Here is a 119,368-nt window from a genome sequence, read left to right as displayed (position 1 = left end):
AAATACAACCTCCCCATGTTAAATTTCTCACAAAAAATTTCCTTGGAAGCTTTCACAGCTCATTTTCAACAGTCAAAACTAAAAGACACTTTACAAGTCTTACCAACAAACTTAATAAATGGGCACACCCTAAAGACCCTTGTCTCATGGGTATATATAAATGACACGTTATTTACATCTGAATCTGCATTCAAATATTCCATATATGTGATATGGCTAGAATAACACTTCTTTTCATTACTACATTGGCTATATTCTTAACAAACACCAATGCAACGAGCCGGTTAGAGCGTGAGTTCATTCATCCGGTTGTGGAGCCAAGCCAGCCGCCTGATCCATCACTTCCGAGCCCTCATTCAAGTCCGGAAACAAATGGAAATGAAGTAGCACCTTATCCGAGAATCAAAAGGATGCCAGGGCATCATATGTCAAACAAGTCAGAAGCTGGTGCTGATGTTATAATCGGAGGATATGTGATGGCCTGTGTTGTAGTTGTTCTGTTGTACATTCAGGTCACGAAACGAACAACTGATCATGAGCGTTCTTAGTATTGCCCACAAGGAACATCATGTGGTGGCAATGTGTCTCTCCTCTATCCTAGAGGTCGAGGGTTCAAAGTCTACAAGATGTGATTATTTGTATATTTAGACGTAAGTTAGTTTGCCTGTTAAAAAAAAGCACACTTGGTCCAAGTACCAAGGCCTAGGAAGTTAAAAGTCATGAGCTTAGGATAATATGAGAAAATAAATATTGTTGAAAAACTTGATTCATTATATTGATTTAGTCTTCAGATATTGTTAGTAAAACTGTGGGTTAAACTTACAAAATTAATTAACTGTTCCATCATACTTTAAATAGTATCTAGCTTCTCATCGAATGTTTCATTGGTTTGTTCTATCATGAAACTGTTGGATTTTATGGACGTTTCGGGTCAAGTCAACGTGGCCGACCCGAACGTGATCCGGATAGGGTTACACCGGGGGTAACGAGATAAAAGCCTACTTAAAGGTTAATTAGGCCCGACACATAAAATAATTATATGGACTGGACTTGTTTGATTGGGCTCAAGCCCAAGATGGTTAATTATTAAACCCTAAGTAAATTACCTATAAATACATACTATTTATCTATTTATGGAAACCAATTGAAAATATCAAAACCCTAGCTGCCCACTTGAGTTCCGGCGCCGAAATCCGGTCACCCGTTTTTCCGGCGAGCTATTTCGGCCGCCGTGGACATCATCCAGCCAACCCCACATCTCCTATCAGTAATTACATACACCACCGCAGCCTCTCACGAGCTCCAGTGCTGTTTAAACCGCAAATTCGTTTTTCCGGCGAACTGGGTCACCTTCTTCGGCGAGCTTTACTTTCCGGCGAACAAGGTTAAGGATTGTTGCTGGGGTTGCGCTGCTAAGGGAGTCATTTGGTTATTGATTGCCGTCCATTGTTGCTGTCCTCATACCCATTGGAGACCGCCGCCGCCGCCGTTCACAACCGCCGCCGCCGTACGCTGTGCAGCTGCCACTGCTGCCGCTGTTCAGCCGCCGCCGCCGCCATTAGGGTTGCCGGAGCAGCTGGTTGTTCTTGTGTCATCATCTAGCATTCTCGTTTACTCCTCGGTGTGTCTTCCCGGTTCTAGTTAACCGAGGTATATCGAATAACACCCTATGCTTGGTTATTTACTCGTTTATTCGTACTCGTATTGTTGTAATCGGATCCGGGTTCGGGTTTCCGTTTATGGTTCGTATTATTTAGTTTAATATCCGCTGCGTTTTTGAGTTCGGTTTCTTATTAACTTGATTAATAACTATCGAAACGAAATATTATATAAAACGGGTTGAAATAGTTTATCCGTTTTGTCTCGAACCACCGTTGAAACCCAACAGTGGTATCAGAACCGCGGTTACAACGTACGAGTCGATCCCGGTTCGTTTAAAACCGGATCTACATCTTAAACTTTAAATCGTTTAAAGTTTATAGATCTAGAATTATTTTCGGGTGATTTTGGATTGGTCAAAATTTTGTTTATTTTATTTGACCAAGTCAAAACGACCCGAAATTCGTTTATTGTGAATATGTAAATCCAGCCCCGACCTATGTGATTGATTGGTTGTGTTTGGTGTTTGAGCTTGTTTTGGCCATATGGTTGGTTCAAAAGTTGTAAAAGGGTTATTATTTAATTTTCGGTTTTCTTTTGGCCATAAAGATGATTCAAATTTGTAATAGGACATATTAATGTTAGTTTATAAGTTTGTAATTAAGAAGACGCGAAGATAACCGAGGAGGAGCTCGAGGACCATTTTGGAGTTAGTGGGAGTTCGGGCAAGACGACGGGATGCACGGCATAGTCCATCCTTGTGGTTGTTTGTGTTGTGAACCCCTTGACCCGATCGGTCTCCCTAATTGGCTCTAGCGAGATCGATCAACTTTTGGCCATAAAGGATTTACATATTTTTATTTGCTATTTGTGGTTGCTTGGTTTGTTTATAATAGGATTATAATATCACCGACCTAATACCAAATAAATTGGAAAAATAAACATTTTATTAACCAATTTTGTTTTGCAAATTAAAAGCATTTTGATTTCCAAAACTAATAAGTTATTATAACTTAAAATTGGTTAGTCATATCGCTACAAACTTAGTTTTGATAGGTTATTTAAAACTAAGTGTCCTGAGAGATGAAAGGGTTTCATCTATGCGTCGCGGTAATAAATACAATAAATTTGACTTTTACTCTATTTGGTAATTTTAAAATTTATCCCAATTTAAAACCAATAGTTTATGTCAATCCTACTACAAGTCACACTTGAGGCATACTGCGAAATTTCGAGTGTTTGGAGCTACAGCACCGCACTTGTTTTCTAGCCTATCCCATCAAGGTGAAAGCGCTTCGTTGACACATCCGGCCCTTTCACACGTCACGGTACTAGGACAACTATTATTTTACTCTCCTATTACGTGCTAAAGCTGTTTGGAGACTTAAAATGGGCAAAGATGAGGCTAAACGTATCTATACAGACAATCGTTGTCTCTATATGCCTCATAACCGAGAGTTGTGCTCTATTCACAATTGGCAATCGTTGTCAGTCTGCCTAACCACTTATTAATGTTGTATGCTACAGCTGCCTTTAATAACTGGAAGCCAGATTCTCATACTCCTAATTAATTAATGTTATTGGGTCATTAATAATAGGACTACAACATCGAAAATACTAATTAAATTTACTTTTGCTTAATTAATCAGATGTCGTCAAACGAAATTTCACCCTACGCCCTTAAGACTATCCTTGAGAAGGATAAACTGAATGGTACCAACTTCATCGAATGGCACCGCAACTTAAGACTTGTTCTAACCATGGCAAAGCGCCTGTATGTTCTCGATGGACCTGTTCCAACCGAGCCTGAAAACAACACAGCCGCTGCACGAAAAGTTCTTGACAAGCATAAGGATGACTCGGCTGAGGTCTCCTGTATTATGCTAGCCACCATGACTTCTGAGCTTGCTAAAGGCTTGGAAGACTTTGGTGCCAATGAGATGCTTGAGCAACTCAAGGGCATGTTCCAGAAACAAGCCCGTCAAGAACGTTTCGACACCATGAAACAACTCATCAGTTGCAAGATGGCAGAGGGGTCTCCCGTCAGTGCTCATGTTCTAAAGATGACGGGGCACATCGATCAGCTCAAGAAACTTGATTATCCCATGCCCGATGAGATGGCATCGGATTTCATTCTCAACTCTCTCCCCAACTCATACGACCAGTTCGTAATGAATTTCAACATGAATGGTTGGGTGAAGACAGTGCCGGAGCTTCATAACATGCTCAAGACGGCTGAGATGAACATTCCTTCTAGGACCAATCAAGTTCTGATGATTCGATCTGCTGGTGTCAAGAAGCCAAAACCAAAGAATCGGGGTTTTAAGGGAAAAGGCAAGAAGAAAGTTACTGTTGCTGCCCATGTTGCCACCAACACTAACAAGGTGGTTGCAAAGAAAAGGCCGCAGCCCTTTGAGGAGCGCAAGTGCTTCAAATGCAACCAAATGGGGCACTGGATGAGAAACTGCCCCGAGCACCTTGCTGAGATCAGAAAGAAGAGAGCCAATGGTGAAGGCTCTTCTGGAGGTATTTTCATATACGTTATTGAACTTTTCACTGTCTTTAGCAACACATGGGTATTTGATACCGGATGTGGTTACCATATCGTTAATGTCTTGCAGGAGCCTGAGAAGTGGAGGAAACTGAATAAAGGCAGCATGGAACTCATCGTTGGAGATGGGAAGAGAGTACCAGTTCTGGCAACTGGAGTATTTCATTTTACTTGTCCATCTGGCCTAGTTTTTCCTTTAAATAATTGTTTGTATGCTCCTGGCTTGACCAGAAACATCATTTCAGTTTCGTTGTTATTTGAACAAGGATTTAAGTATGTTCTTAATGGCATGGCTATCTCTGCTTACTTAAATGATATCTTTTATTTTGAGGCTAAACCTCGAAATGGTATTTATGAGATTGATATTCAACCTGACAATAACGTATATCATCTTTCAAAACGTATCAAGACTAGTGTCAATGATACTTTTCTATGGCATTGCCGACTTGGCCACATAAGCAAGGCAAGAGTTAAAAGGCTCCAATCTGAAGGTATTCTTGAATACACAGGACCGGACTCTTTTAACACTTGTGAATCTTGCTTAGCTGGAAAACTCTCCAAAGACTCCTTCACTAATAAAAGTGAACGAGCAAGTGATCTGTTAGGACTCATACATACTGATATATGTGGACCTTTCAGAACCATGACTAGAAACCATGAAAGATACTTCGTTTCTTTTATCAACGATTATAGTCGATACGCTTATGTGTATCTTATGAAACACAAGCACGAAACTTTTGAAAAGTTCAAAGAGTTTCAAAGCGAAGTGGAAAAACAACTTGATAAAACCATTAAGATACTTCGATCAGATCGAGGTGGAGAGTATCTCAGCACAGAGTTCATCACTCATCTAAAAGAGCATGGAATTGTTTCACAGCTCACTCCACCTGGCACACCCCAACTTAATGGCGTGAGCGAGAGGAGAAATCGAACTTTGCTAAACATGGTTCGATCGATGATGTGTAGAACTAACTTACCTCACTCCTTTTGGGGTTACACCCTTATGACCGCCGCCCGCATTGTCAATCTAGCTCCAACTAAGAAGATAGACAAAACACCATATGAGATATGGCATAAGGGAAAGAAACCCAAATTGTCCTATCTTAGAGTATGGGGATGTGATGCTTATATCACAAGTGAGTCTGATGACAAACTTGATCCCCGCGGCGAAAAAGTTATTTTCGTCGGATACTACTACATGAGCGGTTATTACTTTTTTCATCCTGATACAAATACGATTTCTGTCAGGAGGAAGGGCTACTTCCTTGAAGAAGAATTTCTTAGTCAAGGAACTAGAAGTAACATCGTCAATCTTGAAGAAATTCAAGAACCACAACCAACTGCTGAGGAAGTTGGAGTCTGATCAACAAGTTGTTGTTGCTGATACATCAGACGTGAACACAAGCGTTCGCAGAAGTAGTAGGACTCCCGTACCAAATGCTAGATACTTATGTCATCTAGATGGTGCCGAAGTCTTATTAGTAGCCGAATCTGGGGACGAGCCTACTAACTACAAGTCTGCTATCTTGGATCCAGAATCCAAGAAATGGCAAGATGCCATGAATGCTGAGATGCAGTCCATGCATGATAACCAAGTTTGGAACTTGGTTGAGCTACCCCCCGATTGTCGGGCGGTAGGGAGCAAATGGATTTTCAAGAAGAAAACCGACATGCATGGAAATGTGCAAACCTACAAAGCACGGCTAGTCGCGAATGGTTTCACTCAAACTCAAGGTGTTGACTATGATGAAACTTTTTCGCCCGTTGCTATGACTAAGTCGATTAGGATATTGCTTGCCATTGCTGCATACTATGATTATGAGATATGGCAAATGGATGTCAAAACCGCTTTCCTTAATGGACATCTTTCTGAAGATGTCTATATGGTTCAGCCTGAAGGTTTTGTCGATCCAAAATATCCTAATAAGGTTTGCAAATTGAACAAGTCCATTTATGGACTTAAGCAGGCATCTCGAAGCTGGAATCTTCACTTTGACGAGAAAATCAAAGAGTTTGGTTTTGTCAAAAACGAAGATGAACCTTGTGTTTACAGAAAGGCTAGTGGGAGCACTATATCATTCCTCATCTTGTATGTGGATGATATACTAATCATTGGAAACGACATTCCTATGCTTAAGCAAGTTAAGCAATGGTTGGAATCTTGTTTTGCAATGAAAGATCTTGGAGAAGCCGCTTATATTCTGGGAATAAAGATCTATAGAGATAGATCTAAGCGGATTCTAAGGCTTAGTCAAAGTACTTACATAGACAAAGTGATGGCACGCTTCTCAATGGAAAACTCCAAGAAAGGAGTTGTTCCAATGACTAAGGGAACCGTGTTGAGCAAATCGCAATCTCCGGCAACGGACATTGAATCTAAACGTATGCAAGCAATTCCATATGCTTCTGCGGTTGGCTCTATCATGTATGCCATGTTGTGTACTAGACCTGACGTGTCGTATGCCTTGAGCATGACCAGCCGTTTTCAACAGAGTCCTGGCATTGCCCATTGGACTGCTGTGAAGAACATTCTAAGGTACTTGAATAGGACTAAAGACATGTTCTTGGTGTTTGGGGGAGTGGAAGAGGAGCTCACTGTAAAGTGTTACACTGATGCTAGCTTCCAGACTGACCGAGATGATTCTCGCTCGCAGTCGGGTTTCGTCTTCACTCTCAAAGGAGGAGCTATTTATTGGAAGAGCTCCAAGCAGAGTGTCGTGGCGGATTCTACCACCGAATCTGAATATATAGCCGGATCTGATGCTGCTAAAGAGGCTGCTTGGATGAAGAAGTTCATCACCGATCTCGATGTGGTTCCGAGTATTCACAAACCAATCGAGATATTCTGTGATAACACGGGTGCTGTTGCTCAAGCCAAAGAGCCAAGGTCTCATCACAGAACCAAGCACATTCTAAGGAAGTTCCATCTTATTCGGGAAATATTGGAACGAGGTGACATCGTGATAAGCAAAGTAGTCACAGATCAAAATCTAGCCGACCCGTTCACTAAGCCAATGACTCAGGACAAACATGATCAGCATAGAGATGCTATCGGGCTTAGACTTTCTAGTGACTTATTTTGATTTAGTATTTGGATATATGAACGTTTAATCAGTTGTACTTCTCTGTTCACTTTTGATTTAATGGTTAAATGCAAATGTTGAATAATACAACTGTGTTCATTTTAATGCGTTTAATCCGTGAATATTGCATTCTAAATTATCCGTAGTCGGTCAGACTCGTGGGAGCGATTCTGAATTAAGACTATTCTGACTTTGGACTCAAGCAATTGACTTTCAAACTCACAGACCTCATTATGAATGACGTTGGATGTAACTCGCATCAAATCATCTCCATGGATCTTGATCATAAGATGTTTTGATAATGGTATTCTCATTTAGTATCCTAAGACCTGAGATACATATTAGAACTCTCGTTTACCGAGGAATATTCTTTGATCATGTCAACCGTTGTTACGTAACTGCCAGCCATAAAGGCATTGATTGGGAATGTTCTGGAGTTCAGTGGGAGTTGTATGTAGTCAAGATGGGATTCTGTACTCTTACATTTAAATGTAACAGTTAGACATATTGGCGCCCTCGTTGATTCAAACTGGTAAAGTGTGAGGCCTCACCCAAACTAACTGTGTGTTTGATTGAACCACTTAGACTCTATATCGAGAATTACAATAATTGAACGCCATATGAGAATGATTTGATCCATGTCTCATAGTTCATTTAATGTCTTATACAGAAAGGATAGATGACAACGATTACTATAAATTCATTATCTTGCAATAAGGTATTCCAAGATACTTTGGTTATGGATTTAAAAATTGTCATATTCGGTTGGGGACAGCTATGTGTAGCTAGAACGCCTCTGGCTGTCATCGTTGTGATACTTGACCCAAATACGTCCAAGTGGGAGACTGTTGGATTTTATGGACGTTTCGGGTCAAGTCAACGTGACCGACCCGAACGTGATCCGGATAGAGTTACACCGGGGGTAACGAGATAAAAGCCTACTTAAAGGTTAATTAGGCCCGACACATAAAATAATTATATGGACTGGACTTGTTTGATTGGGCTCAAGCCCAAGATTGGGATTATACCGGTACCGAAGGTAAAAAATCGGGAAATACCGGTATCGTACCGTACCATACCGGTACCATTCCGATCCCAAAACTTAAAATTTTGGTACCGATTCGGTACCGACGGTACCAAATCGGTACCGATTTCAGTACCGGTACCGGTACCAATCGGTACGGTACTGATTTTGTTCATCCCTAAACTATACAGGTACTACTCAATAAAACAAAAGGCTACTTAAAACTCTAATTTGAACATAGGCCCAAAATATTGGGCCTTATTTTGGGTTTTGATTTAAAGAAGAGCTCATGAGTTGACTAAGTTGTGGTGTTGGGCTGTTGACTGTTGTAGACTTCTTGTTTAAGCAAATGCAAATTTTCTTTGAATATTTCTATCTACACACCATATGATATCATAAGTTTATAACCATTATCATACTTTCAAAATCGCTAACAGGCAGGGTTAGCAAATTGAATGGAAATGACAAGACTCGTAAAACCTTAAGATTCCAGATACAAAAGAAAATCTTTCGGATGAAAATAACAATTGTAACCGAACCTCCTGTCTTAGTGACGATTTTAGCAGTTCTATAAAAGTTATTAAAACCATATTACTTATAAAAAAATGTCATGTGAAAATAAGAATATATTTTCGGAACATAAGAAGAAATAGATCCAAAGATTAAATCAATTATTGTATTATGTTATTAAATATGTAATAATTTTCCTTAAATGCACTAATGTAATATTGTATTATGTTAAAGAATTTGGTTTATAGTTTCTTAGGTGCGAGTAATTACAAAATTAGGTTAACATTCTTATACCTAATATATAATTCCATGCAAATTGCAAACTACTCTTTATTAAATAATATATCAATAATATCTATGTCAAGGCTAGGCTTTCCTGAAAATCATGCAACTGTGATATTTTCTCGTTCTATGGTGTAAAAAAATTATATGTAATTTGATGTTAGATACGGTTATACAAGCTAACTTTTAATTATACATATAGTTTATAACATATATAGATGTAAAAGCTAATTATTCATCCATATCATAATTAAAGATTAATTAAATCTTATTTTAGTCTTCAAGTCTTCAAGTATTTACTGTTTTATCAGTTAAATTAATCCATGTATTTTTATATAGATATATATATATATATATATATATATATCAATTGTTGTTACTTTCATTAAAAACATATTGACTAAATAATAATAATAATAATAATAATAATAATAATAATAATAATTTGTATGGTAGTTTGAACCTCTCTTGAGGTATTGATTTTGGCATCTGGTTTATTGGAAGTTTGCAACATTGTCTCCTATTGTGTTTGTTATTTGTTAATATAAGGATATTACATCGTAAGTTTCTTGAAAGTCAAAATAACATCTATAACTAATATATATTATTCCGTCTTATATCCCGAAATTAAGGTCAGTAGGGGCTCACACATTATAAAATAATTAGTAGTTACAAACAAGTTATTCTTTTTTTAATTTTTAATGCAAAAATAGAACAAGTTTTTCATACCATAAAGTCTTTATTAGTTTTATAAATATTAATTATTACTCCCTCCGTCCCATTATAAGTGTCCTAGTTTGACTTTTCAAGTATTTCTTTTGCAACTTTGACCGTAAATATTTGTGTTAGTGTCATATAATACTTGATGAAAATTATATCAATGTAAAATACATTTAAAACCCAATCAGTTCATATATTTTACATCAAGTATTATATAATACAAACAAAAATATTGCCGGTCAAGTTAAACAAAAAAACTTGAAAAATCAAATTATGACACTTATAATGGGACGGAGGGAGTATTATTTAATGTTTAAGCTTTTAGTTATTTGACGGTTTAAACATTCAATAATAGTTTTTTCTGTTAGGGGCAATTTCATATATATCCTTACAAATATTGAGCATATCATATATACCCATACAAAACTAAAAATATCGTATATGCCCTTACAAAGTTATTAATATATCATATATACCTCATCATCATCATCATCGTACTCAGTATATCCCACAAATAGCAAAGCTATGGTAGGGTCTGAGGAGGGTAAGATGTAGACAGCCTTACCTCTACCCAATAGGGATAGAGAGGCTGCTTCCGGTGAGACCCCCGGCTCGATAGTAGTTTTGCATCAAGCCTTAGACATAAGGCACATAGCACTCGATCATCGGGACACCGGCTGATCGGTGCATGTACCCTTGTCTTTCGGCTATCAACGCCACCACATGATGCCTGATTAAACTTCCGCCACTTTTAACGTTATTTTCACGAGATTAGTAAAATAACGTCAAAATTAGTGCAATTTCAATATTGCCCACCCGAGGGTTCACACATATATACATTATATGCGCGTACCGCAAGCAGCGCACTCATATATACCTAATTCATTAAAAAAACTAAAAAATGACCATATTACTCTCGTCTGATTAGATGCGATAAAAAGGTTTACAACGTAGACCATTCGATGCAATAAACTTTCGAATTGTTTGCAATTTTGAAGAAGTGACTGGAGACGATTTAGTTGTCGTTAAAGGTGAGAAAGATCGATTAAAATTAAAATAATAGCATAGGGTATAAACACATTATGTAATAGAATTGGGTCAAATGGTTTATTCATTAAAACTGAGCATATATGAAAGTTAATTTTTTTTTAAAAATAACGGTAAAATGATCATTTATTAAATTATTATTAATAAATAGGGGCATAAATGATACTTTAATTGTGTTTAAAAGGACATATATGATATTTTAATTACTTTGTAAGGATATATATGATATTTTAAGTTTTACTTGGGTATATATGATATCTATAATATTTATAAGGCCATATATGAAATTAATCATTTATGTTATTATCTATAACTTTTGCTACGTGGTGTCTTTGTCCCTTAACATTTGTTTTCTCATTTAAATCTATATAACTTTTTTTTACATATATTACTAGAGATTAAGTGATTAAAGGTGTTTGAGATTGCTTATTTTCATCAATCTATAAATGGGTGGTAGAAGACATAAAAATACACGTTATCTTCATTTATGATAGGGTCTTTCTTGACGTGCTTTGGTGTGTCATCTACCCCCTTTAATGACACACGTTGTGTGCTATTAAATGCCTATTTTTAGTAGTGTTACAATTAACATTTTTTTTACAGTTTGAAACGAAATTTGAATTAGACAAAGCATGTCGGATAAAGATACACGCTTGCATTATGTTTAAAATCACCAACACCATGATTATTTTGAAATTAAGAAAAAAACAATATAAAAAGTTTCTTAAAAATATAATTATGATATAACGTTCAATAATTTATGATGATGAAGGCTCTAATCCAAAAGTTAAAGTTGGTCCAACCCATCTCTCAACTCCATCATGCCTTCTTCAAACGTAAACCAAACTATGCCACATCTATATCCTTTTCTTTAATTTTATTCATATTTTTTTTATGTAACGATGATGTCATGTTATAGGAATGTGTGTATGTGGCAAGAAGTAACGGATTGTGAAAATTAAACATAAGGAGTTTAGAATTGATGGTAGAGGATTAGTGCTTTTTAAAGGCATGTTCAATACTTTTTTCACCATCTTTAATTCATAGGATCACACGTAGATTATCCAAACATCAATGGATGATTTGTTAAATAAAAGGATTGAAAGCAGTCAAGAGAATGGTGCATGCGGTTATCTTGTTATCTTTGGCTAGGTGGAAAGTTCGAAATGATGTTATTTACAATAGAAGGAAAGAAGATGGTTGCGAGTTGCATTGTTCAGAAGGTTAAGACATTAGGAGTCCCAACTGAAAAAAAAAAACTTTGTTTTTGTGTAGTTCGCCTTGCTTGGTCTCGGCTATTTGTTGTTTTTCTAGCGTCTTTCTATATCATTTGTCGTTTTAATGAAATGCCGCATTTTAAAAAGAAAATAAAAGGTTTTGAAAATCAAAGAACAAAAATGACGAAGCATCATCACTCATGTCTTCTTCACCCGACACCCGGTGTTGTGTAACCAAATTTGTAGTGGATACCGCGATGGTAAATATATGTATAATTTAATCCATCAACAAATATATTTATTTATTAGTAAAATGCTATTTTTGAAATGATTAACACCAATAGATGTAGAGTAGTCGATGAATACTCTATTCGAGAAATGTTTAGTGTATGCTCACTACTATCATATCATATGAAGAAACGGAAAATATCAAAAAGTTCGAATTCACACCCTGAAAACCTAAGGGTTCCTTCGTAAGATTCGTTTACAGAGGGTGAGCCAGGATCTAAGATCAGCCCGAAAGGCTTATAAATATACTTTTTTAATAAACTATAAATTATTAATTAATAAATCTAGATATTCAACGTTAAATAACATAATTCCTAAACCTTTATGATTGATCACTATACATTCACACGCACGCGTGTGTAAATATATTGTATGGGTGAATTTTGTCTTACAAAATCATAAAATGTGGGCCATGACCATGACTCAAAAAGCATTGAGTCAACAAAAGTCAATTTGCTATGGCAACCCCTATTGAAGGAAAACTTTTAACTTTTAGTGATTATATATTTCTAATTTTAAGTCCATGGGATCAATCATTAAGGGGTTTAACATTCTTTAAAATGTATACAAGTCTTGTTGTAGTGGTGGAACCATTTCACAACTTCAAAAGTTGACACCAACTACAAGTCAACACTTTTTCTATAGTATTTGAGTTGGTTTGTTTACATAACTAATCTTGTATCTTATATAAATTAAAAAACAGAAAATATCAGTTAATATCATATATTAGGTATTGTTGGATATATATGTTACCAAAAGCATGTCAATATGTACATACCATATAACTTTAATCCCCATGTGTATAGTTTCTTAAATCTTGAAGTTTGGATATTAGAGCTTGAGAGTATCCTAATTACATACTACATCAAGATAAATTAACATTCTTATCCTTATGGTATATATCATGAAGTGGAGTTGATACTTTGTGTTGGTTGTTTGACGCCTCTCTACTAGAGCTGAAAAAAATCAATATATGATTCGTTACCATTTATAGTAAAACCGACTTACAAAGAAAAATATTACAAATTACAAGATAAATAAAAGACATTAAAACTCTAAAATATACAGTAGTTATTAATGGATTAAATCTAATAATAGTTGTTACTATTTTGATGGGGATGTCAGAAGTTCTATCTTAGGTTCGTCTAAAGGTTTCTTTTGTTTGACATAACGAGTTCAAATTTCACTCATGTGTCAGAAATTCATCCCTTGTGGTAGGTTTCACTGACATTGAACTTACTTGAGAGTTTTCATGAAGTTTAGCCAATATTCATAATTCAAAAAATAATATGGTAATAATTCTACACATATTATACAAACCAAAGGATATTATTGACATTGTATCCATCCAAATTAAGGTCTAATCTATCTTTCATTCACAATTCCATGTATAGTTAGTTTTGTGAGAACATTAACATTCGTCTTTTTCATAAAAGCATCCAAATTTAGGAGAACAACATATTAAATCAGCTTTTTACGAAAAATAATATCAACTTTAATAAAGTAAATATGTTTTGACTTTACACTTACTTGAGATTTATTCTGGTTTTCGTTTTAATTTAAATATACTAAACATAACTACTTTAATTTCAACCAAAAGATTTAACAAATATTTATTCATCCGAAAATTATGATGACGTGGCACTTGTATCATATACCTTTGTTTGTAAGCAACTTGAAATTTTCAGCCCTTTTTTATTACTAAAGAAATGAAAAGGTGATAATAAAAGAAATACTTTATCTTCACTTGTTAAAGTAGGTTTATATGAATTAAACTAATACAACAAAATTCTATCCGAAATTCCCCTACTTTATTTTAATTATACAGATAATACCAACTCAATTATAATTCGATTAATATAAAGCTATCTCTTAAAATGATTTTAATTTTTTGTTTACAAATAAAAGTTCCAAAAATATAATCTTGAGAAAGAGTTATTATGTATAAATCTAAACCATATAATTTTTTTGATAAATAATTCATATTTTCATATTATTACCTTTTACATACAAATACGTAAATATGTAAACAATATCATGCTCATTAATTTGTTTTGATGTTCTTTTAATCATTTACCTGTACATTTGTAGGTAATATAATTACACAGACGCGAGATTCGTAAAGCTCTTTTTTTTCGATCATTCAACAATAAAAAGCACCGCGGACCATCAATTCAAGCAGCATAACCCGAAAACTGAAACTGAAATCTCAAGTCGAAACAACGGCGGTGATGTTACCGAGCTACATGACCAAACTGAAGCCACTACCTCGATCAATGATCATGCCCGAGTACCTTTTACGTATACAAAGTGTGTGTGTATAAACAACTATCAAACTTATAATTTGTTTTTCATGTTCTTTTTATTATACTATCTATACATTTATAGGTAATATAACTACACATATATACGCAAGTTGTATACAGAAAAGTTCATATATTTAGTCCTTTTGAATTTTGAAAAAGACAAGAAACAATAATAAATATTATATTTACACTTCTTTTATAACTTTTTTAAGATTAAAAAATATGATCATGATTCATTCTGTTTTAGTTCTAACACAATACAGTCATGTTGTAACACATGGTCCCTTAAATATTACTACTTACTAAGATACCAATCTTTGAAACTTTACATAAAATAACAATTTAGCTTTGACCTAATTATAACTTTCAAATGTCAACTAAATTCCAAAATTAAATTTATTATTCTCTCTTTCACATAACATATTGATAAATAACACATGAATATATGTATATATAAGTATATAACTCACCTCACTTTCTTCCTAGTCTTTAATTGTACACAACAAGAAAACATCAAAGAGCTAGAGAAATATTGATCAATATATTTCATGGCAGAAGAAATATTTCCGGCGGGGATCTATGGCGGCGGAAGCTGGTGGAGTTCACCAAGAACCAACTATGGAGGCTGCTGGCAAAATGATTATATGAACATGAAATCAAAGTCAACCGACGAGTCGTCCGCTGTCTCGCCGGATTCCACTTGTCAAGTAATAAGTTCATCACCATCATCAACCACTAGTTGGTATCAAGCTTTATTAGGGTAAGTGTATACAATAACTTTATTTGTTTCTTTAACTTTGTTTTCACAATTATTGAAACAACTTTTAGTTCCACTATAGTTTGTTAGCTAACATATATTGGTTCAAAGATTTGTTTTGTCTTATAATTATATGAAGCATACAATAAAGAATTTGATGATCACTTATTTGGAAATTGTGTTATTTATATAGTCAAACCCTACCGGAAAACTTGAACAACTTACCGGACGGCGGCCAGAACTCATCAGATTTTGGTATGGATACTTCATATGGTTATAACCCTTCAAGTTTGCTACAAACTTTATTCGACGGTACGTCACCACCACCACAACAACAACCGCTTTATGATCATTTTCAAGCGAATTTAAACGAGTTTGGCGAAGGTTTCAATACCAACAGAACTTTTTTATGGAACTCATCAGCATATGGAGAGAAGCCCAAATGCTCTAATAATATTAAGGTAAAAAATATGATTAAGTTTTTTTTTAAATGCTAGTGTTCATCAAGATTAGGGTTTCCTTAAGAATTTTGTTTTAATTAATTAATTCAGTCACGAAATGAAGAAATTCGGGACCTGGGATCGAAGAAAAGTTACACTGAATCTACGTTTAAGCGACCTCGTCTAGAAACGCCATCGCCATTGCCAACTTTTAAGGTATACATTGCTTAATTTTCTGAACTCTTTGCTCAATCTTCTCTATAAAACATGAAAATAACTTTTTAAAAAAAATAAAATTTGTATTGGTGAATAATATTTTCTGTGTATTTAAGAATGAAAAATTAGATCTTTTATAGATTACAGTAAAAGTACATAAGGGAAAATTAGTACCAACTAAATCATATATACTAAAACATTTATAACTATTATAGTATTAAATCTAGATAATTACTAAGAAACAAGCTTTAAGTGAAATGATAAATCAAATAATAATATTAATAATCCGTTAACAAAACCAAGTAAATACAAACCCTAATGGAGTTACATTGATTTTACAGGTTCGAAAAGAAAAACTAGGAGATCGAGTCACCGCGCTCCAACAATTAGTTTCACCTTTCGGAAAGGTATGATTCTTGATCTTATGTTCTTGAAAGTTGGATTATGCTATGTAAAGTTTATAGAAACAAGTTAAAATTTACAGACTGATACGGCATCGGTTCTCCATGAAGCCATTGAATACATCAAGCTTCTACAAGATCAAGTCAATGTATGTTCAATATATTCATACATTTTTCCACAATATACTTTAATATACATCAAGTTTATTAGTCCTTAATTTTCTTATGTTTTCTGTAGGTTCTAAGTAGCCCCTATATGAAAAATGGAGCTAATATGCAAGTGCAACAGGTGAGATTATACTTCAATTCATGTCATTACATACTTTTACTTATTAATAAATATTGTACTCGTTTTCTAAACAATTCAAATTAAACTGTATTTATGAACCAAGGCGAAAGACGACAACAAAGGAGCTAAACAAGACTTAAGGAGCCGAGGTCTTTGCCTTGTGCCGGTATCTAGTACTTTCCCTGTCGCTATTGAGACCACACCCGATTATTGGACATCCGGATTCCATGGCACCTTTAATTAATAAAGTTCAAGGCTCACAACTTCATAAACTTAACATAAGCTAATGGCTCCAATGGTTGTTTTTCTCAAAATATCATATCCAGATTGGTTATTAAGTTTTTTTGTTATTTTGATTAAGATTAATTATTCAAAATAATAAAAAAAGTTATTGAAAAAGAAAACTAGAAATATATATGTTACTTAATGAGGAATATAAGCCACATATTGGAGTAGTGTAGTAGAAGTACAATGAAGAAAAGTTGGAAAAGGAAAGAGAAAAGGGAGGATATGAGAAAAAATAAAGCTACTAAGTGACCCTTGAAGGAAGGACAACCAATGCCAGCTTGATGTAGGGCAAGCAAATCATTAGGGTTCTATTTAGACAAAGAATATATATATTTATATATTATTTGCGTTTGGTTGTATCTATAGTGTTTTACTAGAAAGTTAGTTTGTGTTACTTTGCTTATTGAATCTTTTAGATATTAATTTTGAATAAATGTTTGTGAAATTTTTCTTTCAAAACATGCTTATGAGTATAGTTGTAAAAGTCGCTAGACGATGTAAACTCAGTCAACTGTGAGTTGCGAGTGCTCGTCATTAATCGGGGAGTACTTGAAGATTACTCGTTGTGTAATTAGCGCTTAGACGTGATTTTTACAACCATGGTCATGACTCATGACAATATCTTTGCATGAGTCACAACTCAAATCCTATATATACTATGATTAAAACAACAATATTTTGGATAAACATGCCTAGAAATCTAGAATTTACCATCATTTGTGTAAAAATTGTTTTTGTCTTAAACGTGTAAAAGAAACATTAACTAATGGTGCCTTAAAATTTAAGACATATGTATGTTGACACAACGTGAAAATTAACAAATAAGTAAAATCTAACACTATTTTCATATGCATGAGTCACAAACTGAAAAGCTATACAAATTATGATAAAAACAACCATCATTTGGATAAACATACCTAGAATTTACCATGTAACAAGTATTTTTATCTTATAAGTTCAAAAATAATAATAATAATAATAATAATAATAATAACAACATATATGGTGTCTAAAATTTTAGACTTGGTGTTAAGCGCCATATGAAAAAAAATAATAAAATAAAATCTGACACCATAATCACAAATGAAAATTTTTTAACTTCTAAAAATTTAAGACATCATTTGGAAGTATTTGTCAATGAAGGCATGCAACAAATCTAGTGCTCAAATGGATAAGTAATTATCTCACTAAATTAAGTTGGAGCCTTGTAAAAAGGAGGTACATGAAATAAACAATAATCAAAGTACAAAAGAATTAATGTTATAATACAAAGTATTGTTCATGTGATTTTCTTTTGGAAGTACAACGATAATATTTGTTATAATGATATTAATTTGTCTTTATATGTTTCAGTACGTACTTTGAAACCGGTCTTCTCTCGAGGATTTACAAACAAAACATGAAAACATCCGTAGGTAATAACAAGGGACCATCAAATTTCCAACAAGTTTATAATAAAAGCCTAAAACAAAGCGACAATTTACCTATGTTTAACATATTCAATATATATATGATATATCATTCTCTAAATATCTAGGTAATCCGTAGCGTGCATGAATTAGTTTGAGTCGGGTTAGACTCGAACCTGACTGAAAATCAAATAATTCAGATTTAGGTGTTTTAAAATTGTTTGGCTTTGTTTTTTTGGGTTTTCGGTTTTTACAATACGTTTGATTTGGTTTCGGTTTTTTGTTTTGCCATTCGGGCGGAAAAAGAATGCTTCTAATAATAGTTTTTGGCCTGAAACATTGAGTGCATTTCTTTTTTTTGTTAGTTAGTGATTAACTAGTTACTACACACTTGAGCCTTAAGATTTTTGGCCTTATCATAATTTATTACGTGTTTTGATATGTTTTTTCGAGATGAGTATGTGCAAAACCGAAATTGAACTGGAAAATAGATTTTTGAGAACACATTAAACAAAACCGGTTTTGCATTGGGTTCGGTTAGTTCATTTATGATATAATATATGTGTAGGTATTTACGGGCATATGTATAAATGTATGTGTTTTGTTACTTTTGTGTTTACATGTTTTTGCAACTTATTTATGGTACATATTAATTGTGTACATGAAAGTTATGCTCTACCATTTAAAAAAAAAAGATTATCGTCTATCTTTAATTGATTTTTTTTTTTTCATTTAAAAAGCTTATGTATTTTAATCTCCATTCATATCTTTATTCAATTAAATGATACCTTTTTATTCTTTGTTTATTGTCAACCTTTTCTTCACTAAGTATAGAAAAAAATGGAACTTTGAATCTCAGATGAACAATATGTTTGTGACATTTTTCTCTAAATAATTTAATTGAGATGGAGAGCGCGATGTGAATGCTCTAAAAATAATATATTCCATTTTTATTATATACAAACAACTAAATGTAATTTGATTATTACTTAAATTAAAAAGAACAATAACAAAATACAATTTTGATATCGAATAAGGACCACTACACTTTCAAATCAACTAAGAGACAATTTGTGAGTTCCACAGGACCACACCCTAAAAGATGGTCATAAGCACATGTTTGTGTGGAAGCTTAGTTTTATGATGAAAATGAATTCAGCTAACTTTAACAACGTCGAATTTAAATTCACAAATGATATATTGTAACCTTAATGAAAACAAAAATGGGGCTATCTCAATCTGCCATGTTTTACTGATATTGGGCTGGGCCATAACATCCTAAATGTCATGGGTTTGAAGCTGGAAATTTAGGCTAGTTTAGCCCACTTAGTATCATAAAGTTGTGGGCCTAAACTATGATTTGTGACAAAATAAAATTTTTATATTGTTATTGTAATCATAAACAACGATACCCAATAAAATCATAGGTATAACAAAGCTATTGACTCAGTCTGAATAGGGTGAGATGTAGACAAACTATACATTTATCCTAAGCAGGTATACAAAAATACTTAAAACTGATTTTGACCAGATACCGACCCACTTGACTCACCCATCTTTCCATCTATAGTCATAGTCCGCTTAATAATAACCATAATAACCAAACTCGTCCCAAACTGTGGACCAGGCCAATCATCTACTTAGCTGAGGATTAGCCTTGTTGGTCTTTGAAAGTCCGGTACGGTTCTTATTAGAGAGAATACATCACTTACCATTCTCTTAATATATAATTATCGTTATCATAGTTAAATAAATGATTTGATTAACGTTCCTTTGTAAACATATTCTTTTTTTCTCCCGTATATAATTGAACAATAATACAATAAACTTTATATAGTCATTCTATATGGTATCAGAGTTAACAATAAACTATTGGAGAGAATATATGTTAACTATTGTAATTATACAGCAATAAACCTACTTCTAACCTATAAAAAGAGGTTAAAAATTCGCATTGACAGCAATAAACCTACTTCTAACCTATAAAAAGAGGTTAAAAATTCGCATTGACGAAATCGTCTATAATTAGATGCTAACTAAGTCACATTAATCATGTAATTATATTAGTAAAAATTGTCACTTTCCTAAGAGCCAGCAGGCATAGGCTCAATCGGTTCATCCAAATTCACCAAATCAATAAAAGATCTTTCTGTTGACTTAATGTTTGACTTTAAGAGCATTTGACCATCTTCATGCTTTGCATGATCCAACAAAACAGAATACAAAGTTGTTGAACAGATTTTATCTGCAATGAGTATTAAAACTGATTTGAAGCAGACAGATGAACTAAACTTAAAAAGTCAAAACAGTTGACTTTCAGAAGTTAACCATGTTTACTGCATCAAATCTTGTACTCCATGAATCAAATACAGTACAACAAACAATGCAGAAGGTACAATTTAAGTTTCTTGAGTATATAAAGATCAATAAACTAAAAAGTTAGCATTTTTAACTACATTCAAGGTTCTTGATTATATAAAGATTGCAAATTTATTTAAACACTAATATAAATACTAATTTTAGAGTCTGTTTTAATGCTTATTATGTACAAAAATGAATTAAAAGATGCAAAAATTAACTAAACAAGTCAAACAGTTGACTTTTCAGAAGCTGATCATCTTTAACTGCATCAAATTTTTGTACTCCATGAATCAAATACAATACCACAATTCTTGGTTTAAAAAAGCGCGCCTGAGGCGACCTAAAGCGAAACCCTCATTGCCTTTGTCTACTTAAGGCGACCAATGTTTAAAAGGCGAGAGTGAGACGCGCTTCAGGGAAACAGCAGCTTAAGCCAAAGCTGTGGTGAGCGCCTTTCGTACACAGGTGGTTTTTATGCATCAAAAATGTTGTACATGTTTTTTAAGGTTTATACGTAGGTAATTTATATATTAAATCAAATATAATACTTATTGATAGTTAATTTAAGGCCTCGTGTACGAAAGGCGTTTGCTTTTGCGCCTTGCGCTTCAGTTTTAGTCCTCGTCGCCTTTGTTCGCCTCCCGCTTTTTAAAACCAAGACAGTAAACAATACAGAAGATACAATTTAGGATTCTTGGTTTACATAAAGATCAAGAAACTTAAAAGGTTTCCATTTTTACCTACATTCATGATTCTTGATTACATAAAGATTGAAAATTTATATAAACACTTATATAAATACTACTTATAGAGTCCATTTTAATGCATATGATGTGCAAAAATGAATTAAAAAGCTGCAAAAATGAACAAAATTTGAACTTTCTATTGACATGGTACCTACTATCTTTGGCCAAATTTATTGCAAATGTACAAAATATATCAATTGACAACATCATTCCAACCAAAACCTAAACCTTTGAACCTGACCTCCTGATCACCATCATCAACTGCAGCCCGCACCACCGAACACCTTGATCAAACTCGACGCATTCCTCCTAACCTTCTCATTATCATCCTCAATAAACCTCAAACACAACTCGAACACGCCTTCCTTCAACGCCTCCACACAAACCGCTTCACTACTCAAACAAAGTGAATTCAAACACAAAAGCGCATACTGCACCCCCCTCGAACTCCCATTACTCAAAACCCGAACCAAAATCTTTACGCACCCGTCAACCCTCGTCATCTCATCCCGCCCTCGTTTACACTTCGCCAACAACCCCAAAACCTCCACCGCCCGTTCCAGCCCCGAATTCAACAACCCCACCAAAATCTCCACCGCACCCGCCTCCACCGCGCGTCTACGGTTATCCGCAAACGAACACAGCGCGTAAAGCGCCGTCGCCGCCTCTTTCCGTTCCCGCAACCCACCCTCCCTTAATAACATAATTAACCCCCAAATCGCAAACGGGTACGCCCCGATCGTCGCCTTATTCACTTCGACAACCGCAAGACTCGTCAAAACAGTCGCCGCGGTCGCCCGGCTATCCGCAGACTCACCGCCACATAACACATCAATTACATTACAAATCGCACCTTCCGCCACTAACCCAACTTTATTATCATCATCTAAACTCAAATTCAACAGCAATTTCAAAGCTTTTTCCTGTAAAGCACCAATCTTGACACATTTCAAAACCGCCGTAACAGCACCGGACTCAATCAATCGTTTACGGAGATCAAAATCCCGCTTCGATAACCCACAAAGCTGATCAATTGAATCAAGCTTAACCTCAATTGAGGACGAATTAGCGGTCAATTGGGAAATTAGGGTTTCTGGGTGTTGTTGATTTGGGGTTAATTTGGGGGAAATTAAAGCGGTGTAGTTTGAAATCAAGCTTCGAAGAGCGTGATTAGGGATTAAGGAAGGTGAATCGGACAAGGGTAGTTTGGTAATTGGGCAAGTACGGTGGCCGGCGTCAAGCCAGCGTTGGATGGAAGAGCGGTCAAAGGTGTGGCCGGAAGAAAGGATGACGGGTTCCGTCATGATTTCGAGGGATATGGGGCACATGAAGTCGTCGGGAAAAGTATTGGTGGCGGTGGGTGGTTTAGACATGGGTTTGGGTTTTTGGGTTAAAGTGTGTGTTTGTTTCTCTCTCTATAAATTATGTGTTAGATTTTGTGTGAGTGAATCCATGGGGAAAGAGGTTTATGAGGTTTAGGTTGATCTAGTAGTTGTGTGTGGTGGAAGACCTATAAGTTTGTTTGTTTCAAAATAATATAATATAGTATTATTTTAATAATATAATATTATTTTATTTGGTTTTTTTATTTATGTGGTTTTGTCTTTTTTTAATCAAGCTTTACTATAAGTACACATAAGTGACATAACCATATAATAAAATGCTTTCTAATGAATATGAGTGAACTTATGTATACTATAAATTTCGGGGTTTTTATCTTACAGTGTGTTATGTCAAATAATATTATTATTAACTTATTATTACGGCATAATTACTGTCAGGGGTAGCTGGTGGTATGGTTTACATAATGAAGGTCCAAATCAAACTCTGAAGCTAGTTTGAGCTATGTTAAAACAACATAGTCTGGCTAGAGTGGGGAACGAGGCTATATAAACCAAAAAGAAAGTCACCGTTTGATTAAAAAAAATGAGGTCTAACAAATATTTTTTATTAAACATGAGCAGTAGGGGTGTTCTTCGGGTTTGTTTTTCGGTTTTCTGGTTATTCGGGTTTCAAAGTTTTAAATCTTGACCCGAAACCTAACCCGAATCTCTAATGGGTTTTTCGGGTTCGGGTAATTCGGGTTCGGGTTTTTTCGGGTTGGGTTAATCAGATTTCAAGTATCCTAGAAAACAAAACAAAAAAATTTTAAAAACTACAATGCTAAAATTAAAATAACATATTATTCTTTGCTCGTAAATAAATAATCAAATAATAAATCAACATAACTTGATAAAACAATCCAAAAGAAGAGTAAAACTAACTCGAACAATAATTAATCGCTTTCAATCGGGCGTGATTTAGTTGTTTGATTACGGTTGCTATTAGTAATAAACGGAAAACATAAATTAACAATAAACAATCGATCTATAATAGTTGTAATGACAACAATCGATTATGACTAGATTTTGATAACTTTAGTGGCTAAGACTAAGCATATTATACCTAAATATATATTTAATTTCAAAACTAAAAGTTTGTTCGGGTTGACCCGAAACTTATAAATCAAACCCGAGAACCAACCCGAATTACTTTGGTTCGGGTTCGGGTTAGTCTTTTATCGGGTTTGGGTTTTTCGGGTCGGGTTAGTTCGGTTCGGGTACGTGTTTTCTCGGGTTGAGTTTCAGGTTTCGGGTAAAAGTAACAACCCTAATGAGTAGGGCTGCAATTTGGTACATGTTTAAGACACGATAAGATTTGTTAATAAAAAAAGTGTGGTATGTAATTTATTTTAAAAATAATTGAAAATAGCAGGCTAGACTTCATCATTTTCTTTTATTGGTGCGAGAAACTTAAAACTGTTTAATAGTCATGACATATAAAATAGTTAAATGAGTGATATTCATGTTTGATATTTGTGTTAAACGCGTCATTTCTAACATGTTAAACCTGTTATGACACAAATGGTCTACTCTATACATTAGTGAAATTATATGAATATGAATATGTTATTAGTTAAGTCAAAAAAAATGGACTATGACTTATGAGTGCAAATTAGGTGATAATCCAAATATTAACTTTAATTTGTCATAACGGATAATGAGTTATCTCATAGTCATAAAAGAGTTGTTAAATGAAACTTTATATTACAATAAAAGATATATGTGTTTTAAACAAAACTAAAAATAAGAAAACTTGTTAAAGATTAAAGAATATCTTAAAAGCAGATACGTTAGTTTTTGTGATTTATGTGTAATAGCCAATAGGTTATTTATGGTATAAACTTTAGAACTTAATTTCTTTATATTTGGTACATATGAATATTTGGAACTTCTTCTATTTAAAGGTAGGGGAGAACTTTTATAGTTAACGATTTTTCAATAACCTTCTAAAATTTTTGATTTCTTAAATAAGTATAATGATTAATTTATTTCTTAGACATTTATAAGGATGTGAGGAAAAAATATGGATAAGAAGGGTTGTTAAAATGCCTAAAACATTTATACAAATTAATATCATTATCCAAGTGTAGTTCCAAATAACGTTTCGCACATAAAAGCCAACATACATATTGTTTTTCTCATAAACAATTTATATGTTTTTTTAATAAAAACATAAATTATCTTGTTTTTTAGTTGCAAAATATTGTTAATAAACTTTAACAATAAAAATAAAAAGTACACTGGTTTTTTTATAAAATTATAAAAAGTTAACGGAATTTGCGAGAAAAAAACAAAGTAACGTTTTTTTTAATATAATATTTGCCCAAAATATATCTTGATAAAATTAAGACACTATCATGTGGGTTAACCCGACCCGAAAATCAGAAAGTATGATCATGGCATTTTTCACGTGGGTTAACTTTAACCATGTTTTGTTAGGTATAGTGTCGGTTGCTTTGCCGGAAACTGAGGGACTGTTTTTTTACTTTTTCAAAGTCATGCATGCGTTTATTAAAATAAAGTTATAAAGCCTTTTGATGTTTCACTAAACCACCCTTGAAATCACATGTGAGCTAAAATAGTCCTTTAGTTTAACCGTTTGCACTAAACTTACAAATATTAGTTAGAACTTAGAAACATATACTTAACTAATTTGATTGAGACTTCATTGGTGTTTTAATGTCATGTGTATGTGTATGTGTATTTGGGTAATATATAATTGAACATGAACATGCCTATCAAACATAATATTCTTATAAGTTATAACTATTTTGAATTGTCTAAGTTCTTAATTTAATCTTAGTTATGTTACCTCAATGATTATAGCATGTAGACTAATAAATTGTTTTGACTGATTCAAGTGTTTGAACTAAAGTTTACTTCGTTTCATATCAAGGTCAAGTTTGTGTCAAGAATATTTTCGGCTTATCAAATCAAATTTTACTTGAATTTAACATTGTCTCCCGTCAAACTTGAGACTCACATGGCTTATTTGCGACCATAGTTTCCAGACATGTAAAATCAAAGAACATAAGCATCGCATCCATTTATAATCCATATAAACGATACATAAAGTAGAATATTGTATATTAAAGATGTTATTGTTAACTGAAGACGCATGAAAGTTCATCATGGGTCGCCTCTTATAGAATTCCACCAAGGAGCCTTTCAAAAGCAAACCATTACAAGGCAGGACCACCTGACTGACATGGCAGGGAAAAAGAGAATCAGAGAAAATGTTCACCAATAAAAGAAGAGAGGTCACTATCAGTCCGTTGAGAAAGGTCCCCACAAAAATATTATTTTTCCCCGACACTATAAATTAGGGTAAGTAGTAATGAGTAAGAGCTTTTTACTTAAGAGGTATGAGACTATGAGATTATCCTGTCATCTCATAATTCGATAATAAACACTGATTGTTCATTTACTTATCGTTATCTTAAAAAGTTTTACAATTCTTCATTCACAGATGCTATAGGTAACGGTAATAATATGTGAACAACAACTACAACATATTTAGAAACCAATACAACATGTAATAAAACCTCAAATCATATATCCACTTTAGTTATATTTGTTAGAAGTAATCTTAAATTTTACATTTGCATCATACTAAAAATAGATGTTGGGACTAAATATGGTAAACTCATATCATGATGGGATGTTTCATACAATTGATTTAACTTTAGTTTAGTTGAATCAGTTAAAACTTAAAAAGGAGTCACGGAAGAATACGACTTTAGTAGGTATCATGTGGGCCCATTCCGGAGCATCCAAGACCACTAGATAAAACGGATATATTCTATAATCTATATTTTTAGTTATTTTTTTATTTTTTTAAATGACGAGATTTTTTTTTATGATATTTCGTTGCAATTTTCAAATTTGAAGAGCCTTGTTCTACTTTAGTCAGATTATGTCGTCTTACTTCTAGAAATGTATTTATTTATATCAAATTTAATACTTTAAATTACAAAAATGTATTGTTTTTGACAGTTTAATCATATTAGAGAGGTAGTACTCTATCGGTACTGCTTTTCTTTATGGAAATTCGTCGATTTAAGTCTCGTCCATGAAAAAAGTGTCGTGCGCGAGTTGTGAGTTTAACCATAACAAGTCTTCAGGCGGTGGGTTTCCCCTGAATTGGTGTTGGTTTGGGTCACGAGTGTTGTATGTGATTGCAGACACAGATGACCTCTTGTCAATGGATGTACCTAGGTGATCGGGCTTTGTTGATCATTAAAAGAAAGACATATAACATTGGACATGTACCAGATGAGTTATTCATTCTAGGCTAAGAACAGATTATTCTGGTTTGTTGATTTGTAATTAATTTGTTTTCAATGTATTAAAATGTAATCATGATTTGGGTCCGTTTAATCGTTTAATAAATTTGTGTTGCAAATAAAATGAAAACATATATAATGTATGTATTTATGCTTGGTAAAAATCATATTCATCATTCATCAATTTACAATTTCGCTTGGGTAAGAACAATATATGCATGTAGATAACTTGATATCTTAGTCATAATAGACTAGAACTCGTATATGAGTAGCATATACATTAATTATATAAATAGAATCGAGTGAAGTCAATGATTTTTATTTATCGTACACTCTTAATGTAGACATGGGTTGTAACAATGTAGGTGATCAAGACAATGCTTCTAATCTACTTGCAACATTAGTGAATGCAAGATTTAAAACCATATGCTTTATTTTCTTAATATAAACCACCTTTATTTGCACCTTACGTGATTTGAACCTACCTTTACAATAACATTATACTTACAAATAATATTTATTTCAAATTTACAATATACTAATTGCCCAGTGGTAGAAGGTTTGGGTTCTCCAATGGATACTCAAATTCGATCCATGCTTGGTCACTTTAGGTAGATATTAACAATGAAGATTTGAGCTAGTCCTTGCGAGGTTATCAGTTCGAATCCCAAGCTTATCCGGGTTTTTGTCTCAGCGTGTGTTACGCCAGAGAGTTCTTCTCTTGTGGTGACACAAAGAATGTCAAGTGACAACCGATGGTATGGTTTTCCGGAGAATGCCCAGGCCAAACTCTGAAGCCAGCATGGGCCCGGTTAAGACAACATAGTCTAGCAAAAGTGGGGCCATGAACCTCTCAAAATTGAAGAGTGTGGTAGTCTAACACACAAGAAAGTTGTTATTTAAAAAAATGTATGTTGTGTCTACCCTCACTCACTTTGTAATTATTTTGTTTAGGACAAAGGGATTGCATATAAGATACTTGCTAGGGATGGAGCAAAGTATGGTCTTGCAAAACAAAGGGAATCAAGTATATTGTTTCAAGGTCGCCAGGGGCCCTTTGCCTTTTGGTGAATCATTATTAATTTATATTATTGTTCTTTTCTACACATAGAAAGTAGTTTTAATTTTAGAAATTGCATTGCTTTTGATTTTGAAATTTTATGGTGTAATTATGTCTCAAGTATTGCATGGAACATGTATTTATTTTATGTCGTTGCATTTTAAAGATTTTTGAAAAACTATCTGCAAATCAAAATATTTAAGTCGTGACACTCAATCGAAATTTATATATGCAAAGTTTGTTACTCTTTAAGCACAAGTAGACATGATCAAGAGTTGAGGCGGAATTTATGAGGTAATTTTGCTTAAAAGCAAATTTTTGCTTTAGTCGAAGTCAAAGTGTAGATTCGTCTGCGAAAAATCTACATTGGTTCTTTATAAAAGCATACAAAGGCGAGGTATGTTTGAGACTTGTTCTAGCAAAGGGTATGCTCGTCTTTGATCGAAGGCATTGGAGCACGAGAAATGTTCTATTATCCTATTCTATCCTCTAAAGATATGATTACAATACGTTAAAGAACTAGTAGAAGTAATAAGGGGAGAAGATGTCGCGTTTGTCATCGTCTTTTATAATTCTCGATTAATCGTTAGTCCCCATTTCACTGATTAATTTTATGCTAAGCAGCCAATTAATCGGTCGATGGTCAAATCCAACCAAAATTGACGAGTTCTGACGAGATTCTGACCATAATCAGCGGTTTCCGGCGAGATTCCATCAAACCCAGCAGTTTCCGGTGAAATTCAAGCCAATTTCAGACCAAAATGTGCTTATGTATGTATAAAACTGAAAATTACATAAAAAATGTGTGCGTGTATGTATAAAATTGAAAATTACACATTAAAGTCTGATCCGATTAATTCCAATTAATCTCGATTAATCTTGATTAAACGCTAGTCCCCACCCACCACCCGACTAGCGACTAACGATTTTTACAACACTATTGTAAGATTGTAAGGTGGTGTTGGATAAGCTTATTGGTTTTAAGATTATGGGCCGATTTTTTTTTACTAATTTAAATGTTAACAAGTCTTCATTTTATATATATATATATATATATATATATATATATATATCACCTTAAAAAAATAAAAGAATATTAAGTCAAAAGGTAAACACATTTGAAATAATGTGCTAAACAGAATAATCTATAAAGGTTCAACTGATCATGTAAAAAAATGTGACATGAAGTTCCCTTTTCTAGTTAAAAAAACAAAACAAAACAAAACAAATAATGCAAGAAAATATGTATAAATTTAAAAAATGGAACATAAATGATATATTACACTCGGTATTAAGCTATTCAATGGTGGCTAACTTGGCTTTTGCTACCTACCGTCTAGTATTGTGACAGTTATTTTATTAACGGTAAGGGATTCATCTTGTTTACTTGTAGATTCTATTTCGGGATGTCTTTTTCCGAGACAGAATCCAGGGTACTTCGGTTGTGGCAGGTTTATGGCCTCACTGCTTAACATTAACAAGACTTTTGAAATATTTGGTCTATCTTCCGCGTGTTCTTGAACACACAATAATCCTATTTGTATACATCTCAACACCTCATCCGTTGAAATTTTGTCACCTACGGATTCATCAAGTAATTCTAAAGCATTGCCTTGTGTCCATAAGGTCCATGTCTGAAAAACGAAATACTATTTTGTTACGAAATGACAAGAAGCGGAAAGTATAAGGACATAAAAGCAAATAACAAAAAAATTATGTGATTTGTGAATGTTGGTACTTACATGTCCAAGGAGGTTAAGTTGGTTACTTGAGGAGTAGAATCCTCTATTCTTTTTACCACTAACTATCTCGAGCACTAAAACTCCAAAACTAAAAACGTCTGATTTTACTGAGAAAAGACCATCCATTGCATATTCTGGTGACATATAACCACTAGAAAAGGATTTTAAAAAAGTTAGAAAGAAATAAGAAAAAAAAACTTAAGCGAGTGAAGGTACAAAGATACGGCACTTACTGTGTCCCGACCACTTTCTTTGTTTCCGCTTCAGTTTGATCTCCTCCAAAAATCCTTGCCATACCAAAATCTGAAATTTTTGGGTTCATTGCCGCGTCTAGCAAAACATTACTAGCTTTAAGATCCCGATGAATAATTCTCAGTCTTGAATCTTGATGAAGATATAGAAGTCCTCGGGCTATCCCAGAAATAATGTCAAATCGTTTTTGCCAATTAAGTTGTGCGCTTTTCGCTTTATCTATAAATATTTCAATAAACATGTTAAAATTTTGACGACATATGTTATGGCACGAAAAACAAAACGCTTATAGAAAACTTACTAAAAAGAAACGTATTGAGACTTTTGTGTTCCATGTATTCGTAAACCAACAACTTTTCTTCAACCTCGATGCAACAACCTAGTAATCGAACGAGGTTTCTATGTTGAAGTTTCGCAATCAATCGGACCTCGTTTTTAAGTTCTTCAATTCCTTGGCCTGATGTTCTTGAAAGCCTTTTAACAGCTATGATTTCACCTTCAGTTAAAATACCCTGACATCACCAACAAGACATGTCACATTGTCACCATTGAACCTTGTATCATGTTACAAATATTTATAAACATAGTACAACATTTACCTTGTAAACACAACCGAATCCACCTTGCCCGAGCTTATTTTCATCAGAGAAATTGTTCGTGGCTATAGTCAAAGTTGAAAAGTCAAACAAGGGTAATTCGAGTTCATCTGACGTCGTTTCACCAGAATAATCTTTCTTGCTTTGCACAATAATCCGATCGCTCATCAAATAATCTTGACTTCTTTCATATAAACCTATATCAAGAACATGTGAAATTATGAATTATGATAACTGCCTATTTTGACTAATGGTCAATAGTTACATTATTTACTAAAATGTTTGACTTTTGAAAGTCAAACTTACCTTTTCTACGTATGCTTGAATTCTTGAACCGTTGCATTTTCTTCCTCCGTAGGTAAATAAGTACGAGTGATATAATTAAAATTGTAAAAGCACCAACGGCAATGCCTACAATTTTTGCAACATTGCTGCTCGAACCATTTTTAGAAGTCCCCGTCGTCGGTGCTTGTTCTGAAATAAGAAAACATAAACTAAACATATGAGCATTGATCTCATGTATCAAATAGTAACCAAATTTAATTATGTCACTAAAACTTTTAAAACCTATTAAGTTTTGATAATTTTTTTATTAATATATGTTCATATATGGTTGAACAAGCAATCTACATTTTTTTTTTCAAACTTTAAGTTCTAACCTATAATAAAGTTTTAATAAATATCTATGATAACAGCATGATTAAAAGAATTTCATGAAGGGTAGGTGCTTGAAGGACGGAGCCCAAAGGTCAATGGGATTGTTTGGACCAAGTAGGTAACATGTTTAAAAACTATTTGTCATATTTTTTTTTCTTAGGTGCTCATATAACTTCTAGTATAATATATCACTATTATATCAGTCAATTTCAGTAACGCTTTGGTCATATAACCTTTGCACACTGGCTAATAGAGGTGTGCAAACAACCGAATTAGCTGATAAAATGAATCGCGCAATATAATTGAACCATACCAATAATAGGTGGGTTGGTTATAGTTAACAAGGCTTTCATGCCCGCCTTAACCGAATTGAATCGGTTATATGTATTTTACTAATTTTACAGATTATATGTATTTGTTAATAATATATAATAAACTGATACACACACAAATGTATTATAACAATTTATTTCATGGTAAAGAAACTTCAAGTCCAAGCTTTCTGACTCAAATAATGACCAATTATACAATTATATTGTTTTGAGCTATTTTTTGCTAGGCCAAAGTTCATAGTTAATGGAATACCGGTTAACCATCATAACCGATCGGTTATGGTTATAGATTTGGGCCTAAAACAGTCCAAACCTACTCATACACACTCATGTTAGCTAAAATAAAGTTAAAAAAAGTTGGTAATAGAAATGATTAAGATGAAAGTTTATGATTATGGACCAGACATATATATATATATATATATATATATATATATATATGTCTAGTCATGAAAAGAAGTAATAAAAAAATGTTGTTTTATGTTATGAAAAGCATCACGCAACCATTCACGGACAAAACGGCAAAGTTGCTTAAAACGAATTCACATGCAATGTACATGGTCAAAATTAGTCTAAGAACTATTATTATTATTTTACTTTCTACTTGTATTTTGTGTATCATGGTTTGTACATTCCTAAGTAGAACATACTTTAATAAAGTTTTAACGTTTGGTGTCGGATACGTGTTTTTTTACCCAATTTCTTTTTATATGTGGATACGTATTGCTATCTTCATTTATAAAGTTTTCTAAATTGTATTTCTCTTAATTCATAATTTTTTTATTTTAAGTTGAGTTTTATAAGTGTAAATGGTTGTATAAACCCTTATACATTTAATTTCGGATAGATAAATAACATGGTTATGTTTTTAAATATTTTTTTAAAAAAAATGAAGTTAATAAAATATATCTATATGTTTTGTGGGGGACATTTTTTTTTACTTGCCTGGATCCTTGAAATTTCGGAAATTCTCAGAGATGGTCATGATACTTATGTACGTCAAATACTACATATAAGTATACTATACGATTTTCATGACTATACTAAAACTGTTTTTGTATTAAACACATTTAAAATTTTGTTTTAAATCAATTGAGGGGTCAATTATTCTATTTGCCTGAATCCTTGAAATTAAAAAAATTATTGGAAACAGATATGATACGTATGTACGTCAAACACTACGTATAAGTATATTATACGATTTTCATGACTGTACTAAAAGTCTAAAATTGTGTTTGTATTAAACAAAGTATAAATAGTTTTATAACATGGTCAAAACAACTATTTTGTTTTTTACATGTAAAATTAACAAAGAGCAGTTGAAGTATGAACACATGTTTGAATATCCTTTGAAACATTGTTATATCATCTTAAAATAGAACAAAAAACCAATTTAAAGTCTAATTATTTGGTACAACATTTGAATATTTGGAATAATTTCCAACCTATGTCACATCATTTCCGTGTTAGTTGTCGTTTTATTTCTTTTTCGCCTCGTTACATACTAATTTATTATGTTGGTTTACTTCGTATTAGGAAACTATTTACACGATGATTGCATTTGCAACTTGTACCGTACAAGTTGCCAATGCATATGTACTAGCAAAACTTCATATTAGAAGGGATATTTTGTTTAGACGCCAACCTCATTTTATGACAATGTTTTAAAAACCAGTTTTCAACTTGTACATCCTTGTACATTATCGAATTAAAAAATAGGACAGCCGGTTGAATCGGTTTGTATCGATAAAGTTCAACCAGGTTAAATAGTTTGTCTTGTGATTTTATAATTCATATATATATATATATATATATATGCAAACTCAATTAAAAAAATAACCTAAAAGTGTATGAATTTATAATAAAAAATAATTCAAAAGCTAATACATAATAAAAATAATTATACAAAAGCATTCGGTTTTCGAAATATACTTCAAATGTTTACTCGTTCACTGTCAATCGCTAATTTAAAAGTAATTTTAAAAAATATTGGCAGCCAAATACCAAAAATCTATTGGGCTTAAAATTGGTTTGCCTGTGTAATATAAACCGGTTTATTAGGAAAAACCGTCGGCTCAATGTTCTATCGAATCGGCCAAAACTACCAGCCTCAAAATACCGGCTTGCTATGCAACATCCGATTTAACCGGTTGAACCGACAAGTTCGTCCGATTTTTAGAACACAATTTTTAGACAGGTATGTTACCGCCTATACGACATGTATAGGTCCACAGGAGACGTAGGTGTCAGGCCTACCCTGTCACCTATGTCTATATGAGGTGAATAACCCTATCCGAGGTGTTAGGCCCCCATGTCTCGTATGGGTGCATTTTGTGTTGGTACACATATGACTCGTATTGAGCTATATAGTTTGCATAGACATATACAACGCTAATACTTTACCGGTCAAAATCTCCTGATACACTCTGTCATCTATACGACCCGTATAGGTCTATACATGTCGTATAAATGCGTCTAAATATCGCATGTCTATTAGACTATTAGAAACGTACCTAAATCGGAAGCTGCAACTCTAACGTAAAGATCTTGTCCACCTTCAGAAGCAGCATACCGTCTCATATCCATAAGATCCACAGCCCATATCACACAACCCGACCCGGATCCAGTAATATTCATATGAGCATAAGCAGTACAAGAACAATTCTTCTTACAAATCTCACGACATTGACTCAAATGCATCATCGACTTATCGGCAAATGCTTTCGAGCTCTCGGGTAACTTAATGTTCTTCAATAACAAAAACCCGTCCGACCCGCAATCCAATTCGGACACCCGAACACACCCGTCCGACCCGTCTCGTAAATCCCAGGCCTGTTTATTTTTTGGCCTAAACCCCTTCAAACATTTGCAGACCGGTGAGGCGTTTGCATCACAAACGCCAAACGGCCCACATTTTTTATAGTCGTCACATTGGTCACGTGGAGCGGACCAGTATTCGCTCCACGTGTGTGACGACGGTACCCACGTGAACCTTTCAAGCTTCCCCGTGTAACTCATTATTAACCGCGAATAAACCGAATTATTTAATACGTCGAACGAGTACAAAACCTCGTCCGAGTTGTTTTGAAACTCGAACTCGATTAAACTCGCGCTTTTCATCTCGGGCACCCCGCTAAACCGTAACCCGTTCCATGGGCCGCTCCGGTACACGGGTTTCAACCCGTTTAATAAAAAAATCTCCGGAAAACCATCAATATCCATTTTAAATAAATACTCACCCGAACTGGGATCGGTATTCGTTTTCCACGAATTTAAAAACCGGTTCACTCCGGTTTCCCGGGTCCACCCGAGTTTCATCCCGGGTAATAAAGTATCCGTGGGGTTCTCAAAACTCTGCCAAATATAATTATCTGGATTCTCATCATTCTCTGCACGGAGAACGAAGTTTCCAGAATCCAAAAGCTGGCCGACTGTCCTGGCTGTCAAACCAGATTGGTTATGGTTCTGGTTTGACGACCAGACAGGGGTGTCAACTTCATTTAAAATAATAATATTTCCGTCGTCACCAATTGTTAATTTCCCCAACGGGGAATTAACAGGGGCGTCTCGGTTAGCTACCCAGACGTATGTTCGCTCCTCGATATGCTTGTACCAAATGCCGATATAGCGGTTATTGTTTCCCGGGTCGAAGAAGCCTAACTCGAAAACTTGACCGTTGGATACTAGTGTTTGATTGAATGTGAGAGGTGTTGTAGATGTTATGGTATCAATGGCTAGAATGAAACATGGGAATAATAAGAAGAAGAAGAAGAAGAAGTAGAAGATAGATGATGATGATAATAATAATATGATGGTTTTCATATTCTTGAGAGAATTATGAATTAAGAGGTATGAACAATTTTTGTTTGATGAGTTGTTTTGTATATGATGAAGTGGGGTTTTTGGATTTTGCCCATGTGATGTGATTTTGATTGAAATTTTTTAAAGGTGTAATAATAATAATAATAATATAGTGTTAATTTGACTTTTTTCTTGGTTCTTTGTTTGGGTAGGTTTTGATTTTGTTTCTGATAATAAAAGAATATTGTTAAGTTTGAAAATTCATATGTTTTCAAAGGTATTAGGCTGAGGGGTGTGGGGGGGCTTTAATGGGGGCTCCAACCAATAATATTATGATGTGTGACAGAGAGAGAAACTGGATAAGGGGGTTGTTGAAGCCCCCGTTGGAGCCCTGGCCCCTGGTGTGGAGGGGCTCCAGCAGGGGCTCCAGCGAAAATTTTTATTTTTATTTTTTTATAAATATATTCAAACAACGTATTATTAAAAAAACTCATAAATTATTAAAAAAACACACATTAATAAAAAAACACATTAATATCTAAAATTCAAATTACAAAAAAAAAACATACTAAAAATTAAACAAACAATAATATATATATATATATATATATATATATATATTTGTTAGTTTTGAGAGGATTTTAGGAGGAAAGGTGTATAATTGTGAAATGAAGTATATTTTATAAAGGTATATATTTATAGTTTAAGAAAATATTTTTTTTTTAATTTAATATGAGCTCAACGGCTCTTTTCCGTAAACCTATATAGAAAATATATTTTTTTTTTCCGGCTCCCAACGGTCCAAAATACCTCAAAAGGTGTGCTCCTCTCTCTCTTCTCCCGCTAACCAGCTCACTTCTGCATTGTTTTTCGCGTTAACGCCCCCGTTAGCGCCCCGGTGGTGTGGTGTTAGCGCCTGGGGGCGCGAGCGGAGGGGCTCTAGCGCCCCCGTTGAAGCCCCACACCCCTCAGCCTTATGTGAGAAAACAACATAAAACTAAGAATTACGTGTGAAAGACGTTATGGTCTTTCAAATGGGTTTGGAACTGACCGTGGGTAAACATTTGATTAAAGTAATAAGTTCAAGGATTAACTTTTAAAAGTTTTCTTTATTGGTAATCATTATTCAACAATCAAGTGGGAAAAATCAACTTTTATATCTCGTACATTTTATGATAAATTGTATAATTTTATTAGAGCTATTTTTGTTCCGTTTTATTGGTACGCGACGTTAATGTAGAGGAGAAAGGATGTAAAGCGTATTATAAGAGAAAAGAGCTTACATTTTGCTTGTGAGATGGACAACGTAGGCAAGTATCGTGTGACGAAGTTTAAAAAGAAACTAAATATATGCGTATTATAAGTCATAAGAGTGACTATGGTATTTTTCTATATATATATATATATATATATATATATATTATAAAGTCTTATATAATATATTTAAATTGTGGTATATATTGCAATTTACAAGGTTGAGTTAAATAACTCAATTAAATTATAATATATATTGCAAGATAAAGTTAAAATATTAAATGATAGTAAATATTTAACCAAAATAGTTGATAACAGTAATTCTTAAATTTAATTTATAGGGAAAAAGTATATAAATGCCAGAAACAGATTAAGGGGGTGTTTGTTTTTTCTTCAAACATCTTCAAGGGAGCTAATGTCTGCACGCGCGCAGACATTACCCTTGAAGACTGTTTGTTTTTTTTCTTAAAACAGATCTTAAGTTATCTTCTTTCATCTTAAAAGAAAAGCAAAGAAATCTTGCTTAAAACATCTTCGCAAAAAAATCATACTCTTATCCCTTTGAAGCCACCCTCTCATCCACTCCTCCCACCACCGTCCGCCACCACCACCCACCGTACGCCACCACCACCATCCCCCACTGCCACCGTCCACCACCATCCACCGTCACTACCCACCGTCCGCCGCCACTACCAGCATCCACCACCACTACCCATCGTCCGCCACCACCACCACCACCACCATCCATCACAGCCACCACCAATCACCACCGTCCACCACCCACCACAACCGTTCATCACCACCACCACCCACTGTCGGACGTCATCACCGTCAACTACCACCGTCCACCACCCACCAAAACCGTCCATTACCACCACCCACTGTCCACCACCACCATCCATCGCCACTACCCACCGTCCGCCGCCACAATTTTATTATTATATTTTCTATGTAACTTGAATAAATGACTTCTATCTTGTGAGATAAGTTTGACAGTTATGCAGACAGTATCAGCTTATAAAAACAAACAGTCTTATATTTTCAGCTTGCAGATCTTCAGACCACATCTTCAGTTGCAGACATGAAAACAGATGAAATCAGCTTGCAGACATTTTATGTCTGCAAAAACAAACAGCACCTAAAAAAAAGAATAATTTCTATTCTCTCTCCTAATACTTTTACTACTCTCAAATTTCCATAATTTTATTTTGATAATAATACCAATATTGAATAAGTTTAATGACTTTTTGCTTAAACTCTGAAAGTAGTAAATGTATTCCTTTAGCATTCCATTACAGTTTGATATGATATATTAAATTATTAATAACATTCTTTGTTTAATGGTGTCTATGAGTAAGTCATATATCGAACGTTAAAATAAGTATAGATAAGGCCTACTTACGTGTTGGAGTTTGTTTACAAGCGTTGCTAAAGAAAAAAAAATTATTCGTCTTAATAGCTGAAAGAGAACTAGTTATACATATCGAGTTAATTCACATACCCCGTACTAATTTGTAATTATAATAGTGTGACATAAATTTCACCTTATAACATATTTATTTACAAAGCAGTATAAAATTACTTTTAGAATTTTTAAAAATATTAGTTTCTTTAAATTTAAAGACATCACTGGAAGTTTCAAGATGTGTCTATTCTTATATCTAAGTTTAGCTTAGTTTTAAATGAGTGGTGAGGACACCTAATATATGTGATGTCTTATTATTGAAATAGAACATGTCAATCAACTTTGATTATACACAGATGAGACGTGCGTCCTATCACCTTTTATACCTTGGAAAATCTTATAAATAAACATTAAGAAATTGAATTAATTTCTGCATTAAATATTATAAACCAGAATATCTCAAGACAAAATGTTTGGTAAAATACCAATTTCTTATTCGGGCCAATTTCTTGGTTTTTTCGTCATCTCTATGACTCTATCCTCTTCAACCTTTATTATTAAATACATTGATTATAATAATACTAGTTTTTGTATCCGTGTATTATACGGGACTTTTTAAATAATAAAAATTAATAAATCCATTATTTAAAATAAACACAGAAAACTAAAGATGAAAAAGAAACGAAATGTATATATCAATGTTTACTTTTTTTAATGTAAAGATTAGCATGGTGATACCTATAGTTTCTCTACTACAATGTCAACTACAAAATAAGAAAAGCTATTTTGACCCTGCTTAGGTTTGGTAGTACAATTAGTCTTTGATTTGATCAAGTCAAAACCACATAAAGTCAACATGATGAAAATAAAAGTATGTTCGCGTTTCTTTGGGAATAGAATATATTGATTACAACCTAGTTGGTTTCTTATAGTGGTTTCCTTGACCAAAAATTAGCACAATTTCCTTGAAAGTTATTTAAAATTTTATCATAGAAACATCCGAACAATTTACAATGAAGTGGCAGGTTAGCGGGCAACATGCTGCGCCGCAACCCCCTTTTGGATAACAAACTCAATCCTACTAAAAACAAAGTTTCGATTCTTATGGGCCGATACGTTACTATGCACAACTTTCTGAACCCTATTCAAAAGGTCCACGGCATCCGGAGCTAAGAAACCAAAAATGTCAAAGGCAAAGGGGATAAACACCTGTTGATTCTCCAAACAAGCTCTCTCGTGTTTCGCAACCTTGCCCGATGTCGCCTTCAATGCTGCATTGCCTGCTACAAACCCATTGTCCCTAATCCCAACAAGAGGGGACACTCCTGTGAGGTCGACACAAGCGTGTTTTCCCCATACCCACCCAAAAACAAGAATATCGGCCGGTCGTAATGTAGATCTTCCTTCTTGAGGATCCGTGAGAAAGTTTACAGGGGCTTCTTTTTTAGCCGAAATTCCGGCTCGTAGGGGGAAAACAAGCTTGGCGTTGCTTTTTTGGAATTAAGAGACAACTCATACTTGATCCGGCTCGTAGGGGGAAAACACGCTTGGCATTGCTTTATGGCGTCTTTCACAACGTGCATTAGATATTCGATTTAAAATTGAATATCTATTAAGTGCATACATGGTAGCCAACTATATTAACTAACTTCTAACTAAGTAGCTTTATTATTTTATATTTCTACTTTTGCTGGCATCTCTGAACTAATGAAAAAACAGCCCTTCTATTTTATTCAACCATAAAACAATGGCTTCTCACAGGACTTAAAACAATAGAATCAGGTGGTGTAGTTTAGGGTATAAATACAATGTAACAATGGCTTCTTACATGACACGTTATTACTATAAAACCCTCTCAAAGCAACAAACCTTTGCCAAAATTTTTCAAAAATCATAACTGTGTTATTGTTATTGTTATTGTTTGATCATCGAAACTCAGTTATAAGGTATAGACGAGTAGGATGATAAATTTAAATTATGATTTTTTTCTGTTTTGAATGCATTTGACGTTAAATCCCTTAACGGACCTATAATGATTTAATTGGACATTAAAACTGGTTTTAAAATCAAATAAGATGTTTAGGTTTTGTTTTCGATGTTGTATTGATTCCATTGAACCTATTTTTGAGGTATATGATTGAGTTTTAAACAAATTAAGAATTCAAACTGCATGTGTGACTCTTTATTATTCATCTCAGTTCTCATTTGTTTACTGTTGATAACGAATAATCCACATTCGTTATGGTGTAGCTCATTCGTTGGTTTTTCTAACGAATGAGGTCGTTGTTTATCAAACGGATGTGCACAATGTTAACGTATGTGCCTATTCGTTTAACAATGTTAACAAATGTATCTATTTGTTTAATGCATGTTAACGAATGTGCCTATGCGTCAATGCATAGTAACGAATCAGGTGGCTTCTTAGTCAAAATTATTCTTGTCATGTCTCCCCTGCTACTAATTTTCAACTTTTGTTACAAATCTCTAGTTACACTTTAAGATACTATAAAGTGCAAAGCACATAATCTAGCATTCATGCAGATTTTACACTTATGTAAGTAGGTTGCTCCCTTCTAAAATGTATATATCATTGCACAGGAAGCTTATATTCGACACATGGTAAAGGCTATCTTCCATGCTTGTTGAGCACACACAAAGTTTGATCACATTTCCATGAGGGCATAACTAATGACACATTGCTGAAGATGGTACTTATCAAGTAAAGCATATGCGCATACAAATTGCACTTATGCTGCCTATAAATAAGGTATGAAATTTCTCTCATATGCTTCCTTTAATACCTGTCAACTGGAAATCAATTCAAGGAACATCCTGTCTAGATGTATGTCAAGATGGGCTGTTACTATATATATATGTGTGTGTGTGTGTGTTCTTGAAGTGTTGGGAAGAAACTTCTAAAAAGACCATAAGATTCACAACATAGAGTATTTATTTTTGCTTGAGCGAGGTCACCTGTTTACAAATCACACATGAACGTATCATTTTCTTGGGCAAATTTGGGTTCGGCTACATAGCTTTTTGTCATAGTTGCTTTAGAAACCCATTCTAGCAAACAAAAACCTCCCACGTCTATAACTCAAAAGTTCATATTGAAGAATTAATATAATTCCAATTTACCCCTCTCTACTCACTATCGCCCTTCAATCATGGATATAGAGATTGTATTTCTAGAACCATTATTTAGAAACTTTTGTTCACTGCTTGGACTGGAGAGCCTTTGGAAGGTAAATAATGGCTCTTTTGGCTCGGGGAGTTCAGTTTTACTGCATAGCATAGAAACTGCTTCTGTCATTGGTGGCCTATCTTTAGGCAGGTCCTGGACACAAAGTAGTGCCAAATGTATGCATCTCAAACCCTCTGATAGAGAAGCTGACCCTCCCAATGCTTGATCCATCAATTCTACTCCTCTTCCTTCTTTCCATGACTTCCATGCCTGAAATATAGGTTTTAATTCAAAGGTACTTGCATCTAAGATTTTAAGTGGGATAAATTTTTGCGGCATGGTCTATTGAGTGGAGTGGTCTACTTACGTGTCCGAGAGGATATATTTGTTCTTGATGTAAAAATTCGGTATTCCTTTTGCCACTGATAATCTCTAACAGCATTACTCCATAACTAAATACATCTGATTTCTCTGATATTACTCCTCCCATCGCGTATTCAGGAGACATATATCCGCTTCATTTCATCATAAAAGGTTGTAGTTAGCTTTTGCCAAAGAATAATAACGTTTGCCATCATATTCACATAAATATATAAATTCTTACTATGTTCCAACAATTCGGCGAGTATTCGCTAGCTCTTGTGTGATTTGGAAACTTCGAGCCAATCCAAAGTCTGATATCTTGGGATTCATTTTCTCATCTAGAAGAATATTGCTACACTTTAAATCTCTGTGTATGATCCTTAAACAAGAATCGCGATGGAGATAAACAAGTCCTCGGCCAATTCCCTGAATAATGTTGAAACTAGTTGCCCAATCAAGTTGTTGGCGTTTCTTTGTATCTAGGAATCAAGAAACCAAGTGATTAATAGTCTAGGAAAGAACAGTAATATAAAATATGACAAAGAGGTCAAGTCAAACCAACCAAAAAGAAAAGTGTCCAAGCTTTTGTTCGACATGTACTCATAAATCAATAATCTCTCTTTCCCTTCAATGCAACAACCTAAAAGTTTGACAAGATTCCTGTGTTGGAGTTTGGAAATCAACATGATCTCGTTCTTAAACTCTCCAGTTCCTTGACCAGAGTTAGAGTTATCTGACAGCCTCTTCACTGCTACTTGTTGTCCATCATGTAGCATTCCCTTTATTAAGTCAATGTGTTGATTACTCTGTTTAGATTCCTTGAAAAAATACAACACAAGTTCATGAATACAAGTGGTTAAGTACCTTATAAACCGCTCCAAATCCTCCCTCACCAAGTTTGTTTCCGTAGCTGAAGTTGTCAGTGACAGCTAATATTTGTTTGAACTCGAATATAGGCATTTCAAAGGACTCCTGTCTAAGGGCATCTTCTTGTAGTATGTCCCTCAAAACAATTTCGTTCTTCGAATTGAAGTGATGTAATTTGGTTTTTCTTCCTAGAGAAAGAATTGTAGACATATATGAATCTAAAGTTAGCTAATCAAAATATATAATAAATTTGTTGAGACAAGTGTTTCTTTTGGACGTGATATAGACTATTAGGATAGTATGCATTAGTAAAATAGGAAGGAATGTTAGAATACGATATGTTTAGTACATATCCAGCCATGTGAGCACTCTTTCTTTGTACCTAGCATTAAACAAGCGTATGTAAATGATTATATGATACATGCTCTTACCTTTTATATATTTTGTGCACCTGTATAAGCAAAACACGAAGCCACATAAAAGGAATACACCACCTATGGCTATGAGATTGATCATTGCTGTGGAGGCATTTGTTTCTTCGCCTATAAGATTGTGTTAGGATCTTATAGTAGAATAAAACCTTGAGGAAACTTGAACAAATAGATAGAGGAAATTGTATTTACCTGAATCTGCATATGAAAGCCGCAGAAAAAGATTCTCCCCGCCATATGAGAACTGTTGAATATCAATGAGCTCTTCTGTCCAAACCATACAGTTAATTCCTAGCACATACGCATATGCCTTACATGAGCAGTTACCCAAGCACCATTGCCGGCATTCATCAGTATCCATGTATTGAAAATATTGATAATGATCTGGCAGTTTGATCCCTCTTAGCACCCAAAACTTATCGGGTTTACTCTTACTAGAAGCTAAACTGGTTTTATTCTTCTCACACAAAAGTTCACTTCTCCTCACGCAGCCCCTTGTCCAATTACTTTTACTCCATTCGTCATTCGACCGCGGTACAAACCCTTTCAGACATGCACAAACAGGAAACTTTGTGTCTGTACAAATTGCAAAAGCACCACAAACTCCATAAACATCACATGGACTAGTTGGCGCTTCAAAATTAGTATCCCACATGTTATTACCAACATCCCAATATTTCGACTGAAACACGCCATCAGGTTTTAAATAGAGCCAGTTGATATCAGACGAGTTTAAAAGGTTAATAATGAGATATGTTCCTTCTTGTGAGTTTCCTGGCACGAGACTTACTAAATTTGAGTACCCGGCTTGCTGGTCCGGTATACCTATGAACTTCCCTCCATCCCAGGGCCCACCTCTCCATTTTGGCTTATATTCATCCCATATGAAAAGTTGTGGTGGCTGCTCTGCTGAAAGTCCACCTACAAAATTTCCAGGTGTTGGATCGTCATCACTTTTCCATGACGACATTAGATGTTTACCTTGCATATCCCCCTTTGTTCCCAACTTCATCCCTGGTAACAGACTGGTACCAGGATAATCAAAACTCTCCCACAAAATCGATCCTGAGACAGTGTCATTAATACATAAATCTCCCATATCTGTGAGTTGTGCAATCGTTCCATTGAACTGGCCTCTTAAGTTTGTTGACCAGACAATTTTTTGTTGACCATCTAGGATTCTCAGGTTCCCATCATTGCCAATAGTTAGACTAGACCCGTTGTCAGAAACGGAGAGCGGGCTCTCTCTGTTTGCAACACATAAAATTTTCTTTGCCGTGTTTTTAAACCATATCCCAAGATATCGGTTTGTTGAATTACCTGGATTAAAGAAGCCTAGCTCATAAACTTGATTGGAAGACACAAGTGTTTGTGACATAGAGACGGGGCTATCTTTACTCAATATATCAGTTGCCGTGCAGTGTGCTAATGATATAAACAAGCATGTCATGCAAAGGCAGTTTACAAAAGTAGCTCTTCCAATACCCATTACCAATATTTAGATTGTGGAATCACAGTGAATATTGAATAATGGATTGAGTTAGGATAGTTTTGAAATTGAAGTCTATTGCCTTTCATATTGTGATATGCACTTGACTTGATAATTAAAGTATGCTTACTTACACAAGCAGTGATATCATCTTTTGTTTAAAAAAACCAACCTGATAGGTATACTTTCTCTTCTTTAATGCTAACCACAATATATAAATGGATGTGGCTTATGCTAAGGATTAGTAGTAATTAGTTATATTTTCAGTCAAACCCACATAAATAATCATGATCAAATCAAGTATTTTGAGTCATTATTATGAAAATTAAGTTTGACCACAACTCTGGTTTGGTGGTGGACCCTAAGAGATCAATTTTCTTTGGTTGAATTCCTTCACTACATGGAACGGGTCGCAATTCTTTCGGGTTTGTAGGTTTAATTTAATTGAGGAACCCAAACATGACACGTATATTTGTTTTAGTGAAAAGACACCAACTAACCCCGACACACATAAATATTGTACTCCAAACATGCCCAATCATCTAAACAAGTTAAACGGTCATTGAGGAACCCAAACATGACCTTTATGTTATTGTAACACACATGTACACACATACACACATATATATATACCTGTTTAATTATATTAGTTAAATATGTCAACCCAAACACGGTCATTTAACGAAACTGGTTAAACTGGTGAACCTAAACACATCATGCTTATTAAACGGATTACACCTCAAAAAAAAAATTTGGTGGCTTGTAGTTTATGTCTTGTTTAGAGTTCTAAACATCTGTTAGAAATTAAATATTAAAGTCAGTCCTAATATTGAAGTGTTGTTGAACTTGGAATCATAGTGAATGCATCAAGTTAGGATAATCTGGAAATCAAGTCTGTTCTCTTGCGCTTTTCATGTTGTGACATAAAAATTGGAGTTTTCTGATCAAAGTCTGTCTTATGACAACAACAATGATATCATATGCTCGTTTTAAAGAAATCAGCGACCTGATAATTATATATAGTTTCTCTTCTTTAATGTCAACCTGATAATTATATATATCATATGATCGCTTGAGCCACGTCACATGTTTACAAATCATACATTTTAGGGCCAATCTGGCGTTGAACACATAGATTTGTAGTCATAGTTGCTTCGGAAAGCTATTCTAATAAACTAACACATTCTTGTAGTGAAGTTATTATATTTTGTACGTAACTACATATATCATACGTCTGTAACTCAACATATCAAATTGAAGAACGTTTCAATATATTTCCATAATATTCTCTCTACTCACTATCGCCCTTCAATCATGGATATAGTGATTGCATTTGAAGAACACATGTTTTGAAATTCTTGCCCACTGGACAGCCTTTGCAAAGTAAATAATGGCTCTTTTGGCTTTGGGAGTTCAGTTTCGCTGCTTAGCATAGAAATTGCTTCTGTCATTGTTGGCCTATCTTTAGGCAGGTCCTGGGCACAAAGAAGTGCCACTTGTATGCATCTCAAACCCTCGGATACACAACCTGACCCTTCCAATACTGGATCCATCAGTTCTATTCCTCTCCCTTCTTTCCATGACTCCCATGCCTGAAATATGTGTTTTTATACAAATTAATCAATTATAAACTCGCATCTAAATAGACTGAAGTTATGTGGAGTGTTATACTTAGTTACTTACATGTGCAAGGGGATATATTTGTTCCTGATGTATAAATTCTGTATTCCTTTTGCCACTTATAATCTCTAACAGCATTACTCCATAACTAAACACATCCGACTTCTCTGAAATTACTCCTCCCATGGCGTATTCAGGAGACATATATCCACTTGGTGTCATAATCATAAGGTTATATTTAGCTTTTTCCTAAAAAAAATTAAAAGTCTGCCATCATATACAAGAAAATGTGTAATAATTTCTTACTATGTTCCAACAATTCGGCTAGTATTTGCATGTTCTTGTGTGATTTGAAAACTTCGTGCCAATCCAAAGTCTGATATCTTGGGATTCATTTTCTCATCTAGAAGAATATTGCTACACTTCAAATCTCTGTGTATGATCCTTAAGCAAGAATCACGATGGAGATAAATAAGCCCACGACCTATCCCTTGAATAATGTTGAAACGTGTTGGCCAATCAAGTTGCTTCCGTTTCTTTGGATCTAGGCATCAAGAAACTTAATTATCAATAACCTATAAACAGTAATTATCAATAACATATATTCAAATATGACATTTGACAAAGGACAAGACAAAGAGTTCAACTCAGACCGACCAAAGAGAAAAGTGTCCAAGCTTTTGTTTGTCATGTACTCGTAAATCAGTAATCTCTCTTCCCCTTCCATGCAACAACCTAAAAGTTTAACAAGATTCCTGTGTTGGAGCTTGGAAATTAACACGATTTCGTTCTTAAACTCTTCAGTTCCTTGCCCAAAGTTACCTAACAGCCTCAGCCTCTTCACTGCTATTTGTTGCCCGTCATCTAGCATGCCCTGTGTTAAATTAATTTGTTAAGTAGTTAGTGTTTGCCATACTTTGATTGTTTGGATAATATATTTTCATACAAGTGATTAAGTACCTTATAAACCGCCCCAAATCCTCCCTCGCCAAGTTTGTTTTTGTAGCTGAAGTTGTCAGTGACAACTAATATTTGTTTGAACTGAAATATAGGTAATTCAAAGGACTCCTGTCTAAGAGCATCTTCTTGTAGTGTGTCCCTCGAAAGTCCATCCTCTGAATTGAAGTGATCTAAGTTGGTTTTCCTTCCTAGACAGATAAATTTAGACACATAGATAACTCCTACATGTTAGCATGTAAGAACAATTGAGATCTAAAGTTAGCTCATCAAACACGGGTTGGTTTTAAAGGCGTGGGCTGGAATTGCGAGGTCTAGATGCTAAAAATTGGTAATGTAGGAAAGTATGCTAGAATAAGATATGCTTTGATACATGTCTGGATTTTGTATTTATATAAATATATGTCATCACATCATGTGAGCAGTCTTAGTTTCTTCCATTAAATAAGCGTACGTAAATGATTATACGATATATGTTCATACCTTTCTTATATGTTGTCCATCTGTATGTGCAAAACGCGAAGCCACATAAAAGGAGTACACCACCTATTGTTGTGAGACTGATGATTACTTTGGTTGTATTTGTTTTTTCGCCTAAATTCGTGTTAGGATCTTGCAATCAAATAAAAATCTGTCAGTATTGTTAAGAACTAGAATTAGAGCTTAGGCATTTGGAGAATCTGCATATACCTGAATCCGCATAAGAAAGGCGCAAGAAAAGATTCTCCCCGCCTTGTTGGAACTTCTCAATATCCATGAGCTCATCTGTCCAAGCCATACAATAAATTCCTGGCACATACGCGTAGGCCTTACATGAGCAGTTACCCAAACACCATTGCTGGCATGTATCATTACCCATGTTTGGAAAATATATATAATAATCTGGCAACTTGATTCCTCTTATCTCCCAAAATGTGTCGGGTTTAGTCTTACCAAAAGCTAAACTAGTTTCATTCTTTTCACACAAAAGTTCACTTCTCCTCACACAACCCCTTGTCCAATTACCTTTGCTCCATTCGTCATTCGAATGCGGTACAAACCCTTTCAAACACTCACACATACCACGCTTTGTATTATTACAAATTGCAAAAGCACCACAAACTCCATAAACATCACACAGTTTAGCTGGCGCTTCCCAATTAATATCCCATGTGTTAATATTATCATCCCAGTATTTCAATTGAAACACACCGTTAGGTTGTAAATATAGCCATTGGATGTCGGATGAGTATAACTGGTGAATACTGAGATATGCTCCTTCTTGTGAGTTCCTTGGCATGAGAGCTATTTGATTTGAGTACCCAGGATACTGCTCGGGTATACCTACGAACTTCCCTCCATCCCAGGGCCCACCTCTCCACTTTGGCTTAGAATCATCCCATATGAAAACTTGTGGTGGCTGCTCCGCCGAAAGTCCAACCATAAAATTCCCAGGTGTCGGATCATCGTCGTTTTTCCATGACGACAGTAAATGTTTACCTTTTATATTCACCTTTGTTCCCAGCTTCATGCCTGGTAACAGAACGTTACCAGGATAATCAAAACTCTCCCACAAAATCGATCCCGACAAGGTATCATTAATACAGAAATCTCCCATGTCTGTAAGCTGTGCGATCGTTTCATTGAAATGGCCCCGTAGGCCCGTTGACCAGACGGTTTTGTCTTGACCATCTAGGATTCTCAGGTTCCCATCATCAGAAATAGTTAGACTAGACCCGTCGTCAGAAACCGAGAGTGGATTTTCTCTGTTTGCAACCCATATAATTTTCTTTGCAGTAATGTTTTTGAACCATATCCCAAGATATCGGTTAGTGGAATTACCTGGAATAAAGAAGCCTAGCTCATAAACTTGATTCGAAGAGACAAGAGTTTGTGTTATAGATATAGGACTATCTTTACTCAATATATCAGTTGCCGTGCAGTTTGGTAATGCTATAATCAAAATATACAAGCATGTGATGTAAAGGCGGCCCATTACCAATTTTTAGAACTTGGAATCACAGTGAATGATTTAATTGGGATAATTTGGAAAATTACGTGTGTTCCTTTTCATATTGTGATATGTGCTTGACTTTTCCGATCAAAGTCATCATCTCTTGATTTAAAAAGCCCGCCTGATAGCTATGGTTTCTCTTCTTTAATATCGACCATAATATGAAAATGGGATATTGCTTAGTATTAAGGGTTAGTTGTAGTTAGTTATAGATCCAGTCAAAACCACTTAAAATAATCATAATCAAAGTCACTGTGAGTTACTATTATTAATAATTATGTTTTATCATGACTCTAGTTTATATTTTATGCAAGCAGAGTGCTCATTTTCTGATGTGTACCATTGTGCATTGACAGGAAGCTTATAACCGACACATGGTAAACGTTATCCATACTGATTGAACAGACGACTTTGATCATGATTTCATGAGAGCATAACAACTGGCAATTTGAGCAAGACTACTTAATTATTTTTGTACATGTATTATATGTATATATCTCAAAAGATCAAACTGAAGAATATCTTTAATATAATTCCAAATTACCCTCTTTACTCACTAATTGGTAATTCGGTTTACATGTTTAGTTAAACAGGTTGACCTGTCTATTTGTTTAAAACTAGAATAAAATTATGTGTGTGTGGCTGACATTAAATAAAATTATATGGTTTTGACTGGATCTATAACTAACTACTACTAACCCTTAGCACAGGCAATATCTCATTATTATTTAGTGGCTGACATTCAAGAAGAGAAACTATAGCTATCAGGTGGGGGTTTTTTAAAACAAAAGATGATGACTTTGATCAGAAAAGTCAACCGTGTAACACAATATGAAATTACCTTAACTTAATTCATTCACTGTGAAACTAAGTTCTAAAGATTGGTAATGGGCATCAAAAGAGCTAATGTTGTAAACCAACTTTGCAAGACATGCTTGTATATTTTGATTATATCATTACCACGCTGCACGTCAACTGATATATTGAGTAAAGATAGTCCCATCTCTATAATGCAAACTCTTGTCTCTCCCAATCAATTTTATGAGCTAGGCTTCTTTATTCCAGGTAATTCCACTAACCGATATCTTGGGATATGGTTCAAAAACATTACTGCAAAGAAAATCATATGGGTTGCGAACAAAGAAAACCCACTCTCGGTTGCTGACAGCAGGTCTAGCCTAGTTATTGCCGATGATGGAAACCTGAGAATCCTTGACGGTGATCAAAAAACTGTCTGGTCAACGGGCCTACGGGGACAGTTCAATGAAACGATTGCACTGCTTACAGATATGGGAGATTTTTGTATTAACGATAGGTTCTCGGGAACCATTTTGTGGGAGAGTTTTGATTATCCTGGTAATAGTTTGTTACAAGGCATGAAGCTGGGAACAAAGGTGAATGATATAATAGGTAAGCATTTGTTGTCGTCATGGAAAAGTGACGATGATCCGACGCCTGGAAATTATATGGTTGGACTTTCGGCAGATCAGCCACCGCAAGTTTTTATATGGGATGATTATAAGCCGATCTGGAGAGGTGGGCCCTGGGATGGAGGGAAGTTCATAGGTATACCGGACCAGCAAGCTGGGTACTCGGAATTAATAAGCCTCATGCCAGGGAACTCGCAAGAAGGAGCATATCTTACTCTTAACAAATTATACCCGTCTGATATCAACTGGCTATATTTAAAACCTGACGGTGTGCTTCAGGTGCAATACTTGGATGATGATTTTAACTCGTGGAATTTTAGTTGGAAAGCGCCAGCTAATTATCCATGTGATGTTTATGGAGTGTGTGGTGCTTTTGCAATTTGTGATAACACAAAGCGTGGTATATGTGAGTGTTTGCGAGGGTTTGTGCCGCAGTCGGATGACGAATGGGGTAAAGGTAATTGGACAAGGGGTTGCATGAGGAGAAGTGAACTTTTATGTGAGAAGAATGAAACTAGTTCAGATACATTTTCGATGCTAAGAGGGATCAAGCTGCCGGATCATCATAAATATTTTCCGTTCATGGATAATGATACATGCCAGCAATGGTGCTTAGGTAACTGTTCTTGTAAGGCATACGCGCATGTCCGAGGAATAAATTGTATGATTTGGACAGGAGAGCTCATGGATATTGAGTAGTTTTCGCATGGTGGGGAGAATCTTTTCTTGCGTGTTTCTTATGCGGATTCAGGTATTTGCATATTCCCCTTAGCTCTAATTTCTAGTTCTTCGTGCTTCTAACATGTTTTATTTGTTTGCAAGATTTTAACACAAATTTAGGCAAAGAAACAAATAGAACCACAATAGTCGTCAGTCTCGCAAGCATAGGTGGTGTACTCCTTATATGTGGCTTCGTGTTTTGCTTATACATATGGAGATCATATAAGAAAGGTAAGAACATATCTATATCTATACTCTCTAATAAAAAGCTACAAGTTTATGTTTCAAAATTTGTTAATTTAATATTTACTTCCTATTTTTTTCAAACATTTGATATTTATAATTATCCTTTACTTTAAAATTGTTTTAAAGACTATTAGAACCTTTTATATTTCATAGAAACATCCAAACGATTTACAATGAAGTGGCAAGTAAGCGGGCAACAAGCTGCGCCGCAACCCCCTTTTGGATAGCAAACCCAATTCGACTAAAAACAAAGTTTTGATTCTTATGGGCTGATACGTTACTATACACAACTTTCTGAACCCTATTCAAAAGGTCCACGGCATCGGGAGCTAAGAAACCAAAAGTGTCAAAGGCGAAGGGGATAAACACGTGTTGATTCTCCAAACAAGCTCTCTCGTGTTTAGCAACCTTGCCCGATGCCGCCTTCAATGTTGCCTGGCCTGCTACAAATCCAGTGTCCCTAATCCCAACAAGAGGGGACACTCCTGTGAGGTCGACACAAGCGTGTTTCCCCCTACCCACCCAAAAACAAGTATATCGGCCGGTCGTAATGTAGATCTTCCTTCTTGAGGATCCGTAAGAAAGTTTACTGGGGCTTCCTTTTTAGCCGAAATTCCGACTCGTTTGAGAACATCGCATAGAACATCCCTCACCAAATCATGCATGCACTTAAACCCAGGCAACTCTTTGCAGTGAACCGCATGCTCGCCAAAAGAATCCAAACAAACCTTACGGCAAACCGGGCACGGCTCATCTACCGGAAACAAAGGGATCATTAACCGATACTTCAGGATGGCCCGATACTCCAAAGCCGACATATGTTGGCCCAATCCTTCAATAGGGAGAACACTTAAGAAATCTTGAGCCCGAGGAGCCCGAAGACACTCAAACACCGCTTTCTGACGAGGGGATAAATCAAACTTCATTTTCAAACTCTTGATGATTCCACTATAAAGGGCACTCGCCAAAGCATGTTGGGCTTTAGGGGGGCGGTGTCTTTATTAGAGAAACCGCTAATGTCAAAATCGGGAAGTGAAATGTGCAACCGATCTATCGCACTCCCATAATCGGAGTCAAACCCATCAATACCACAACCTCGAAGAATGTGGTCTTGTAATTCCCAAGATTGCGCCCTCGAGGCCACAAATGCATAAGTAGAAAGGTCTGAAGCAGAACATAAACCCAAACCTCCAAAACGAGTCGGAAATGATGCCAACCTCCATTGAAAATCTCCAAAGAAGGGACCACCACAAACCACGATGTCCTCAATCGCCCCCCAAAGGCCATTGTCAAACACAGAAACTGCTTCCCCTACATACAAAGGTTGGCATGTTCTGAGACCAAACAACAACTTTCAAACTCCCATACATGAGCTGAGTAAAAGGAGCTCGCATTGAGGGTCCCGCAAATACGGGAGATAGCTCATCAACTCCACAGCTCGCGAAGCCCCTTTCATAGCAAGTTCACTGATGAACCCGACATCCCGGCTAACGGCTCCCCCGAGGAGTTTCACACCTAGCACCGGTCTTCCAATCTCACAGGGAAACACCCCCTCCTGCACCTTAACCCCATTGCACGACGGCCAAAATACTTCGGGTATCTTAATATTAAGTTCAAGGCCCAGGCGGGGACCCTCCGACCTGATAATATCTAAAGCTTTGGCAACCTCTTTAGAGTCCCCAATAATTGTACCATCATCTAGGTACCAAGCATGAAAGAGAAGCTTACAGGAACTCTGGACTAGATGAATAAGTGGGTGCAGAACTAAGGCGAAAAGAAGAGGTCCCAAAGGGTCCCCTTGCTGAACTCCAGTGGTGGACCAAATGTGGTCATCCCCCACATATAGCCTGGCCGGTTGCCCATATAAAAAGTTCACCCATAAGGAAATAGATGGATATCGGGCCCGAACCTCATTCAGAAGGGCTGTCCTATCCACCAAGTTGAAGGCATTACAAAAATCAATAGTAAGCATAGCCAATGACCCATCAGAATGGAACTTACTTAAAAACCTGTTCGCGCTATGAAGAACGGCCTCTGCACCACTAGGGACTCCCACCCCAAACTGAAAGTCGCACAGGTATTTAGTAATGTCTTTCCCAACACCCCTCATAGCCACCTTAGATATCAATCTTCTCCAAATGGCACCTACGGCAATGGGTCTAATCCCATTGTCTGGTTTGAGCAACGGTGTGAGAGGAGCCGACACAATGAACTCTGCCAAAACCCTTGGGCATCTCCCCCCAAACATAAATTAACCATCGCAGTAGTAGCCTTTAGTAACCCAACAGCGATCGGCGACCCCTCCCCACAAAATGCATCCAAAATATGTTGTGCCCTCAATCCATCTCGTCCGCATGACGTCCCTTTAGGGAAGGATTTAATGCATCTAAGCACACAATCCTCATCAACAACAAGAGGAGGCTCAGAAAGCAATGAAGCGGACATAACCGGCGGGGGCAAATTGGGATGCTTAGCCACTAACGCTTTCAAAGTGTCATTGCCGAAAGGTGCAACCCCTGAAGAGCATAATACTTTAATGGCGGCAGTAAAATGCCCGTTCGCCACTTTTCGTAAACATTGTTTAACATTGGCGCATACCGCAATATCATCGTGCTTAGCGAGAGGCTCCCCATGACTCGAGTTCACCCCTATAGGTGTGGCAAAAAGGGATAAAATAAGTGCATCAAAACCATCCTTAGCACCCCAACTTGCTAGTGCTTGTTGAATACTCTGACATTGCAAAGACTTTCTATTACCGGACCTGTGCTCCTGACGTTTCGAAGGTCTGAAAACACGCAGCGTGCACCGCGGTAACAAGAAAAGTTTCACCCATGCCTCAACAGAGTCTGGCATAGCAACCACCTTACCCAGATCCGCAGTTAACGCTTGAGCAAATGCCATACGACAACTATGAGGGATGCTCTTAACAGTTGTGATAGGAAAAAAGAAGACGCGGTCAAGGAGAACCTCATCCACCACTATCCCTCCCAAGGGAGCAACATCCCTCATAACATGTGGTTTATCAATCCCCACAATAAACTCCTCCACAGCTCCCACACCCTCGTTGTACTTGGTGACTCCATCAGCATGATGACACGTCCGTTTAAGAGCATTTGGACGCATACACATCCCACATAGCCACTGGTCCAAGGCCTTAAAAGCCTCCCCAACCGAAATAAATAAATCACAATCCGTGGAAATGGCGTCCCGTAGGGTCCCTTTCCGCTCATCCGACGACAAATGAAGTCGTTTGATATGCGCCATTAACCGAGAGATCCCCCTTGACCCCACCCGTCCATCCGGGCAACAATGGAACCCCCTAAAAGGACATGGCCAAAACCCACCGAACCCACACTATTTTCTAGGGTCTTAGACATAGCACCCTCATCAATTAATCCACCACGAGAAATGATGTCGAACCGACAACCATGTCCACCTCCCGTGCCCACCTCCCCCGATGGGGCTCATTTGACAATCCGAGCCTTGTCATAACCCCTCACGACAAAAAGGCCAACAAACAAACTCGAGCTGAGTTTTGGGAGTAAAAACCCGAACTAAGAGGAGAAAGGTGAGCAACCGCCAGTTGCTCTCCCCTCCGTAAACCCAAAAAAACCGATTAACTCATTGAGACATTTTATCGAACACCTGGCGGGCAGACCCAAAACCGAGGATTAAAGGCAAAATTGAAATAGCAGTAGGGGTGGTGGTGAGGAGATGACGATAATATGACGAGGAGATGATGCTGGTTACTGATGTGTGACGGCAGGTTGTTCTTTAGGCGAAGGTGTAGCAACGGTGGTTGTGGTGGAAATCTGTTTAAGTGAACTCTATGTCTGATTATTTATTAAATATTGTATTTTCAAGAACTACTCGTGTAGTACACGGGCCTCAAACTAGTATCTTATAATCATTTACGTTTCTTATATTACAAAAAAAGACTATATATTTATATTAATACGAAATCCAGATATGTATCGAAGCATACCTTATGGCTAACATTTTCTTATTTGTGTCAAAATTCATCTGTCTAGGAAGGAAAACAAACATCCATTTAGAGGATGAATTCGTTTCGAGCGACACACCACAAGAAGATGCTCTTAGACAGGAGTCCTTTGAATTGCCAATATTTCCGTTCAAACAAATATTAGTTGCCACTGACAACTTCAGCTACAGAAACAAACTCGGTGAGGGAGGATTCGGGGCGGTTTATAAGGTACTTAATTATGTTATCAATTTTTCAAGCAATCAAAATAGAGCAAACGCTAACTAATAAACACATTAATTTAATACAGGGCAAGCTAGATGATGGGCAACAAATAGCAGTGAAGAGGTTGAGGTTGTGGGCAAGGAACTGAAGAGTTTAAAAACGAAATCGTGTTGATTTCCAAGCTCCAACACAGGAATCTTGTTAAACTTTTAGGTTGTTGCATTGAAGGGGAAGAAAGATTATTGATTTACGAGTACATGACAAACAAAAGCTTGGACACTTTTCTCTTTGGTCGGTCTGACGTGACTTTTTTTTTGTCAAATTTCATATATATACTACTTGTTTCTAGGCTGTTGATAACTTGGTATCTTGATGCCTAGATCCAAAGAAACGGAAGCAACTTGATTGGCCAACACGTTTCAACATTATTCAAGGGATTGGTCGCGGGCTTATTTATCTCCATCGTGATTCTTGTTTAAGGATCATACACAGAGATTTAAAGTGCAGCAATATTCTTCTCGATGACAAAATGAATCCCAAGATATCAGACTTTGGATTGGCACGAAGTTTTCAAATCACACAAGAACAAGCAAATACTCGCCGAATTGTTGGGACATAGTGAGAATTTATTATACATTTTCACTGTGTTATTATTCATAGGCAAAAGCTAACTATAACTTCTTTTATGATGAAATGAAGTGGATATATGTCACCCGAGTACGCCATGGGAGGAGTAATTTCAGAGAAGTCAGATGTGTTTAGTTACGGAGTAATGCTGTTGGAGATTATGAGTGGCAAAAGAAATACATAATTTATACATCAGGAGCAAATATATCCACTTGCACATGTAAGTATAACATTCCATTCAAAAAACAATGCCACAAAGCTAGGGGTGAGCAAAAACCAAAATTAATCAAAACCGACGGTTATGGTTAACTGAATATGATTAGCCGGCAATTCGGTTATGGTTATGCTTAATGTGTCTCCGTTAATCGACTAAACCGAACCTTGTATGATTATCTTTTTCCAAATTTTATACCTCTATTTCAATCTTTTATACCTCTTTATCCAACTTTGAGCATTTAAATTTATGTTGCTACTATCTTTAACATAGCTATTAGCTTGGAACCGTCATATTTCAGCTTTGAAACTTCATAATTGAGCTTGGAACACCATAACCAAACTAATTTCAACTAGAAAAAGGAAAAAATATGTTGGAAAATTAACCAAAACCGACCATCCGGTTATGATTATGGTTAAGCAATCTTCCATAACTGAACTGACCTATTAATTTGAATAAAAACACATATTACAGGCATGGGAGTCATGGAAAGAAGGAAGAGGAATAGAACTGATGGATCAAGTATTTGGAGAGTCAGCTTCCGTATCAGAGGGTTTGAGATGCGTACACGTGGCGCTTCTTTGTGTCCAGGACCTGCCTAAAGATAGGCCAACAATGACAGAAGCGGTTTCTATGTTATGCAGTGAAACTGATCTCCCAGAGCCGAAAGAGCCATTGTTTACTTTGCAAAGGTTGTCCAGCGGACATGAATTTCTAAACATGTGTTCTACAAATGCAGTCACTATGTCCATGACTGTCAAGCGATAGTGAGTAACGAGAATTGTTTGAATTATATTATCGACGTATGATATATGTACAGCATTGAGTTTATGTGATTTTAAGATTAACAATATAATGTACCCAAACTAATCTAGGTTCCCAAATTTCTCAAGAAACTTTAGATGGCATAATTTAAAAAAAAAAAGACAACTATACAATAAAGTTGCCCTTGAATTAATAAATCTTCAACATAGGCCTCATACAAATAACTATTTTACAAGTCACAATCAAATATATATAACTTGTATGAAGCAAACATCTCCATGGTTTTTACCTAGGAAAAAAAATTAACAATAATAATAATACCATAAACATATCATACATTGACCTTTTTAGCCCATTAAGAGATGCCCATTTATTCAACATCATTGCGGAGCCCGGCCCATTTTCCCATCCGGTACGGGTTGCTGCTTCATTTCTTCGGCACCCGGCAAAACCATACCCGGATAACCTGGAACTCCAACATATCTCGGCCCACCATAATAAACGGGCTGGACCGGCCCACCACCACTTCTACCCGCCATATCATACACCTCCCCACCCGAAGTGGCGGGCCTCATCCCGGAGTACACTTGGCCCATATTCGATACTTGCGGGTGCATCATTTGGCCCTGAGGCGCCATAAACTGTTGACCATATTGACTCCTCATTTGTACCGCTTGAACCGGGATATTATTCTCTTGAGGCATTGAACCCGGCGGGTGCATATAATAAACCGGCATCTCTTGCACTGGGGCCGGTGATGAAGTTTGCCGAATAATATACACGGGTTGACCCGGTTGACCTGGATACTTCGGGTCATTAGCCTCGGGAAATTGTTCATTAACCATTTCTTTCGGTTCGCTAACAACCGGACCCGAGTTATCGAGTCGAGTTTTGACGGGTCGAAGGTTCGGGATCGGGGGCGCTACCGTGGGCCCCAACGACGAAGAAGTAGAGCAATACGGAGACGATATCCGTGGAGCAGGCGAACCCGGGTCGGAAACATTATCATTAACCAAATGTCTTGTTTTGGGTTTCGGGTCATCCGGGTGGTCCAACCCGAATAAATAATCGGGTACTTCTGACACAATTGACGAGACTTCTGACCGGCCACGGTCAAGACTGGCGCCTCCGTTAAGCGCGTCCAGGAACCAGTGTTCGCGCTTAACGGAGCCGTCAAGCAGCGAGCTGATGCTGCTAGCTCGAGAGAGTGACATGTCAGTTGGAAATAGGAAGATTCGAAGCCGAGCCGTTTTGTTATTTTGAGCCAGCCGATCGTACTCGTCCATCATGTTTTCCACGTCTTCGTCACTTGTGACCGTGATTAAGGCGTCCAAGTCTTCGTTTGGTAGTTGGTACTTTACACTTATATCGGTTGTACCTATCAAATAATGATAATTCGTAGTTTTAACCCGTGTGTATAAAACTAAAAAAAACTGATCTGAAACTAATAAAACCCAACTGAAATAAAACCGACAGTTTGATTTTAATTTAAGTTTTTGTAAAACCCAACCGAGTTTATAGATTTTGACTTTTTTGGGTTAGTTAGTAACAATAATAATTAATTAGTTATTAAAATAACAAAATAATTTAGGTACAAATTCATTATTTTGAGCTAAATTTTTTATTTTGGCCCAGAATTTTCAAACTCAATTTTTTTTGTTAGTTTAAGTAGTAATAATAATAATAATTAATTAGCTATTAAATTAACAAAATAATTTAGGTACAAATTTATTAATTTGAGCTAAATTTATTGTTTTGAGCTAAACTTTTTATTTTGACCCAAAATTTCCAAACTCACATTAAGAAAAAAAAATGAGAAACCTGAAAAAATTCTAACTAAATTTATGGATTTTCACTTTTTAAAATTTTTATTTGAAGTAATTCCAAAAAATTGATAAACATGTAAGTTAATAATTGATTAGTTATTAAAACAAAATGAATTAGGTAACATGGGCCAAATTTCTTACTTGGGCCCAAAATATTTTAAGGCTCAAATGTAAAAACCGAAAAAATCGAATAGAACTCAAACCAATAAACCAAAACCAAACTCGTTTTCAATAATTTAAAAACCGAGGTTTTGGTTTTGGGTTTTTGGTTTAGTTTTAGCTCAAAAGCGACCCAAACTGACCCATACACATCCAAATTTTAATTGATCAAGTACAAATAATAATAAATAAAGCTTAAATATTATTATTATCATACTAGAAAACATATTACCAGAAAGTTTGGACAATTTATTGAGTAGGGAGGCATAGGTGGTGTTGTGGCGGAGTACGGTGACAATTCGGGTGTCGCCACCAACATACCGGAGTTGGTTGTCATGTGGACGTGGTAATATTTTTCCACCAAAACTACACATGAACCGGGCACGCGGTTCATCGACGGATAGATTATCCGATCGCGGTGATGAGACCACCGAGTCGGATAGTTGCTCCGGCGTGTAATGGGTGGTGGTGGTGGTGGCCATTGCTGTGACCAAACGCAGAGTTGTGGTGGTTTGATTCTTTGGGTTTATATAAGATAAAATGTTAGTGCCTTAGGTGTGGTGTGGGCCTATGTTGTTTAATGAGTATTATTTATTTTGTTGAAAGTTTTTGTTTTTTTTGTTTTTTTATTGGTGATATATTTATTAACAAAATGTTATTATTAGCGAAATTGTGTTATAATAATAAAACTATACATTATTGGTCGATAATAATTTTACGGGTGTGCATGAGATTGAAAAATCGGGTTGAAATAAGAACCAGCGAGTTAGTTTTATGTTTTTGTAGAAAACAAATACACCGTTGGGTTTTGGTTTTGAATGTGATAAACTGGAAAAACGTAATCGAATTGATTTTCTAGATTTTCAATTATTATATTGTAAGTAATTTACAAGAATTTAATAAATGTGTAATTCAAGTATTTTAACACACAATCAATTAGTTATTTAGTAAATCATTTAGGTCTAAACTCAATATACGGGTCATCGATTTTTTTCGGCCCAAAGATTTCAAGCTTAAATGGCAAAACTCAAATACCTTACCGAAATAAAATCAAAAAATCAAAAACAAGCGGTTTTCAAAACTAAAAAAAAATTGGTTTGGTTTTAGCTCAAAACCGACGCAAACCAAACTTACACACCCTTAAATATGGTTAATGATATTTCTAGCTTTTACTTTCGATGACAAGGTTTTCTCACTCTAACGAAAAGTAACTTAGTATGCCGCTATTGTTGTAAATTGCTTTCAACATAAATAAAGACCGGTAGAGAGAGTTACTTTTTCCGTTAAAATGAAAGTGAAATTTATAATATGAATTATTATTTATTAGTGGGACTTATCTTTTATATGATTAAAATCAATTTACCATTATTATTATCGTTACAATATTATTATTCACTCTTTTAGGATGATGTCGTCAACTCCTTTGACAACCATTCACTAGTTGGCACCGTCCAAACACTTCCTATGGGCCCCACCATAAATAATGTGGTCGTAGATCAACGGCTTGATTTTGTCGTTTTTTTCTTCCACCATATCCAAACAGGCCTGCACATCATAATGAATAAATCCACTCCATTTCACTTGTCACTTCTACCTAACAAATTTTATAATAAGAAAATATTATTATTATTATTATTATTATTATTATTATTATTTATTATATTTTTGAACAGAAATAATTATCATTTTTCTTCAAAGAAGATATAACTTCATTTTCGTTATAGCAATAAATGCATTGATAATATGGAACTGATTATTGTCATTTAAGTAATTGAGTAATTATAAAGTTGTTAGTTGTACTAGTTATAAGTTTCTATTAAAGTATAATCTTGATATGTAAATAACATACTAAAATGAATAATTCTCTCATATCTCGAGTTTCTAGCTTGTTATTTTTATTGTTATCATTAAATAAAATGACTTTCATATTCTTTCACCAAATATTACAAGTGTAAAGAGTGAGAACTTTATCGTGATTGTTATCATTGTCATAATTCTAATCCTTTTACTAGAGATTACAAGTGGAAAGATTGAGGGCTCAAGGGGCGATTGTAGTAAATTCATATAGTAAAGTTGTTAAGTTAGTTAAGATAAGACAGTACAATTACACAAATGAAGTGGTTTTATACTTGTTTTGTGTGTTTTCTCGTGTTTGTGTGTTGGATTCGCTACTGCAAGCTCTATCACAGTATTAAAGTTATGATGTTGATAGATGCGAGTTTTTAAAATTACTTATTAGAATTGATTAATCATTTAAATGTTTGATTTATTGATTAATTCAATATTAATATAACCAATTAACAAATTGTTTTTAAAATTACTTGAATATTTATTTGATCACTTAGGTAATGTTCAACATTTGATTACCAAACCCAAAAAATTATTGTTTCGTTGACAAACTAGTACTACGGCATACATATTATACATAAAAATAGTGTATTTGTTGATTATGCTAAACTTAATTGATTTGTTGATTGTGCTACACTTAAATCATAATTGGTTAGGTGCACTTTATAAGACACGAGAATATGTACTTAGTTGCGAGATTAAAGTGTGGTTTTCAAAAATATTATGCTTGAAGCATGTATGTATGTATGTAAATGTGACAAGTAGGGCAAGTTCTCTTAGCACAATTGGGTTCTAATCATGAATTCATCGTTGTGTATGTTTTGGTAATGCATCCGCCATGTCTTCTCTAGTAGGGGTTGTTATACACATGCAATAGTTTAACCAAATTCTCTCTGTTGGAGACTATGTGTCATAGATCACATGAGAAGTCGAGATATCTTATGTCTTTCCGCTTGCTTTGGTGTTGATTCTTTCCATCAAAAAGAATAAAATCATATTCGCTAATAGTTCAATCAAAGTCATTCGCGCCAATTGATGTTTGACTTCTACAATCTCAACATACGAGGCATGATACCAAATCAAGTTTGCACCACCATAATCTATCATAACTTTATCATTTGTCACATCAGTTATTTCTTTACTAGTCAAACACATCACACAATCCTATGATTTCTCCCTCAAAATGGCTCGTATGATCATTTTACCATATCGTACGGCATATATGGAACATGCGGCCAATATAACACATCATTTGTATTCGGATAGTGTGTCAGTAATATTATTTAAAGATAATAAAAGATTTAACGTTGATAGTTGAAGAAAAACTTTTTTTTTTGTTTAAAGCTATAAGTGATTATATGATTACGACTATTAATTATTTTAGTAAGGGGCGGCACAAATTTAGCAAAAGCATCGACATCATGATGATTAATAAAATAAACAAATTAATAAACTAATGACTAATAAAGCCAGACAATTATCAAATAATTGATTGTAAATCATTGTTAAAAACATAAAAGATAAAAGAGAAAACAATAAAGTGTGACTAGGATGTTCATTTATGTCACTTCAAGCTTTCCTGCCCGGTAAGCAAAGGCACTGTTTAAAACAAGTGATGACGTGGTCTGTACAAAGGGTATACAATAATTTGGATGGTCCACCCACAAATAATTCATAAAAGTAAAATCATTCAATATTATTTGGCATATACATCTAAAATATATATTTTTTAATTTGTAGTTTAATAAATAGTTAAATACCTAGTATAAGTAAACTTTTGTCTATCTATCTAAATAAATAGAGAGGTTGTTACTATGAAAAGCCATAAAACAAAAACTAAAAGCTTATGCTTTCAATGTAAGTTAATTGATATTTTTTTTTGTGGTTTTAGCTTATAATACTAAACGATCAATGTTGAAATAATGTAAATTATTAGTTACCTCTTTTTATATAAAATAAAAATAATATACATGCCATCGCCCGTTGTTATATTTCTTATTTGTTGTTCATAACCATGGGACAAACTACATAAGACTTTGATGACCACCGCTAAACCTCACCATTGTTCGCCCCCCTCATGTCACGCCTATTTTTGTAGTCTTATTCACCTCATATTGAGTTTTTGGCGAGAAATAGGGTAAATGTATGAGAGAGAGGGAAAAGAATACGAGCAAGACAATAAAACACATCGAAAAGTATTGTGTAGAAACCATGATATAATTTATGTTTTTATGCATGAAACACGCTAATGTTTTGGTTATGTATATAATTGATTTGGGGCAATCATTTTGTAAAGAAAATAACGGGTTACAGAATATTGCAAGAAGATGGTGGTGGCTAAGGGTGTAAGCGAGTCGAACTTGAGCTTATTTAAGCATGAGTTCGTCTCATTTAACTATTGAGAGTTGAAATCCAGCTTGGTTGGAGCTTTATTAAGCCACCACACAAAATATATTATTGGTTTTGGCTATAAGAAAATTATAATTGTGATGCCCCTCAATAATGTTAGGTTTATAAAATACAAAAATACCCCCCCCCCCCCTTAAACTCTCTTTCTTTTTATTCAACGTGTCATGATATTATGGTAAGATAATAAATTGCAATCAGACACTTCGAACATTTTCTTCTTGTGGATGTGACTATCTGTTTTATATCTTTATGTTTGATACCATCTAGCAAATTATGTTTTCAGAATTATAATAATTTTTTATACTATTATGAAGATAATTTAATAGAATATTAACACTCTTCTTTTTCTATGTATGTATGTATGTATGTATATATGTCTACCGTGACCCACATGAGAATTCTTGCAAACTCCTTGTGGGTATTCTACGAAAGATAATGTTTAGCCAGAAAAATTAAATCTTGATCAATTCTTCTTGTTGTAGCTTAATTATTATGTTTTGTTGTTACATAGTTACATGCATGGTTATTGCTGGTTCAAATGAACATCGTCTCCCTTCGCCATGGTGGCAGGCTCTCATGGTGCTGGCAGTCTGTCCTAGGCATGATTTAAGATCGATGGTGGATTTACGAGACTTGTGGCACGACAAGTCCATTTTTATCCTTACGAAGTGGCTAAGATGCTAGGCGTAAGACGTGTGAGTCTATAGGTGCTTCACGTCCAAAGCTTGACTCTTGGCTTCCCCGTTGGTTTTAGAGCCATAAAAAACTGAGGTTTGTAAATTACAAAGTTCAGACAAAATCCTACGTGTTGGAGCCGAATGAATTGGTATAGTTTCTAGTTTAATCTTGCTTTGAGTAATGGTTAATGTTCTTGAATTTTTGGGAACGTCTAGTGCAATAGTGGTATCTTGGATTCTTGGGCTTGGATCTTTAGTCTATGTGAAATAGTATGTTAACCATTAACAATTATTAATATGAGTTTTTCTTGAAAGTAAAATTATACGCATAATATTTAAGGTAAAATATGTATGAAAATTATAATTAGAATTGATTAGGATAAAAATCATGTGATCGTATTTCTATGGAACATGCCAGGTGACCTGATAGATGAAAATAGTAACTGAAAATAGATTTATAAATGAAAAGTTCCATTAACGAATAAAGTTTAAACTAAATGGAAGTTTTTGATAAATGAATGGTAAATAATTTGAGGCAAAATAGTGATAAGTTTTAGTGTTTAGTAGTTGTTTAGTTTTGTGTTGATTGATAACTGTTATACGTGTTACTGAGAACTAGTCGGCTTGATATTTATGTTTTAGGGTGAGTTAGTGGACGGTAACCAATAATGTGACGTCTCGTGCTATCTAACAAGGACATGAATATCATAGGGTAGGAAACATGAGAGTTGGTTTCAAAGAATTTTATTTTTAATGTGAACACTTTGAATGTTTTAAAGTCTTTTGTTGTGTAACTATTGATGAAATAGTTTTAAAGTCTTTCTATGTATATGCGACGTGTAAATCCTACAAAAGTAACACGCCTGCTTTTTAGGTGTTACATAGTTCACGTCACGTCATGTCATGTCACTCATCCCCATTAGCTCTTAAATTGTAATTTACAGATAGTATATAAAAGATAATTCTTGTATAACCAATGGATCAACTTTAAAGAATGTCACATCACTCATCCCCATTAGCTATTAAATTGTAATTTACATATAGAAATTAGCTCTTAAATTGTAATAGAATCCAGCAGATAATTATCGTACAAACAATTAATCAAATTAAAGAATGTCACAGCACTCATCCCCATTAGCTCATAAATTGTAATTTACATATATAAATTAGGTTTGAAATTGTAATTTACACTTACATATTTGCTCGTCCGGCAGATTTGCTCGTCTTTGGTTGGGCCGGGGGAAAACACGCTTGTGTTGTTGACCTCACAGGGGTATCTCCTTTAGCTGGTTTGAGGGATAATAGGTTTGTAGCTGGGCAAACAATGAAAATGGCTGAAACGAAGAAGGTGGAGAAACATGCTAAAGCCTGCGATGAAAACCAACATGTTTTTGTCCCTCTTGCTTTTGATACCTTCGGCTCCTTGGCACCGGAAGCTATCCGTTTCCTAATCAGGGTCCAACGGGTTGTGCATGGCAATGTGTCGACTCCAAAGGGGCAGGGGTATGTCTTTAGCAGGTTAGGGTTTGCAATTCAGAAAGGGGTGGCGGCGCAGCTTGTTGTCCGCCTACCTGCTATGTTGATGTAATATCTATGTTTCTATATAATGAGAAAAGATTGTTAATTAAAAAAAAACTTACATATAGAATAGAAAAAAAGATGATCATTGTACAACCAATGAATCAAATTAAAGAATGTCATGTAATACGTACCTTACTTTAGCAAGCATAAAAAAAGATCCAATATCGAATTCTGTTAACACGTTACCTATTTGTATCTTTACAGGTTCCTGTCGATGTTAAGCTCCCTGAGCAATTAATCAATAAAGTGTTGTTTAATTAGAATATCGATAATGTGCTGGAACCATACTCTTGTCATATGTCAATACATCATTGATTTCTCTAGATTTTTACATGAAAATACTAGAAAACACCATTTTGGTTCATGGTAATATTCCTCAAAAGACATTTATAGATTTTTAACAATCTCGATGGTGAAGGAAAAACAACAATACTATTTATGAAAGATTTGGTTAAAAAGCGTTATCAGCCAATTAATCGGTGTTGTAAACTACCCATTTGACTCGTATATTTTGACAAGTCTAGGAAAATTGAATGAATTAACCCATAAATAGACAATATCAACGATCATCGGTGGGTAGAAATCAAGGTCCATGATGATGTCGAAGATTCCGTCAACCATTACTGTTGATATCATCTAAAAAATATTCGAATAAGAAATGAATTTGTAAATTTCTTTTTCTCTCTCTACACTCTACACGCATAATGAAATCAAAATACACATGCACAAACTATAGAGCACATTGTACAATTCAGGATGCATAAATATAAGTTACTACTAAAATAAACACACAACCAACATTTGACTATTATAAATCTATAATTTTTCACATTATATTTTTTTAAACCAAATTAGTATTCTCTAAAAACAAATGTCATGATACAAATCACTCACATAAATATAGTAGAATCAACATGCCATTACGCTTATAAAATCAAACTACCTGCAACCAAACCAACTTATAAATTTAACCAATCATTTCAACCTACAATCATCATAATTCCAACTTCTAACATTTCAGTTGTAAAACACACGCCTAAGTCAAAATGTCCCTTTAAAGACATTGAAGCAATTACTCAAGGTCTTAAAAGACATTTGGTTCAATCTCAAAAACCAACCTTACAACAAAACAAGCCAAACATTAATAATTTGTCATCGCTTTTACTTTTATTTTTGCCATATTTATCTTATTCACTCAAAACAAGCCAAACATTACTTTCATTTTTACCGTATAATACAAAAACTAGGAAACAAAACCCGTCACGCTGCAACTATACAACGCAAATTCAATCAGTACCGGTTCTTAACGCTAACAACAATAAACCCAAGAAAATAATTGAACAAAATAATGTTGACACTCATATCACTTATGATAGAAAAATCATATTTAAAATCCATGCAATACGGGTACAAGCTAACTTAAATTCAGTCGGTAGCGAGTTATTGCTCTAGAACTAAACCGGAAATAAACTCGTCACCATTAAAATACAACAAATTAACATACTTATAATAAACAAAAAAACAAAAAAGAAACAAACCCGCGTGTTATAACAATGAACCGACACGAATTCAATCGGTACGGGCGTCTAATACTTTATTATACTTTATAGTTTCTAGTTAAAAGTTTAATTTAACTACAGAATCACCACCACCACCAACTACCACCCTGTTTCTTCGTTCCTCTTTTATGTTCCATTCATTCATCCAAAACCCTAATTTCATCCACCTTCAAATTCTCCATAACCAACCGATAAAGCTTCAATCTTTCTTCGTGGGTCCTCTTAAATCCATTCCAATTTCACCAAAACCCATTTAAAATGGCGGGAAACGGTCCCGATTTACCCGACGAACAACGCTGCAAACGCAACGACGGCCGGCAATGGCGGTGCCGCCGTTCGGTGGTTGAAGGTAGAACTTTGTGTGAAGCTCATTTCCTGCAAGGCCGTCTCCGGCAACACAAAGAACCCGTGCCCGAGAATCTTAAACTCGAACGATCGAAAACCCGAAAACCCGAAAAACAAGAAAATCAAGAAAATGTTGAAAATGAAGAAAATATTGAAAACCCAACTGGGAATCAAATTATGGGAGATGGGAATTCGAGAAAACGTCAAAAACGGAACGTAAAAAAGGCGAAAAAGGCGAAAAGGGCGAAAACGAAGACGTCGGTGGATATATCGGAGGATCTTGATGACGCGATAAAGAAGATGAATTTGAAGAAGGGTGACTTGCAGTTGGATTTGATTCGGGGGTGTTTGAACCGGCAGATTGAGAAGAAGAATAAAGGGAAGCAGGCGGCGAAAGAGGATATTGTTAAGGAGTTGAAGTATGGGAGATTGGAAATTTCTCAGCAGTCGGTGTCTGTTTCGACGCCTGTGGCGGTTAGTAAGGTTAAAGTTGGGGTGCCGGTGGCGTCTAGTTCGGCGCCTACGAGGTTTTTTAGGTCGAAGAATATCGATAGGGTCCCTATTGCCACAATGCAGGTTGTGTTTCATACTTCAATATACATTGTTATAATTGTGTGTGTGTGTATGTGTATATATTTTATGAATTGTTACAATGTAGGATGCTTCAAGTCAAATGGTTATATATATGTATATGTGTGTGTGTATATATAATATTTGTTTGTATGTATTTATGAATTGTTACAATGTGTGTATATATATGTGTGTGTGTTTATGAATTACTACAATGTAGGATGCTTTTTTGCTAGTTTCTTTTGAATTATTCTTATTTATTTCAATGTTTATTTTTGTTAATCTTTGTTATCTTGGACTTGATTTCTTACTAGTTTCTTTTGAATTATTATTATTAAAATGTAGTCCATAAGCTGTTTATAACACCAATTCATAATTTGTTTTATAAATTGTTACAATGTAGGATGTATATAATTGTTTAAATGTTTATTATTGTTAATTTTTGCTATCTTGGATGTGATTTTCTTATTAGTTTCTTTTGAATTATTGTAATGTAGGTTTTACCAAGTATAAAAGCTAATGTAAAAGCCTCAACTAAGAAGTGCCATTGGTGTCGGATGTGTAGTTATCGAGTTCTTATCAAATGTTTGACTTGTAAGAAACACTTCTTTTGTGAAGATTGTATCCGTGAGAGGTTTGTTTCATATACATATATTATTACATTATACTTTTTTTTGTCAAATAATATATCAGGATTTTGATTTTTTTTTAATTTGGTTATTTGAATGGAATTAGGTCTCTTGACAAGGCAGAAGTTAAGAAAGAATGTCCCGTTTGCAGTGGAACTTGCACATGTAGAGTTTGTTTAAGGGGAACTAAGGTACGGATGGTGGATGGGACCCGCGTATGCCACATCAGCGTTTTGATAATTTCATGTACTGAATCCGTTTACTTATGTTTTGTTTTAGGATCTTGTTGTTTATACCGGTGAAGAAAAGTTTGACAAAAGTGAACAACTTATTTACATGATCCATTTGCTTCTTCCACTGCTTGAACAAATAAATCAAGAAAAGGATACCGAGATGGATATTGAAGCTAAAATCGAAGGTAGATGATCATCTTTTTTTTCATTTATTTAACTATTCTTTAAAAGCAAGAGTCACGTTAATTATTATTTGAATACTTTAGGAAAAGACCACAAAGAGCTACAAATACAGGACACGTTAGACACACCAAAGCAGCAGTGTTGGTATGTCTTCAAATTACTCTTTCGTGATAAAAATTTTAATCAAAATTTGTTTTGCCATTTTTATCCCTGCATAATGTTAAATGCATTAGACTTTGATTGAAAATTCTATCACATCATTTTTCATAGGTTGCCAAATAGGCGTGTCAGATAGGTTGGTTAGCTGGTCAAAAGACTCAAAATGGTTTGTTGACTAACTGACTGTTTTTGTCTATTTTGACTAGGCCTGCAAATGAACCTAACTCTCAGTGAACTCTCCGTGAACCATTTGACAGAAGTTCGTTTATTTAATAAAGAAACGAGCATGAACAAAACTTTTTGTTCGTTTAGTTAGATGAGCGGACATGAACACATGTTTCGTTCATTAATTTATATTCGTGAACGAATATTAAAATTCGTTTATGTTCGCTCGTTTACATTCATTTGTGTTTATTAGTTTACGTTTGTTTAAATTCATTTTTTTATATATTCATTTTAATTATTAGGTCATTATGTTTTAGTCTAGTTTCATTAATACATGTACTTATAATTGATGCTTTCTTGGTTATGTTCGTTTATATTCGTTCATATATGTTCAGTTATGTTTGTTTACATTGTGAACTGTTTGTTTATGCTCTGTTCGTGTTCGTTCGGTTACAAGCCTAATTTTGAGTAGCAGGTTGTCATTATAAAGTATAATCCAATGAATTTAACTTGTTCCTTCTACTATTTAAGGGTTTATTGAATATTTGATTAAAATTCAAACGGGTTGTGTTGATTTGATTCAAATCATTATCACTTTTTTATATGTTGCAGCGGCTTTTGTAAAGCTTGCATTGTGGATGTTCACCGAAGCTGTGGAATTTGCTCTTATAATTTGTGTTTGTCTTGCTGTCTGGACTTTCGTGAGGGACATTTACATGGGGGTCTTCAAGACCTTCAATTTAACGCAACAAATAAACATAAAACCTTATGCACAATATTTTCTAACTGGAAGACTAATGAAGATGGAAGTATAGAATGTCCACCCAAGAATTTAGGTGGTTGTGGGGACGGTGTTCTCAGTTTATTTTGTCATCCTCCCGTTAACTGGACTAAAGATCTTGAAAAACTCGCAAAAGAATTCGTTTGCAATCCAAAGTTCGCAACTTTATTCGAATTTGATTCTTCATATTGCGGGTTATGCGATGAAAGCGATAAAAACGAGGGTGAAAACGAGATTAACAACAAGGGTTTGTATTTCTCAATTAAGGAAGATCTTGGGGATAAAAATCTTGGACATTTCACCACACATTGGGTCAAAGGTCAACCTTTGATTATTCAAGACGTGATCAAGAATGATTTGGAGTTGAGTTGGGACCCGCTTTTCATGTTCTTCATGTATCTCGATAGAAGTGTGGAATCAAGAAACGGTAAAGAAGTGAAACTGAAAAATTTCTCGGATTGGTGTGAGGTGAAAACGGGCCGGCAGCAGATTTTTATGGCCGGGAAAACGCATGCAAACGTGTGGAATGAGAATTTGAAGTTTAAAGTTTGGTTGTCTTCTGGAATCTTCCAAGAACATTTTCCAAGTCATTATGCTGCGGTGATGAATTTTCTTCCGCTTCAACAGTACACGAATCCGTTGACGGGTGTTTTGAATTTGGCGGCTAACGTGCCATCGGAAAGTCAAAATGTTGACTTGGGCCCTTTTGTTTACATCTCGTATGGTAGACCTGAAGATCTTATTGGGGGTGATTTTTTAACAAAGTTATGTTATCGTGAATATGATACGGTATGTATTTAAATCCTTTAAATTTGTTTTTCATTGTTTTGATTTTATACTATAGTTCTATAAACATTACAACTTTACAAGTTTATAACGCGTGTTTAAATTTGCGTTTTGAAAGTGATTATTGTAACTTGAAGCTGATATAATCATCTTTTTAATAAACATGTTTTTGAGATTATCTGAGCATTCAACTTTATACTCATATATCACATAATGTCTCACCAAAAATTGTCTTTTTTGGTCTTTATATATAAAATTTTTTGATTTTTTTTCAATTGTTTTTGTATCAGGTTAATATTCTTGTGCATGCTACAGAGCTTCCAATTTCAGAAAAAAGGCTCAATAAAGTAAAGACTGTGTTGAACAAATACAGTTCACAAGAGCGTAACGAGTCTTTGAAGAAGAATAAAAATAAAAACAAAGTTGTTAACAAGTGTGGGAAATCATCATTTAGTAGTGAAGTAACTCAACAGTCGGAATCAGCAGATATTATTAACACGAATGGAGAATTCACTCCTAATGATGGTGACCGGTGTGTGCTTTCTGATGATTCGAGCAATTGTGACTCAGATGACGGAGATTTGGAAAGTTCAAGTTGTAGTGAAGGGAAAGTCGTTGACACTTGTGGGGCCCGGTGGGATGTTTTTCGTAAAGAAGATGTTGAAAAACTTGCAGAGTTTCTTAGAAAGTATTCCAGTGAGCTTAGTTCGTCTTATTGTTCTCCCAAAAAGGTATCGTTTCATTAAATTAAAAATATAAAAGTAGAGAAAATTAGAGATAATTATTACTTAACGTTGTGATGTTGTGTGTCGCAGGTTGTTCATCCGATTCTTGATGAGATCTTTTATTTGGATGCTTTCCATAAAAAATATCTAAAGGAAGAATTCGGTAAGTTAGTTTCTAGAAGGGTTTTAAAATTTATCGAAAATTATATTTTAATTATTTTATTTCTATTGGAATTAATAATCAGATGTGGAACCATGGACATTTGAGCAACATATCGGAGAGGCTGTTATTATTCCAGCTGGATGTCCTTATCAAGTAAAGAAAATAAAGGTACCATTTTTACATGTTTTTCTTCTTTAAAAATATGAATAATAATAATATTTGTGTGTGCAGTCATGTATCAATGTGGTACTTGAATCGGTATCACCCGAAAGTGCATCCACGAGCATCAAGTTGCATGATGAAATTCGACAACTTCCTGTAAATCATAAAGCAAAAGGAAAAATGCTAGATGTAAATATTCCAACCCTCTAATTTAAATGTTTATTTTGTATATTGTGATGTGTGTTATTAGTTTCTGAATGATTTTTTTTCAGGTCAAGAAAATGATTGTTCATAGTGTAAATGCTGCGGTTGAAGAGTTTAACAAAGTACCACCACAAGGAGTTGAAGAAATTGACAACGTAACACATGCGATTGAAGGAACTGACAACGTTTCGCAAGGAACTGAAGACGTTGACAAAGTAACACAAGCCGTTGAAGAAATGGACAAAGATCCACAAGCAGAGTAAGAGTCTTTTGATTATTATTATATTTAAAAAAACGCTCATGCAATACGTGTCTAGAGAAAAAAAAAAGGGTCGATTATCTATAAACTTATCTTTAAATGAAGTGGCTCGAAAGTCACTCGAAGTAGTGTTTACAAGTTCTGAAAGCTGTTTTTTTACCATGACTGTTATTATAATGATAGTATAGTTTTGTTATCATGTGCAAAATTTAGAAAAAATGGACAACATGTGTTGGAAACTACCTGTTTTGACCCTTATCCGGTCTTTTAACTGTTTGTTTTGTACTTTTATTAATAAAAGCTGTTCCTAAATATTTGACTTCCTTTAAATACCAGAATCGGTGACAAAGGTGACGAGTAGAGACCAAGAGTTACAAGTGAACCTGGCTTATCATATGTGAATCATGTAAGTAGTTAGCGTTGTATAAAAAACCAATTTTATGATATGAAATGCAACTGTGTGATTCCGGTTTTTTAAGCCACAGTAGTCACTGATTGTAGGTGTTATTGTACATACTTTGATTGGAAACACTTGAATTCGAAAAGACTCGTTGAAAGAGTTGGAGACTTTCTTGAGGACGTTGAATCAGGATTAAAACGAAGTGATCTGCAAATGTAGCTTGAAACAGCAACGGAAATGACTAAAGGTTTTTCTTATTTTCAACTTAGTTGTGTTTTATTACATTTTTTTTCTTTATATTCATCTTGATTTCGGTGAACCGTGAATAATAATTTGATTTGTTATTGCAGGTAACGTGACAAAGTCTACGCTCATTTGCAGTTTATATCACGGACAATGAGGTTTATATATGCAACGATTCTTGAAGAGACCGAGCCAACTAGTTTACCATGAACCACACAAATTGTTACTGTAACTCAATGTATCTAACCATTTTTAACATAGTTCTTGTTAGTCCTTTTGGTTTAAAACTAATTCTGTAAATATATTTTTTTAGTTGCATTTCATTGTCTAGTTTGAACTAATATCCTGTAATTTTAATTATAATTCCTTCAGCTTAAGCTCAAATAATATAGCATTATTTTAAAACATAAAAAATGCTTTTTTATTTAAAATAAAAAAACAGGTTACATCTGAATTATCAATTATCTTATGTTTCAAATGGTATCTTTGAATTATAATTACCAAAATAATATATCATGAAAGGGTGAAGTAAAAGTACCAAAATTGGATTATATTGCAAGTGTCATGATGCAAAAACTAATTACACTTGAAATCACAGGTCTATCTAATCATGCCGTAAGTGTTTGCGCATCAACCCAATCAAACCCACCGTAATAACAATGACAAAAAAGAACCCGACTGCCATTTTCTGGAGAGACCAAGAGTGAGTGATTACGGAGCCATTAGTCTCTCGATGGTGTAAGTTAATGACTTTGCCCAGTCTTCTTTCAGTAACAAAGTTTGTAGGGTGTGCATGATATCATAATCTGGATCCAGCTTCCGCTGCCAACCCTGCATCAGAAATATAACACCAAATTAGAAACCTTCTCTACCAAGACACGTTTTTCCTGCATCAGAAATATTATTATTATTATTATATAAACATATGACATAAAAAATAAATAATATATATTATAAATAAAAATTTTGTAATTATCAATATATATGTAAATAATTATAATAATATATTAATAATATAATTACATGATTAATAAATAATAAATGAGCCCAAGCTTGACAAACTACTCACGAGATGAGCTTAAGCTTTAAAAAATCAACTTTAAACGAGCCGAGCTTGAGCTCAACTCGTTTACAAGTGCTTACGCAGCTCCCCTAGTTTTCTACTTAAAATTTGTTTTGTATAAAACAACCCTCTATATATATGTGAACATAGACAAGCATTAACAGAAAGTTAACATAAGTTCATGAACGTAGGAAACATATGTTCGTGTTTGTTCACTTAACTAAAAGGGGCATAGTATATTTTGTTCATGTTCGTTTACAACCTTAGGTTTTCCCTTTTAGCTGAACTTTCAATTTGACCCGACCTCGTTTATATCTAACTACTTTTGTAACGAAAGCCATTATTTCTACAAGAAGAAAACATGCATATGCATAACATACCAAACTTCCATCCCATTGCTTATGTTAAACTCCTTTTGTAATAAAAATTGCATAAGAGAATGCAACAAATAATAAAATACCTCGAGAACCAAAGTGGTGACCATGACAGTAGACACATTTCCATCCACATTGACCCGATGACGTCTCACTTGCTCTAACAACTGATGCATTGCATCTGCAGGGTGAATAATATCTGCTTCTGGAGTACCCCAAAAATCAAATGATTCTTTCACTTCCTATCAACATAAAAAGTCCCAAGATTAAAAACAGTTACCATCTACTAAAAGTCTAAAACAATACATCATACAGATAAAATAACAATCGCATTACCTTAATAAACGCCTGAGGATTTGGACAATTCTGTTTCTTTGACAGACTTAACATGCATTTTGCTGCAGTGGAACCATCTCTACGAGCGACCGCTTTGAAAAATTCTATTAAATTTATTCTATCATTACTTGAAAGCTCGGCAGTCATTCCCACATCAAGAAATACAAGATGTGGCTTTGATTTGAATATCCTTTTACGAGATGTTTTGTTTCGTACTAGAATGTTTCCAGGATGCATGTCTGCATGAATAAAGTTATCAACCTGATACAACATAAATTAAGATTTAAAATTTAATTAACATATAGACATAATCACACCTGTAAGCGAACCGAACGTTCGGCGAACACTTCGTGAATCGTTCAGTAGGAAGTTCGTTTATTTAATAAAGATCGAACACGAACACAAAACTTTGTTCATTTATTTAAACGAACGAACATGAACACATGTGTAGTTTGCTCATTTATGTTTGTTCATTTTCGTTCATTCATGTTAGTTTTACATTTTTTTAAGTTCATTTGTTTACGTTCATTAATATATTCATTTAAAAATTTTCTGGTTCATTACAAATTGTCTAGTTTTATTAACGTTGTAGGCTCAACATACTCTTCCCATTATTTTTAATTGTTTAGCTTTGTTCAGTTATGTTCGTTCGTTTACGTTCATGAACCGTTCACTGTTAACGACCGAACATAAACAAACATGCAAGCAAACAAAAGTCTTACCAAAAGCATCTTTAAAAGTGCATGAGTCCCAATATGAGCAAGAGAACTTTTAAGCCGTTCGTTTCCTTCAAGTTCATCAACATAATATGCAACACTCTCTCCTTGCTCAAAAGTTTCAACCAAAACTGCAGGATGTACAAGTGGATAAACCGGTTTCGGGAACGAAACATCTTTCCATCTTCTAAAATTGTAAATAAAACGGCTCAAGTTCGCAGCTTCACGAGCAAGATCGACTTGAGACATCATGAAAACCGCAAATTGTTGCACACTTTCATCCAATCTCAACCATTTTAAAGTGGGTACAAATTTTGAAACCTTTGCAACTACATTAATAATCTCAAAATCTCTTCTAATCGAGTCACCGACTCCCGGATGTCTAACTTTCACAGCAACTGTTAAAGGCTTTATCTGTTTACCACGATACGTGTATCGCAAAACCGCTCGATGAATTTGAGCAATGCTTCCAGAAGCTACTGGAACCTCCTCAAAATGATCAAAAATTTCATGAATTTTACGACCAAAAGCTTTCTCAATTGACTTTCGCGTGTAGGAAAAGCTATGTTCGGGTGCTTGCGAGTGAAGTCTAGAAAGCTCGTTGCACAGGTCCCGAGGAAAAAGATCGGGTCGCGTAGCTGCCCATTGACCCCATTTTATAAAAGCGGGACCCGCAATCTCTAACGTACGTCTTACAAGGCGTAGCCAGTTTTTTCTTGACGAGGTACCAAAATACGCTGCAAATGGGGCCGTTGCTATCGTTGGGGAGAATAATATTGCTAAATATATAGCTCGGATTATTAATATCGCACTTTCGTATACTGAAATAACTGATGAAACCAAGAACGCGTGTCCGTTTTCTGCATGCGTGTAAAGAGTACTTGTCGGTTGAATAAATTCAAGATTTTGTCTCGCTTGAGCAAACGCAGCCTTCCCGCTTACATACGCGCATATACCAGGAATAATGAAATACGAGCGGGTTGTTGCTAAACTAAACGCCTGTGAAATCTTACTTAAAGACGGAAAAGAATTCACATTGTGAGATGGATTCCGGGAAATTGTTCTCCAAGCGTTTTGAGCGTGATTTGCTATTCTATAATTGGTTGGATCAATGGAATAATTTCTAGGGGATGAATATAGGCTGTTTCTACCAACTGGAACGTGTTTACTGTCTCCGTACTGAATTCTACTGTTCTTTGATCGAACCAACTGCAAGTATCTTTTAAAGTTTCTGACTGCCAGGAGCCTGCATTTTTGCTATATAATAAAAAGATTAGAGTTACGTAACTTAAAAACTATGGAGAGTGATATACATTATAAAATAGCATTAAAATCATTCACTCAAAGTCTCTAATTCTTAAGGAGTTTATCTTATCAAGGGATAGAGCAACTTCCTTGAATGATGTCAGGACTCAAAAACTCGTTAAAATAATTCTTTGTTGATCGCTCGTCTAAAGCCTCTAACCAAGCCCTATATTTATAATCTATAAACCTAACATGGTGACGAAGATATTACCATAATAATTAGGAAACTAAACCAACTTGACCAACTTAGGTCCTTCCATATTCACTGACTTGTGAATACGGTCAGAATGACCAACATGATGTTCAAAATCTCATTATATTGAACATAGGCCTGGCAAATAGGTCAGGTCGGGCGGATTCGGGTTACGGTCAAAATGGGTTCAGGTCAAAACGGGTCGATTCAAAAAAAGTTGTTTTTGGCTCAAGTCGGAACGGGTTGGGGTCAGAATGAGTTGGTTTAAACAATTGGCAAAAAAATCATAACTAAAGAAAATTTCAACTAAAATTCCTTCATTTAAAGTATTTCACAGTTCCAAAATGTTCAGGTCGGAAGGGGTAGATTCAAAAAAGGCTTATTTTGGTTCAAGTCAGAACGGGTTCGGGTAAGAATGAGTTAGTTTAGCTGGAACAAAAATCATAACTAAAGAACACTCAAATAATTTGACTAAAATTCCTTCGTTTAAAGCATTTCACAGTTCCAAAATATTCGGGTCGAAACGAGTTTAGTCACCGGGGCCGCACATGTAACGAAAATGTTTCGGGTTAGAATGAATCGGTTAACAATCGGCACAAAAATCATAAGTAAAGAAAATTCAAATAATTTGACTAAATTCCTTAACATTTAAAGTATTTCAAAGTTCCTTCCAAAATGTGTAATGGGCGCCGGTTACTCGTCAGTTACGCACATTTCAATGCCCGGTAATTTAAACAGTTGATATCAAAGGCATAAATTCTAGGTAACTAGCTAGCTAATGCACATAATATAAACTCACAATTCATAATGAATACAACAGATTCTGCAACAAACACTAGCTTTATTAATTCATAAGTGAATAAACAAATAGGTATTGCACAATAATAATAATAATATGTAACCCTAACAATATGAAAGCATAATAAAATTGAGGACCTTGACATAGCGAGAATAATTAGAAATTAGGGCTAATAATAATAATATGTGAAGGATGTGAGCTGCGAGCATCTTCTACAGATTCGAATATCGTTGTTGATCATTTGAACACACACATTTAATTCAAGCTTCAAGCTTCAGCTTAGATCATCAATGGCGGTCGTTATAATATTATTAATAATATTATAGGCAATTGGAAACCCTTTTCTTGTTAAAGGGGTTTGTTTTTTTTTTAAGCAAGTTCTATATAACCACTAATATATTATCAAAAAAGTTTTAAAAACAATTGTATGGTCCGGTTAAGATAATATAGGACAATGAGACTCCTCTTTTAAATTGAGAAATGCGATGGTTATAATTAATATTATTGTTTCTCATTATAAGTTATATTATATGTTCGATATTATTAATAATTGTATCATCATGTGTCATGAAAAAAGGTTGTGTGGATTTTCTTTTTATATTGACTTGTTGATTGCTGAAACGGCATGGTGTGATCTCATCACTGGTTTTCGTAGCCGAAAAATATGTTTGCTACTTACGGAAAATGTCTAGTTAAATATGTTGAAAAGAATCATGTAAGACTAATTTAAATGTGATACAGAAATCAACCAAGTAACGTTGGACCGTATAGCCAAATAGTATCAAGGTGAAATCCATCTCAAATGATATGGTTTAAGTTTCATAGTACATAAAAAAAATTGGTGTAAAAGAAGTAGAGGAACCAACACAAGTGTATTTTGTTACATTTTGCTTTTAATTCAATATGAATTTGACATTTTACAAGGGAATCGTGAACTAGTCACTGGGCCTATGGGCTGTGGAAAATATAAAGAGCTGGCCCAAACTCCCCCAATAGGCAATAACAAATTAACATATATATATATAAAGGGCCCTGAAAATTTGAGAGCCCAATGCTATAGTTCACTTTATTTTATTAGTGGACTGAACTAGTGGTGGGCAACCCGGGTTTTTTTCATGAATCGGTTCCGAGTTTGATCAACAAAGTCAAACCGGCGTAGGTAGAATTCAGTTACAGGTATGTTAAGTTTTTGACCGGTTTTGTGATTTTCTATTAGGTTTTGACTGGGTTAGGTCCGGGTATTGAGCGTATCAAAGTGGAACCGGTTATGTTCCAAATTCAAGTACAGTTTATATGAGAAACTAAAACTTTGTTCATACCCACAGGTTGGGTATACTGGTTCCGAGTCGGGTCTGGAACCGGGTTTTATGCCCCCTCTAACTGAAAATGGTCATACTTCATGCCGGTGTCTACAAGCGTCTTATTGAAGTACCATACATGTCTCTAGACTCCAAGGGTCTACCGCGTCTCATGTACCAGAATTTCCGATCTAGTTTGAGTGTTCATCTTATTACCACTCATTCGAACAACGAGAGAATAATAACGCATATGATACTTAGTATTGATTGTAATTATTTTTTAATGTTTCTCGCCAAGAGGCATTCTTTCTATGTATTGTACCATATATACCAGGTCATGGTTTATATCAGTGTTACCAATAACCGGTATCAATATATCATAAACGCTTTTAAAACCATGTGTAAATCTCACGTTTATTCTCATACATGATAAAAACTTATTACAAATTACATATCAGGATTCATGATACACTTATAACACATTGAGGATGATATATGTTGGAAGTTTTAGTTGTTTCTAGAAGGTTAAAGTTTGCATGGAATAACAAGAATAAGTCAAGCATGCACATGGGTTTTTCTTGGTCCTCATTTACTTTAGTTCAAAGTTTGTTTCCAGTTTTATTTCCTAGTCTAGCTCCTTTTTAGTTTGTAACGTCTCTTTCAGTTTTGTTTTGTGTATTTAATAGCCTTTTTGGCTCAGTAATGAATTAAGCATTTGGCTAGTATCTTGCATACCATTGATATAATTTATCAATTGGTATCAGAGCAAAACTCAAATCTTCGTTTATTGAGAAGACGATCGATGACAACAAGTGAAGATCACATGAAAGTTCCGGTGTTCGATGGTCACTACGAACACTAGAGTGAAATGATGGAGAATTTGCTGCGAGCAAAACAGTTGTGGAAGCTCATCGATCCAGGAATTAAAGAACCAACTGTTGGCATTGCCGTGAGTGATGCACAAAGGAAGAAGTCGAAAGAATTAAAATTGGTTGATTTTCAGGTGAAACACTATCTCTATCAAGCGATTGATAGAGTGACGTTTGAGCAGATTCTTGACAGAACTTCATCAAAGGCGATTTGGGAATCGATGAAGAAAAGATTTGCAGGAAACGAACGGGTCAAGAGATCGATGTTGCAGAAGTTAAGACGAGATTTCTAAGTCCTCGAAGTGAAGAATGGTGAAACTATACTGGAGTACTTTGGTAGAGTTTTGACCATTTCTAATCAAATGAGAAGTAATGGTGAAGAAATGTCGGATACGAAAATTGTTGAGAAGATTCTCAGAACACTATCCGAGAAATACATGTATGTTGTCGTTTCCATTGAAGAGTCAAAGGATGTAGAGGAGATGACTGTCGAAGAGCTGCAGAGTTCTCTTGTTGTGCATGAACAAAAGTTTAAAAAAATGAGAAAGAAGATGAGCATGCACTTAAGGTTGATGAACATGAAGGATCGAGTGGTGGACGTGGTCGAGGAAGAGGAAGATATGGTTCACGAGGAAGAGGACGAGGTCGTGGTCGGTCTTCGGTGAATAAAGAAACTATTGAGTGCTACCAATGCCATAAACTTGGACATTTTTCGTATGAATGTCCAGGTGAAAAAGAAGCTAACTATGTGGGGTTTGATGAGAATGAGGAGGTCATGCTTATGGGTGAATCTGAAGTTGAGGAGCATGTGTTGATGGCCTTAATTGATGCCAATACAAAGGTCTCTCTTTGGTTCTTGGACTCTGGTTGTCCCAACCATATGTGCGGGATCAGGGAGAAGTTTGTGACCTTCGACCAAGGATTCACAACCACCGTGAGACTTGGAAATAATACCCGCATGACAGTGGGAGGAAAAGGAAATGTAAAGCTTAAAATTGAAGGTACCACTTTTGTTATACAAGATGTGTATTATGTTGAGGAATTGAAAAATTGTTTGCTTAGTGTTGGTCAATTGCAACAGAAAGGGCTCTCATTTTTGTTTCAATCCAACACATGCAAAGTTTACCAAGGAGATAGGAGTTTATTGTTCACTAGTAGGATGAGTGCCAATAGGATGTTTCCTATATATGAAGATATCGATGGAAGTGGGTCCATTGATCAAAGACTTGAAAGGTGCAATTACACAAGTGAAGAAAGTATGGGCAAGTTATGGCATGAAAGGTTGGGTCACATCAGTAAGGCTAGCATGTGCACCCTACAACAAAAAGGAACGGTAAGGGGGCTGCCAAGTTTTGATGTTGACAAGGCAATATGTAGAGATTGTCTAGTTGGAAAGCAAACAAAAGATGATATTCTAAGGAAGGCAAGGTGGCGTGCAGAAGATATATCAGAAATGGTACATTCTGACATTTGTGGTCCCATTTTCCTCACTCACATTCAGGTAAAAAATATATGTTGAGCTTTATTGATGACTATAGTAGGAAAGCTTGGGTGTATCTTTTAAGTGAAAAATCTCAAGCCTTAGATTTTTTCAAAGAATTTAAGGCTAAGGTTGAGAAGGAAACGGGAAGGGTGATTAAAAGTTTGAGAACGGATAGAGGTGGTGAGTACATGTCTCTTGAGTTTACCAAGTTTTGCAAAGACAATGGTATTAAGAGGCAGCTCACAACCAGGTACACACCACAGCAGAACGGAGTGGCCGAAAGAAAAAACCGGACCGTTATTGGTATGATAATAACACTTCTGTCTTCAAAACATATGCCGAAAATGTTTTGGGCAGAAGCGGCCATTTGGAGCTTCTATGTGTTGAACAAATGCCCAAGTAAAGCTCTTTCTCATGTCACACCGGATGAAGCATGGTATGGGAAGAGACCTACGGTTGAACACTTGAGAGTGTGGGGGTGTTTGGGCTATGTCCATGTTCCTAAAGAAAGAAGAGTGAAGCTAGATGATAGAAGTATGGTATGCATTTTGACTGGTGTTAGTGAAGAATCAAAAGGGTATCAGTTGGTTGATCCGATTACTATGAAGGTTATCGTTAGCAATGATGTGGTGTTTGAAGAAGACAAAGAATGGGATTGGAATGGAGCCAAATAAAGGGATGAAGAACGGATCGAAATAAGTTGGGGAAATTACGTTTATAATCCGGATGAAGAGTTGAATGAAAGTGATGATGAAGAACCTCATTGGGTTGAGGAGGGTTCTGAAAATATTGGTAGTTCAAGTGAAGTCACTGTGAGAGAATAAAGAGAAAGAAGGCCTCCAAAATACCTAAATGATTATGTCATTGGTAGTGAACTTGAGTCCGATGATGAAGAAGATGAGGTTAATGTAATGGATGTGGTTGACCAAGATCCGATCTCCTTTGAAGAAGCGGTTACGATGGATAAGTGGAAGAAAGCTATGGATGTAGAAATTGAGGCGATTGAAAAGAATGAAACTTGGCATCTCGTTGATCTTCCAAAGGATGCCAAGTGTATTGGAGTTAAGTGGGTGTATAAGACCAAGTTAAATGAGAAAGGTGAAGTTGAAAAATATAAAGCGAGGTTGGTAGCTAGAGGTTACGGTCAAGAGTAAGGTGTTGATTACTTGGAAGCGTTTGCTCCGGTAGCTAGGATGGATACCATAAGGTTAATGGTTGCCATTGCAGCTCAAAGAGATTGGAAGCTGTTCCAAATGGATGTTAAGTCGGCTTTTTTACATGGAAAGCTTGAAGAAAACGTCTATGTTCAACAACCTCTTGGGTATGTGAAGAAAGGAAGTGAGAATAAAGTTTATAAACTAGCCAAGGCTTTATATGGGTTGAAACAAGCTCCCAGAGCTTGGTTCAAAAGAATTGAGGGCTACTTTATAAACCAAGGCTTTGAGAAGAGTAAGGCTGAAAACACACTGTTTATAAAACAGGTGAAAAATGGTAAAGTTTTGTTTGTGAATATATATGTTGATGACCTTATATTCACATGCAATGATGATGAGATGATGGAAGGCTTTCGATGTTCAATGAAGAAGGAGTTCGAAATGACGGACTTGGGAAAGATGAGGTTTTTCTTAGGCATCGAGGTGATGCAAACATAAGCCGGTGTTCACTTCTCTCAAAGAGCCTATGCGGCTAACATGCTAAGTCGTTTCGACATGTTGGAATGTAATGCGGTAAAAAATCCTATTGTTCCTGGTATAAAGTTGAAGAATGATGATGGTGAGAAGGTTGATGTTACTCTATTTAAGCAAATGGTTGGTAGTTTGATGTACATTACAAATACCTAACCCGATCTGCAGTATGTGATAAGTTTGATCAGTCGTTTTATGTCTAATCCGATGGTGGAACACTATGAAGCAGCGAAGCGGGTCATGAGGTATATCCAAGGAACAATAGATTTTGGTGTTTGGTATAAAAGAGGTGGAAAGGGAGAAGTAAAAGTGTTTGCGGATAGCGACTACGCAGGAGACTACAATGATCGGAAAAGTACTTCGGGGCACTTAGTTTTGTGGGATGGTGCTGCAGTTACTTGGTCATCAAAGAAGCAAAGTGTCGTGGATCTTTCATCTACCGAAGCCGAGTATGTGGCTGCAGCAGCATGTGCTTGTCAAGTGATTTGGGTCAGTGACATACTAAAAGAGTTCGGGATAATAATGAATGAGGCGACAGAGATTTTGTGTGATAATACTTCGGCTATAGTTATCTAAAAATCCGGTATTCCATGGAAAGTGTAAGCATATCGGTGTAAGGTATCATTTTCTTAGAGATATGGTCAGTGATGGAATTATAAGGTTGGAGTTTTGTGGAACAAAAGAACAGTTAGCTGAAATCCTAACAAAGCCGCTGCATAGAGATGTGTTTGTGAAGATTAGAAAACAGTTGGGAGTGTGTTCTCTCAAGGGCAAACAAGACATGGATGATGTCTAGTTTGAGGAAGGGTTTGTTGGAAGTTTTAGTTGTTTCTAGAAGGTTAAAGTTTGCATGGAATAACAAGAATAAGTCAAGCATGCACGTGGGTTTTGCTTGGTCCTTCTTTACTTTAGTTCAAAGTTTGTTTCCGGTTTTATTTCCTAGTCTAGCTCCTTTTTAGTTTGTAACATCTCTTTCAGTTTTGTTTTGTGTATTTAATAGCCTTTTTGGCTCAGTAATGAATTAAGCATTTGGCTAGTATCTTGCATACCATTGATATAATTTATCAATATACAATACATGTCTCACACTTTAAGAAAAAAAAACTCATAAAACTCACCTTTAATGGGTCAGCCTAACTATATAGGTATCATACTCATAACTTATAAGTTCACTACAAGTCATAACTATTGTTAATTCTTTTTTTTTTCTCAATTTATATCTATATACATCAACTATCTAGCTAATACTTAAAGTAACTTACGATACTAACTTCATTATTTGTTTGACATTGAGTACATGAATAGAAAAGTGGCGGCGTTAGAAAAAATATCATATAAAATTTGTCAAAGCATTTACTTCAAAACTACAATCCAAAATGTCACATTTCTCAGCAACTTGGTAAAAAAGATTCCTTATTATTATATAAATACATATTATTTATACTACCCAATGCGTATTTTGGTGACTCTTGCTATTGTTAATCTTTATAATTGTCTTTTTCTTTCACATAATCATACCTTATTTGCATGAAATATATATTAATAACATGTTATATACTCTGTAAATCCTATCAATAGCAAAACTTAAACGCCGTCATAGATTTGCTAATGATGAAATTAACGATGATGATGATGATGTTATAAACGCTGCATAACTTGCAAATTTCCAGCTAGTTATCCCCCCATTGTTGTCCCCTTTTAGAGTTTTACTATTTCTAAGTCCCCTCCAAAGTCAAATTTCGCACCCCAAACTCAAATGGCCGTTTGACAAATCCTCAAACTGCCGCTAGAAAAATAGGATACTATGAGTTGAGATTCTATCTTGCAAACAGTTGTTTGAAATGTGTGTGTGTTGGGGGGTTGTTGTTGGGGGTGGGGGGGGGGGGGTATGGTTTGACATCCTAACATTAATTCTTAAACGATCATTTGAAAAACCGGTGATGGATTAGAAGAATAGTGATGTTTGTATAACAAACACCTTTCCATTTTAGAAAACTAGTTTTGCAAGATTGTTGATTAGATTATTACAAGTTACAACCGGTATAAATGTGTAATAGTAACGTACTTTAGCAATTGGATTTGGATTAACTAATGCAACATGTTTATTTTATACAACTTACTTACCGAGTAATTTGAATCGTCCTAATTCATCCAACATTAATTTTATGTTATAACAACAGAAACTTAGTGAAATAAAAATAAATTTATAGAAAATTACGTGACAATAAAGGAACATATACAAGAGTGAATCGAATCTAATGCTATATTAGTTTCCGAACAAAAATATTTACCACTTCTTGGCTTCTTGCATACCTTCTCCAAAGAATCCTAAAAAGGCACCAACAAGTAATTCATATATATGATGTCACCTCACATCATAATATAGAAAATAATATTTATTAAATTATGTTCTTTTAGATATGTATACATGTGAAAACATTCATGTAACCGAAGTTTAAATTTATTAATTTATGTCATAAAAGTCACACGTCCTTTTATAAACTAGCTTTACTGCATTAAAATTTAAGTCTACAAAATTATGATTGTAGCATTTGAAATTTGGTAAAATTGAGATAAACACAAATATTGTGTTTCTTTACCCGCTATTGTGATTATATAATAAAATTATAAATTTTGACTAGATTTGTATTTTACTATGTGAGAATTTCACAAAGAATTAAATTGTTTTTGAAACAAAGTCAAGATGAATGATATATCGATGATTGAAACCTTAGGTAAAAGATACGAAAACAAACCTTAGAGTAGCATATATAAAATACTTATATATTGTTTCCTTATAATTCGCACTCTAACTCGCATTCACTCATGCACATGCATGCGCGATAAGGGCCAAGTCGAACCTCGCACAACTACATACACTCGTTGATACCTGTAAGCTAATTCATAAGCATCAACAATTCATATATTTATGATGTCACCTTACATCATATTATTCATAAGTTTTTCATTTAATATTTTCAACTTAAGTTGTTGTAGACAATTAGACATGTATCATGTGAAAACATCTATGTGTGATAGAAGCTCAAAATTATAAATAATAATACATTTTATTGTGTTCGAATCATTGTCTAAAAGTCACATGTCTTTTTTAAACTAGCTTAATAACATGGAAGAAAATATAATAGTTTAAGCTTACAAATTCTAATTGTGGTATTTGAGTTATTTATACCGAGTATGTTTGTAGTACTAGAGCTCGGCTAGTGAACAAGTAAGATGGTTGGTTTAATGACTAATCTATTTATGTATAACTGATCACCGTATCATTTATATAACTTTATAACCTTTTTGATGACCGATCTATTTATGAAAAATCGTTTGTATCATTTATATATCTATATATGTTTATATACATGCTTATCTTGCATAAATCACCGACTTTAGCATTAATGGGTGTTTCTCAAAGCTTTGCCTCTAGTCACTTTTCTAAGTTTCCAACGAGTTTATTACATATTGCAATTCGTATCTAAGTATGAGAGTTTTTCAGGAGCGCTACTCACGCTAGTAACAACTGAACTTAACATTCAAGCCCGACCATGATTCGGACGTACGTAACATACTACTAACATCACATAATCTATGATATGTTTATATCTTGTTCTTATTGTTCTTATTGGTCTTAAAATCTAAAATATGATTTTTAAAGCACACATTTAATAAATATATTTAAACTAAAAACCTCATGATTATTTCAAAAAGTAATTCATCATTGCCACAAGGAATCATCATAATATGAACACAAAAAAAGTTGGAAAATTAAAAGGCAAAAAGCTATGAAGAAAAACTCAAAAAATGACTTTTGAAATTAGGAAAAAAGAATAAAGAAAACATTATTATTATTAATTATATGAATGCAAAGACAAGACATAAGCCAACTTTTGAATATCACCTTTTTTTCTTTGGGCGGTCGAGACGGAAAGCGATGTTAGTGTAAGTTGTATTCTCCCGCCGGGACGGTGGTTTGGTCAAAAGAACCGCCGGACATTATCCATATTATCCTTTGAACTTAATTTCCTCTTTAGTTTTTAGATATATAATTTCATTTTAATGACTATACGAGGCATGCATGACTTTCAACCCACATGTAACACGACCTCATCCCGTGTGGGTACTGGATAGGGTGCTTGGCTTCGTTCAATGACAAAAGTTTGCTACATAAATTTAATTATTTTTTAATGCTATTGTAGCAATAGAGAATTAAATTGAATTAATAATTAATTTATTACTTGTGGGTAGGTGCTGATAGTAATTTTGTGGGTTGTAGATACTTAATGGTGGAAACTATGTGGCAATGCAGAACTAGCCGGTGCATAGGTAATACCCGTAAATGTTTCTTCCCCTTATAACGTTTTCACTATTTTTTAGTTTTTTATCGGTCAACGAATCTTTCAAATGAGCCACTGGCTAAATTCATCACATTGAGATACACTCGGGGGAAACCCTGACCTAAGACCAACACATGTGAATACTCACCGAATGCACGACAATGTAGTGAGATAAAATATGTTCAGTTTTAGAATCCAGCTAATGAACGCCACCTATTTATTAGAGGATAAATAGATATACATATTTATTTATGTTTAGAATAGAGTTGGGGATTTTGTTTATTAGTTTAAATTGATTTGCAATTATCTCTTTGTAGTCTCCCCTATGTGATGGGGTTGTTTATTCAATAGTGATCGATTAAATCAATTGATAATTCGTCTCTTCATTTGTACTCTTTACCTTGTTAGATGCATCCACTCGTACATGCCATGTTCATTCAAAGAAGTCTAACTATATAGGATGTCTTTTCCATCCAATGTATCACATTCTAACTCGTTTCTCTCGCCTCTCCTTACTCCGAATATACTTTAATAAGAACAATTAACTTATTCTTACGCCGGAGGTTAATCGCTAGAGCCCACCTCATGCGATGAGCTAATGGCTTGTTTATCTTTGCAGATCCATTAAACCCTTTTCTATGGAGCCGTCTCTACCATCGCATCTCACTATTTGTTGTAGCAAACTAGCAACAACTATAATTAATGGTCTCATCCATAAGCTTAACTTAAATGCTAACATTAGACATTTAGACCTTTACTCGCAGGTCTCTTAGCTAGATACAACAATACATGAAGAATATTGTGTTCTTCTAGAGAAAAAAGACTTGGATCTTGTTTGTAAACCACTCATAGTGAGTCTAGTTAGATCTATAACTTAATGCAAATGGTCCCTTTACATGATATCATGCTCTCACATGATGACTAGTTTAGTCAAATACTTTGCATTGATTGTTCTAAGACATTAACTTTGTCTGATTGTCAAACTCACCATTATTTGAACCTCCACAGTAGGATTAATGTTGTAACATCCTAACTTTATGCCAAAGTTTTCTAAATATTTTCATAAAGAAAACGATGGCTGATCAATTTTGACTAATAAATTATTTTGACTAATTAGTTTTTTTTTTATTAAATAATCGAAGTTTTATATAATTTACTATAAAACGATTACAATAAAGTGGCAGGCAAACGGGCAACAAGCTGCGCCGCAACCTCCTTTTGAACAGCAAAGCCAATCCTGCTAAAAACGAAGCTTTGAGACCTAGAAGCTGAAGATGTTCCGTGTACGACGCGCTGAACCCTACTAAAAAATTTCACAGCCTCTGGAGCTAGAAAACCAAATGTATCAAAGGCAAATGGTAGAAAGACATGTTGATTATCTAAACAAGCTTTCTCGTGTTTAACAACTTTGCCCGATTCAGCCTTCAACGCAGCCTGACCCACAACAAACCCACGGTCCCTGAGCCCAACAAGAGGAGACACTCCTGTAAGATCCACACAAGCGTGTTTCCCCACTGCCCACCCGAACACAAGAATATCAGCTGGTCGTAAAGTAGACCTCCCTTCAATAGGATCCGTGAGAAAGTTAACAGGGGCCTCCTTTTTAGCAGAAATCCCTGCCCGTTTAAGAACATCACACAGAACATCCCTAACCAGATCATGTCTGTATTTAAAGCCAGGCAATTCTTTGCAATGCACCGCATGGTCACCAAAAGAATCCAAACAGACCTTGCGACAAATTGGGCAAGGTTCATCCGTCGGGAACATAGGGATCATTAACCGGTACTTAAGGATAGCCCGATACTCCAAACCCGACATACGTTGGCCTAATCCTTCAATGGGGATAGCCGTTAGAAAATCCTGAGCCCGAGGAGCCCGAAGGCATTCAAACACCGCCTTTTGGCGAGGGGATAGATCAAACTTCACTTCTAAACTCTTGACGATTCCACTAAATAAGGCACTCGCCACAACATGTTGGGCTTTAGGGGGGGCGGTGTCCTTATTAGAGAACCCGCTAAGATCAAAATATGGAAGTGAAGTACGTAAACAATCCATCGCACACCCATAATCAGAGTCCAACCTATGAAAGTGAGTTATGAGTGGTATTGGTCAGATTATATGTACGGATTATAATAGACTAATAAATTATTGTTTGGGTTACTAAAATCTAGCTACCCAACAACAACGTATGATAAGTATTTTCTTAATGAGCGAAGAAAAAACAATTATTGGAGCAACTATTCACTCAAAATTCAACTCCTTAGTCGCCAATGTTGTTGTCATTAACAGGTTTTGTATTACAAAAGCTATTTACCTAGTTAATTGGTCAAATCCCATCAAATCAAATGAACAATAACAAAATATTTATAAACCAATGTTATGTAGATATACAATAGGTAAATTTCAATCTCTTGACTTCAAAAAGTTATAAAGTATTGAACTATATTGTTGGATGTGGATTTTTATCTTTGGAATTGAGCTTAACTTAAGGATGTTGACTCAAGCGGTTATTCTGAGGAAGGTACGTTGACTAATTCAATTGTCCTATATTATCTAACTGTTTTGCAGATAAGATCACGTGTTAAATATGTTTATAAGAACGTGGAGTACAACGGAATGCTATTTGAACTTCGTCAACTAACAACGTGGGCAGTAACGGCTTGTTGAAGAAGTAGTCTAGGGTTTCCGGAATAATCGGAATAACATTTGTAATCTTCTTATTATATATTGAGCTGATAATATCAATAGGTCACACACATTTTCACGATCTAGCTTACTAGCAATCACTGTAACACTTAGCTTTCGATATTCTATCAGCTCCAACCTTTGTAATCACTTGTTTTCTATATTAATAAACTCGACGGTGATAGTTTTCACCGTCCGGGGGTTTTTTGTGCCGGAGATCATAATAATCAAGCGCAATTCGACCAAAAGTTAAGCTCATAATCTTTAACCGAAGGTATTCGACTAAAGATTAAGTTGTAAACTCTTGACCGAAACGAAGATTATCATAATCAAGGGTTTTTTCCCTCGTAATCATATCTTTGTGTTCAACCTTATTATCGATAAGCACTTCACCTCACGCACTAATTTGATCAAAAGTTGCTTTGTCAATTTTTGACCGAAACAATTTGGCGCCCACCGTGTGGTAAAAAGTGCTTTGATCATTATTCACTTTCAAACGAAACCCTACTCTCAAAATCCACAACATGTCTTCACAACCCAAGATTGTTTCATCTTCTGCCGCAGCCTCAGAATCCTCAGCGAGTCCACCCATGCCTCCAACTGCTGGTGGTATCCCGAAGAAGCCTGATAACGTCCAAAAGAAGATTGCTACTCCTGTGATCTCGAGATCGAAACCATCTTCCCAGGATCCCATCATGGTGTCCAACAATGACCTTCTGTCTTTGTACAAACGGCTACAGGAACAGATGGATCGCCAGAACAAAACCAACCAGATGCTCGTGAGGGAATTGGAAGATGTCAAGAAATCCAAGAAGCCGGCGAAAGAATTCACACCACTAATCCCGAGATCTCTGGATTTCACTCCTCCAGGATCCTCAGGATTGGTGTATCCAGAGCCAACCACGGCGTACAACCCTGGACCCCCATCTTTCCAGCATTTGGGGTATGCGGGATTGCACTTATCCGGATCTCAAGGATACCCGTATGCGTCATATGCTGGGCCTTTTCAACATACAGGATCCTCAGGATTGTCACAGCCGGGAGGACCCTCAGGATTGTTCCAACAGTCTGGATCCTCAGGATTGTTTCAATAGTCCGGATCTTCAGGATTGTTCCATCAGGCTGGTCCTTACCAGCATGCGGTATCTTCAGGATTAGCTCAAGCTCAGCAGCCCTCAGGATCCTCTGATGTGCACCAGGGAGACTTTATACCGATGCAGGCTAACACTCCAACTGCTCCGCTTACCTACCCTGGAAATACTATGTTTGGAAATACGAGCTACAACACCCAGACCGCTCCTCAGAATATTAATCAGGGTAACTCCTTCAATACGATTCCTTTTAATGCTAATAAAGGATTTTTGCAGGATGCAGGCATAAGTTTGAGTTTAGCCCGAGAATTACAAAAACTTAAGGACATGATATCGAATGTCCCCCGCGTAATCCGTCCCATAGCTGAAGTCCCCACTAATAGTCACAGGATATACCGGTTTGTGCCATCAATTAGCGACGTACAGATCCCAAAACGGTTTCAAACCCCAAATATGTAACTATATGATGGCTCAATGGATCCTGAGGAACACGTCGCACAATATAGAGAACGTGTGGAGATCAATCCAATCCCTATGGAAATCAAGGAAGCATGTCTTTGCAAAGGGTTTGGGAGCAGCCATGAAATGGCTACTGAGTATTCCTCCTAACACTATCAATTCTTTTTCTCATTTAGTTAACCTGTTTAATAACCAGTTTTCTTGCAGTAGAACTTTTGAGAAAATGACATGTGATCTTTATAGGGTTACCCAGAATCCTGGGGAATCCTTGAGAGATTTTATTACCAGGTTCAGTAAGGAGTCGTTGGAAATCCCGAATCTAAACCCAGCTTCAGCAGTGGAAGCTCTCAAGTTGGGATTAGAAAAGGGATCCCCTTTCTATGATGATCTCGTTATGACTCCATGCAGGTCATTAGACGAAGCAAGAAGCAGGGCTTTGAGGTTTATCAGGTTAGAAGATGACAAGAAAAATTCTAAGCTCGATATCCCGAAGTATGATCAGACGAACAGGAAATCCGAATCCCCAGGAAAATCATATCGAGCAAAGCCTTACTACAAGCCTGATAACCCCAGGATTAATGCAGTAGATGAGGAAAACGATGAAGAATATCCTAAGATCTCTGAATATTGTTTTTCTGTTGATATTGGTGGATTAATGTGTGTTATGCAGGATTTAGGTGAGAAAGCCAGGTGGCCAAGGAAAACGGAGAGACCAGGAGCCTGGAAAGACAAATCAAAATGGTGTGCTTTCCACGAAGACTTTGGGCACTTGACTGATGATTGCATTGCACTTAGAAGGGAGATTAGCTATCTTCTCAGCAAGGGCCACTTGAAAGAGCTACTTGGCAAGAAGAAGGGAAGAGAGCAGGATCCCGAGAAAATTCCTGAAAAGCCGACTCCCCCACCAACAAATGCAAGAAAAATCATGTTCATATCGGGAGGATCCGACATCTGTGGAACCTCTTATTCTGCTGCAAAGAGAAATGCTGACCAAAGAAAGTTAGAAGTGGCTGACAGGCCAACAAAGACATCTATTCTCACTAAAGAAAGGATTATATCCTTCGATGAAAGTGATAGGATCGACGTTCAGGATCCTCATCATGATAGTTTGGTAATAACTTTATATGTGGCTAACCATTATGTTCGCATGATCCTCATAGATGGCGGAAGCTCTGTCAACATTATTCAATTAGACGTGCTGAAAAAGATGAATATTCCTAAGGATGAGATCGTCCCCTGTTCCTCAGTATTGGTTGGATTCAGTAGAGAAATTAAGAACACTATTGGGGAAATTAAGCTCCCAATATATGTCGAAGGTGTAAATAAATGCAAAAATTTTGTGTTACTGACTGTTTATCTTGTTGCAATATTATATTAGGCAGGCCCTGGATACACGAGATGAAAGCAGTTCCCTCCACTTATCACCAATGTGTGAAACTCCCAAGTCCATGGGGAGTTATCAAAATCATCAGTGACCAACAAGACGCAAAGAATTGCTACACCTCTCCATGAAGTGTACTGCCGAACCCCAGCAGGCGTAGCAATTATAGAAGCCAACACGAGGCGTAATGGAGGCCAGGGAAAAAGAAATTAAAGAAGTACCTCTTTATTCCGAGGATCCTGAAGTCAAAGTACTGATAGGAACTAGCATTCCTGAGAATATTGAGTCAAAATTGCTCGATTTCCTCAAATTAAGGCTGTCAACATTTGCATGGAAACATGAAGATATGACAGGTATTTCCAAATATATTATAACACATAAACTTAGAATTGATAATTCTTTCAGGCCAATCCATCAAAAAAGAAGAAAATTTGCACCTGAAAGAAACATAATTATTCAAGAAGAAGTAGAAAGACTCTTGAAGGCAAAAATGATTAGGGAAGTTCAATATCCCCGATGGTTAGCAAATGTGGTGGTTGTACAGAAGAAGAATGGCAAATGGAAAGTTTGTGTAGATTTCACAGACTTGAATAAGGCTTGTCCTAAAGATCCATTCCCTCTACCACACATCGATTCAATGGTGGATGCTACAGCCGGCCACGAGATGCTGACATTTATGGATGCATCCTCATGATTTCAGCAAATCCATATGGAGCCCTCAGATCAAGAAGATACGGCCTTCATGACTCCCACAGGTATTTATTGTTATATTGCTATGCCCTTTGGACTTAGAAATGCAGGTGCAACCTATCAGAGGTTAGTTAACATGATGTTCAAAGAGCAACTGGGGGACACAATGGAGGTCTATATTGATGATATGGTGGTGAAGTCCAAGAAAGCTGAAGATCACCTTCAAGATCTCAAGACAGCGTTTGATATCCTCGACAAATACAACATGAAGCTGAATCCTTCGAAATGCCATTTCGGAGTAAAGGCTGGAAAATTTTTGGGATATATGGTCTCCAAAAGGGGGATAGAGGAGAGTCCAGAGCAGATACAGGCTATCCTAAATCTGAAATCCCCAGAGATCAGTCAAAGATGTTCAAAGGCTAACGGGCAGGATAGCGGCGCTCAACAGATTCATATCCAAATCCTCAGAAAAGTGCAAAGAATTTTACGATATCCTGAAGAAAAACAAAAAGTTCGAATGGACCAGTAAGCATGAGGAAGCTTTAGCATCCTTAAAAGCTTATCTTTCTTCTGCTCCTCTACTGGTAAAACCCGAGGAAGGTGAATCTCTATCTCTATATCTTGCTGTATCAAATAATGCTATAAGTGTAGTCTTGGCTAAGGATCTCGAAGGACAACAACATCCTATATATTATGTAAGTAAAAGCCTTTTGGATGCTGAGACCAGGTATTCTTATCTTGAGAAATTAATTTTATCACTTATTATGGTGTCTACTAAACTTAGACATTATTTTGAAACTCACCCTATATGTGTTAAAACTAACTATCCTATTAAGTCTGTTTTTAGAAAACCAGAAATGTCAGGTAGGATGGCAAAATGGGCAGTAAAGCTAAGTGCATATGATATAACATATGAACCTAGGACTGCTATCAAATCCCAGACATTAGCAGACTTTGTGGCTGATTTCACCAGTGAACTTAAAGAAAAGGCAGACTTGGAAGTCCAACAACTTGAAGAAACCAAAGATAAGTGGACTCTGTACACTGATGGTGCTTCAAATGTTAGAGGAACAGGTCTCGGGATTCTGCTGAAATCGCCATAGGGGGACATTATACCTCAATCCATATCCTGCGGATTTCAAGCCACAAATAATGAGGTAAAATACGAAGCTTTGATAGCAGGATTACAACTAGCAATCGACATGAAAATCAGGTTTATTCAAGTACATGTTGATTCATTATTATTAAATAATCATTTTAATGGTTCTTACGCTGTTAGAGGAGAAAGACTAATGAAATATCTAGAGCTAGTTAAAAAACTAGCAAAGTGTTTCGAAATGTTTGATATTTCGCAGGTACCTAGGGAAGAGAATGTTGAAGCAGACGCCCTAGAATATTTAGCTTCATCCTTCAGGATAGCAGAAGGTGTCAAGATCCCTATTGTAGATATCCTGAGCCCAACAATAGAAGAGCAAGGTCAATGAAATATCAAAAGATGGCGAAGATATGGGAGCCAAGAATCCTGAGAATAGTGAAAACTCCTGGATTATCCCAATCAAAGAATATATTAAGGATGGGGTTATCCCCAAAGATGAAAACCCAAGAGCTTTTCGCACAAAGGTAATCCCATACACTATAATGAATGATATATTATACAGAAAATCTCTTGCAGGACCATATCTTAGGTGCTTGGAGAAAGCAGAAGCTCAAGAAGTTCTTCAAGATATCCATGATAGAGATTGTGGGAACCACACTGGGGGCAGAGCTCTATTCTCTAAAATCCTGAGGACGGGGTATTTCTGGCCAACGATGAAGAGGGATGCTATGAATTATTCTCATAAATGTGATGCATGCCAGAGACATAGCAACATTCTACACCAGCCAGCAGAACCATTATATCCCATTATATCCCCTTGGCCTTTCATGAAGTGGGGAATGGATATCGTGGGGAAACTACCAAGAGCTTCAGGAGGAAAAATCTTTACGCTGGCTATGACAAATTATTTCTCGAAGTGGATCGAAGCGGATCGAAGCGGAAGCCTTTGTTCAAGTCAGAGAAAAAGAAGTCATCTCATTCATCAAGCGCAATATCCTGACCAGATTTGGGATTACAGCAGAGATAGTGTGTGACAATGGCTCACAATTCATCGGCAAGAGAACAACCAACTTTTGTGCCAGTTGGGGAATCAAGATGATCACATCAACACATGTCCACCCTCAGGCTAATGGACAGACCGAATCAAGCAACAAAATCATCATCAATAACCTGAAGAAAAAGTTGGGGTCTAAAAAAGGAAAATGGGCCGAGGAACTTCCTTTCGTTCTTTGGGCAGATAGAACCACTTCGAAGAATGCTATTGGTCAGACTCCTTTCTCATTAGTGTTTGGAGCTGAAGCAGTTATCCCCACAGAGATGGTTATTCCAACAGCCAGAGTCACTTATCAAAATCCCAAAGATAACACTCGAAGCCTACTTGAAGATCTAGATGCGGTAGAAGAACTCCGGGATTTGGCAAAGATCAGAATGGCTTCTTATCAACAGAAGATAGCAAAGTCCTACAACAAGAATATCATAGTTCGAAGGTTTCAAGAAAGGGATTTGGTTCTCCGAAAAGCTTTTCAAAATACTACCAATCCTACGGATGAGAAGCTCGCACCAAAGTGGGAAGGTCCTTACCTGATTGACTCGGAAGCAGGAAAGGGGGCATGCAAATTATCTACTTTGGATGGTGACTTACTACCAAGGGCTTGGAATGCTATACATCTCAAAAAATATTTCATGTAAGACTTCTATCCCGAGGATAACTGTTATACTAAACAGTCAAGGTATGTATTCAAACTTAAACTTTCATTCATTTTCATTATTATTATTCTTCAAACAAGGTACTGACTTAAGCATCAGAGGGGTGTTAGCAAGGCTAACACCTACCCCTCACTTAGAGTTAACTGTTTTGTAGATATGAGGAAATATAGTCAACTTGGGCCTTCGTCGCCAGTTTCTAAGGGCTTTGTCGCCATCTTATCCTTAAGGTATAAGGGGTTTTCACCTCTTCTAAGGTTTAAGGGATCTTCATCTCTTCTTAAGTCACCTGTAGAGCACGATTATTAAGCCTTAGTTTGAGAGGCGGGGCCAGCACATGAAATATAGTGACTTGTTACCTCGTTATCCTCGGCTAATGGTGTGGATCTTGAGGTTTAAGGGATCTTCATCTCTTCTTAAGACGCCTGTAGAGCATGATTTATTCGGCCTTAGTTTGAGAGGCGGGGCCAACACATGAAATATAGTGACTTGTTACCTCGTTATCCTCGGCTATTGGTTTGAATCATAAGTTTATGGTAGACGTACCATAATCTAAGGTTAAAGAGATTTACATCTCTTCTAAAGGGCCTTGTCGCCAGTCCATTCTTAAGGGTTAAGAGATTTACATCTCTTCTAAAAGGCCTAGTCGCAAGTTCGTTTCTAATGGTTTAAGAGATTTTTATCTCTTCTAAAAGGCCTTGTCGCCAGAATTTCTAAAAATATTTTCAGGTTAATGCTAATGTCATGATTCTATATTCCCAGGATTAGAGGAATATTCTAAACAATGCTCTTATTGCAAGGATAAGACGGTATGGACAATTTTCAGGTTAATTGATACACGTTTCTGGTATGATTTACTATTTGCAAGTATTTTATCTTTCATATTATATAAAATTGATGACTTGGTATTGGTTTATTGGTAAAACTTAAACTTTTTACTAAAAATTTTTTCATGAAACTTAGATTTTTCTAAAAACAGAAAAAGTGAAAGCATGCCAATATAAGTCATAAAAAGTTGTGCTAATATTATAATGCAGAAAAAGATAGTCCGGGTTTCACTCAAAATGGAGCCCATCCACCCGAACTATCATAATTGTTCTAAGTGCAGAAAGTAAAAGACAGTTTGAGCTTCGTCCTGAACTAGGATCCCTCCATCCAAACCATTATCCTAAGCATACTACATTATCCATACATAACCAAAATAGAATTGTTCAAAACAACCATTCAAAACACATAAAAACCACCTGGAAACCAGGTTTAGACCTTTCCACCCTCAGCATCATCACCTTCCTTCTTCTCCAAATATGTCATCTCCCCAACCTTAGTCTCATTCACATCCTCACCAGCTCCAGCATCCTTGATCACCTCGGAAGTCCCAGCCGTCTCACCCTCTTCAATCTTCTCCCCCTTAGCACATTGAGCTTTTTCTTCCAAGCTCCAGAATTCCAAGACTCCATCACATGACCCTTCACTTGTACTTCCTCGGACATCTTGATCATCGACTCCAGAATGCTGGCGGCTGCACACTTCTTAGCATCCTCAAGAAACTCAGTCTTCTCTGGCTCAAATGAGGCTTTGAGATCCGAAATCTCTTTATCCTTCTTTTTGAGCAGCTTGTCCTTGATGTTAACAGCCTGTAGAAGATCGGCGAGCTTGGCTTCGGCCTCCTTCTTGGACAATTCAGCATCTTGGGATATCTGACGGTAACTTTCGGTTTTCTGTTATTCCCAAATTAATATTAGTTTTTCTGCAGATTATTATTTTCAGGATAAGCAAAAAAGTATTTACTGTTCCGAGAAAGTTAGCAAGAGCTTGAAGCTTCTCCACAGCATCAGTAGTGGTCATATCAGCAAAAGGCTCAGTCTCAGCTGAAGTAGTAGCTTTCCTCTTCTTCTATGCAGCACTTTTCTGGCGGGTCGTTGGAATTCTCACCGAAGGGGAAAGCGTCTTCGAATGTTCTTGTTTCACCACTGGTCTATCCTCAATAAGATCATCCAAATCCACCAAGCTAAAAGACTTTGGCTTCGGCATCCCTACACAATGATTCATCAAGTTATTTTCAAGATAACAAAATTCCTAGAAAACCTAAAATCCCCAAAACACTTACCGGAATTCATGCTTTCAGCAGGTTTTGCGGCAATCACACCTGTCTCTCCCGTTTCTTCCTCTAACCAAAACTCCCTTTCCTCTGCTGGAATCTTGAACAATGCCTTGAGCCTTTTCTTCGTATACTTCCTAAGTTTTATCAAATCCTCAAACACAAATGTAAAAAAACAAACAATATCAAAATGAATCGTTTGCAAAAAGATACTTTATCCTACAAATATCCTACCCTTATGAACCCATTTAGTAGGCAAGCTCATCCCATCAGGAATAGAATCCCGACAAACAAAAAAGAAGTGTGTTTTCCAATCAGGGTCGCTACCAGACACCTTGGGAATCATGTAAAGACGACTGGACTTAGATTGAAGGCAATAGCGAAAGGATCCGTGGGTTCGAAGGTTATAAGTTGCGGCGATCTCAGGCACACCAATGGATAGTCCATGAATTTTGTTCAGACGGTCTACTGTTGCCAAAACCCTCCACACCATTGGCATAACTTGTGAGTACGAGAATCCGGTCACGTCAAAGAACTCTTGTATAAGCGGGGGAAACGGATATGAAAGGCCAATCGAAAAGGGATAATAAAAGAAGCAGGTCCAGGTTTTAGAAGAAAAGTCGGCCTTGAATTTGGGATCGTATGGTCTAATGACGGTTTCGGCAGGTAATAAACCCGATTCTTTCAGAAACCTAATATCTAAATCTTTGAAAAGGCATTGATCTTCATCGGTCGCCGGAATGAGACCTTGGTCAACGAAATCGTCTGAGGTTGCGAAACAGAAATGATTGGGTGCACGAGGGGTTCTTTTCCTCATCTTCAGTATGATCGAAAGAAAAACTTCAAGAAATTAAGAAGATGAAAGATGAGAACTAACCTGGTTGTGAATCGGTGGAAGAGGATTGTGGTGTAGAAGAAGGAAAATGCTTTAATTATAACCTAGAGGGACGGTTGTAGAGTCTCCTCGATTCCTGCGCACGTCATTTCACATATCAGAGATATTATTGCTTTTGAAATTTAAAATTTTTACAGCTGTTACGCAGTAAAAATTGGGGGTAATTGTTGGGTGTGAATTTTTATCCTCGGAATTGAGCTTAACTTAAGGATGTTGACTCAAGCGGTTATTTTGAGGAAGGTACGTTGACTAATTCAATTGTCCTATATTATCTAACTGTTTTGCAGATAAGATCACGTGTTAAATATGTTTATAAGAACGTGGAGTACAACGGAATGCTATTTGAACTTCGTTAACTAACAACGTGGGCAGTAACGGCTTGTTGAAGAAGTAGTCTAGGGTTTCTGGAATAATCGGAATAACAGTTGTAATCTTCTTATTATATATTGAGCTGATAATATCAATAGGTCACACACATTTTCATGATCTAGCTTACTAGCAAGCACTGTAACACTTAGCTTTCGATATTCTATCAGCTCCAACCTTTGTAATAACTTGTTTTCGATATTAATAAACTCGACGGTGATAGTTTTCATCGTCCGGGGGTTTTTTGTGCCGGAGATCATAATAATCAAGCGTAATTCGACCAAAAGTTAAGCTCATAATCTTTAACCGAAGGTATTCGACTAAAGATTAAGTTGTAAACTCTTGACCTAAAAGAAGATTATCATAATCAAGGGTTTTTTCCCTCGTAATCATATCTTTGTGTTCAACCTTATTATCGATAAGCATTTCACCTCACGCACTAATTTGATCAAAAGTTGCTTTTGTCAATTTTTGACCGAAACATATATATTCTTTTATAAATCACAAATCTTTATTGTTTCCAACTATATTATATGGTTATCCTTGGTCATTTCCAAGTTCCAACTCAGTTATAAACCAAACAACACCTTAATCATAGTTTATCTGTTATGGTACGCCGTATATACGAATGCGACAATGTGCTCAGTCTCACCACCACAATAGTTGGGGAGCTCTACACCATCACAAATGGGCATGAAAGAGTAGATGTGAGGCTCATAGCAAGTGCAAGAGAGAGTTGTTTATTTTTTTAACTATCAATCAATAAAATACCCAATTATTTATCTTTTTTTTCATATTTCACCCCATCACAATACATGTTCTTAGTGTGATATGTAAAACCCAAATTACCTATGTGACGGTTACGTAATGACTACATTAGCATTCAAGATTGACAATCAATAATTAACGAAGAACACACAGTATAAACTAATCTCACTATTATTAAAATCAGAAAAATATAATTAAATAAACCTGATTACAATAACTCATCTACATAATCCAAACTCGATTGATGTATATATACCAAAGAAACCCGATTTTTCAAAAGGGCTATTGTGGAGATCTTCTTGATAGCAATTCTAGAACGAATTAACTCATCAAAACAAAAACACACACAAACGATTATTGAATAAATCTCAATATATTATAAAACAAATATAACTAAAAACCCCCTATACAAATACAATCACTTATGAAACCATAACTCGATTATATCTTATCTGTTCTATAATGTCTACCAACTACTCGGTACATATAAATTAACCCTAACTTACCATAATCCAAAACATTACCAATTTTAATTACAATACAATAAGATTTATAACCAATTATAAGCTACTTGTCAATATTAGTCCTTCAAGTATATCTACCTTAAGTCCGAAATCACCAATAAGCATGTCATATTTCACATATTATAACATATTCCATAACGGATGTCGTTATATAACCCTGTTATTACAGCTGGGTGTGGAATTTTGCTGTATGGCTCGTGAGGAAATTGGATGATAGTTATCCAGCAGCCAATGGTGGATGTTGTGTCCAAAAATTGTAAGGTCCACCAGATGTCAATCATATGAACCAGGTGTCACCTTTGGTGAAGTGACAGTTATGACATTTAAGGAAAGCTCAAAATCTCACATGTTTTAAAGCACACACAAACTGTGTCCGCCACTACAAGGATGACACGTGTGTGAGTTGAAATTTATAATTTTTATTAAGTTGCAGATGTGACCTCTTATATTTATGAGTTTCTCACTTTTGAACCTTAAAAGATCTAGACAAACTTTCTTCGATAGTTCTTGTTCACATTGCAATTGGCATTCTGGTCAAATGACGTGAATGTTATGTTTTATGCTTGGAATTTTTATTGTGTCATGTTCGAAACTTAAGTTGATAGGGTTTCTTATAATGAGAGTTTCATCCTTGATGGTGTTTTTGAGTGGGTCAGGTCTGTTAGGTTAAAACCAATATGGATGGTTGACATCATGTCTTAGGAAGACTCATTCAGGTGTTAAGACGTTGTTAAAAAAGAGTTTATGTTCACATTACTTTCAATCTGTTAATAAATGCTTTACTTAAACAAGTTAAATGTTAAATATTCAACGTGAGTTTTTATTAAACGGGTTAGACATTACGACCAAAATCTTGATTGTATTCTTGTTGTGTCAGAATTAACACCCCTAGATTACACAGTAAGGTTTTCATGTATTAGACCTCTCACTTTGTGATGAAACTTGAAAGTACTAATTTTAAGCATATACGTGATATTAGCATAAACTACTAATTTACCTGAATTGATTCCAATGTTGTATTTTATTCTTTTAGTAATTTTCACTTTGACCTTTAATTATTAATCCTAGACGCATGGCCTCAGAAGCTATAATAAATAGCTTATCATAACGATTTTCAAATAAGGATTTAAACCTCGTTTGTAAAACATCTTTAATCAATGTTTGACAATAACATATTTGATGAACTAGTCCGACTATCCACAATGTCGAACTTATTCATTGGTCACCGAGTGTCGTAACTACACTAGCCAAATCTGTAGAAGAAACGAAGGACAAAGGATTTAATGAATGTTGTAATTTTGTGCAAGGACCGAAATCGCCAATAGACATATCTACAAGGACATACAAGGAAACTTTACTTATCCAATAAAATAATCAAATTGCATAAATACACACACATGAAAAATAGAGTAAAAGTAAGTTTACTTAAAAAGGAAGTTATTTTTATTCTTTAGGTAACACATGTCCATCGGTGTCACGCCGGCCGGTGGACTATGGCTGCAAGGTCGCCGGGATTTGACTGTTGGGAAATAAGAAACCAAATTGTAGATTAATTTGTAGGATGGCTGGCGGAACGCTCGCATTCGACTACTTAAAGTAGTCATCTCATATGAGACAATCTTTAAGGAGATTTGAAACAACGGGATCCAAGTTAAGCTCGTGATCCATAAAACACAATAAAAAAAACTAATGTTTTTGCGTTTTAAGGTAAGAGTACCTTGGAGTACTATGAAAGTGTGTGTATGTGTATATTTATGATTTGATAAATAAATAAGTATTTAAATAAACAAGTGCATTGAACAATCAAGTAGGGTAAACACGTATAGGCAACACGTATAAGGACCCTAAAGTAAAGACTATACTAGGTCGTTACGTCTAACCACCTATCTTATAGTCTTGTGGCTCTGATACCAATCTGTCACACCCCGACCAAAGGCGGAACATGCCGGGGTGCAACGTGATTGGACAAATACACAAGACACTATTAAAGTGAAAATATTTAATCAACTCATTTATTTCACAAATCAATAAACAACACATCTTAGTCATATAAACAAATTGAACACAAGTAAACAAATATATTGTTCGTTTTACTAATATTCTAATAGTCTTGGTAACGTTTTCCGTCAAGTCCTCAAGTCGATAAAAGTCAAACCTGTAACAATGCATAAAATAATATTTTGTCAACACGTATGTTGGTGATCAATTTCATAGTTTGAGTATATATAATATGAGCGAAATCCACAAACGTATATGAGACTATAAATAAAAGCATCAATCGTGGCATATAAAACATATGTAAATGAGGATCCTTTCTACTCGGTAACAACCGACATACTCGGATAATGAGGCACTATTCTACTAGCACAAGGCTAAGTAGTTAGGGGAGCGTATGATCATACTTAATGAGGCTCAACAACAACATAAAAATAAACACTCGCGCACGTAAAGCATATGAGGCATATAACACACAAAAGAGCAAGTATTCCAAGTATCATATACCCTAAAGTTTGTGGTTTGAGAAAAATGTATAATAAATCATTCTTGTTTTGAATAAGTATGCATGTTACCCCCAAAACATAAAAGGGAAAACGGGGGATGGAATGTACTCACCTCAATTGACGAATCGAGAAGTAATAAATGATCGAAATGTAGAAAGCTTGTGAACGAAATGAACGAATCCAACTTGAAAGCTAAATGAAAACGAATAAATAAAATTTATTAATGAACTTGAACTTTAGTTGAAACTACATTTGAAACATTGGAAGAGAAGGTTCGGTTATTAATCGGGTTACCGGTTAATTTGTTAACGATTAGGGACTCGTACTTAATTGGTAATTTAAAGTAAAATAATATTATATTATTGGGCTTTTAAATAACTAAACCAATATTAAATAGAAACAAGACGGGTTTTAAGTCAAGAGTTCGGTTTTATAAAAATGAATTTATAATAAAGTTTATAATAATATTATTAATGTTAAAGATAGAAATGATAATAATGATTTTAAAATGTGTTATATATATGTATATATAGATATATAAGATAATGTTGATGATATATAAATATACAACCACTCGAGGATTGTTGTTAAAACTAATAATAGTAATAATAATAACAAATATAATAATAATTACTTTTGTTGTTGATTACATTATTAATATATTTGAATTTTACTAATAATAATGATTACTATTATAAAAATTATATATGCCATATTAATGATAATAACTTACTTATAACATTGTAGTAATAGTAGTATTAGTGATAAAAATATAACTCGAGTAACAATGTCGTTAAACGACAACTAGGCCCGACATGGGCTTCGGTTCGCTAAAACAAATAGATAATATTAACAATATTAGATTTAAATAATACTCCTTAATAATCATAAGAATAATGATAATAATAATAATCTATAATTGTGAAAATAATGATAATCATAATTTTTTTGTTAAAAGAAAATAATAGCAATACTAATAATAATAATAATAATAATAATAATAATAATAATAATAATAATAATAATCTTGTAAATAATAATAATAACAATAATGAGTTTTAATAAGATTTATGTTATTAATAATAATGATACCAAAAATACACTCCAAAGTCGGTTTAAGGGGGAATCGGACTTGGACTTGATTACCGATTAATTTGTTAGATATAAAGACGATAGAAAGAACTCTAAATCCCTTACCATATGATGTTTGACCGAGAGCAATCGTTGAAGCCGAGCAGGGTCGTCGGGGATATAGGCTGCCGGAGAACAAAGGTAGCCGGAGCCTATTACGGCCGCCGGAGGCGCGCTGGAAAAGCGCATCAGAGAGAGAGAGAGAGAGAGAGAGAGAGAGAGAGAGCAAACGAGAGAGCGAGAGGGAGAGAGCCGAGAGCAGAGAGAGAGAGATGACGGAGATAGAGAGAGAACGGAGGTAGAGAGAGACGGTTGAGGTATGGTTTTCCGTCGCCAGAGAAGACAAGAGAGGGAAGGAGAGTGCAGCGAGAGGGAGAGAGTGTGCGTCGGAGACACTGGGGCCGGTTTTCCGGTTGCCGGAATGACGAACCGGAGAGGGAATAGAGGAAGGAGGACGGCTGTGTTGTGTATGTGTGTGTTGGAGGTGGAGAACGGGGAAGAGAGTGGGGTTAGTGGTGGTGCCGGAGGTCGCCGGATTCCGATTCCGGTCACCGGAAAACGGCAAGGAGGTGAGGGGTGGCGGCTGAGTGTTTATGTTAATGTTAGGGTTTGGTTTTGTTATATATGTATGCATATTTTCATAACAGCCCCTTCAAATTTCAATCAATGTTTAAAACGAGTTAAAAGGTTTCTAAAGCTTATAACTAGTTTACGAAAATCATTTTAAACCCCTTATGTTTGTCTTAACGACTCTATAATATGACAAACATCGATTTATTGGTGATCGAGATACATAATAATATTATATAATAATTAATTTAGGTTCTAAAAATGTTTGAGTCGGTTTTACAAAATAAAAGTTTACAATACGGATATAGCTCGAGACTCAAATTTGACGAATATCACAGTATTCCCAACTTTTTAGAAATTTCGTCCCGAAATTAAAATAAACTTAAAGAAAAAGTAATTATTAACGAATGTTGTCTTTAGTAAGATAATTGCATGAACAAATTTTAAGCAAACGAATAACGACAAATCCTTGCATGATTTGAAAAACGTTACAAATGAGAAACATGATAAAAACACTTATATATAGGATGTACCGGCGGCCTATCCACCATGCCTTTATCACGATTCACATTTCCATCGTTTTTCTACCATCATCCTCGGGTATGAGTCATCACACACAAGTGTACTTACTATGGCTTCCATACGGGGATTTCGTTAATTAAGTGTGCACCCAAAATTGTTTAGATCGTCGTATGGTCGACATGGTTCGTCCATTGTGTGGTTTAAGATGCATATTTATTTTGAAATATTTAAATAATAATGTGTAAATAAATTTGTTGAATTTTACCAATATTGACAAAACAGTACTAGCGGTTGAGAATTTCGGGATAGACTTTTCAATAAGTAGGAAAATGGGATACATAAATGAAACAATTTACAGTCTTAGAATATAAACCAATGCGAAAATAACAATTCGGCTTAAATTAATTAAAGACGATCAACTAAATAAAAAAAAATTAGGGTAAACAATATGAAACGAGATTTGAAGTTAAACGTTCTCCATGTTAAAGAATAAGTAAATCATTAATATCCATAGTTGAAAGTCGGGTCACTAAATTGGCATAAAAAAATCCGATAAGTGGAACGAGGATAAAAAAAAATGAAAATGAGAAACCCAAAAGGTGAGTACATAAGGTAGGGGTAAACATCGTTACAATTAACAATAATGCCGTACAATGAGTTTCATACGTGAACAAACTTGGGGTTATAAGTATTTGAGGATATGATGACATGAAATGTAACAACATGAGAAATGAGGTGAGTTTCTTTGGGGTGACGCATACGTGTATTAATATAAATAAAATAGTATTTGATTAACAACCAAAACAATCGCTGAAATGTGATAAAACATGAATACGGCCACTATTGTGAAACCATTTATATAATCGTCATCATAAAAACGGTTTCCAATAGCGCCAAAACTTGCGGACAACCACACATAGGCCGCTTAATAGATTAGATGACATGATGCAGAATAATACATAGAATCGTGTTTACATAAACGCTCAAATTATAAATAGCATGGTCATGAAAATATCGTTTAAAAGATAAACAAAATTTGTAACGAAATTGAGGCTTTGAAAGTATTACACAAATTGTTATTGAATAACTTGAATTCGGTCATAAATAATCGAAACACAAAATGAAATCTCGTGTGCATAATATTGTCATCGAAACATCTCATCAAATGACAAGAAAAAAATCGCAATAATAGTGAGACTCGAATTAATGTCGAAATATGTAAATCGCGTAGCGTATAATAGAATAAAATTGCAAATGAGGTCTTAAGTAAAGTCGTTCAATCGTTTCCAAGAAAATGAATATAATTATATCAATATATCGCGGTAACGCGTAGCTAGAGAAACGTTTTGATCATTAACAAGAGTAAATCTTGTAAGCCCAATTTGTTAAAAGGGATTTGTATACATAAAGCGGTTGTGATGAAAAATATTTATAAAATGATGTTTGCGATAATAAGAAGTAATAGTTTGCGTAAATCGTTATTGAACAAAAATTGTGTAACAATATAAAATATTTATAAACGCGTCCCAAAAGATTTGCAAAGCCATTGTCATTGAGTTTATGCAATATGGTGAAAGCTGTGATTTATTACTAAATAAATCCCGCATTCAACATTCAAAATGAAACCTCGTAATTATAAAGTCTTTTTGAGATTTATCACCTTAGGTGACAATATTTATGATCTTTGAAATCACTCATATAATCGTTTAATAATCTTTGAAAGCAAATCCTCAAAATCAAATTTTGTAGTCATGACAATATTACATTTTACAAAGATAATTTATAAAATATGGAGATAACATGCAAACCGTTACTCTTGAAAGAGTTTAAATCTATAAGTGATTATTTGAACACATGAGGTTGTTATAAATACACTAGTTGTATGTAGGTATACACACACACACACACACACACACACACACATATATATATATATATATATATATATATATATATAATTTAAGGGTAAAGCGGAGCTTGCGTGTGTATGGAGAGGTTTTAGGCTTCGGATGGTGAATGGTTTGGAAATTTGGTGAAGAGTGAGAGTGTTTAGGTCGGCTTGGATTGTTGAGTGTTCTTGAGTTGAATCGATGGGGTTTGTTGAGTTTAGGTCTTTTGAGTGGGTTAGGCTTGGATGATTTGTGTGAGTAGTGGTTGGGCTAATAGGTGAGGTTTGACTTATTTGAGCTCGGGTTAAGTTGATGGGTTAGATAATTTTGATCTTGGCTAGTTTGGGTTGAGATTTTGTTTATACATGTATTTTGTAAGGAGTGGTTGGGTTGCTATTTTGATATCAGACTCTATGGTTGGATGAGAACGATGTGGCGATATGGTTTGGTGAATTGACATAGCATGGGTCGAAGGATTTGAGTCATAGCTGGGTAAGCTTTGGTTATTATATGTTCAAGGCATTTTATGGGTGTGTTTGTCGGTGTCTTTGAAGTATTTGGATAGTGAGTTTGATAGGTTTTTATGGCGTAAAAGTGTCGGTATTTAAGGCTTTTTGTTGGGTTAATGTTGTACATCTTGGATTTGCATGGTGCTTGAGTTGGTGAGGGTATACTTTTGGATGTTCAGATTTCGTTCATATTGAGGAAAGGTTTGAGTGCTCGGGAAATATTTGAAGTGGGAGGGTGGTTTGATTTAAGGCGGTAGTTTGAGGTGGGACACGGGTGTTTGAGAACTTGTGGTTGTGTATAGGGAGGTTTTCGACTAGTAATAAATATTAATTTGAAAATAACATAATTTATAACTAATGTTTTAAACATCTATGAAAATTTAGATAATTAAAGTTACAAGTTAATATATGTATAAATATATATTATATAAATAGAATTTTTGAGATCCGCGCATGTGAATCACAAAATTTTTTTTTATAAAGATTAAAATAAATTTATTTTTTTTATTTATTATTTTTTTTTGCTTATGAGGAAATTTAAAATACGTAAATTAAATTTTAAAATTTGTTATAAGGTCTCAATATTAAATGATGAATGTCGTTTTTGGGAATACAAAGTTGTCAAAAGATATTTTTTTTTACCAAGTTCATTATGTAATATCGTGTAACGAATATATCATGGTGAGTTAGAATGACCGGCATTGTAATCCAGAATCAAAAGTAAACGATTTTTGTTTTTTTTTTGTTTTTTTTAAGTAGAATTTCTATGAAGTTTTGCATGAGTGTTTCAAGAAGATTACAAGCTATAAGTTTGTGACATCCTTGAAACATCATGACAAAACTATCATAAGAATTTTAGAACGCGTAAAATCGTATGATGTAAATTTTTATTTGCAAAAAATTATAATGAACCAAAGATTGCAAGATGAAAGTTGCTATGAAACTAAATTTGGGTAGCGAAATTATTTATTTATTTATTTATTATTTTTTTACCACGTGTAATATATAATGTGGTGTAATTTAAAATGTCGTGAGAAGTTTAAATAATTAAAATTTTGAAGTGATCGTTCAAAATAAACGGAATCGTTATAAAAATTAAATATTATAAAAGATTTTGTACAAGGACTTTAAAGTCAATTTAAAGTTTATACAATAGGAAAATTTACTTAGAAAGTTGAGGTGCAATTTATCATAAAAACCTTCTTAATATGATTATATATATTTAACTTATATCGAAGAGATCATAATGAACGAAATTTGTAATAAAAATCATCGTGAAATCAAAATGAGAAATGGTATAAAACTTTACCAAATAAAATCGAGATATAAAAGAATTATTAACAATAAGAAAAATATAACATTTATAAATAAAGACTTGTGATAAAGATTTATAACAAAATGAAGGAAAAATGGTTTAACTTCTTGAAATGTAATAATAATGTTTTAAGATTTTTTTTGGTGGAAAAATCGAGCATGAACCACCATGACTTGATATTCCGACACTAAAAACCTTTATAACAAAAAAAATACCATATTGGGGTCTAAGCATGTGCACGTACCACCGCGTCTTTTTCATGTCTTCGACTCAAATAACGATTGTAACAAAAATAATAAATTAGAATACAACGTAATGTCAAAACACTAGTCCACGAAATCACCGTAGTTCTATTGTTTTAACACCGAAAGTTAGGATGGCTGGCGGAACGCTCGCATTCGACTACTTAAAGTAGTCATCTCATATGAGACAATCTTTAAGGAGGTTTGAAACAACGGGATACAAGTTAAGCTCGTGATCCATAAAACACAATAAAAAAAACTAATGTTTTTGAGTTTTAAGGTAAGGATACCTTGGAGTACTATGAAAGTATGTGTATGTGTATATTTATGATTTGATAAATAAATAAGTATTTAAATAAACAAGTGCATTGAACAATCAAGTAGGGTAAACACGTATAGGCAACACGTATAAGGACCCTAAAGTAAAGACTATACTAGGTCGTTACGTCTAACTACCTATCTTATAGTCTTGTGGCTCTGATACCAATCTGTCACACCCCGACCAAAGGCGGAACATGCCGGGGTGCAACGTGATTGGACAAATACACAAGACACTATTAAAGTGAAAATATTTAATCAACTCATTTATTTCACAAATCAATAAACAACACATCTTAGTCATACAAACAAATTGAACACAAGTAAACAAATATATTGTTCGTTTTACTAATATCCTAATAGTCTTGGTAACGTTTTCCGTCAAGTCCTCAAGTCGATAAAAGTCAAACCTGTAACAATGCATAAAATAATATTTTGTCAACACGTATGTTGGTGATCAATTTCATAGTTTGAGTATATATAATATGAGCGAAATCCACAAACGTATATGAGACTATAAATAAAAGCATCAATCGTGGCATATAAAACATATGTAAATGAGGATCCTTTCTACTCGGTAACAACCGACATACTCGGATAATGAGGCACTATTCTACTAGCACAAGGCTAAGTAGTTAGGGGAGCGTATGATCATACTTAATGAGGCTCAACAACAACATAAAAATAAACACTCGCGCACGTAAAGCATATGAGGCATATAACACACAAAAGAGCAAGTATTCCAAGTATCATATACCCTAAAGTTTGTGGTTTGAGAAAAATGTATAATGAATCATTCTTGTTTTGAATAAGTATGCATGTTACCCCCAAAACATAAAAGGGAAAACGGGGGATGAAATGTACTCACCTCAATTGACGAATCGAGAAGTAATAAATGATCGAAATGTAGAAAGCTTGTGAACGAAATGAACGAATCCAACTTGAAAGCTAAAAGAAAACGAATAAATAAAATTTATTAATGAACTTGAACTTTAGTTGAAACTACATTTGAAACATTGGACGAGAAGGTTCGGTTATTAATCGGGTTACCGGTTAATTTGTTAACGATTAGGGACTCGTACTTAATTGGTAATTTAAAGTAAAATAATATTATATTATTGGGCTTTTAAATAACTAAACCAATATTAAATAGAAACAAGACGGGTTTTAAGTCAAGAGTTCGGTTTTATAAAAATGAATTTATAATAAAGTTTATAATAATATTATTAATGTTAAAGATAGAAATGATAATAATGATTTTAAAATGTGTTATATATATGTATATATAGATATATAAGATAATGTTGATGATATATAAATATACAACCACTCATGGATTGTTGTTAAAACTAATAATAGTAATAATAATAACAAATATAATCATAATTACTTTTGTTGTTGATTACATTATTAATAGATTTGAATTTTACTAATAATAATGATTACTATTATAAAAATTATATATGCCATATTAATGATAATAACTTACTTATAACATTGTAGTAATAGTAGTATTAGTGATAAAAATATAACTCGAGTAACGATGTCGTTAAACGACAACTAGGCCCGACATGGGCTTCGGTTCGCTAAAACAAATAGATAATATTAACAATGTTAGATTTAAATAATACTCCTTAATAATCATAAGAATAATGATAATAATAATCATAATAATAATAATAATCTATTATTGTGAAAATAATGATAATCATAATTGTTTTGTTAAAAGAAATAGTAGCAATACTAATAATAATAATAATAATAATAATAATAATAATAATAATAATCTTGTTAATAATAATAATAATAACAATAATGAGTTTTAATAAGATTTATGTTATTAATAATAATGATACCAAAAATACACTCCAAAGTCGGTTTAAGGGGGAATCGGACTTGGACTCGATTACCGATTAATTTGTTAGATATAAAGACGATAGAAAGAACTCTAAATCCCTTACCATATGATGTTTGACCGAGAGCAATCGTCGAAGCCGAGCAGGGTCGTCGGGGATATAGGCTGCCGGAGAACAAAGGTAGCCGGAGCCCATGCCGGCCGCCGGAGGCGCGCCGGAAAAGCGCATCAGAGAGAGAGAGAGAGGGGGGGGGGGCAAACGAGAGAGCGAGAGGGAGAGAGCCGAGAGCAGAGAGAGAGATGACGGAGATAGAGAGAGAACGGAGGTAGAGAGAGACGGTTGAGGTATGGTTTTCCGTCGCCAGAGAAGACAAGAGAGGGAAGGAGAGTGCAGCGAGAGGGAGAGAGAGTGCGTCGGAGACACTGGGGCCGGTTTTTCGGTTGCCAGAATGACGAACCGGAGAGGGAAAAGAGGAAGGAGGACGGCTGTGTTGTGTATGTGTGTGTTGGAGGTGGAGAACGGGGAAGAGAGTGGGGTTAGTGGTGGTGCCGGAGGTTGGCGGATTCCGATTCCGGTCGCCGGAAAACGGCAAGGAGGTGAGGGGTGGCGGCTGAGTGTTTATGTTAATGTTAGGGTTTGGTTTTGTTATATATGTATGCATATTTTCATAACAGCCCCTTCAAATTTCAATCAATGTTTAAAACGAGTTAAAAGGTTTCTAAAGCTTATAACTAGTTTACGAAAATCATTTTAAGCCCCTTATGTTTGTCTTAACGACTCTATTATATGACAAACATCGATTTATTGGTGATCGAGATACATAATAATATTATATAATAATTAATTTAGGTTCTAAAAATGTTTGAGTCGGTTTTATAAAATAAAAGTTTACAATACGGAGATAGCTCGAGACTCAAATTTGATGAATGTCACACTTTTTCTTAACAAAATGCATTCTTTATAGGAAATATTAATTATTTTATGTTGAATTAATAAACGACACCTTTACATATTTGACAAACAATCAATCAATCAAATTGTAGTTTTTTTTATAAACAACATCAATCAGATAGTTAATAAATAATAATACAAACTAAAAGACATCATCAATAACGAAACCTATAAAAATTATAAAACTTATTATCATAAGTGGAAATAATGAAGCAAAAATATAGAAAAAACCCATCAAAAGGATACTTTTTGTTTGAAAGACAACATATCATTAGAGAATGACTAGCAAGAAACTAATAACGAAAAGAACTTCTTGAGTGTTACTATGATCTTCTATGAAGTCGGGTACAAATAACAATATATTATTTAATAGTTGATCATAACAAAAATTGATAACCATATCTACAAGAACATGTAAGGAATACTCTTTACTATAAATTTACTTGTATAGTTCTGTTTTCTTATTACATCAAGGGACGTGACTTTAGTTATTAAATAATTATGCGTGTTTATTTTTCTTTCATGACTTTTATTATACGTTATTTTATACATAACCAAAATAGTATTGCGATTTATTTACTTTTGTCTAAATAAAACGAAGATACATAAGATATAAAGTTTTATATTGGAAACCGAGTTTTATATTTAGTGCCGCTAGCGAAGCTAAATGGAGACTCCGGGTGTCCCTCATGCACGCGCTTTCGTCCTAGATTCGCCAATGTTCCCAATTTTTATAAAAGTTATATCGAAACGTAAGGTGAACGAATCGCAACAACAATGTATATATACTTATTTTTACATTAACTAAATTTATGTAAAAAAATATATTGATACATATAATAGGACCATAAAGACTCCAGAGAATAAGTACATTGAAGTATGAACACAAACTCATAAAAAGTTTATCAACCCTTTTCATGATTACTTAACATTAAAGGCAGTTCCCTTAAAATTAGATGGTTGTATGGAACACGTAACACCGGCTGCTAGTGGGCTGTGGCTCAAGGTCGCCGGAATTTGACTGTTGGGATATAAGAAACTGAAGAAACGTGGATCTACTCACTGGTAGCAGATCTACTTTCCTCGGGTTTTGATTGTACTATTTCACCGATGGTTCTTCTGGATCTGTGTTCTTCCACCTACAAAATGAACAACGCCGTTAACTTACCCCTCAGAAAGGGACAGAGGGGTCCTCCTTGGGGTAACCCTCCGGCGTGAGAATAAGTATGTGTAGGAGAAGATAATAATGTGAGAGTAAGGGAATCTCAAGAGTATTGCTTAATAGCTGAATACTGTATGATTGTGTGACTGTGTGTTTGTATGTAACTGACTGTGAGTGAATGTAATTCAATATGATTGAATGTGATATCACTGCCTGTAACTGTCAATGATTGAGTATGAATGTGTCCATCAAAGTGGAGTTGATGCTGTATTTATAGTGCTAGGGTTTCCACTGGTTGGGCTCAACCTCGTTGGCCTCCTCCAATCGCACTGCGCCACGTGTCCTCTGGGACACTTGGCGCTTTCTCGTTGGTTGTAATCACGTGGTAGCACATGTGTCATGCTGAGTTGTCGACCTTTCATTTGGCAGCTGTCAACATCAGCATATTCTTACTCCTTAAAAAGATGCCTTCTGGAAGGTTGTCTGACGTGCACAATCAAGGTTGCCCTAATCCTGATTTGGATAAGGACGAGGTCGATTATGTGCATGTGTGATATGCGCCAATCCTGAGGATGCGCGAGGTCTTCTCTTTATTCTCACGCGCAGATATTTCATGCGCAGATGTGATATGCACGAGCATGTGATATGCGCCGCGCGCTGGTGCGCCGCGCGCATATGTGATGCGCGAGCATATGTGTGCCTGGGCAGATGTGATATGCACGAGCATGTGATATGCGCCGCGCGCATATGTGACGCGCGAGCATATGTGTGCCTGAGCATGTTTTGTATGCGCCATGCGCATAGGTTTGCTCGGTGTTGAGGCGGGTACATACCTCTTCAAGCCCCCCCAGTCTAATGTGTGTCTTATCTCGCGCTAGCGCGGTAAGATAGATATTAGACTTACTGATGGGGTTTTGTCGTTTTCTTGGTTGTTTCCATCGTTGCGCGAAGTTCTATCCATTTGGTTGAAACGAAGGGTCCAAACACGTGGTTGGTTGGTGGTGTCGTGCGCCGTAAACGTGTCAGACGTTTCGTGTGCTCGAGGTGTTACAGTTGCCTTTCATGTCCCTTCGCACAGCTGTCTGGAACACGTGTCGCGCTCTCATTGGTTTGCACCTGCGAGTGGGGGCGCGTCTCTGCTCCGTGGCAGGTCCGTTACGTTTTTATGTCCCCTCAACAGTGTTAGTGACACGTGCCGCGCCCTCGTTGGCTTACACCTGCGAGTGGGGGCGCGTGAAATCCGATCAGTTACCACTTTTCTCTCTCCTGGGCCTATAAAAGCAGGCCCTTAGGAAAAATTTTTTTATCTTCATCTTCATTGTTGCTAATTTTCGAATTTCTGCCTTTCATATTCTGAGTTGAGTGTATTCATCGTTTCGAATCTTCGATTATCTGCTGCTGCAGTTGTATGTCTGATAGTTCAGACTCCTCTATCCCCTCAATCACCTCTATTGCCTCTCGAAGACGCCGTGTGAAATCTGTGGTGATGTCGACGTTAAAGCAAAAGGGTAAGGGGAAGAGGGTTGTTGAGACCACATCGGAGGAAGTAGGGAGGACCAAGGCCACGAAAAGGTGGAATGAAATCCCCTGCAAGTTGAGGCAGGCCGATCTCGACAGCCTCATCTCGTCACAGGGTTTCCCCCCTGTGTTTGGCTGCATGTTGCCTGTGGCCGGGCAGACGGCGGCGGACCCGCCTCCCGGCTATATTTCACTGTACACCCATTTTTTCACCCACTGCAACCTTCGTCTTCCGATGACAAGGTTTGTAGGCGCGGTGTTACGTTTTTTCGGGATTCATATATCCCAAGTCCATCCGTTTGGACTTGTGCGCATGACTCATTTCGAGTTCATGTGCAAATCACAGCGCGAGGAGCCCACCCCTCGGCGCTTTCAATTTTTTTACAAGCCCAAGATCCAAGATTCTTGGATCTCCTTTATTCCTCGCAGTCAGAAGGTTAAGTGCAGCACCGTGTCATTCAAGAGCCTTCATGACTGGTCTGAGAGGTTCTTCTACATCAGGGCTGGTGTAATCCCCATCCGCATGTCGATGCGCGCGATCGATTCTGCGCCCGCGGATGCGGATGTTATTAAGAACCCAACCGGCGCTTGGGTTAAGAAACTGACCACCGAACCATCCCCCGCCAAGAAAATTCGCGAGGAGGCGCTGGTGGGGGTCGGCATGAGTAAGCTGTGGACCGACAGCGCGCTTGAGCCCGTTATCCAAGTCGACGGGTTGTGTAAGTTTATTTCATTGCTTTATTTCTTTTTCTGCGCGAACATAATTCTTTTTGCTGATATCACTTGACTTGTTTTTGCGCAGTCACCAAGGATTATATCCACGCCGCTTATGATGATCAAGTGGAGGGTGGCTCCGTCGCGCTTGGCGCTGGGGAGGTGGGCTTCCCAGATCGCTTCGATGACATGTTCATCCCTGTCGATCTGGCATTTGACTTTGATAGCGACGCGCCTGGTAAGCCTTCGCACTTATGCTTATTCCTTTAGAATACCAAATTTTGCTAACACTTGTGTTGCATGTATTGTAGATGCGCTGGAGAACTACGAGCTGGAGCTCGCGAAAGAGGAGGAGGAGGTAAAGGAGGCGCCCCTACTAAAGCGCAAAGCTAAGGGGAAATCCGGCGCAGGGGGCAGTAAGAGACAGAAGAAAGACGACACTCCTGTCGCTCATCCCCATGCTCAAACGAAGGGACCTGAGGAAACCCAGGTGTTTACCACCAAGGTTTCTTTAGCTTCCCTGCCTGTGAAAGTGGGCAGACCTCCTGTCCACTTGAGGTATGGTGGCGTGACCTCCTCCCTTCGCGCGGCTGAAGAGAGAAGCAGTGCCGCGCCTGCGAAAGGTATACTTTGCTTACCCATAATTCTGATTGAACTTTTATTACATCTTTTCGCATTTGAATGTTTGCAGGACCGGCGACGGTAGCAGATCAGCCTCAGGCGCAACAAGGTGCTGAGGCTGCGCCGGGGGCTGCTTCGAAGTCCCCTGTTCTACCATCGGAAAAGGGTAGAATGAACTTTATGGCGATGTTCAACGCGCGAACAGAATTGCGCGAAGGTATGTTTTGCGCCATTGTCTTCTGAATTTTTTGTTTTGATCAAATCATAAACCCTTTTTTGTTGTTGATTTGTTCATAGGAGTTGTAGCTGGCGTACAAGCTGCTGGTGACACTCCTGGCGCCGTTGCCGGCGCCGCTGGTTCTGGTCCTGCTCCTGCTAGTGCTGAGTCTCCCCTTATTGGGATTACAAAGGAGCAGGAAGCCGTATTGCGCGCCGAACTGGCGGCGTCGAGACCTCCCTCGCCTCCTCCTACGCGCAGCCCTCTCCGCGAGGCTGGTTTGGAGCCCTCCAGGTCGCAGGAGAAGAGGCCTATTGAAGAAGATGAGGAGGATGAGGGGGCTCAAGCTGAAGACTCCTTGGGAGACCGCGCCAGCCCTGCGATGCCACAAGACTTCGCAGCGCAGACTTCTGGTGGGGCTGGCGCTGACTTTTCTGCTTCATCCCCGCAGGTATGTTTTAATTTGTTGCTCCGCTGCGCGTACCTCCATATAAGTATGTTTTATGACTTAGAACATTTCTTGTGTTTTGCAGGAAGGTGACCACGTTTACCGCCCGAGATGGAATATTAATGAAGACAGTTCCTTCCAATCCATGGGCGTATGCGAGGACTTCTGGGCTCATGCCGTGCCTCCTACTGAAAGGAGGTATCAGGAGGAGCGCACCCGCGCTGACTTGCTCAACGATCACATTTTCGCTGGGTCAGCTTTCTTTGCTGCCTCCCAAGAGCTTCATCGTGATTATATTAAAGTACGCGATGCTCTTGTGGCAGCCCAGCAAGAGGCTAAGGTGGCTGCCTGGAACCTTTCTGATGCTCGCGCACGAGCTGAGAAACTCCAGGCGGAGCTCAGCGAAAACCGAGCAAGTGCCAACACCGCCTTTATTAAGCGCGGGCATGAGCTCCAAGCTGCGCGGGAGAAGCAGCAGGTGGCGGAGGCCGAAGTTGCCAAGTACGCGCGGAGAGTGCGTGTCTTGGAACAGCAGGCGGAGGCGCGTGACCAAGCTATCGTCCAGAGTATCACTGAGAAATCATCACTGGATAGCGAGGTTGCGCGCCTGAAGAAGGATTTGGCGGCCGCGCAGGCCGATAGGGATGAGGCCTTGGCGACGGCAGCGTCTAGCCAGGAAGCACTTGATGCTGCGCAGGCGGAGAAAGAAAAAATTTTGGCGGCAGCAGCGTCTGATAAAGAGGAGCTAAAAAAGACCAAGGAAACTGTTGAGTTATTAAACTCCCAGGTTCCTGCCCTCGAGACGTCTGTTGCTGGCCTCGCGCAGGATCGCCAATGGCTGGTGTCACAGGGCATGACTCGTTGCGCTTTGGCGATGAAATATTCTGCCGAGTTTCAGGCCCTTGTGATGGACTGCAATGCTGCCGCGCGCCTTGTGGGTCGAGCTGAAGTGTTTACGGATGGGTATGAATATGGGATGTTGAAGAAGAACCCATCCGAGTACCTTTACAAGAGCGACGCGGCCTGCGCGGACATGGCCGAGGTGGGGGAGAAGTATATGAACACTCCCATCCCCATCCTTGTGCAGGTACCTTGACCTTAATGAATTTTTCTTGATTAATTTTCCAAGTTTTTTGTACTCAATCCTTTTCTAATGATTTGCAGATAGCTGCGCTTGCTGACC

The 119,368-nt window shown here is 35.8% G+C and overlaps 9 protein-coding genes and 1 pseudogene across 10 annotated transcripts; 4 read left to right on the top strand and 6 right to left on the bottom strand.

The window, feature by feature from the left end:
- The first annotated feature begins 14,972 nt into the window (after nt 1–14,972).
- LOC143635445 (transcription factor bHLH114-like) lies at nt 14,973–16,814 on the top strand. The gene is made up of 6 exons (XM_077103280.1): nt 14,973–15,387; nt 15,578–15,845; nt 15,936–16,040; nt 16,382–16,447; nt 16,525–16,590; nt 16,680–16,814. The coding sequence occupies exons 1-6, from the start codon at nt 15,176–15,178 to the stop codon at nt 16,812–16,814; spliced, it is 852 nt and encodes a 283-aa protein (XP_076959395.1). The 5' UTR covers nt 14,973–15,175.
- Nucleotides 16,815–21,782: 4,968 nt separating this feature from the next.
- On the bottom strand, nt 21,783–23,054 carry LOC143635471 (U-box domain-containing protein 8-like). Its single transcript, XM_077103297.1, has one exon. The coding sequence runs from the start codon at nt 22,905–22,907 to the stop codon at nt 21,792–21,794; it is 1,116 nt and encodes a 371-aa protein (XP_076959412.1). The 5' UTR covers nt 22,908–23,054; the 3' UTR covers nt 21,783–21,791.
- Nucleotides 23,055–29,425: 6,371 nt separating this feature from the next.
- LOC143635466 (receptor-like serine/threonine-protein kinase SD1-8) lies at nt 29,426–35,873 on the bottom strand. The gene is made up of 7 exons (XM_077103293.1): nt 34,355–35,873; nt 31,159–31,326; nt 30,856–31,049; nt 30,558–30,768; nt 30,238–30,475; nt 30,005–30,155; nt 29,426–29,896 (listed from the first exon to the last, which is right to left on the bottom strand). The coding sequence occupies exons 1-7, from the start codon at nt 35,661–35,663 to the stop codon at nt 29,588–29,590; spliced, it is 2,580 nt and encodes an 859-aa protein (XP_076959408.1). The 5' UTR covers nt 35,664–35,873; the 3' UTR covers nt 29,426–29,587.
- Nucleotides 35,874–41,452: 5,579 nt separating this feature from the next.
- Nucleotides 41,453–44,635, bottom strand: LOC143635425 (G-type lectin S-receptor-like serine/threonine-protein kinase At1g61370). The gene is made up of 7 exons (XM_077103266.1): nt 43,339–44,635; nt 43,147–43,257; nt 42,713–42,903; nt 42,411–42,627; nt 42,090–42,327; nt 41,853–42,000; nt 41,453–41,755 (listed from the first exon to the last, which is right to left on the bottom strand). The coding sequence occupies exons 1-7, from the start codon at nt 44,633–44,635 to the stop codon at nt 41,453–41,455; spliced, it is 2,505 nt and encodes an 834-aa protein (XP_076959381.1).
- Nucleotides 44,636–45,841: 1,206 nt separating this feature from the next.
- On the bottom strand, nt 45,842–49,187 carry LOC143635444 (G-type lectin S-receptor-like serine/threonine-protein kinase At1g61370). Its single transcript, XM_077103279.1, has 7 exons — nt 47,903–49,187; nt 47,696–47,824; nt 47,216–47,403; nt 46,913–47,129; nt 46,562–46,799; nt 46,319–46,466; nt 45,842–46,227 (listed from the first exon to the last, which is right to left on the bottom strand). The coding sequence occupies exons 1-7, from the start codon at nt 49,185–49,187 to the stop codon at nt 45,934–45,936; spliced, it is 2,499 nt and encodes an 832-aa protein (XP_076959394.1). The 3' UTR covers nt 45,842–45,933.
- Nucleotides 49,188–49,865: 678 nt separating this feature from the next.
- LOC143635464 (G-type lectin S-receptor-like serine/threonine-protein kinase At1g61550) lies at nt 49,866–57,483 on the top strand (annotated as a pseudogene). The gene is made up of 7 exons (XR_013154060.1): nt 49,866–51,386; nt 51,458–51,586; nt 55,633–55,814; nt 55,894–56,099; nt 56,189–56,426; nt 56,508–56,655; nt 57,124–57,483. The product of XR_013154060.1 is annotated as a G-type lectin S-receptor-like serine/threonine-protein kinase At1g61550 (transcript).
- Nucleotides 57,484–57,580: 97 nt separating this feature from the next.
- On the bottom strand, nt 57,581–59,943 carry LOC143635463 (uncharacterized). Its single transcript, XM_077103292.1, has 2 exons — nt 59,632–59,943; nt 57,581–58,792 (listed from the first exon to the last, which is right to left on the bottom strand). Exons 1-2 carry the CDS (start codon nt 59,879–59,881, stop codon nt 57,795–57,797), a joined length of 1,248 nt encoding a protein of 415 aa, XP_076959407.1. The 5' UTR covers nt 59,882–59,943; the 3' UTR covers nt 57,581–57,794.
- Nucleotides 59,944–67,540: 7,597 nt separating this feature from the next.
- On the top strand, nt 67,541–73,852 carry LOC143635462 (lysine-specific demethylase JMJ28-like). Its single transcript, XM_077103291.1, has 14 exons — nt 67,541–68,394; nt 68,886–69,022; nt 69,124–69,208; nt 69,297–69,435; nt 69,517–69,577; nt 70,370–71,327; nt 71,615–72,055; nt 72,140–72,212; nt 72,295–72,380; nt 72,444–72,563; nt 72,647–72,837; nt 73,174–73,243; nt 73,339–73,484; nt 73,588–73,852. Exons 1-12 carry the CDS (start codon nt 67,732–67,734, stop codon nt 73,196–73,198), a joined length of 2,979 nt encoding a protein of 992 aa, XP_076959406.1. The 5' UTR covers nt 67,541–67,731; the 3' UTR covers nt 73,199–73,243; nt 73,339–73,484; nt 73,588–73,852.
- A 165-nt stretch (nt 73,853–74,017) lies between these two features.
- LOC143635424 (uncharacterized) lies at nt 74,018–78,592 on the bottom strand. The gene is made up of 5 exons (XM_077103265.1): nt 78,404–78,592; nt 75,976–77,215; nt 75,254–75,514; nt 75,004–75,159; nt 74,018–74,311 (listed from the first exon to the last, which is right to left on the bottom strand). Exons 1-5 carry the CDS (start codon nt 78,409–78,411, stop codon nt 74,192–74,194), a joined length of 1,785 nt encoding a protein of 594 aa, XP_076959380.1. The 5' UTR covers nt 78,412–78,592; the 3' UTR covers nt 74,018–74,191.
- Nucleotides 78,593–83,808: 5,216 nt separating this feature from the next.
- LOC143635443 (secreted RxLR effector protein 161-like) lies at nt 83,809–84,397 on the top strand. Its single transcript, XM_077103278.1, has 2 exons — nt 83,809–84,090; nt 84,200–84,397. Exons 1-2 carry the CDS (start codon nt 83,809–83,811, stop codon nt 84,395–84,397), a joined length of 480 nt encoding a protein of 159 aa, XP_076959393.1.
- Nucleotides 84,398–119,368: the final 34,971 nt, after the last annotated feature.

This window comes from Bidens hawaiensis, unplaced genomic scaffold, assembly GCF_021521415.1.
Source record: "Bidens hawaiensis isolate Kalapana, Puna unplaced genomic scaffold, B.hawaiensis_p1.1 tig00007515_1, whole genome shotgun sequence".
NCBI classification, from domain to species: Eukaryota; Viridiplantae; Streptophyta; class Magnoliopsida; order Asterales; family Asteraceae; genus Bidens; species Bidens hawaiensis.
Note: the sequence above shows the minus strand (reverse complement) of the source record. Positions and strands in the feature narration are given on the sequence as shown.

What these genes read in the sequence shown, in the direction of transcription:
- LOC143635445 (XM_077103280.1), top strand. Translation starts at nt 15,176, where the DNA reads ATGGCAGAAGAAATATTTCCGGCGGGGATCTATGGCGGCGGAAGCTGG. An exon ending in TGGTATCAAGCTTTATTAGG is followed by an intron (nt 15,388 to 15,577) that starts GTAAGTGTATAC and finishes TTATTTATATAG; the next exon opens with TCAAACCCTACCGGAAAACT. An exon ending in TAGTTTCACCTTTCGGAAAG is followed by an intron (nt 16,448 to 16,524) that starts GTATGATTCTTG and finishes TAAAATTTACAG; the next exon opens with ACTGATACGGCATCGGTTCT.
- LOC143635471 (XM_077103297.1), bottom strand. Translation starts at nt 22,907, where the DNA reads ATGTCTAAACCACCCACCGCCACCAATACTTTTCCCGACGACTTCATG.
- LOC143635466 (XM_077103293.1), bottom strand. Translation starts at nt 35,663, where the DNA reads ATGAAAACCATCATATTATTATTATCATCATCATCTATCTTCTACTTC. An exon ending in TCTCAATACGTTTCTTTTTA is followed by an intron (nt 30,476 to 30,557) that starts GTAAGTTTTCTA and finishes AAATATTTATAG; the next exon opens with ATAAAGCGAAAAGCGCACAA. An exon ending in AACTTAACCTCCTTGGACAT is followed by an intron (nt 29,897 to 30,004) that starts GTAAGTACCAAC and finishes TTCGTTTTTCAG; the next exon opens with ACATGGACCTTATGGACACA.
- LOC143635425 (XM_077103266.1), bottom strand. Translation starts at nt 44,635, where the DNA reads ATGGGTATTGGAAGAGCTACTTTTGTAAACTGCCTTTGCATGACATGC. An exon ending in GTGCACAAAATATATAAAAG is followed by an intron (nt 42,904 to 43,146) that starts GTAAGAGCATGT and finishes TTCTTTCTCTAG; the next exon opens with GAAGAAAAACCAAATTACAT. An exon ending in CGCCGAATTGTTGGAACATA is followed by an intron (nt 42,001 to 42,089) that starts GTAAGAATTTAT and finishes GATGAAATGAAG; the next exon opens with CGGATATATGTCTCCTGAAT.
- LOC143635444 (XM_077103279.1), bottom strand. Translation starts at nt 49,187, where the DNA reads ATGGGCCGCCTTTACATCACATGCTTGTATATTTTGATTATAGCATTA. An exon ending in GATTTGGGGCGGTTTATAAG is followed by an intron (nt 47,130 to 47,215) that starts GTACTTAATCAC and finishes AATTTAACACAG; the next exon opens with GGCATGCTAGATGACGGGCA. An exon ending in AGCCGAATTGTTGGAACATA is followed by an intron (nt 46,467 to 46,561) that starts GTAAGAAATTAT and finishes TATGACACCAAG; the next exon opens with TGGATATATGTCTCCTGAAT.
- LOC143635463 (XM_077103292.1), bottom strand. Translation starts at nt 59,881, where the DNA reads ATGGCCACCACCACCACCACCCATTACACGCCGGAGCAACTATCCGAC. An exon ending in TAAATTGTCCAAACTTTCTG is followed by an intron (nt 58,793 to 59,631) that starts GTAATATGTTTT and finishes ATTATTTGATAG; the next exon opens with GTACAACCGATATAAGTGTA.
- LOC143635462 (XM_077103291.1), top strand. Translation starts at nt 67,732, where the DNA reads ATGGCGGGAAACGGTCCCGATTTACCCGACGAACAACGCTGCAAACGC. An exon ending in TTTGTTTAAGGGGAACTAAG is followed by an intron (nt 69,209 to 69,296) that starts GTACGGATGGTG and finishes GTTTTGTTTTAG; the next exon opens with GATCTTGTTGTTTATACCGG. An exon ending in TATTGAAGCTAAAATCGAAG is followed by an intron (nt 69,436 to 69,516) that starts GTAGATGATCAT and finishes TGAATACTTTAG; the next exon opens with GAAAAGACCACAAAGAGCTA.
- LOC143635424 (XM_077103265.1), bottom strand. An exon ending in CACTTTTAAAGATGCTTTTG is followed by an intron (nt 75,515 to 75,975) that starts GTAAGACTTTTG and finishes ATGTTGTATCAG; the next exon opens with GTTGATAACTTTATTCATGC. An exon ending in TCACCACTTTGGTTCTCGAG is followed by an intron (nt 74,312 to 75,003) that starts GTATTTTATTAT and finishes TTTCTGATGCAG; the next exon opens with GGTTGGCAGCGGAAGCTGGA.
- LOC143635443 (XM_077103278.1), top strand. Translation starts at nt 83,809, where the DNA reads ATGGTGGAACACTATGAAGCAGCGAAGCGGGTCATGAGGTATATCCAA. An exon ending in GTGCTTGTCAAGTGATTTGG is followed by an intron (nt 84,091 to 84,199) that starts GTCAGTGACATA and finishes TTCCATGGAAAG; the next exon opens with TGTAAGCATATCGGTGTAAG.